Below are 144,179 nucleotides of genomic sequence, written 5' to 3' on the forward strand. Positions count from 1 at the left end.
GTGTGTGCACAAAACAGGAGGAGCTAGGAACACAAGAGATCAATGAGGCCTTTGCCTCTCTTAAGCTGCTGCCACAATGTAGAATTAACACAGTTTGACACCACCTTAACGGTCATGTCTCAGACTTATGGAATTCTGGGATGTGTATTTTGTCATGGCACCAGAGCTCTGACAGAGAAGGCTGAATATCTCACAAAACTACAAATCCCAGAATTCCATAGCATTGAGCCATAGCAATTAAAGCGGCGTCAAGCTGCATTAATTCTGCAGTGTGGCAGCAGCCTATGTGTTTACATAATATTCTGTGCAAGTGCATTAAAAATGTTGTTATTGGCATTTGCGACGCCCTCATCATGTGCTAGGGTTGCCTGGGGCCGGAGGGCCCACACGCCCAGCAGCCCTAGCACATGACAAGGGCGCAACAATGGTGGCACCCTGTATACATGGGTGCCGCCAGTTAGTAAGTGCTGTGCGACATCCACATGGCGCAGTGCGGCACTTACGTAACCAGTGCACCAGTGGTGCACTCGTTACCCTGCCACCGCAGCTTTAGGAGAACTCCACTTTTCACAGGTTCTTTTTCAGTCAGCTTGACGCTGCACGGTTTGGCAGCTGCAGCTTCCCTCCGGCGGAAAAACAGGCGCTGGGAGTCCGCCCTTTTTAGCGGTCTGTCCCATGCCATTGTTAAGTACCTTCAAGTTTCCAAACTGACTCTAATGTGAATCTATCACAGAGCTTTCTTGGCAAGATTTCATAGAATCATAGAACTGGAAGAGACTATCAGGAGCATTCACACTTTGCCATGCAGGAATGCACAATTTGTCCAGAGTGAGCTTGCCTTTGCCTTCCTCTGAGGCTGAGGCTGCATCTGCACTGCAGAAATAATGCAGTTTGATACAGCTTTAATTGCCATGGCTCAATGCTGTGGAATTGTAGGATTTGTCATTTTGTGAGATATTTGCCCTTCTCTGACAGCTCTGGTGCCACAACAAACTACAAATTCCAAGATCCTATAGGATGTAGCCATGACAATTAAAGCAGTGTCAAACTGCATTGTTTCTGCAGTGCAGAGGCAACCTGAGAGAGAGTGGCTTGCCCATGGTTTCCAAGTGGATTTCCATGGCTGAACAAGGATGTGACCCCTGGTCTCTGGAGTCATAGTCCAGTGCTCAAACCATTACACCACAGTGACTCTCCAAACTATGCCAAGCTCAAAGACCTCTGGCATAGCCAAAGCACAGTTCCCTTGCCAACATATCTACTCGGACCTAAGCTCTAGTGAAAATGCTTTCACTGCAAAGCACAGTTCTATTTTATTTGCATTGTAAAGACCTTTCCCTTTAAATGTAGAACTGTAACTAAATTTAGTGGCTGTAACTGTGGGAGAGATTAATAATAATAATAATAATAATAATAAGTTTATTTATATTCCGCTTTTCCAATTTGTGATCAAAAAGGCGTACAAGTTTGAATGAAAAACTACATCAAGATAAAAACAATTAAAACAGTATTTAAAAACAATCACAATAGCAATAAAAACAACAGGGATTAAAGCAGGGTACTTAAAATTTAAATAGCTTTGTTGAAGTTCCCTTCTTATCTCCAATTGCTAACTGGAGACAAGTGTTCAATTTCCTTGCAGAAAGGGAAAGGGAAAGGGAAAGGGAAAGATCTTAGGGAGATAAATAGTACTGGAGGGGAAAGGGACAGGGCAGTAGCCTATGGGCAGAAAGGTCCCTGTTGTGTGCTTCCAAGTCAATTTTGACTTATGAAGACCCTAAGGCCAACCTGTCATTGTTTTTGTTTTTGGCAAGTTTCTCCAGAGGGGGTTTGCCACTGCTATCATCTGACCCTGAGAGTATGTGACTTGCTCAAGGTCAACCAGTGGATTTTTATGCTTGGGTGCAGAATTGAACCCTGATCCCCAAAGTTATAGTCGTACTCAAGTCACTACACTACACTGGCTCTCACCTCTTGTCCATGAAAAGGCAAGCCTAACCACATTAGATACTACTACTACTACAAAAGAAAAACATACTTCTTCTTTACTAGCAAAAGAAGCCAAGCCATAGTAAGTGCTACTCCTGAAACTTTTTCTTGCTCAGAGAACTGGGGAGCCTGCAACAACACTGTGCATTGGGTTGGGGGATCTTGGGCCCTCCAGTTGTTTTGGGGTGCCCCTACACTGTAGAAATAATGCAGTTTGACACCACTTTAAGTGCTATATCTCCTTCCTATGGAATCCTGGGTTTTTCCATTTTACAAGGTCTTTAGCCTTCTCTTCCAAAGAGTGCTGGTGCCACACAAATAAAAATCCTAGGCTTCTGTAGGATAGAGCTATAGCAATTAAAGTGGTATCAAACTGCATTAGTATATGTACAGTGTAGATGCACCCTTGGACTACAGCAGCAACTATCTTTTATCACTGGCTGTGCTAGCTGGTGCTTGAGTTGGTCCAAAATATTTGAAAGGCTAAAAGGATCCCCATCCCTGCTGTGTACAGAAATCCAAAGACCCCAAATTCTTGTGGGGCTTTTCTTGCAAAGGTTACCTGGATACAACATTCAGGTTTAACGTTTCCATGCATGAGCTCCCTTGAGGCCATTTCAAACCACCTTTCCTTCATTGCTTGGAAATAATCTCTTTTTACAAAATTCTTGATTTCAGAGGTCCTTGACATTTTTCTTCCTCTGAAGGAGGATATCAGCCTTCCAAAGGGAACATTGTGCCTTGGCTGGTGATAAACATTTTTCACATGGAACATTTGCATATGAACAATGGAACCACTTTTCCAGGATATTACCCAGAAGTTCAAGGACACCGGATCTTACTGCGTTTCACATCTTGCAGACAATGGTTCATTATAGCCTCAAAGCTGACCTGGTGGAAGCTGTCGGGGCTGAAACAGTGGGAGGGATCGATGCAGCCACTTCATCAGGAGTCTTAAGAAAAGAACCTGACGCATGCAGACACCACATGTAGGTCACAGAATGGGCAGTGGTACCACTGCTGTGTGTGTTTGTGTGTGAATAAGGGAAAGACAGAGAGATTCAAATGGATGGATGGAGAAGGAAAGAATGGAAATCACAGCAGGCTTCTTCAAACGGATGCAGCTAGGCAAAATGGAAACCTCCTGAGCTACTATGATGGTCAGATGTAAAAGAAAATAGGCTTTCTGGGTATTTTTTTAAAGGAGTTTTGGCAGCTGTTGCTTTTCTCACTCATGCGATGCTGAAACATGATGGCCTGTAGCCAGGGCAGGCTCAAGACATTTTTTTCCTACCAAAGATGGTGTGCTGCCCCATTCCAGATTAAAAAAAAAGTCAAATGGCAATAACCGTAATGAAACAATGGAACCCACTGGACCGCAAGGATCAGCAAGATACCCATGTTGACAGAATGATTCTGGGAGTTGTAGTCTAAAGGAATAACGTTTCCAAGAGCAGTGAATATTCTGTGTATCGACCAGCTGGCTACACAAGCACATAATTTGCTGTTGTTCATCATTCTCAGGATTTTATTTTTATTTAATGCACTCCCTCCAACTTTTATGCAGACAAATAAAAGACAGTCATTTGAAGTCTGGATTTCTGAAGCAGAATATTTGCAAATGAAGCAAACTAGAGTTAGTCTTTAAAAAGCATGTGAGAGCAAAAGAAGATTACATTAAAATTCTGTTTAGCCAGTCTCTCTTTTTTCCACCATAGACATCCAGATATCTAAGAACCCCATATGTAGGACAGGAGAGTAACAACCCTTTCTTATACTGTTGTGCCATAGTAAATGATATTCAGAGCCTACCATATACTGCTTCTGAAACTGGAAATAATACATAGATGTCATGAACAGTAGACAACCATTCCTGTATAATATAATAATAATAATAATAATAATAATAATAATAATAAATTTTATTTATATCTCCTGCTTCTCCCTTCAGATCGATATAACATCCTCCATGAATATGTCTGATCCTCGTTTAAAGCAGCCTCAATTTGATGTCTGTTACTACATCCTCCTGAGGCACCAAGTAACAGCATGCTGTTTGAAGAAATATCTCTTTTTGTGCATCCCAAATCTCTTACCATTCAGCCTGAGTTCCTCGGAGGACTTGGTGTTGTGGCCAGCTTGATGTAGTGGTTTGAGCACTGGGTTATGACTCTGAAGAAGAGGATTCAAATCCCTCCTCCAGCATTTAAACCCACTGCTTGACTTTGAGCAAGTCACAGTCTCTCAGCTTCAGACGATGGCAATGACAAACCCCCTCTGAAGAAACTTGCCAAGAAAACCCTATGATAGGGTTATTATTATTATTATTATTATTATTATTTATAAAGAGCTGTAGATTTACACAGCGCTGTACATACAAACAATAACATTGATAAAAATGAAACCTGCCAACGGCGTACATTCTACAAAATACATATAAAACAATAGATGATAATACAAGATAGAGTCAAAAATGACTTGGAGGTACACAGCAAGAACAACACAAACTCCTACCATTCAGTTTAAGTTGAAGAACTTGGTGTCATTCACAAGCCTACCTGCCTCACTGTTCACAAGTATTATTATATTACTACGCACCAGCACTACATTCAAAAGTGTCCCTTGGCCTTTTAACAGGTTAGAAGTTCCATACCTTTCAGAGGGCTCTCTGAAGAATGGTTTGTTGTATGGCCGTTGAATTTCCTTCCTGTGAATATGTTCACCTTCCCACTTGCTTATATTGGCGCAGAGCAAGTTGCCTATGAAGTAAAAGTGAATGTATGCCCAGTTCTACACATCTACTACAGTTCTCATAGAGAGGAAATGCTTGTGGAAATGCCTGTGGAAATGCTTGTGGTTCACTGAAGCAAATGTGCTTGTGGTTTTGGGCCAAAATGACAAACAGGATTGTGGTGCCTTATTGTCTAACAGATTTGTTGTGGCATAAGGTTTCATCAGCTAGAAATGGGCTCTTCTATGATATTATATACTAAAAACCTGTTAGTTTATAATGTGCCATAGAACAGTTGTTTTGCTCTACACAGTTAACTCTCTAAGGCTGCACTCGCACTGCAGAATTAATCCAGTTTGACACCACTTTAACTGCCATGGCTCAATGTTATGGTATCCTGGGATTTGTAGTTTGTATTGGCACCAGAACACTTTGAGAGAGAAGGCTAAATATCTCACAAAACTACAGAATTCCATTGCATTGAGCCATGGCAGTTAAAATGGTGTCAAACTGAATTATTTCTGCAATATGGATGCAGCCCATTTTTTTAAAAAAATAGCAAGTATATATGGAAGATTATGGGGTGCAACAGAGGGGCAAAATGAAGTGGCTTCCAGCCACTTTGAAGGCGAGACAGGTCGTTCCACAATCTAGGGGCAGCTGAAGAAAAAGCCATCTGGGGAAAAGCCAGTTTGAGTCCTGGTTAGTTGGAGCAAACATTTCCCAGACGACCTGAGTGTACAGGGTGGATTGTTGTACATGAGAAGGCAATCCTATAGGTAACCTGGACCCAAACCATATGAAACTGGTACCAATAGCATCATTGGGAGGGTATGGGGGTGCGCAGTGCACCAGATAACATCCAGAAAAGGAATGACATCCAATTGGGCCCTCCTGTCCCTTGCCAGCTGCTCCGGCCCCAGGTTTCTTCCCAGGAGAGAAAGCCTGGGGTGGACAAGGTGACCCGATGCCCTCTTTTCCAGGACATATCCTACATTTCAGCCTTCTGTCTAAGAGAAATTCCAAAATGTCCTTCATTTTGAGCATGACTACGAAGAATGAATTTTTATTTCTATATGTGTTTTCAGTTTTTACTTGGTAATGCCCTACATTTTTCTTGAATTTCTTATATTTTGCGGTGCCTTGTCTTCCTTTGTGGTTAGGACATGTGGTCACCCTGGGGCAGAAGAGTAGGAGGGCTGCATGTTGTGGCAAAGCCTGGATGGCCAGCGTGCCCTTTTGGCTACTGCTCCTGCTGCTGTTCCAACAGCCCCCCCCCCCGCCCTGTACTAGGTGACACCCTGCATGGGGACACCACTGGGTAGTACTATCTGTTTTGGTGACCAAACTAGATACAGCGGGTTGTAGAGAATCTAGGGGTATGTCTACACAGGCCATTTACATTGGTTTCCCCCTGCCCTCGCATCCAGAAGAGGATGTCCACTCTACACAGGGGCAAAGGCCCAATTCAACTGTGGGCTGTCTTCATGCAGGGAGACCTGTTCTGCAGCGAATCTGGGCCATCTTTTCCATAAACAAAAATTTAAAAACTCACCATTTGCTCCATATCTCCCAAGAAAATCTGAAGCAACCCAGAGTAACAATGAGTGGCTGTTTACACAGTGTCCTGCACTACTACCACTATAGAAATATGTGGAGAAATTGTAGAAATTCCCGAAACTGCCTGATTAGGCAATAAGTGAGCCCCTATCCAAAGGGAGTTGGAAACATTACTTTTGGGGGACTACAACCCCCAGAATCGCCTGCCAGCATGTTCAGGCAACTGGTGAGTCCTCATTCTGAGTAGATTTTGGAAATATTATTGTAGCTATGTGCCTTCAAGATGACTCCAATTTATGGCAACACTATCCTAGGGTTTTCTTAGCCAGGTTTGTTCAGAGGAGGTTTGCCATTGCCTTCCTCTGGGAAAGACAAGAGTGTGACTTGCTGAAGGCCACCCACTCGGTTTCCATGGCAGAATCGAGATTCGAACTCTGGTTTCCCAGAGTCATAGTCCAACACTGAAACCACTACATCAGACCAGCTCCCTTTGAGAACATTCCTTTTTAAATTTTTATTTTGGGGCTATAGTTCTAAGTTGAAAAGGGTAATGTTTTTAAGCTTTGGTTTAAAACACACACACAGCATAGACACTCCTGTGGTATAGAGGAGTGAAAACAAATATACAACTTACAACTATGTCCTATTTCCATGTCTGATTATGGAAATCCTTTTTCACATGCTGAGATGCATTTCTGCTTGGCAGGCTCAGCATAGGTCACCTCTGTTGGAGCTCACCTCAGTCCAGCCACCTGCACACCTGTTCTGAGCAGGTGAGGCCTCTCCAGTGTCTCCAGCACCCTGGCCTCCCTTGTTGGGTCACCTTCTTCCTCGGTGTGGTATTAGGCCGCTCCCTGGTTGGGAGGGGAACAGGGAGCGTTTCTACCTGGCCCATTGCCTTACCTTGGCTCAGTTGCAAAAGCAAGGCCAATCCCTCCCTCCCTCCCATCGCCTGGCACTGTATGAAGGGAAGGAGGAGCTGCTGGAAGAAGGAAACCTTCCCCAGGAACAGACTGCTCTCTCAGTAGCCCTGTGTGCACTACAGAGTTTTTGGAGCAGTTGGGTGTGTGGTTTGGTGTGCAGGCTGCATGTGCAAGCTGCACTTGTGCCACCACTAGCCAGGAGCATAGCATGCCCAGGTGTACGCAAGGGCTTGAAAAGCAGCAGGGACCCATTCACAGGTAGGAGCTGGGCCTTTCACTCTCTCTGCCCACCTCTCTCCAGTCCCCTGGGATGCCTGCCAACTGGCATGGAGCTGTTCTGGGCTTCCTTTTGCACTTCAAAGGCCTCTCTGCAAGCCAAACAAGTGGACACCTTACAATGGGCAAGGAAGGCTGAATGAGGAGGGCATCTTTCTGTTGTAATCTTTTCCTATGCCCAGGGTGGGGGCAAGGGAGAGGATCTGGAAGGTGTGTAACTGAAAATCAAAGGTGCTTGTTTACAAACTGCATCTCTTTCCTAGCACAAAACTGAATGTCACATAGATAGATACCATTATGTCCAGTTAGGCTTGTGGGAGACTGCAAGAACCGTCATCACCTTCCCCCAACCCCGCTATGATTGGGATGCTTCCATTCTACCACTTTGGCACACTGAATGGGAAATGGGGTGGGGGGTGGGGTTTCATTCCTTGTCCTCCTTAAACAATATTATGTGTCGTCTACCTCAAATCCTCAAAACATAAAGGATTTCACAATGTAACTACAGTCTGTGGAAGTAGGCATGGTATGTAGATGCATTCTGTGGAAGAGAGAGCTTCAACTGTGCTTTTAGAGCCACCTAGGTACAAGTTAGCTTAAACAAATGCAGGAAATATGTAACTGGAAGAAGGCATTATAGGGTTATTATACTTTTAGATTTGGACCAGATCAATCTGGGTTCAGCCATGCCACTCACCTACATCACTTGCTGATTGAACTTGAGTCAGTGGCTATGACTTACTTCACTAGATTGTTGCAAGATCAGAAATGAGAAAACTTTATATATGTTGTCTTGATGGAGTAAATAAATAAATACAGGAAATATGCATTTCTTGCTTTTCTGTCCACCAGCATTCCCAAAACAGCATACAACAAATGATATAATAATATAATAATATTTTAAAACATACTAAAAAACAAAATCAAGCATAAAAGCGAACACTCTTGAAAAACAGCTCAAACATACATGTAGGCATCCCTTATGCATGCTTGCCCAGTGTTTAATATCTGCATTCTGCTGAAGGCTGCAAAAGCTGAGTGGTGCCATTGCTCATGTTGTGCATTGTGAGTTGTACCTTGCACATTTATTGCATGATTGAATGATTATGGACCAATCTATAATTTATGTTTGGTTGTGCAAGTTTACAATTCTGTAGCAAGGTAGTACAGCACAACCAGTTTGTACCTCCAGGAGTGTAAATTTATGCTAAGTCTCTTTGCCACCAGATCTTGTCCATAATTAACAATGTTCTTTAAAATAGATTAAAACGGTTTTAAAAGCCGGTTTTACAAGCAGAACACCAAAAGCCACACAGACTCATATTGTTTTGGTTGCCCGCTGGAAGCTCAACAGATAAACTAAAGACAACTTGAGGTGGTTCCCTGAAATTCCTCGCTCCAAATCTCAGACTTGTGGTTTTCGCTATTGTGTTGTGAAAAATGGAGAACTCTGCACATGATCAAAAGAGCTCTATAGGCTGGGGCTATAGATTTGCTGTAGCTTGATACTAATCCTGGCCAGATGGTATTTTTTTCCTATACCGTGTAACATAATGTGTAAAAATACAATTTAATCCATGAAAAAAAAACTTATTCAGAGTTGCAATTGTGAAGAATGGCTGGAAGCATTCCCATTAAAGCTCAGATACTAGTATTTAACAGCCAGGGTGGGGATTAAATCTCAAGGCATGCTGCCAAGAAGGAAGACAGAAAACGCACGCACACACACATACACACCAAGGCACATGTACCTCTCTTATAACAGCCTTTTTGATCAAGAATCCCTGGAAGGAGATAGTTTAGCCCAATATAATGTTGTTGGGAAAAAACTGGTGGGTATTCTTTTAAAGTAAGGGTTCAATGTTAAGTGGTTTTCAAGCAACACTGTGTGCGTTCACCATGCTGTGCAAATACAGAAACTGGTATTTGGCACAACATCCAGAAACATGATCTCAGCTTTCATCATCATCATTATTATTATTTTAAAAGTATCATGTTTATAGCCCGCAAGCCACTAAGACATGCATGTGTGGGCGATGCATGATGAAATTTTCAGTGGGTTGGAGAGGGATAGCAAGCAGATCTTCCAGTTGTCAGTAGTTTTGGCATCGGTACCCATTGTATTTCTTCCTTGCTTTTCCTGGAGGCTGTCCTATGACATTGCTGCCTGAGGCCAAGCATCAAATGATTCCACTTCCCACGATTCAAGGCACATAATACCTCAAGGCAACCAATTGTGTATCCATTCTGTATTCTACCAAATCTGGAATTTGTAGTTTTTTAAGGCACCAGAGGTCTGACAGAAACATGGCTAAATAACTCACCAAACTACAAACCCCAGGATTCTGCAGATTGGAGCCATGGCAATTAAAATGGTGTCAGACTACTTTATTTCTGCATTGTGGAAGAGATGCAAGTTATTTTGGCACATGAGGTAGGAAATCCCCCACACACCTTACCCAATCCCTGATAGTACAGATAATAAGTTAAATAACAAACTTGACCTTTAGTGATATTCAGAATCTACTGCCTGAGGCAGATGCCTCACCCTGTATAATGGTAGGGCTGGGCTAGTCACATTGGGTAGCAGAACATGTTATACACGTCAGGGATGATGGGAGTTGTAGCTCTTCACCTCTGGCTCAAACTCACCACCTTGTTGCGCACCGACGCTGACCAGTTTTGGCCAGTGGATAAAGCTTTGCTCTAAAGCAGCAGAGTTACAGAGAATAGGCTGAAGACCCTGACAAACTCTCCAAGCCTTCTCACTCTTGCTTCCACAGAAGTCTTCCCACTTCTTCAGGATCCAGCTGACTCTTGTATCTTCACCCAAGACACCAGACAACTCAGTAGTCTTATATAAAAGATCTACTTTATTCTACTATATACAGCTCCAAAACTATCCAACAATACTCCTCACTACTACCCACACAACACACTGGGATTCATAGTCATTATTATAGTCCTTGGATCATACCACCCACTCTTGTCAGTATCCACCCAGTGGGCGTGTACAACCATTCTCATTGGCTCTTGTTTCTACCCAGAATTAATGATTTCATCATCTCAGCCTTGACCACTTAACAATTCTCAGGTGTTTTCAATTATCCACTTTACATTTTCTGTCCTTGGCACTCAGGACTTGTTAATTACATTACCTTCTACACCTGTGTGGCTTCTGATTTGCTTCTGCTGAGTCACCCTGACTCTCACATACATGTTTTATTTCAATCACTGTATATCCCATGTTGCTTTTTCCTTAACAATACAAAGTATAGATATAGGCAAATCTTCTTTATTTACATATTTTTGGGAATCATTTTTCAACTTTTTGTGGCACATTTCTTTTTGCATTCAGACATATGCTTAGCCCTACTTTAGGGCAGCATGGGAGGACCTCTGGTCTTTTAATCTCTGTCCATAGTTCCCAGATCTGTCAAACTGGCACTAATGGTGCATCTACACTGTAGAAACAATGCCATTTGACATTATTTTAAATCCTCTAGCTCCAGCTTATCGAATCCTGGGATTTGTAGTTTTATAAGGTCTTTTGCCTTCTCTGTTAAAGAATGCTAGTGCCTCACTAAACAATAAATCCTAGCATTCTGTAGGATGGAGCCATGGCAGGTATAATAGTGTCAATGTATTATTTCTACAGTGTAGATGCACCCTAAATTATGATAGATGGATTATCCACTGCCCTTCCACTTTTATGTCTTTTGTCCATTCATTTTGTCTAGTCATTCAGGGATATTTTTTTTCTGGGCTAAGCAAGTAGACACAGTTGAATTTGACCTGAATTCAAGACCCATCTCTGCCTGGGATTTTCTGAGTGGCTTTTGGCAAATCCCTGTTCTCATCTCTCTGTGATCTCCATCAGTAATAATGACCTACCCCACAGAATTGTGTGAGCCAGCAAAAGAAAAGAAAAGAAAAGAAAAAGGACTTCAAAGTAAATTAATAGAATTTAATGAACTTGTTGACAATTAAAAGACTGTGGAATCTTTTGAGAGTCTGACTCATAACTGAGCACAGACAGCACAATAGTCTACAAAATATATTTCTGAGAAACCCTAACTACAAATTCAGACAAGGAAAGGGGCTTTGCAAATGCCAATCAGTTCCAAAGAAGTGACATTTGAAAGAAACATTTTCAAGAATACAGGTTGAGTCTCCCTTATCCGAAATGCTTGGGACCAGAAGTGTTTTGGATTTTGAATCTGAAAATTTAAGAATATTTGCATACTGCATATTATACAGTGGGCCCTCCCCTTATGCAGGGATCCATTTCGGATCCCTCCGCATAAGGGGAAATCTGCGTGTGCTGGAGCTGTACTTCTTCCAGGGTGTGTGAGGGGCTTTTCCAGCGCAGCTTTCAGCGTATGCTGAAAGTCGCGTACGCCCCACTGTACCTTTGTATAAGTTGCGTATGCCCCACTGTACCTGTGTATAAGTCTAGGAATTTTAGTTTAAAAGGTGACAAAAAACTCCTGGGCTGACATCCACAGATGAATGTTACTGTATTTTAACTCTTATTTTTTTTAAAAAACGAGCCATCCCTTTCTCTTAATAGAGTAGCAAAAGGCAAGAGTGTAGTCCATCCTGGGAGCACCTAAACGAAGCACCAGCTTTTAGTCTGAGCATAAACAGTTATGTCTACTGGAAATTCCCAAGTTCTTTGACATTGTTTTCCTTTGCTTCATCCTTTATATGGAACAGCCGTTCCATGGCAGCTGATTTTGAAGAACAGTTCAAAATCATCCTTCAAAATCAGCTGCCAGGAATGGCTGGGGAACAGCTTAGAGACTCCCGGAGGCATCGGCGGTGTTTTCCCATGCAGTAACACACGTTTCCACCCCATTCCGTTCTGTTCCCATTCCTCCAGGTGGCGTGCAATAACTTTATATGTCGACACAAGGGCAATTAACAACAACAGTTTAGAATTCTCAGCCAGAGTGATCCTTTAGTGTTTCACCAAACTTCACATTCCAGGATCCCATAGGATGCAGCTATGGCACTTAGAAACTGATTCATAACTGTGTAGTGTGAAAGGGCTGCTGGAAGTATGTGAATGGTATTCTGTCACTGTGCAAAGGGAGCTTGTAGTACTTCTGAGTCACACTGGAAAAAAAGAAGAAGCTGTATCCCTTTGCATACTGATTTTCCAGGCTAACATGAACATGTATCTGAGAAGTAGACTCAAGTCTCGAAAGCTCATGCCTTAAGCTTCTTTTTTTCAGTTATGACATTACTGTATGTGGCTTTTAAACTACAATTATACCAGGAAATAAGAAACTTTGATGATACTCATTGCATGATGATGCCTCTGACCTGTAGCTGCTCCGTCCCCAACCTATCCCTTTTTATTGATGGGAGAAACCTGAGAGAGACTGGGCAATGGCACATGTGCCCAGCTGTGAAATGCCACTCCCAGGACAGTTCGTTCGTTCTTTCTTTCTTTCTTTCTTTCTTTCTTTCTTTCTTTCTTTCACTTTTTAAGACTGCAGTTGCAGCAGCAGAGCTCCAGAACTGTGCAGAAAAAAACAAAAACAAAATCCTAAAGGCATGCAAGGTAAGGCATAAGGCAGCGGTGTGGAGTTAAGGGACATTTAGGAAGAGAGCGCAATGGGAGCAGTTGCCCCAGTTGCGCGATTGAGAGAGATACGGTGATGGCTCCCTTGAAAGTGGTATGTTTCTATTTTATTTTTACTAGTGCGACTGCTGTAAGGACAGAGCTTGTGTGGAAGAGTCCTTACTCTCAAAGGTGCTACAAGTTCCCTTTGCATACTGATTTTCCAAACTAACATGGCTATGTCTTTGGTATTCTGTCACTTCTCATATTAAGGGAGAGATAAATATGGTTTGAGTGTTGGGCTACAGTTCTGGAGACCAGAGTTCAATTCCCAGCTTGACCATGAAACTCACTGGGTGACCTTGGGCAAGTAAGAACCTTATTGCACACACAATTTTAAACATTCTGGGGACCGAAGGAGGACGCTCGTGTGCGCGCGCAGCAGCAGCCCAAAAACGGAGTTTATTGCACACAATTCAGTCCTCCAACAGTCCCTGTTCCATCCCCCGGCGTGCACCCATTCGCGTCCAGTACTGAAGGGCTCGATTTTTGCCTGATGGACTACCTTCTGTCAGCCCAAAATGGCACCCATCAGGACTGGACGCGAATGGGGGACGGAATGGGGACTATTGGAAGACTGAATTGTGTGCGATAAACTCAGTTTTTGGGCGGCCACACGTGCACACGAGCATCCTCCTTCGGTCCCCAGAATGTTTTAAAAACAGTGTGCGATAAAGTCCTAAGTCACATGCTTTCAGCCCCAGTGGAAGGCAATGGAAAACCTCTGAACAATCTTGCCAAGAAAACCACATTATAGGTTTGCATTAGGGTCTCCATAGGTCGGAAACAACTTGAATGCCCACAACAACATTTTACATTTTTGTCGTACGAAAGATCAACTTTCTAGGCAGTTTGAAGTAACTTAATCCTCTGGGGGTTCACTTTGATCTGCTTAGAGAGATTACAAATATGGTTTCTTTTCCCTCCCCTTAGGATCAGGCTATTTATTGTAGGTGTGCATACATAAATCTCTACCTTATTTCAGAATTCTAGCTCATTCAGAAGTACCCTAATAATACTGGCCCATCCATGAATGAGTCACTCAGCCAGTGTGTCAGTGAAGATCAGGAATTTTGGAAGGGGAAATGATTTTGCACCTCTTGGCAGGTGGCTGGTGATAACCAGTCAGAAGTTACGAGGCACTGAGCCTCCTTTCTAGGTAGTGCTGTGACCTTTTTTCAGACTGTTTGATACCTTCTTTACTGGAAGAATTTTCCAGTTGTTGCAGTTTATTATAGTCTGCCCACCATATCCACAGACTTTTTTAATGCATGGATTCAACAATCCATGGCTTGGAAATATTCCAAAAGGATATTAATTCCCCAAAGCATACCTTGATTTTGCTGTTTTATATAAGGGACACCATTTCACTGTGCGATTGTATTTAATGGGACTTGAGCATCCACAAATTTTGGCATCCAAGTGGAATCCCAGTGGAAACCAAGGGCCCACTGTATTAAGAGGTATGTCACTATTTTCTGCTTGCTTTGCACTTTCTGAAGCAAAGGAAATCTTCCAAGAGGGGGAGAAGTTGTACGCTCTCCATTGCTACATATGTTATAGCATGGTGGAAGGAAATGCACCAAAACTGCCCATCCTCTTCTTAGCAATTGCACTTTGTTACGAGAAAAAATTCTGTATCCCCTGCCACCATTGGGGAAGTCCAGCTACAAGAGACTTTGCTTTTCTAGATCTGTGTGGGCTGCCCTTTTCCGAGTTTATTTTTCACGGCCAGTGTGCACAGACCAGGGGAATCCTCCTGCCAAGCTGGTGCCAAAGGAGGAGGTAATGTCCAGTTCCAGGAATAGCACAGTTTTTCTGCCTGGAGAAGCCCTCAATGAAGACCCTGGGGGGAAAGCACTGACTGTTTCCCACCCTGCCCCCTCTGTGTGAAAGGGACGCATCCCATCAAAGCCAAAGGGAGGCTGGGCAGGGAACATTGCTTAGAGAAAGGGAGGATAAGCTATTCTGGGTGCTTTTATGAGAAAGTCTGGTGCAAGACACAACAAGTGCATTCCTGCAGGGCTGCTGCCAGGCTCCCTGGGAACCGTCTATGGTGGCTGAGGCTGGGCAGGATCTGGGCTGGACCAACTCCTTTGTCCCCACAGATCCCCATTTCAGGCTGGGGCAGAGTCGTGCTCTGCTTTTCATGGGGCCAGCTATAGGCTTCCTTGACCACAGGGCCATGACCTCTTGTCTCAGCCAGAGGGATAGGCAACCGGAGGTGTTGACCTTGCTTGGCATGTTATTAAAGGGAAATGAGCTTCCCTTCAAACAAAATGGAGCAGAGGCAGAGCAATGGGGACAATCCTCAAAACCCATGTTGTTTGCAAGCCTCCTTCAACAGAGTTCTGTCCTAGAGCTTGGAAGTAATGTGCTGAATCCCCCTTATCCGAAATGCTTGGGACCAGAAGTATTTTGGATGAAATTCATTTGTGTTTCTTATATACCTTATACACATAGCCTGGAGGTAATTTTATACACAATATTTTTAATAATTTAACAAATGTATGTACACTGAACCATCAGAAAGCAAAAGTGTCACTATCTCAGCCACTTGTGGACAGTTTTGGATTTTGGCATGCTTTGGATTCTGGATTTCTAGATAAAGGAGATCCAACATGTACAAGCAATGTAGTTAGGTAACCACAATGATTTACCTTTTTCTTTGACAAACCAAGCTAATTTTCAAAAGTATGAGGCACAAAGTTACTTCACTGGTGTAACAAGCAATACTTTCTAAATTTTTCTTTAAAGTTCACTTGAAAGGGCATTTTAAGGCATTTTGGAGGTGTTTGGACTGGCTTTTTCAAATTTTATGCATGTCACTTATCCTAAGGGATATGTGTGTGTTTGCATGTTTTAAAGTAACAAAAAAGTAAAGAAGAACACAAAGGGCAACATAACAATCTTTGAACACTATAATGGATAATAGGAAAATACGTCTTTTTAAAAGTATTGTTCCATGCTCTGCTCTCTCCCTCAATGCCTTGGGCTACAGAAATGGTCAGAATTTTTTAAACTGCCATGTGCTTTGCTTTGGCTTTCCAGGGTTTGCATCCAGAGGACAAGTTCCCCTGCTGCAACTTGACTTGGACTCATCTCAAAGGCTTGTCTTTTCTGGTCCTTGGAGGGGAGAATCCCTCACCCTTCCAATGAAGCAGTGCTGGCAGGCCTGTGCCGGCAAGCAGGGCAGGCTCTGTATGTGCCATGGAGCAGAAAGAATAGGCTGTGACATTCCCGTAGCTTGGAAACCGTTAGTCCCTTTCAGCGTCCCAACTCCATTTGAATAAAAATCAGTCTCCAGCCCCACTTGCCCACACTGAGAGAGGGGGGTTGGGAAGAGCTGGGTTATTTTTACCCATTGCTAGTTAAGTTCGCACGGCCGGAGTTCTCACGCCGGCTGGACAGCAGCACATTGGGATACCTCAACTGGGCAAGAGGGGACTTCCTTGGTGATTTGTGGGTGCAGGTGTGGCGAGAAGAGGACATTTCCTTGCTCTTTCCAATAAATCCCACCTGCCTCATATCCCAGCTTGAAGTGGCAGATGAAGCAGGACCTGACAGGGCCAGGAGAGCCCCAAGTTTGAAGTGAGTATAACAGCATCTTTTTGGAGAAGGTGTTGAGAAGCGTTCAAGCAGCCTCACACCTTCTCTGGCTGAAAAGACTGTGAGCTGGCTCTCTCTGAATGAAATACTGTGTGTGTGTGTGTGTGTGTTTGATCACATCTTTTGTCCATGCAAGACCAAATGAAATTTCAGCTACTAAGGTGGCAGGTGAGTATTTTCTGTCCCCAGAAGGAGGTTATGTGCGTGCGTGTGTTGCATCTGGAGTTGCCTGCTGTATTGTGTGTTTGTGTGTGAGGGAGAGACCAGGAACTTTTAGTCCCAAAGAATTGATGTGTGTGTTTTTCAAGGAGGTCTGCAAGTTTGTTTGGTTTGTTTTTTCAAACAGAGGTGGTTAACACGAGTGACCCATGGCCTAAGCACAGGTCTAAGCAGGTGGGTTAATTTTGTAGGGATAAAATTGGATCAATCACAATTCCTGTGTTGCTAGTGACAGTAGGAGACTCTGCATTACTCCAGATTTAAGCACAACTTGCAGCTTCACACACACCCAGGCCTCCCCACTGAGCCTCACTTTGTCCTCTTGTCCCACCATCTCTTTTCACACGGCCTTTACTTACTCACAACCTGATCTAATTTGGCCCCCTTTTACACCTACCCCTCCACGTCATCCCATCAGTGTTTCAATAAAACACTTAGTAAGTGCTTCTCTCAAAATAAGCTACACGCACCTTAATTTACACAGTTGGGGTCATCTCCAGTGCATATAGTTTATGAATATACTAGACCAGGTAGTCCAAACTGGGAAATAAATCAGCCACGCAGGTGGGTGTGCGAGTTGACAAATCTTGCTCCCCAGACTGACCAAGAGACAGCAACCATACCACTGAGTTTCTGAATTTCCACTAATTTTCTTGATACTCCTGCTTTCCACAGGAAAGTCTCTAGACATTACCCGTCATAGCCCATTCCAGCCATCCTACATATGGCCTCTTCCCATCAGATTTTGTCTTTGTTTTCCCCTTATTCAGAATGGGTAGTGTGAAGATTTTTTTTTAATAAGACAATCTGCTGCATTAGGGATTGATAATTACCAGGCATACTAGATATATACAAATCCAAGATACATTTCTCTACTTAAAAGGATGGTTCTCCCAACTTCACTAGATGGCTTTTGTACTGAACATTTACAACTGGCAAACTGCTGTTTGCTGTCTTCTGGGGGCCTCCAGACTAATGCTTTCACATTTCAATTTCCTACTTCTCAGGTGACAAAAATGTAAGAGCATACCCTCCAACAATCCCAATTGATCAGAGGCAGTCCTGAGAAATCCTCTGTCATCTCATTTTTGCAGCTGCCTTTAAAGTGTCCCAGTCTCTCTCTCTTATTTTCCTTCTTTGTCCTCAGCTTACTGTATTTCAGTTCTAATTGTTGAGTTCATAGTGTAAAAGTAGTTTGCACTCAGGTACCCAGCAGAGGGAAAAGGAGAAGAGGGTCAGGAACTTGTCCTTCCCATTCGACTCAGGCAAAAGTAAACTACTGCAGCCTCTCCTGACTTGTATGTTCTTCCTTATTAATAACTTTTGCCAGCTTGATGTGGCTTGGCCAAATGTATCCTAGTTTTTATCTATGAAATGTTGGAAGGTATGTAAGATAACTCTGCTTAGATAGAACTTCCTGCAGCAGTTTGCTTTCTCTGGCCTGTTACAGACAGGCCAAAATAAAGCTGCTTCGAGTCACTTTGGAGGTATGGTATTTCAATGATGCATGCATCCTAAGAGTCCAAAAGCTGCACCAAAGCCACACTCCAGTTCTAAGGACTGGAGTGCAGCTTTGGTGCGGCTTTTGGACTCTTAGGACGCATGCATCATTGAAATACCATACCTCCAAAGTGACTCGAAGCAGCTTTATTTTGGCCTGTCTGTAACAGGCCTCTGTCTCTCCTCCCAGATTGAGTGTACAGTCATCCCTCCATATTTGTGGCTTTGATATTTGCGGATTTGATTATTCACGGATTTCATTAATATTTTCTCTCTAGGACTCTCTAGGTCCTCCAGTGCAACTCTGTGGTCAACTTTAACTAAAAGTTGCACTGAAAGACCATTTGTAGCTACTCCAGTGCCATTCTATGGTCAGTGTATGTTGGACATTGACCACAGAGTTGCACTGGAGGACCTAGAGATTCCTAGAGAGGTGTCCTCTCAGGTAAAAACAGTGTTTTTGTTATTTGCGGTTTTTCTATATTCACGGGGTCTTGTTCCCCTAACCTTAGCGAATATGGAGGGACAACTGTATTTGTAATGTTCGTGTATATGCTATGGCATTTATGCATTTGGGGCAGCAGTCCTATATGCTCTTATATGGGTGTAAACTTATCTAAACAAAGTGACTCTCTTGAGTGAAAATACATAGGATTTCTGTGCAAATTTCATAAACATTCTAAATAATACAAATTTAAATGTTGACTGAGATACAGGGTACGTAACCCTTACCTAGAACTCTGTAACCCGAAATATTAAAAATCCAAAATTGTCTCCATGGGTTGGCTGAGATAATGACACCTTTGCTTTCTGATGGTTCAGTGTATACAAACTTTGTTTCATGCACAAAATTATTAGACATGTTATGTATAAAATTACCTTTAGGTAATACGAAACACAAATGAATTTAATGTTTAGACTTCGGTCCTATCTCCAAGATATCTAATTGCAAATATTCCAAAATCTGGAAAACTCCAAAATCCAGAATACTTTTGGTTCCAAGCATTTCAGATAAGGGAGACTCAACCTGTACAAAGAATGTATTTTCTGTTCTCTGTGCAATGAAAAAAAAATTTTTTTTGATAAGAAGCTATTCCAGATATTTCCATCTCCCTTTCCCCTCAATTTTTTAACAGGACTGTTTCTCCAGGACTTCAGAACTCCCAGGAAATTTTAATCTTTTTTTATTTTAATCATGCGATTAGACTTCTCCCAAACAAAAGGCACAACCATTCAGTGGTCCTTCCCACTCACATTTAAGCCATAGACTGACATCACAGTTCCCCCAGATGTGGAGGAGGGACAAAGGGAGAACTTTAGATTTTGTGTGAAAACTCCATATTTCCATTTTCTCTCTCTTTAGGTTGAAAGTCTCCATGTTGCCAATGGTACTGCTGCTCCACTTGCTTCTGGGAGGTAAGTGTTGACACCAATGTTTCCCTCTGGAACTTGAGCTAAACTGTTACTGATAATGTGTACCTCCCAGATGTGCAAGCCTTTACTTAGCGTTGCCTGCTGTTCTGACCTGGTGGATTAGTCTGTTATAACTGCACATTAAATAGAGAACCAAGTAGGTTCATAGCCCCTGGAACATGGAGAAGAATGGAGGGCTTGAATCTACCCTAAGATTAAGGGTGTATCCATACTACAGAATTAAAGTAGTTTGACACCACTTTAGTTGCCATGACACCAATCTACAGAACCGTAGGATTTGTAGCTTGGCAAAGTATTCAGGCTGGTCCGTCAGAGAACTCTAGTGCCTCACCAAACTATAAATCCCAGGCTCCTGTAGGCAAGAGTCATGGTAGTTAAAGTGGTGTCAAACTGCTTTAATCCTGCAGTGTGGATACACGTATGGGGCTGATCCTGTCCAAAATGATCTGGAAAATTTGGACCACCAAAACTCCGATGAAGTTTAGCCTTATCCGGGATTCTCAATCAAAAGTGTACTAAATGATCAAGCACTTTGAAAATATTAAGGCAACTATTGTTCTTCGCCCTCCCAGGAATAACAGAAGTTGCCTGTAATCTACTTATTACAGGTATTTGGGAATAAACTACAGTTAAACACTTATTTGGGAATAAGCTACAATGAACGCATGGAGGGCACTTTTAATTATAAATTAGGCGTTTAAGAGTCTTCATATTTATGGATGTTAGAATGATAATGGATGGGAAAAGTAGTTTGCCCACCCAGCAAGTAGGCAAAATTAATAACAACTTGCCTGACAATGTTGACCCCCTTCTTTCAAAACAATTCTGGAGTCTCTCTGGTAGGGTTGCTAAATTTAATTGGAGCATAAGACTTATGCACTCCTTCTTTATCTAGAAGTGAGCATCTTTGGGCATGGGATGATGGGCTGCACTTCAGCCACACAGATGTGATGCACACATACATTCGACCTTTGGTATCCACAGATTGCTTATCCATGAAGCCAACCCTTCATGCCTTGAATATACTTTTAAGATATATCAATTCCAAAAAGGAAACCTTCATCTTGCCATTTTATATAAGGGACATAATTTCACTATGCTATTTTATTTAATGGGAGTTGAGCATCCACGGATTTTGGTATCCATGGGGGGGGGGGGGGTCCTGGAACCGAACTCCAGTGGATGTCAAGGACCCACTCACTGTACATCCTAGCAATCCTCTTTCTTCACTGGGAAGGAGTGGAGGACCTTCTTTCTATCTGCTCTTGTACCATTCTATTTTGAAATGGGAGGAAATTGCATTGACAGCAGGGTGTCAGGGTGCCCACTGGCCCATTATGGTTATACTTGAGGCCTTATTGGTTACAGATTGTGTTCCTCTGCCCATGTTTGTGCATAATCTGACAAAGTTACATCCTGATCCTATGCATGTTTAGAGAGCCAGTGTGGTGTAGTAGTTTGCATTAGTTAACATGGAGAACAAGGGAGGGGAGGCATGGAGGCAGATTCAACTAAATTCCACTGGTAGCCATGATGGGGATTGTATCCCTTTAAGTATGAGCCAGTATGGTGTAGTGGTTCAAGCACTGGACTATATGACTTTGGAGACCAGGGTTTGAATTCCCACTCAGCCATGGACAGCCACTTGATGACCTTGGGCAAGCCACACTCTCTCAGACTCAGAGGAAGGCAAAGGCAAATCCCCTCTGAACAATCTTGCCAAGGAAACCCCATAATAGGTTCACTTTAGGGTTGCCATAAGTTAGAAACCACTTGAAGGCACGTAACAACATAAATCGGAAACAAGTTGTATATTTCATGATGTTGAAATATAGTGGTTTCTGACTTATGGTGACCCTCAGGTGAGGGTTTCCTTGGTGAGACACGTAGGATTATAGCTATGGTATTAAAGGAGGGAAAGTTTCTTGGTCCATTGCTGCTTAAAGAAGAACCATATCTGTGCAGAAGATTATATGTTTTTGATCCAGAAGGTCCCAGGTTCATCCCCAACCATTTCCAGTGAAAAGGCCCCTAGGAACATAGGAGGCTCCCTTATACTGAAACAGAATATTGGTAGCTCAGTATTTCCAGTGCTGACTGGCAGCAATGTCTCAGCAGCATTTTTCACAGAATTATTTCCTACCTCTAACTGGAAATCCCTGTTATTTTCCTGGTGATCTTTCATCCTAATACTAACCAGGTCTGACCCATCTTAGATCCCCAAATGAGACAACATTGGGTGTGTTCAGGGCAGAATGGTAATACTAAGCAAAAGGTGATGAAGAAGACATTTTCCTGAAACCCAAAAGAACTGGTCAAACAGTACTGGAGGCAGCACTTGAGGCAGGGCTGCAAATTTTGATTTAACAGCCTCTATAACTTATACCCTCCAAATAATAGCTTGGTAAAGTTACCTTTTTGGACTACAACTCCCAGCCCGCACAGACAGTAGAATCCAAAGAAGTAGCCTTATAAGATTAGAAATGTAAACAAACAAACAAAATGGTTGACAAGACATTTTCCTGTTTAAGCTGCTACTGAGGGATGGGAGTCTCACTGGAAAGGAAGAGAAGAAGTATACAGCACTTTGTTTCTTTATTTTCCTTGTTTTCTAACTTCCTCTGCCTGTACCAGAGCTGCAGATCATTTGACATTTCGGTTGTTGTTTCACTGCCATTTCAATCAGCAGGCATTGAGAGTCAGAGCTCAACAATTTCTGGAGGACCATGCATCCCCAATCTTGGTTCTTATATACCTAATATGACAGATCAAGGAGGGTCTGCCAGTTATTGTGGTCCTCCAGGAAATTACATCATTCCTACGTTTTTTAAAGGTCCTATTGCTGTGCTTCTCTGTACAGTCCTTGATTTTTCTCTGGGCATGCCATGTTTTGCACATGGCAGCTAGGATAGCGTGGTAGCTATATGGCTGCCTGTGACTGACACAAGCAGTTGTACATCTGTGCCAACTTTTAAACCCATTCAGTAAGAACCTGCATGCAGTGGCCTGCCTTGACGCGTGCTGTGCACAAGTCATGCCTGGCAGGCCCATTATGAATGAGACACTGCAGGGGCTGGAAGGAACATGACATGGCTGAACCTGTCCCAGCTTTGCAACAATGGAAGCTTTCTAAATCTTCTCCACTTAGCTCTGCAGCCTCCATTCGTTTCTCAGCATACAGCCACAGCTATGGCACAAAAGCATTGGCCTTACTAAGCTTGGTCATTAGATAATTCCTATTAAAGTAGAGGGGTGTGCTGGAAAGTGTTCTGAAAAGCCCTATGTATAATCCTAATTTCATGATGTTACAGTATAGTTGGTATGTATGGCAAATGCACTCTGGATATGATTAGAGGCATGCTCTTTTTAAAATTACTAGTGAAGTTTACTGGTAATATGAAAATGTTTCCATTTTGCAAGCTTCCTTGATCATTAGGGAGGAAAATCATCCATCTCTTTCTCACAATCTAAAATTTCCTTGGACCAAGCCAATTTGTAGAAGTACTGTGGGCCCTTGGTATCTGCTGGGGTTTGGTTTCAGGACCACCTGTGGATACCAAAATCCATGGATGTTCAAGTCCCATTAAATACAGTGGATAGTAAAATAGTATCCCTTGTAAGAAATTGAAAAATCAATGTTTGCTTTTTATAATTTACATATTTTTTGAATATTTTCAAGCCATGTATGGTTGGATCTGTGGATATGGAGGGCTGACTTGTATCTTTTCCCCTATTCTCAAGGCACTGACATTGCTGTTGGTAGCAAACTTTAATCCTGGAATATGCAAAATAAAAAAAGGAAAGGAAATAGCTGAACATGTGCAGAATGCCTCCTGTCTCTCCCCATAAAGGCAGCTGGGTCCCACAGTGTTTTTTTTAAACAGGGCACTGTGGAATTGGCATTAGCAAGCAGCAATTTCCCCATGATTTGGTTGATAACAGGAAACTCTGCCTGCTTTCTGTCTATGAAGCCAGCTAGAAAAGTACTAAATTGACACATCCATGGGACTTTTAAAGGCCTTCAGTGGCAGGAGGAGATCTGGCTTCCTCCCTACCTCCTGCTTTTTTGAAATCCACTACTTTTATGTGTCATTCAAGGCAGCTCTGGAATGTACTGGGCATGCCTCTGGCTGGACATCCTCATTTTTTGGTTAATCATTGGCAAGAGCTGTGGGTGAGAATAATAGAGCCTTGGATTCTGACTGATAAGTAGAAGAATTGGTTTAGGAGTCGTTGAGAAACCCAGCAGGGAGTGGGCAATGCCTCTATGAATGAACTGGATCCAGAGAGGCATGTTACGTTACACATCACCCTTTGCTGGAATGTTTATGTTGCTGACATGGGAATAACTATGGGTTCTACTCCAGCATGTCTCATAAAGTTTCTGGCACATATACACATTACAAAAACCCAGAACTCTTTTTAAAGGGGGGGGGGGTGTTGGACTGCAACTCCCAGAATCCCTTCCTAGCCACCATAACCAATGGCCTGTTCTGCCAGTGGTCATGCTGTCTGAAGGATTTGGTGATATGTTGTCCAAAAAGAGTAACTTTTCTAAGGTCTGCAGAAATGCTACATCCAACTCCACTATGACTGGAATCACTCTTCCCCCTAAACAATTTATCCAACTTGATCAGCCTCCAAGTTTGTTTGTTCCCAGGCCTGCCGTTGCTGGAAGAGGATAATGATACCCATGAGAGCTGTAGTACCCTCCACTCGGGTGGGAAGCCTCAAGAATTTGTTGCCTTGCTGCTGCTGCTGCTTTTCCCTTGACATGTATACACCTTTGCCAAAGTCCTGATGTGATCTATGCTACTCTGGTCCTGGCACATCCAGGCCCCTTTCTGATCTGAAGACTGACAGGGTCATAAGCAGGTCAGCACTGTGTTCTGCCAGTGCTAACAAGCACCCTTTGTGCTCTGGTATTAAAAGCTTCAGCATGTGACAGACCTTTTTCTGCTGACGCTGAGGAGCAGAAGGTGTAACACGAGGAGGAGGGGTCCTTAGTTCTCTAGTCTCAAGTGTTCCTTTATGTGACTGAACAATAGGACAGCTCCACTGTTAAGCAGGAGGCAGAAAAGTCTGGGTGTCATCAAAGGACTGCAAATAATTTTTAAATTTGTTATTATTGAATTTTTACTTAGAGCCTTGTCACATGAGAAAAGAAACCTGAAATGGAGTGGGAGAGTGGCGGCTTTCTCCATGCCTCTCTAACTGCTGTCGTAACAGTTTCATTCTCTTCCCGAGGGAGTTGGTTGTAAAAGTGTACCTTTTGTCATGCTGGAAAAAATCATCTAGCAAAAGGCACTCTTTTATTACCATCCTCCACAGGAAGGAGAACAGGAGTGCTATGGCATCATGCCATGAACCATGGAGAAGCCTGCTACTCTCCTGCTTTCTTTTCTTATGCGATACGGCTGGATGGGGAGAAGCACCTCTGGGATTTTTTTTGCTTCATGCTAATATAACCTGGCTGTCTTTGGGCACTGTGCATCTTGATTTAGGATGTGAACTTGCACCATTTGCTGCTCTGTCTCAGGCAGCAAAATGTCTTGTGCCAGCCCTCCTGAGTAGGGAACAAGGAGTAGCACCCACCAACAGCTTGTAGATTTGTAAACGTCCATGACACTTTGAGACAGACCTGCACTGTCATTGTGGAAAATGGCCATACAAATTTTATTAAAGGATATTTTTGTTGTGAAAGTTTTTGATATAAGTTCTCCCAATATTCATTTTTGATATTAATTCTCAGTATTATATAATAGTTATTGTGTTCTGCCAGAACATGACCTACATGACCATGTATGTACAGCCATGAACATCATTGTAGTGAATTTAATGGCAATACTGACATATGCATACATTAACATTTTTAATGGAAAATGGAAGCACTGTAGTTGGTCCAAAACTGACAAAATGAATTTAAGCAAAGAGTAAAGTTAAGGGACTGCACTTAGGCAGAAAAAATTAAATGCACAGGTATAGGATTGACAACAGTACATATGAAAGGGTTCTAGGAGACTTTGTAGACCACAAGCTGCACATGAGATAACAGTGTAATGTGGTAGCTAAAAAAGCCAATGCAATTCTAGGCTGCATCAGTAGGAGTATAGTATCTAGACTGAGAGAAGCAATAGTGTCATTCTTCTTTGGTCTGACCTCACCTGGAATACTGTGTCCAGTTCTGGGTACCACAATTCAGGAAAGATGTAGAGAAGCTGGAGTGTGCTCAAAGGGATGGAGACCAAAATGTTGAAAGTCTGGAAACCATGCCCTATGAGGAGAGACTTAGGGAGCTGAGGATGTTTAGCCTGGAGAGGAGAAGGTTAAAAGATGACATGATAGCCATGTTTAAATATTTTAAAGAGTGTAATATTGAAGATGGAGCAAGCTTGTTTTCTGTAGGTTTTAAATGACAGGAAAAGAGATTCCACTGAAACATTAGGAAATTACCACTATTTGACAGTGGAATATGTTGCCTTGAAGAGTGATGGTGTCTCCTTCTTTGGACGTTTTTAAACAAAAGCTGGATGGCCATCTGTTGAGTGTGCTTTGATTCTGGGTTCCTGCATGGCAGGGGGTTGAACTGGATGGCCCTTGAAGTCTCTTCCAACTCCGTGATTCTGTTTGCAGTATAGAAAGGAGTTAGAATATCCACCAAATTGGATAGTTTTAAAAGGGGACTAGACACATTCATGGATGGTGAAGCTATCAGTGGTATATCTCTCAGTTATTGAGGGAAATGATGGAGTTGGTGCAGATCACAGGCTAGGGGGTTTCCATAGGAAATTGGTGGGTGCAAAATAGATTACTATGCCTATACATATGTTTTTAGCTTTGGTTTCTATCAGAGAAATCCTTCCTATTATTAGTCAAGGAGCCTCTTAATATCTTAAAATTCTTTTCTTCTTGGTCCAGTCCAGATAGCTGAGGCTCAAGACACAGAAGAGCCTGATTTGTTGTATCATGGCTGTTCAGAGGGGAGCTGCTATCCAGCCACAGGGAATCTTCTCATTGGGAGGACCCAGAGCCTGAGTGCTACCTCAACATGTGGCCTGGAAGGCCCTCAGGAGTACTGCATTGTCAGCCATCTACAGGTAATGTTACTTGAGAGCTGGTCAAGGGGGAGACATTGGCAAGGGTTCAAGTCAAAGAGCTTATCACAGGGGCAAAAGTATTTCCTGCATGTGTGTTTACAGCATGTTTTCATGTTGACATATAATTTTCAAAGAAAACAAACAAACAAAAAACCATGTTTCTATTGTAAAACTATGTGTGGCATACTGGTTTGAATGTTGGACTACAACTCTGGAGACCAGGATTCAAATCCCCGCTTGCCCATGAAACCTGCTGGGTGATATTGGGCAAGTCATATGCTCTCAGCCTCAGGGGAAAGCAAGAGCAAACCTCTGAGCAAATCTTGCCAAGAAAACCCCATGGCAGGATCACCTTAGGATCGCCATAAGTCCAAAACAACTTGAAGGGGCATAACAAGAAGAAATGTGAAAATCATATCAATATCTTGTATAGAATTTATAAGTATAAAGTTTTAATTGGTGCATAAAGCTGGGAAGGGAAGCCATACATAATGAAGGAAACAGAGACAAAGGACAAAGCTAGGGAGTCAGAGATGAGGAATTCACAAAAACATAGGAAGCCTTTACTCAGGCAAAGTCCCAGGCCCAATAGGAAATCTTTCATAGTTGTTTGTATCCAGGGAGACCCAACCCACATCCCAAGAGCATCCAACCTGTCATTACAATTGCTGATCATGGGGAAACCATACAAGGCATTAGGGTTAGAGTGCAGTAGGCAGCCACTAACTAACCAAACTACAGTGGTGGTTACTGGTTTCCATGTTAGTGGGGCAATGAATCCATTCTGAGTTTCCATCCAGCTTTAAAAGTGCTGAACCTACTTTGGGGGCTGTTTCCCACATCTTGGATTACTCTTTGAAAGTTTGGACTAAATCCAGAGTGGATTCACTGCCCCATCTGGCAATGGGTGACAATGACCCCTGTGAAAGGAGCGGACATTCTCTGAGAACCTCCATGGTACTTTCATCTGTCTTTAATGATCCATTGTGGATGACTTGACAGGACTCTGAGAAATGCTTCACCTGTGACTCACGCTCACCGTCCCAGCGTGAAAGCCACCGCATTGAGAACGTCATCTACCTGAGTGGCCAGGATGGAGAGCAGACCTGGTGGCAGTCTGAGAATGGTAAGAGTCAATGCGAGATTCAAGCATCCTGTGTACCTTGTAGCCTGATCCTAGCCCCTCAAATGAATCCTTTTGTAAACAGAAGCCTCCAAGCAGTAAACAGAATTTCTCCTTGTCCTATCTTTCCTTTCTGTGTTGCACTAATGTTCATTGTGCAGCCACTTTAAGGGTGCAGGACAGGATTCTCTTTCTTAACTGGGGCAGGCAGGGACAGCCCTACAATTGATCAAGGTGAGACATCCATCCCAGGCAACAGATTTTGGTTGTCGTGAACGGACAGCACATCATGCTCTACAGCTTGGCAGGAACAGTCCCAATTAACCTCCTGTAATATCCTACTTTTTCAGATGCTTTTTAACTGTCTCAGTTTCTCTCTTTTCCTCCCACTTTCCTTCTTTGTCCTCAGTGTACATCAGTTGGTGCAAACTGAATTCAAAGTGCAAAAGCAGTTAATTTAGTAAAGGGGAGAGGAGAGGAAGGTGACATCTTGTTCTTCCCAGTAGGCTCAGGCAAAAGCAAATGCTGCAGACTATCTGAGCTATTTTCCCCCTGAGTTATCTGCCAGAAAGTGGGACTTTCCTTCACTGGAGGTATAGCATTATCATGACAATTGTTATATTATTATCATTATATATAAGCAGAACTGGATGGCCATTTATTAGGGTTGCTACCTTCTTCAACGCAGATCCTAATTTTATCAGGGTGTTGGGTTAGACGACCTGTAATATACCTTCAAACTTCATGATTCTGTGATTGAAAGCTACATTTTACAATATGGACCTATAAATGCATCCCTGTCATTTTTAAAAGTTGTTGTCACTTGCAAATAGCCATCAAGATGAGATGTATGTTGGGATCAAACACATGATACACAAGGGAGGACTAAATTTTTATCCTCATTCATTTTCCTGATTATATTTGATCCTCATCCTTTCAATTGCTATTTGCCTAATTGTGGAAAAAATGTATAATTACCCAAACGCTGCTGCCACACACTGCAGAAATAAAGGAGTTTAATACCACTTTAACTTCCATGGTTCAATGCAATGGGATTCTAGGAATCGTTGTTTGTTGTGACACCAGCGCCCTCTGACAGGGAAGGCTAAATATCTTACATATCCCATAATTTCATAGCATTGAGTGCTAGTGTATCTGGATGTATTTTCCCCCTAATGAAGCATATGGTAACTTGTGGTTGGTTGGGTATAGGCATGAAATGGCATGAAAGTAATCTGTTAACCCCAACCCATGCCTCAGTACTAACCCAGACCATTCCCAGTTGCTTCCTGTACAACAATACAGCCACAGTGATCCAGCACTGTGTAATGGTTGGAGTACTGAACTAGGACTCAGAGAGACCAGGGTTTTAATCTCTGCTTAGCCATGGAAAGCCAGTGGGTGACTTTGGGCAAGTCACAATCTCTCAGACACAAAGAAAGGTAATGGCAAACCTCTTCTGCATAAATCTGGCAAAGAAAATCCTATAACAGGGTTGGCATAAATTGGAGATGAGGGCACATAACAACAAAACCAGACAGAAATGCATTTGTTCGCATCTTGCATGATGTGCAGTTTTACAGGGAGCCCTGGTGGCGCAGTGGTTAAAGGCCAGTACTGCAGCCATTCACAGCCACAAGGTTGTGAGTTCGATCCCATGCAACACTCTAGGGTCAACTCAGCTTTGCATCTTTCCATAGGTTGCTAAAATGAGTATCTAGCTTTTTGGGGACAATTAGCTTACACATTGTAAACCACTTAGGGAGTGCTTAAGTGCACTGATAAGCAGTATAGAAATGTATTTGCTATTGTTATTGCTTCTGAAATCATTGTACATCAATGACAGCTCTTCAGAGCTTTATAACAGAGGTGTTATTGCCTAGGGGTACATGTATTTGTTTTTCTTTCAGTCTCACTATGGTTTGCAGTTAAACAGGTGTTTTGGGTGTTTGAAGCCTCAGGGAGAGGAGTTCAGAAACTGAATCACAACAGGAAAAAATGAGGATACATGGTCATGGGCTATAGCAGCTCTATCATTCCATTTTCAGTGCTCTGAAAAACTGCATAGCCTGAGGCACTATCTTAAGGCATATGTGAGCATAGCTGGAATTTAAATGGCTGAGCAGATGGCTGACAGCATAACTTGCATCCGGTAGCATCTCTTTCTTCATATAAGTAAGAGGTACAGGTTGAGCTTCCCTTATTAGAAATGCTTGAGACGAGAAGTGTTTTGTATTTTGGAGGTTTTTTTTTGGATTTGGGAATATTTGCATATACATAATGAGACATCTTGGAGATGGGACCCAAGTCTAAATACGAAATTCATTTATGTTTCGTATACACCTTATACACATAGCCTGAAGGCAATACACAATATTTTAAATAATTTTGTACATTGAACAAAGTCTGTGTACAATGAATCATCAGAAAGCAAAGGTGTCACTCTCAGCCATTCATATGGACAATTTTGATTTTGAATTTTTTTAGATTTGAGAATTCCAGATAAGGGAGAAGCAACCTGTACTTGCAGAACTTGGCTAGCGACTTTTTGTACTACAGCTCCCAGAATCCTCCAATCAGCATAGCCAATGGTCAAACAGTCATAACAGGTGGCTTCCATGTGGCAGGGGGTGAACAGTGGTTAATCTGGTCCAGATTTGAATGTAAACTTTAAAAGAACTGTCCAGGGTGCTGAGCCTGTTTTGGGGAAATTGTTCAAAACGTCTTAGATAGTTACTCTATAATTTGAACATGACAGCATGGTGTAATGGTTTGAGTGTTGGATTATGGTTCTGGAGACCAGGATTCGATACCCAGGTTGGCCATGAAACTCACTGGGAGAGCTTGGGCAAGTCACACTCTCAGCCTCATGGCAAACCTCTGAACAATCTTGCCAAGAAAACACCTTAGAGTCACCATAAGTTGGAAACAACTTGGAGGCAAACAACAACAACAACCACTGGCATGAACATCACCAACCATCTCTTTTACAGTGCAAAAATGTAGCATTTCAGAATCCTAGACAGAAAGCTCTATTATAGTATTCTTTTCTCCATGCCTCAAAGGGAGAGCAGGGATATACTAACTCTGTCCCTATTCTTGAATGCCTGTTTCTGAACTTTGCAACCCTCCATGTACTGGAGCATGAAGAGCTGCTATATTTGTGGAAGTTTCTTAAATTAGAACCCCATAAGATCAGTTTTCTAAATCATGTGGGGAACTACCACTAGTATAGCATGCAGCTTGACAATGGCGGGGTACAGACCACCCAAAAAGGGCAGTCTGCCGGTGCCTTGTTTTGCTGCATGAGGGAGCTGCAGCGGATAAACTGCACGGCTCCCTTGAACAGCAAAAAGAACCCGCAAAAAATGGGTTCTTTTTCTGGCACACTTGTGACGCCCGAGTGCACCAATGGCGCACTCGCAGTGTCACAAGTGGGCCGCGAGGCAACCCTAGCATGTATTTGTTACGTGCTAAAAGGCCCGTCTGTCCAGGGCCAATGTTACCTTTTTGAACTACAATTCTCAGAAGCGGTTTCCTTGCTGTATACGTCAATGTTCCTATAATTCCTATGCCTGAGCAGGGAGCCAGCAATGTGGTCATGGTGGAAGAGGGAAAGATACCAAGTGTGTCCTCCATCTCTTCCTTGTTGCATAAAAATAAGGATGCCTGAACAGAGCTCTTGAAAGAGTCTTATTTCTGCTTTTCTCTCTCCTCTGATCCAGGTGTTGAACAGGTCAGCATCCGTTTGGACCTGGAAGCTGAGTTCCATTTTACTCACCTGATAATGAAGTTTAAGGTACTTGAGGCTCTGTGAAGGAACATAGCTGCTGCAGTGGGTATTATACAACTTCACAAGAGCTTGTGTGAATACACCTGATGAAAGCACTCAAGAAGTGCTGCTTCCTCTAACCATGTAGGGCAGTGACATTATCGTGTCTTTATGTTTCAGTTTCAGCATGTACCCTTCCTTTCTGCACATGGCACTTAAGGTCTGAAACATTAAATTAGTGACAATGGTGGGAATTCGTACCAATGCACAATACTAGCTTTTAGGAAAGCAATTCCTATGAGAATCCATAGGAACGAATAAAAGGGTTAAATTCACCCTTTCCACCTACTGTATGTATAGTATCTCTAGCCTCTATTCATCCAATATGATTAGAGATCTTTACTAGCCTCCACTAATATAAACAACATTCTTCCAGCCAATCTGAACAGAGATCTTACGGGTCTTTACTTTGTAATGTAATACTTGAAGAATAGTTGTTTCTGGCTGCCTTCCATCATACTGCAATATTAGGCCAGTTCAGAGGACACAGAATTGTTTGTGTGCACATGCTTGTAAATTTTTGTGATCTTTAAGCAGAGATTCAACATTTTATTCTTAGAAGTAGGGGTGAATAATTTCTCTTTTTTCCCTTTCCTACAGAGAAAATGAAGATTTCTGTGCAGTTCTCAACCAATATTTGCACATCCCAAAGTGTTTCAGGAAATTATTTTGTGTAGAAATACATGTTGGTTCACCCAAAAAAAAAAAAAAAGTTGTCTACAGATCAATGTGTATGTTTTTTGTGCAAGATTACCGGGTATTTTTTGTGCAAAACCCAGTAAAGAAGGTCATCTGGAAACTTTGTGTAAGATTGCTGGGTTTTAGGCAAACAAACAATCCCACCACTTTCGTATAAAAACCCGTCTATAACTATCTGGAAGCATTAGTTTTTGTGCAAAAAAAAATAACAAAAATCATGCAAAGTACCCATGTATATTTCTGTGCAGAATAATTTACTAAAACATTTTGGGAGGAGTGAATACCAGGTGAAAATTCTGCAGAATTCTGTTATTCTTCCTGACTAAGTTTTCCAGGGATTGGGAAACACATTTGTTTGCTAGGAAATGAATAGCTGTGAATATTCTTTCTATCTTTACCTATGAGTTGGATTGATAAAAGTATTACTACCATGGATTTGAGGTGGTGGGGAGTAGTACGTTATGGTGCCGTGAGCCCCTATATTGGGAGAAAGGCGGAATATAATAATAAAATAAAATAATCATAATCATAATCATAATGAAACTTAACTCTCTACCTGGCCTCTTTTTTCCTGCAGACATTCCGCCCAGCTGCTATGTTAATTGAACGGTCGTCAGATTTTGGACGCAGCTGGAAGGTTTATCGCTATTTTGCCTTCAACTGCTCCAAGCTTTTCCCTGGCATCTCTACTCAGATCCCAACACATGTCAACCAGGCAGTCTGTGACCAGCGGTACTCAGAGATTGAGCCCTCCAGTCATGGTGAGGTCAGTACATGGCCATGTCAGCTGAGCAATCTGGGGAGCAGTCATGCAACAAGGTGACTTTTCCAAATGCTGCAGAGGGGCAGCAGCATCTTATGAAAGGTGAGCTTTGTGCCTCACAGCAAATGTGGAGAAGGCAAAGTGAGAAGAGAAGAGATCAGTCAGGCAGACTCAAAAGTCCAGGCAACATTCACCTGTTTGTCAGCTCTGACTGTGAACTGTCATGCTTTACTAGCCAACTCTGTAATATCCCCACCCTAGTTCATCTGTCTCTCCAGATGCTAGAATACCAGCTGATGTTCTGGAATAAAACTCAGAGGAGGGACTGCAACAGAGTGACAGGACTTAGACTTTCCCTGCAGCAGATCCTAAGTTCAATACAGGTGGAGCAGGGATAGTTTGCTGCCTGAAACCTCAAAGATCTAACAGTGCAAACAGTACAAAGCTGTGAAGTCAAAGGCTTTCATGGCCAGCATCCATAGTTTTTTGTGGGTTGTTCGGGCTATGTGGCCATGTTCTAGAAAAACCCACAAAAAACTATAGTACAAAGCTGGACGGATCAGTGGTCTGACTTGATACAATACAGCTTTCTAAAGTCAGAGAGATCACAGTAACAATGCAAGATATGAATCTAATCTTGAACAGGAATGCAGAAAATAAAATTTTTAATGGTTGCAAGCAAAAAGTTGATTATTTTTTTGCAGGAGTAGGTACAGTGGGAGGGTGCAGCCCTCCAAGGTGTGACCCCCAAGCCTTCCACAGTTGCCCACCCCTGCACTAGAAAAAGCGAGTGTTATTTCACACACACACACACACACACACACACACAGAGTTTCCCTGACAGAAACACACTTCCTCTGCAAAAGAGATTCCACCTCAAAATTAGGAAGAACTTCCTGACAGTAAGGGCTGTCTGACAGTGGAACACACTGTAGTAGAATCTCCCTCTTTGGAGGTCTTTAAGCAGAGGCTGGATGGCCATCTGTCGGTAGGGTTGCCATAAGTCAGGACCTCCAAACCGGGACAAATGTAGGACAAGTGTAGGACAACATTTTCAAATGTAGGACAACATTTCTAAAAATGGAGGACACACGAAAAAATTGGTGATTTTTTTAAAATGTTAATTTAAATGCATGTTTCTTAGGCATCATCAAAATGGAAGGCATTTTGGCATTATTCCTAGACAGAAATGTACTTCCCTTTCTGGCCACCCCCCCTCCCTCCATTCCAAACAGCACATTTGGGCATTGAACATGGCTTTACTTAACATGGCAATTTCTTGCATATTTCAGAGTCTTATTCCATAACCAAACCCCTTGTTGGGTTTAATGCTTAGCATGGTTTAACATGGCTATGCATATTGAACATGTTAAGGTGGTTTCAGAAAAAGTGGATTTGCCATTTCAGGTTGCTTACCCCAAGTGTACTTCTCAGAAGTGTGTACTTGGTCAAGGGATTGTGGTTTTTCTTCACTGCGCATGAGATTGTAAAAATCACAGCAACTTACATTGGCCAAGCCTCAGAGGCTTGCTGATATCAATATCACCATTAAAGAACCAAAAACACACAGAAAAGGCACTTTGGAAGGTGACACTCTCTCAGCTTCTGAAACAGTGCGTCCATGCCTCTGAAGCTGACTCATATCATCATCATCATCATCACCACCACACTATCATTGTCAAAGCAAGGGAGACTTGTTAACATTAAAAGCACGCAAAATAAAATTAAAAAAAACTTGAGGCCTCTGGCCGCTTACCACCACCACCTCCTCCTCCTCCTCCTCCTCCTCCTCCTCCTCAAGGCTATGGAATCCTGGGAACTGTAGCTCTGTGGACCATTCAGCCTCCTTTTGTCAAGAGAGCTCTAGTGCCACAAGAAACTACAATTCCCAGGATCCTATAGCACTGAGCCATGGATGTTTAAGGGAGGGTCAAACTATTTCTGCAGCCTTTTGCTACCCCAAAGCCCTTCCTATTTACAAGCAAGGCAAAATCTCTTCCTTCACCAAGCCATTGAAAACCAACCCAAGTGGAGGGCTGATTGCTTCTTTCCCATTGGTCAGCTTCGGGAGAAATTTGCATATTACAAGTAAAGGTGTTTAGGGCCTCAAAAACGATCCTGTGATAAAGAATTACAAGAATACTGATGCGGTATACATTTAAAAGATGAGGCGATTAGACTCCCAGTGAAACATGAACAATTTATGGCCTTTTTCTCTCTCACTGTAACCTGAAAAGTAATGCCTCTTGCAAGGCATATATACCAACATGGGCAGGCAAAAGCTCTGAGCTGCAGGTGTCCTGAAGACCTGCTGTCTAGGCTACGCCAGGCAGGGAGGTGGGGAGGGTGGTGCACAGCTGCCTCCAGGGCCTCGCTGGGGGGGGGGGGGGAATCCTGGGGGTGGGGCCAAACCAGGGCGGGGCCGTGCGGACCCGCCCCAAACCAGGAAAGTCCCACCCCCAGGCAGGATATGGCAAGCCTATCTGTCGGGGATGCTTTGATTTGGATTTCCTGCATGGCAAGGGGTTGGACTGGATGGGCCTTGCGGTCTCTTCCAACGCTATGATTCTATGCCTTGTTTTATGTATTTCATTTGGGAAGACTTGTGTATGTGCTTCTTAATCTTACTCCACAGGTGATTTTCAAAGTGCTGGACCCAGCTATAAAAGTAGAGGACCCCTACAGCCAGGAAATCCAAGGTATAGCTGCAGTAGGAAAAACAACCACAGAGAAAGGTTTTGTCTACAGAACTAGCCCTTAAAGACTATTGGAGTCTTTGTACAAAGACAATATGAATGGCCTCCCTTAATCTGGTGCCCTCCAGAGGTTTTGAACTACAGCTCCCACCAGCTCCAGCTAGGTTAGCCATTGGTAAAAGCTGATTTAAGCTAAGTGCTGTGCACAGCAACAGCATGGCCCAAAGTGCAACAAATAAAGGAATGGGAGCCGGGGAAATGTACAGAGGACCAGTCTACTGCTGTATTGCTAAACTTCAGTACTTGTGTCTGGATTGTGAGAGAATTTACGGTTTAATAAGTGAGTTTACTAATAGTTTACTGATAGAAGGAAAAGCACTTTACCCATTAGCTCCATTAACTAATAGGACTGTTCTTATGTTTATAAGTTGCAGTAGTATACTGTATATGTAACTGTAAAAAATTGTACTCTCTCTGTCAGTTAAATGTTGCAGCCTTAATGTGTTTGTATGTGGATATATATGTGTGTGTGTACGCATACACACATATGCAAACATACACACATATACAGGGAGCAACCTAAGAATGGGGAGATAGTGGGGGTGAAGCTATAGGAAACCTAAAAGCTCAAACCTTGTATCAACAAATCCCTTCCTCTCCTACCCAGATTTGTTACGTGTTACTAATTTGCGGGTGAACTTCACAAAGCTGCACACTCTGGGTGACAACCTCCTGGACTCGCGACATCAGGTGCTTCAGAAATACTACTACGCTGTGTATGAGATGGTGCTGCGTGGAAGCTGCTTCTGCTACGGACATGCCTCTGAGTGTGCTCCTCTGGCTGGAGATTCAAGCAGAGTTGAGGGCATGGTAAGGCACAGGAGGCGTGCAGCAGTGGGAATGAGGGTGGGAGACCAAGGCATAGTCCTACAGCCAGGAAAACAGAATAATGGGGAGATACTATTCGAGGGCCATGGGATGCATATGGTGATGACTACAAAATAATACCTTTTTGACTCAGCATTATTGATCTGCCCTGAACTGGCATTGACCATAGTATCATGGAAAAGACCTCAAAGGCTGTCTGTTCTAACCCCCTGCCAGCACAGGAATACACCCCGAGAGGTAAACATCCCCTTTAAAAATCTCCAACTAAGGTTTACTTATTAAGCAGAGGCTATAAACTGGATGACATGCATTACATACAGTTGGTTCTCCATATCCACAGATTCTTTATCCACAGATTCAATCATCCACGGCTTGAAAATGTTTTTATATAAATTCCCAAACGCAAACCTTGATTTGGTCATTTTATATAAGGCCCAGAATTTTACTATGCCATTGTATGTAATGGGACTAGAGCATCTATGGATTTTGGCATCCACAGGGAGCCCTGGAATCAAACCAGATACCAAGGGCAGACTCACTTTCCATTATGTGTATTTATATTTATATGTGGAGTAGGGTTGGAAAGAATATTTGCAATTATTTCCTTGTCAAAAATGGGGTTCTCTACTATCAGAAAACCTGGTTGGGAAAAATGACAAAGTGTGCAGTTTTTGCCGAGTATTTGCACATCCGAAAGTTATTCAGGAAATTATTATGCACAAAATACACATGAGTTTTTAGTGCAACTCTCAGGGTTCTTGTGTAAGAAAAATATTTGTGCAAAAATATTACGTTCAGATAGTCACATGGGTTTTGCATATGTGATTGCTGTTTTATGTGCACAACACAAAAAAATTGGTTGGCTATAAAAATTTTTCAAGATGGTTGGTCTTTGCACAACTTTTCTTGAGTTTTGTGATTTGAGATTTTGTGTGTGTGTGTGTGTGTGTGTGTGTGTGTGTGTGTATGAGTTTTCTGCAAAAAAAATTGGTACAAGATTGTGGGCTTTTGTGCAAACACTCACAATTCTCTCTCTCTCTCTCTCTCTCTCTCTCACACACACACACACACACACACACACCTGTGTATTTATGCACATAATAATTTCCCAAAGGTTTTCAGGATGTACAACTACCAGGCAAACGCTGTGTAGAAATATTTGTTTTCTCCACAGTGAGGATAAAACTGTGGAAATCATTTGTCCTTACTTGTGAGGACAAAGTAATCAAATATTTACATTACTACCAGCAGTCTCCTGCAACCTGGTGCCCTCTCTGCATCTACACTGCAGAATTAATGAAGCTTGACAGTGCTTTAACTGTCATTCTGGAATTGGTAGTTTTGTCAGACATTTAGCCGTCTCTGTGATGCCATAACAAATTACAAATAGCAGGATTCCATAGTCTGGAACCATTACAATTAAAAAGTTTGCATATGCTCAAAATGTCCCACCCTTGATTCAACAGATGATTTTTGAAGCCAATTGATGGTGCAGGTAGAAAGATGAGAAGAGGGATACAAATCAGAGATCAGACTTAATTGAACAGGTTACTAGATCCATGCTTTACAGTCATCTGCCCCAATCTGGTAGATGAGTTGGACTACAGTTCTCATATCCTTAGCCATTTCTGAGATTGTGGGATTTTATAGTCCCAGGAGGAATGAAGTTTAAAAACCATAAAAATACTATGTTTCAAGGAGGCAATAACATAGTAGAAAGCCAATACATGTTATTGTGGTTTGAATGGTTTGGGTGGCCCTTGTGGTCTCTTCCATCTCTATTATTCTATGCTTGTTGGACTAGAATGCAAGGAAACCAGGATTTAATCTCCATTTGGCCATGGAGACCTACTTAGTGACCTTGGACAAGTCACACTCTCTCAGCCTATATAGAAGGCAATCCTCTGAACAAATCTTGCCAAGAAACCCCTGTGATAGCTTCACCTTAGGGTTGTCATAAGTTGAAAATGACTTGAAGACGAACAAGAACAACAACAATAAAATGTGCCATAAAGTGGCAACAACAATAACTTTACCATGCCATTCTCTGTAGATCCCATGGTTCCTTTAAAAATGAACAAGCCAACAAACAAATTAACAGATGATTAATGTAACTAATTAAAATTTTCCTTTCTAGTGTTAGTGAAAATGTATCAATCCTCCCATTTCTAATTGTCAGTGTTACCAAATTAATTTTAAAACCTGATGTCCTAAGCCCTGCACTTAACTTGCTCTGGGGCAAGATATACCTGGCGTACTGTTTCCAGCTGTGTCCTCACATTGAGAAGCTGGAGCGTGTCCAAAGGAGGCAACTAAAATGGTGAAAGGTCTGTAAACGATTCTTATGAAGAGAGACTTAGGGAGCTGAGGATGCCTGGAGAAGAGAAGGCTAAGATGTGATATGATTGCCCTGTTTAAGTATTTGAAAGGGTATCATATTGAAGATAGACCAAGCTTGTTTTCTGTAATTGCAGAGACTAAGACATGGAGCAATGATTCAAACTACAGGAAAAGAGATTCCACCTCAACATTAGGAGGAACTTCTTGACAGTAAGAGCTGTTTGACAGTGGAACAAACTCCCCCAGAGAGTGGTGGAGTCTTCTTCTTTGGGGATTTTTAAACAGAAGCTGGATAGCTATCTGTCAGGGTTGCTTTGATTGTGTCTTAGAATCAAAGAATCATAGAATTATAGAGTTGGAAGAGACCGCTTGCATGGCAGAATGGGGTTGGACTGCATGGTCCTTGGGGTCTCTTCCAACTCTAGGATTCTGTAGTTCTGTATATGAGGGTATTCAGGTGAGCACCCAGCTCCATGAAGTACAGTGGGCCCTTGATATCCACTGGGGTTTGGTTCCAGGACCCCCCGTGGATCCCATAATCCAAGGATGCTGAAGTCCCATTAAAAACAATGGCATAGTAAAATGCTGTCCCTTATATAAAATGGCAAAATCAAGGTTTGCTTTTTGGAATTTATATCTTTTTAAAAAAATTTCAAACCGTGGATGCTTGAATCCTTGGATATGGAGGGCTGAATGAACTTCACACTGAATGGCACCCTGCTTTCTTTCTGCTGGATGCCCCGCTCGTCTGTCTTCTTTGCTCCAGATTCATGGGCAATGTATCTGCAAGCACCACACCAAGGGCCTCAACTGCGAGCTCTGCAAGGACTTTTACCAGGAGTTGCCATGGAGACCGGCTGAGGCCCGCAATTCGCACACGTGCAAAGGTGAGCATCTTTGTGTCTGCACTGAACTGTGGAGAATAATACAGTTTTCACCAGAGGGGAAACATCAAACATATATAGTCACTTTGAGTTGCAGTTTTTGGGGGAAAGGGGGTACTACTACCACTACTACTACTAATAATAATAATATGGAACAAAACAATAAAATACAACAGTACAATAAAGTAAAATATTAAAATACTGTTTAGCTGTTTACAGTGGAGGATGTTTTGTTGTTCTGGACTGTGACTGAAATAAACTGATCCATTGATTCAAAGGAGTGTGGGTCCACCTACACTGAAGAAACAATGCAGTTTGATACCACTTTAAGAGCCCTATCCATCCCATGGAATCCTGGGATTTGTAATTTTGCAAGGTCTTTTGCCTTCTCTGTCAAAGAATGCTGGTCCTTCACCACATTACAAATCCCCGGATTCTGTAGGATGGAGCCATAGCAGTTAATTTGGTGTCAAACTGTCATATCTCTACAGTGTAGATGCAGCCTGTGCTCTCAATATAGTGAGATGTTCCTTCTACCTCAGGCCCAAACAACCTGCTGAAAAGGACTGCTGAGCTTTTGCCTCGTCCTCAGGCCTACTTCCTCCATCACAAAGGAGATTATCAGATGAGGGACATCCCATCATATTCCTGTCATGTTCCCATCCTTTCCGCATGATTGTGGGAAGGATTTTCAGACGGGATTTGCACTTATCCCGTCCGGGAAGCATGAATGACTGCAATTGCGTGACAGGCTTTCAGATGAAGTTGTGCAGATCCCATCATTATCCCGCTATCAAACTCATTAAAGTGACATTGGCCAGCATTTTGCATCATTTGAAGTGTGCATTAATGCAGTGCCGGTTGGAAGGCAGGTTAATGGTGGGATTGGTGCTACAATTTGAAAGCCTTTTGCACCATCACAGTCACAGACAGGTTAAGGATGGGGGAGCAATCCCATCCCTACCCTACCCCCATGTGAAAAACTCCAAAGGTTCATGCAGCTTTCTCTGCTGTAGGTGGCAGTTGTTGATTCCTTAGGCTGCATTTATACTGTAGAATTAATGATGTTTAACACCACTTTAATTGTCACGGTTCAGTGCTATGAAATTCTGGAACTTGTAGTTTTTTGAGATATTTAGCTTTTTGTGTCAGAGAGCACTTGTGCCCCAACAAACTACAGATCCCAGGACTCCATAGAGTGTGGCAGCAGGCTTAGCTGTACATGCCTAATTTCGTCTTGATACTCTGCAGCAGCCATTACAAACAATGCAACAAACAATGCACAGGTGGCACAGGTGAGAGCTCCAAGGATGGCAGGTCACATGATCAGCATGCCCATTTCATTATTTATTTTGGTAGTACATGAATAAGGGCCATTGCCTGCATTCACTTCAAAACGGCTGAAAATAGCATGCCTGATAACAGTGTTTTGGTTTTTCTGCAGAGTGCAACTGCAATGAACACTCACATCGGTGCCATTTTGACATGGCCGTGTACCTGGCCACAGGCAATACCAGTGGCGGAGTCTGTGATGAGTGTCAGCACAACACCATGGGGCGCCACTGCCAACTCTGCAAGCCCTTCTACTACCGCAACCCACTGGCTGACATTCGTGCAAGTACTGCATGCATCCGTGAGTATTGCCTCATCTCAGTCACTGCTTTTTTTGTATCTGGCATGATTTTTCTGTTTGTCAGACTGAGATGCCAGAATCATTGTTTCCATGCTACAGGTTGAGTCTTCCTTATTCAAAATGTTTGACACAAGTGTCTGGAGTTTTTTTGATTTTGGAATATCTGCATATATATAATGAGAGATCTTGGAGATAGAACCCAAGTCTAAACATGAAATTCATTACAGTTTCACGTGCACCTTATACACATAGCCTGAAGGGAATTTTATACAAAATATTATTTTGTGCACTAAATGAAGTTTTTGCACACTGAACTATCAGAAAGCAAAGGAGTCACTATCTCAACCACCCGCATGGACAATTCTGGATTTTGGAATATTCTGGATTTTGGATTTCCAGATAAGGAAGTCTCAAACTGTATTCCATTTAATTATGTACGTGTGTATGTGTATGTGTGTATGTATGTGTGAATGTGTACACACACACACGTATGTGTGTGCATAATTTGCTTTTCTGGAAAATATCTCTGAGCTCCCTCATACATACAGCATTTTAACTTGTTATTCTTCTGCTGTCTGCCTGTCTGTTGCCCAGGCTTGACCTCCCAAAATGGTCTTGTTAAAGATATATCATGAAGGTGACCAAATATGCATCCTTTATGCGGGATACAAACTGCTCCTTTGGGGCGGCCTGCACCCGCCCCTTTCCCCGACGGATCAGGGCCTCAGCAGCCACAGCGGCAACCCCGGAGGCCCTGATTCGCCGATTTTCCAGACCTCAGGGAAGCGGCAAAACGCTTTTCCAGGCCTCGGGGAAGCGGCTTCATGCCCCAAGGATACCCCGACAGCAGCAGGGAGAGAGAGAAAGGGGCCACTTGGCCCCTTTCTCTTCCGTATTGCTGGCGCGGCTGTGTAAAGGCTGTTTCGGAGCTCCTTTTGGCGCCACTGAAAGGGTGCCACAAGCGCCCTGTAGTGGCACCAGCATGTAACGGCCACGCCACACCATTTGGACATGGCGCAGCTGTCATGTCAAAATGGCAGTGCCCATGTAGACAGGGCACCGCCATTTTGATGTACGGATGTGGGCGGGGCTGGCGCAGCAGGTTGCATGGCGGGAGAAAAATGGAGGGCCCTCCCTTCCACGTGGGAAACAAACTTTCCTCCAGCACTGAGTTGCAGCAACAATAACGCCTTTATTGGCAACAAACAAGGTAACAGCCACACAGGCAAAGAAAAGAAGTGTCTGTAAGTCCCCTCTCTAGCAAGTCGCCTGAGGTAAGTCTTCCGAGGGTTCTTCGTCCTGGGTCAAGGCGTGCTCCCCGCCTCGCCTTCCACCCGCGTGCTTCTCCAAGGCCTCCCTATCTGCCTTTTCCCAGTCTTGAGGTCGTGGGCCTTGTTCCCAGGCTTCTCCCTTTGGGTCCCACCATTCACCCTCGAGATTCCCTTGGTCCCGTCGTCGCCAGGCACCTTCTCCGGGGTAGGCAAAGTCCCCTTCTACTCGCGGGTCGACGAGCCTAACAGTCTCGTGTGGGCCTGGCCTCCGAGGGCTGGCTTTCCCGACCAAAGAGACAGGCCTTCCCACTCTCTGGGGACTTTGAGTTACCTTTCCTCCTCTTAACTCGACCGCCTCACCGCGTCCCCCTCTTCCGCGCCTTCTCCCTCTCCCCGCACAAGCTGTCTCCTCCCTCCTTATATTCTCTGCACGGCCCGCCCTCTGCTCGTCTGGCTCCTCCTCCTGGGGTTCTTTCCTCATTTCCTCCACCTGGTCCTCCTTAGCCCTCCCAACTCTCCCAGTCTCTACTTCCACCTTACTACACCGGAGTACGTGCTGGGATTAGTGAGTGTCTGTAAAGGACGCTCCAAGGCAACCCTAGCACGTACTCAATACGTGCTAAAAGGCCCATCTGGACAGGGCCAATGTAAGCAATCTTGTTCTCTATGCTACTGAGCACTAGCTGCCCTTGCATCCTGCCTAGCAAAGAGTTTTGTGTAACTGAAAAGTGTATGTTTTCACCAATGAAAGTAACTCCACTCCTAAAATAGTCTCGGGCCCTATTCAGATGGTGAGAATAATTCAGGATAAATTCAGGTTGAATCTTCATTGTCCACATGCATCCCAAATGCATCCGATGAAGGGGTTTTTTTTGGGGGGGAGGCTGCTAAAAAACCACTTAAGGTGGGATAATTAATACCGGGTATCCCCCCCCCAAGTTTAAAAAAAAAGATTCGCATCATCGGCAGTGCGAATAGACACAGAATAATTTCAGATTAAACTCTGCATGCATTGAATGTGTTTTGAATACATTCTCATCATTGACTCCATGTTTATTTGAGCGCTGGCACATGTGAGCAATCGAACTCCCAGAGGCGCACATAGATGTAGTTCCATAGTGTGAATAACAAACCCGGAATGCAAGAGTGAGGTCATTCACATTGTTCCGCTAAAAAAGACGATATCTGAATGACTGCTCAGTCTGTAAAAATCTAGTTAACATTAGCATTTAATGGGACCTGGTTTCTAGTCCTGTCCATTAACACATGCCCATAATGTTAATGCCAGTGCTGGATTCTTTTCAGTATCACGTTAAAACATGAGTTTTCATTATTAGCTATCTTTCATTATTAGCTATCTTGCTCAAATCTGTACAGATTTAAATTCGTTTTAATTATTACATTGTTCAATATGCCTTTAGACTGTTTAAATTAATCCTTATCATGTTAAATTTGTCTAAATTATTTAAATTAATTTTACTTGTATGTCATCTTCAGATCTTGTGATGTGGAGCAAATTATGAATATTTTAATTAATAAATCAAATAAAATAAATTCATTTTTGGCAATATTTCTCATTTTGTCCAGTGGGGCATTTTTGTTTGTTTAATACTATAATTTTCCCAAAGCAAAGAATGCCAGGTAGCTTTAAAAATAAAACCATTAAATCATAGTAAAAATGAATACTGTATAAAATGACAAAACTGTATCACAAGTATGAATCTGCGAGAGCTTAGAAGAATAGTGGAGGATAGGGAGTCTTGGAGGTGTCTCATCCACAGGGTTGCCATTATTATTATTAAAATGTATTTATAAAGTGCTGTAGATTTACACAGATCTGTATATTATACAATCAATTAAAATAAAATAAAATAAAATAAAGACCTGCCAGTGGCATACACTCTACAAGAAACAATAGACATTAATACATATATTAAATTGGAAACAATAAAATAAACAATACAGGTTGCCATGAGTCAAAATCGACTTGAGGGTGGTTAACAACAAATAATGGATTTGATTCTGATAAGCTATTACTTTATCCTGTATTTTTTGTTTAAACAGCGGCATCATTTGTTTAAATATTCAGCATGAAATAAGTCAAACAAACATATGGAATGTGATACATTCCAGGCTTCAATTAAAATAAGGAGACAGGTCCTACCACTTTTGTCAAACTAATTTTGATAAGTCTTTTGACAGGTGTCTGTATTTCTTCACTGTATCCTGTATTAGCAACCAGCCCTTTAGCAATACTGCAGATATTGCCATTATCAACAGTGCATTATAAATATCCCATTATTAACAATGCAAATACTTTTCAGTAAGTTATGACTCATTATACTCCATATACATGAAATGCTTCTTGTTAATGTTTAAAATTCAGAGCTTGGAAAGATTACTACAGCACACATAATCTTCTAGCCAGCATGACTAAGTTCTGTTTTTCTACGCTCTGTTAAAATGTATGTGCCACCTTCAGTATATTTACAGGACATCTAAAACTGTGAAACAAACAATAAAACCACACTGGTGTGAAATAGCAGATACATTTCTCATTAAAGGAGAACAAATAGAATTTAATGGAATTTGGTCATAGAAAGTACAAGTGAGCTTCTACAGAACATTCCACTTGTTGAGACAGCATTTCTAGGTAGAGAGGACTGCTGCCATTGAGAAAGACTTCTCTGTAGTCACCAACTGGTTCACCTCAGACAATGGAGACACCCACATCCAAATATTGCTTCAGTTTATGAGCAGGTTTGTGGAGTAGATGAAACAACTTGCTCTTCCCATTCCTTCTGATAAAATGTTTGGAAAAATTAGATCGCTTGCACACTTGCCGTTTAATGCTCCAGAATTGTAGCAATTGGATGCCAATTTAACTGCCATGGCTCCACCTTATGGAGTCCTAGGATTTGTAGTTTGATGAAGGGTATCTCGCAAAGCGCTCTAGTTCCTTACCAGTTCCAGAATTCTTCAGGATGGAGCCATGGCAGTTAAAGGAGAAGCAAAGTGCTATAACTGTGTAGCGTGAAAAGGGCACTGTCTCTAACAAAAACATATTTTTTTGCCAATTTCTTACTTCCAGTCTCTTATCATTAATTTAATATAATTCCATTTACTTTTTAACCCACTCTTCAACAGGCCCAGTGTCTGACATCTACTGAACTACTTTTGTAGTTCTGGAAAGAATTATTCTAATTGCTGCTGTTATTGATTGTGGGCTTTATCACACCAGACCCATTCTTGCAGCTTCGATTCAACATTTTAACTTTTCAAACTAAACCTTGATACCCAGGAGCTCTGAAATTTCATGAAAATCCAAGTAAAAGAAAAATTAAAAACCACAAGGAGAGGGAGAAAAGGAGGAGGAGGGAACAGTGGCACCATGTGACTCACAATTTCATGAATGCCTCGGGAATGTCTTTCTGCACCCAGGGCATCATGCAATTGGCAGCTCATTCACAGGTTTCCCCCATGCATGAGAAGGGACAGCTAGGGGATGAGGCAGCTACAGGAGGGAAGTGGTGTCATGCCATCATCGTCACTGATGCTGCTTCCCTCCCAGTGAAATCATGGTTTAAAAGCCGTATGTGATAAAGCCCTGTGTCAGGATTTATGAAAAGGGATAAACCAATCCCAACTTCCTCACTGAGAGCCTGGGGTTATTCACAGTAGTTTCACTCCTTTCAATTCTGAATCAGTGGATTCTTGACTGATTCAGCACCTTATAGTTGTTCAGGATGTTGGCTATGTTGATTCCAAATGTATCTGCCCCACTATCTCTTTTTTATCCCATAGCCTGTGACTGTGACCCGGTGGGTTCTTTGGACGGTGGAGTGTGTGACAGTCATACAGACATGACACTGAGCATGATCGCGGGGCAATGCCGCTGCAAAGAGAACGTCAAAGGCGTGCGCTGTGACAGCTGTAAAGAAGCTTTCTATGGACTGAGCCGGAACGACCCTCTAGGGTGCCAACGTTAGTATTGGTCACTGTCTAGGGTGACTTTATGAGAAAGGACAAACACATCCCAACTTCCTAAGTGTAGTTTTGGAATCAAGTAGTGGTAGTATGGGTACAGAGCTTGTGGATGAAGAACTGGGCCTTATCTGCATTGGCCTAGATACTCCAGGGGCAGTCCAGAGTATCTTGGCCCTGCAGCTGTCCTGAAATTCCCCCATTATCTCAGCCTCTATTTCTGTGCCACAATAGCTGTCTGCACAGGCCAAGCTGCCTGGTACATCTGCTGATGTGGGTCACTCTCTTCTGAGGTTAGAATGAGATGCCCAGTAACAGTCACATGCTGGGCACCGAATTCTGACCTAAGAATAGGCTACTTGTGGTGGTGGCAGATGGGCTAGGAGGCTCAGTGGGATGCCTCTGCAGCCAGCTGTTACAGCATGGAAACCAAGGGCTCCAGATGTTACCAGAAGACCTGGAGCAACAGGTAACTTTTAAACATTTGCTTTAACATAGTTATACCCTGGTTCTGGTGTGGAATGTGCTGAACATCATCCAGACAGCTTGCATCAGAATTGGGCTTTGGGTTGTATGTTGTCTGTGTAATTAATCCTCATTTGCATTAGCCTCCCAGGCTGAGGCCAGCCATCAACACAGAACAATGCACATGCAAATCACTCCTGCATTCCCAGGCTCACACAGTATATATACACCCAATTTTTCCAGGCAAAGCATTCTCTGAAGATGCCAACCACAGATGCTGGCGAAACGTCAGAAAGAAACTCTGCTAGAACATGGCCACATAGCCCGAAAAACCCACATCTTTCTCTCTATCTCCAGATTCAGGTTCTGGGAAAACATTTTTAAAGATTTGCTTTAAAAGTGTTGTGCATAGTGCTGATTGGCTAGTATCTGTGTATGAAGAACATTTCTCCATGCCAATTCTCTGCCTTACCTCCTCTGATCAAAAGTCCTGCCTCCTTGAGACCAGGTGCTCTGGAGGGGGCCCTGGGTTTACACCCAGTAGAACAACAGAGTGTTAACAAACACACAGTCACACCTCCACTTTGTTCATACAAAGAATCAGCCTTGATCCAACAGAGACAAGGTCATCAAACTACAATAAAACAACAGACACTACTGCACATAAGTAAGCCTCCACTAGGCTCAAACAAACCAGCCTTACCCTTGAACAAAAAAACTCTTCCAGATTTTGTAAATTATTTTTATCAAATGTTTTTATCTGGGTTTCATTTCTAGAGGTTGAATTTATTTTATTTACTTTTGCATTTATTTACTTTTGTACAGTTCCTAGCCTTTTCAGCCCTCCCCTGTTTCTGTTCCTCACATCAGCGATCTTCCCTGAGCTGGCTTTTCCAGGTGAAACAACTAGAATTAAACATTCTAAATTCTTCCAGGATTATCCCTTTGAACAAAAGCAAGACATGTGCTTTTGTTCAAAGGGTCATTCATTGAATTCATTAGCAGAATTTGAAAGTTGTGGTTGTGGGAACTACAGTATGTGGAGCACATGACTGGGTGAACTGGAGTCTGAGCCAGGCCAGAGGATAGAAATACCACAGCACTTGTGATCAGCAGAGTTGTATTAAAAACCAGAATCAGGCCCTATGGAAAATGCTGATGTGTGTTTTCAGCCTGCAGGTGTGACCCTCGTGGGATCATTGCAGGTAATAGCCCCTGTGACCACATCAGTGGCGACTGCTATTGTAAGCGTTTCGTCACAGGGCGATACTGCAACCAGTGTCTGGTAAGTAGATGCTATAACATTAGGACAACAGTTCTTAATGCTTGTGGGTGGGGATGGTGACAGACCACTCTGGAAAACTGATGAAACCAATGGGCCCCTGCTCCCTCCCAAAAGGTAATTCAACCAAATTTTCAAGTAACAGGAGAGAATCAATGGAAAAAAAATATTTTCACCAGGTTTACGGACTATAGAACTCCCATGTTAGAATGATCCTTCAGTTTGTATTGCATCTACCTTGGGACTGATTCCTGGTTGTTCTAATGGTTTTTCTCCTCCACAGCCTGAATATTGGGGTCTGAGCTACGACATGACTGGCTGCAGGAGCTGTGCTTGTGATTTTGGAGGTGCCTACAGCAATAGGTAGGAGGAGCAATGTGTAAAGGCTGGATACAAGAGGTTGGGTGGAAGGAGAGGTATGTGGATGACCAACCTCTGTATTCTCAGAGGCCATTTTATTGACAGGGGTCCAGGGGATGGAAGTGTATGATCCTGCATAAACTGACTCTGTTGGTAGTGGGCAAGCTCCCTAACAAACTATGCCATCAAGTGGTAAGCAATCACTGCTATTGTGCATATGCTCTCAAGCGTGGCTTTGTATACACATTTGTAGTGTGTCACTGGAAAAGGCTGCTTAGTGTGCTTTTGCAGTGTTGATTATACATTTAAACATTTTAACTGCACTTGTAGTCCATTGTTTCAGCGATGAGTGATTGTGTAATGAATGATTTTACAGGTGCCTTGGCCATGCTTGCCTAATACTATGCTGTTGGGACTTTATTGTGTCCCAGTGTCTAGATAAATATTTATTCATTCATCTGTTCATTCATACAATATGTCAGAAATTCAAAACTGAGAAGTAAATCTTGCATGTGTATTTATAGATGTTTCACCTCTTGTGGTTTGGAGACATTATTCTTTTTGCTAATGAACTTGTAGGGTTAAGACAAAATATTCATCATACTTAAGATAGGACAATCGTGTGGGATTTCTGAATATGGCTTCTCTGCATACTACTGGAAGAGTTCATATTTATCTCTGCCTATTAGGGAATCTGGCTTTTTCACTGATATTTTAGTAAAACATTTTCATTCTATTAGAATTAGATAATTTTAATGCAAATTCTATTGTGTTTTGCTATCATTATATGAGAATGCTTCCTATGTCAGCCCTATGCTGGAATAGGAACCAGAATGGCTCAGTGTGCTGCTGTCTAAAATAGTTTAGCTGGGAGACAGGATTTGACATTTGTTTAAACCACACTCAGCATGTATCATAAGCAATGCCTGGCAAATACATGGAAATCATAGCATTAGTAACTTTCAGTTTCTCCTTGCCCTCTGGATGTATTACATAGGCCTGCAATGAAAAAAACTTTTTCAATATTGTAGCTGTTTTTAATGTGTTTTTGGGTGCTGAGTTTTAAAAACACAATAAGAATGTCCTATCACCAACAGTTCATTCACAAATTTGCTGATTTTTGTCAATTCAGCTTTGGTTAAGCATGGATACAGATGTTCTTTTAGTGCTTTTAAACAGATTTTTGTGTTTCATATCAACAAATTAAAGTGTTTTGAAAGTCTGTTTAGAAGACTTTGGGGCTGTACAGACTGGCCATTAAGATTGGGCTGGGGGCAGAGTCAGGGCTTGGTGTCCACATGATGCATGCCCTGACTCTGCCTCCAGGCCGGCATGACACTGCGTGCTGCACCACACAGCACACAACATCATGGCACTCCTCTGGTGCTGCGTCTACATGATGCAGTGCCAAAGGAGCACGGAAAAGCCGTGTGCCAGTGGCTATGGTGCCCTTTCCAGGGTGCAAAAAGAAGCCACTTTTTGCAGCTCTTTTTTGCGCTACAGAAAGGCAAGATAAGGGCTGCGGCATGTACTTGCTGCAGCCCTGATCTGGCACTAAAAGGGGCGGTCTGCCGAGCCCCTTTATACCTTTTCTTACACTTTGCAGGATTATTTCATTCAGCCACATATTATAGCATAAGCAAGTTGTGAAAAAATTGTACATGATGGAGCAAATCTGAGGTTACTTTTGGATTTAGAACATCAAATTCCTATAAAACCAATATACTTTAAAAAAAAAAAAAAAAAGTTATAGCTCGCAATTTTGCAGGCCTTTGTTATCAACTGAGCAATGAGGCGAAGCTGCTACAAAATGCATCTATGTGACTCAGTGTGATTTGGAAGCCACACCCAGCCCTGCCTGGAATTTGCTTCATTTTCATTGTTGTTGCTTCTTGAAGCAGAGCTCAGTTGAACAAAGTTGTCTTTCTAGCAAGGTACTAAACAGGCACACGTACTCTCCCTCCCTCCCTGTACTAGTTCCTGTTCCTTTCTATAGCAGCATGCAATCCAGAGGTGAGAATCTTGTCATACTCCCACAGATATTGCTGGACTTCACTGTCAAGCATTCCTAACCATTGGCTGCTGGAAGTTGAGCTGTTGGGAGTTGCAGTCCAATGGCATCTGGAAGGTCACACAATTCCCACCTTTGTATCGATGTAGGCCAAGTTGCCAAGACTGCTAAGCTTCCTCATGCCTACTAGGCCTCTAGTAATTCCTTACCAAAGGAATCACAGTCCATGTGATTCCTTTGTAGTTATTTTTTGAACTACAGGTTCTAGGCTTCCCCACCCAGCATGGCCATTGGATTCTAGCAGGTATAGTTTTTAAAAAACATTCCCTGAGCTCTTCTTCATAGAAAATGTTGGCAACCTGGTTCCATCTATTCACGGTCACTAACTCCAAGCAAAAGTCTCATGAGAAAAGCATTCAAAAAGAGAATGAATGGAGGGTGGGTGAGTGGGAGTCTACCTCTTAATCCTCTTTAACCATTTTGATCATAAAACCAAACAGATGCCAAGAGTGACCTATAATGTGCACCCTCCCCTCTCCTTCTACCTTTTTTGTTGTCATCTCTAATCCACCCTAGTTGTATAGCTGCTTCTACAGTTCTTGTTTTGCCATTATGCTCTCTGTCTCCAGATGCTCTATGGATGATGGGCAGTGCCCCTGTCGGCCTCACCTCATGGGGCGTCAGTGTGATGATGTGCAACCTGGGTATTTCTGCATGCCCTTGGACTACTATATGTATGAAGCTGAGGATGCCACAGGTCTTTCACCAACTCATCAGGGTTTACCGGTGAGTGCAGGACAGAGGTTGAGGGAGTCAGACTTTGGGAGGAGAAGGACAACATTCTTGCCTATAAGCAGAGGAAAATATGTTGAGAAAGCCCTTGTGATTTCGGTAGTGGCTTATGCTTATGTTTCTGAGAGAGCTTGTCTAAGAGAATAGTACAGAATGGTAGCTTCTTCCCTCGGGGACACACAAACCTGAATGTGAAGTGAAAATTCCTCAGTCCAGCCTAATGGCCTAAATTACAATTGTGGAAACCATGCATTCGGCCCCTTTTACAGATTAGCATACAGTCTCCAAATGACAACTTTTTATATGTGAAGAGCATCGGGAAAAAGTCACAAAGAAGCAGAGATATCTGCAGGTGAGGAGGTATTTATTGAAATAGACAGGTGGTTAAAGCAAGTGCTCATACAACTGCAAAAGAATTCTACTGTCTCCCTCTTTGCCATTGCTGTTGCACCTCAGTATCTGTCAAAACTGAATGGCGAAGGAGGGAGAGAGCATTTTTGTTGTTCCCCATCCACCCTTCCTGCAGGAGTCCAAGCTGGTTTACAGCCTATATAAAAACACATCTTATAAACATCTAAAATAAAAAAAATTACAAATATCTGATAAAATTTGATAAAACCAATAATGCAAAAAAGTAGTTAAAAGCCAGTTTACTCCTCAAAAATTCATGCAAATAAATATAAATTGGCATCTGACAAGAGTATGAAGCACAACCTCATCTATAGAGTACTACAAGTAGAATGTCTACAGCCAAATTTGAAACCCAGATATTTCAGTACTGGAGAAGGTGATCCTCTAGTACTTATGTCTGAACTATACATATAGGCCTCGCACACTAGTCCCAGTGCTTGTAACCAGTGACCATGCGTACAGTCCAAAAAAGCACCATTTCCAAATTCTGACTAGTAGTAGGACCTTGAAGTGGATCACCACTAACCAGTTCAGATTGCAAGTTGTAGACAAACAGCAATTGATAATGCCATTTAAAAAAAATTGTTTCTCTGTCACAGGGTGCTTTGCGGCCTGAGGCCCCAGTAGATTGTGTGGAGTATTATAATGGAGTTCACAACGGGCGGAAAGTGAGGCTGCGACGCCAGCATAGCACAGTAAGACTCTTACAGCAGCGAGGAGCACTTCGGCGAGCCCGGCAGCTTCAGCAAAAGGTGACTTGAGATGGAGGCAAGGAAGTGGTGGGACAGGGCAGAGAGAACAGTGAGAAGAGCCTCCAAACAGGCTGCTTCCATGTACAATTCCACTTGCTAGATGGGTGGGAGTGACACATGCTAAAGAGAATGTAGAATCCATGGCTTTGCTAACACTGTGTTTTCACCCACAGCCTGATGTGGAAGTCATGCAGCGTGAGCATACAGGTCACATGATTACGTGGACCGGACCGGGCTTTGCTCGTGTACGGGATGGGGCTGGTTTATCGTTCCGTATTGGCAATATTCCCTACCCCATGGACTATGACATCCTGTTACGTTATGAACCTGAGGTGTGTGGAACGAGGGTGTATGAAGGGTGCTATTTGTTATGGGAAAAGGTTCAGATGTATTCTGGGTGTGTCTACAGGGGCAGGAACTGAACAGCGTTACAAAGTGCAACAGTGGGAAAAACTGCTAAGACAGCAAGGATATTCTGTGTGTTTTCACGATTTGAAGTAGCCTGTCAGTTTATGGCAACCTCATAAATTTCATAGGGCATTCTTAGGCAAAGAATACTTCTTTATTCTTACTTTAACCTAATACTTCAGTCTTTCTGACAACAACAACAATTCTACTTTAAAATGCTCGTTGAACAGAATACCTGCCTCCCATCACCCCACACAAATACAGCCAGTGGTTAGGGCTAACTGGAGTTGTAGCCCAACAAAATGTAGGCATTTAAGCTTGGGAAAGGCTGAGTCTTATACTTCCACCTGCCAAAGAGGAACATTCATACTGGCCTTGTTCCCACTATGTTTAAATCGGGATCAGGATCTGGGTTAAAGGGGCATGGTTCCCACTGAATCCGATTTCAGAAATCGATTCAGAAATGGGGGCCATGCTTTCTGCCCTTTTTTGCTCATTTAACCTACATCAAAAAGATGCTGGAAAAATGGGGTGTTTTTTGGGCTGAATCGATTTATTTTCAAATAAACCGATTCAGCCCAAGTGGGAACCAAGTGGATTCGAATCGGATTTGAATCCGCCCTGGTTCCCACTGGCAACCTGGCCCAGCCCGTCGCTGACCTCTCCTGGCCCCCAAATCCCCAGTCCAGCCTCCTTACAGGCTTCTTTGGCCACTGATCAGCTTCCCTGCACCTTTTTTTTTTTAAATTTCCCATGGCCAGGGCGGCTGAAAGGAGATAGCAAAAAAGCCAGAAGCTTTACGACCTCCTTCCCGGCTTCCCCCTGCTTCTCTACGCCTTCCTTCCGGCCTCCCCGGCCGCAGGAAATTTTTAAAAAGGCACAGGGAAGCTGAGAAGCTGGTCAGCAGCCAAAGAAGCCAGTAATGAGGCTGGGCTGGGCATTTGGGGGCCAGAAGAGGCCAGTGACGGGCCGGGACAACAAGCTGTCCCCCACCACTTGCCAATTCCTGAACCAATTCCTGAAACTGGCGCAAACATAGTGGGAACTACATTTTTTCAGAACCCGTTTCAGGAATCGTTTCAGGAAATGGATTTTCCGGTAAGTGGGAATGGGCCCACTGTGAATCAGTCTGAGAGTATTAAGCTGCAGCTACTGACTGTAGCAATTCCCCTTACTTATCTCTCGGTATGTGGTTTTTTGTTTTTGTTTTTTTTATCCAGGCTTTCGTAATAATTATAGCAGTTAAACTGCACTAAAAGATTTCAGTGTGTGCCCTTCAATAGAGGATTCAACACATGCCAAATTTTTTTAAATTGGATTTTCCACTTGCAGAAATGCCCCATCAGACATCTCACAGTAAAAAAACAAAGCAAATTGGAAAGATTTTTTGCACCTCTTTGCTTGCACCCTGTATCAGTGGCCATTTCTCCAAAGGGGCCTACAGTGATAATGTATGAATCTTTCTCAGTTCATTTTTTAAAAAAGTCGTCTGTTCCTGTTATCTCATCAAAACTGTTACTTTTAAAGCTTTGTTGTTGTTGTTTTTCTGCCTAGGTTCACGCTAGTCCTTGAAGGCTTCATGCTCAGACTAGTAAAAAAAACACCCAGTTAAACTTCACAAAATACAAAATTTGAAAAATGCTTAAATTATTAAAAAATTAAAACCTGCCTTTAGGGCTTACATAATGGCTTTTTGTAAAGCAAGATTTGCTTCAGTTTAAACAGGAAACAGGGTAGTTATGACCATGCAGTAAAATAGAACAAAATCCACAATCCGTGATGTGACCCAGGCCTATGACTCCGACATTGTCGCCTTTTTTCTCCTGTATGATTTTAAAGATCTTTGCCTGATGTAGAAGCCAGGGAAGCTTCAAAAGCTTGCATAATGTATTTTATACTATGGAGCTGGCCCAATAGAGGTATCATTGCTTGTGCCTTTTGCAATTTTTGTATACAATTTAGGCAGTTTTCAAAGAAGTCACTGTGCAAGTGTCTTGCAGCATAAAAAGAAGGAAGAGAAACCAAGGAATATAGCAGCACTTTTAAGACTGTGATTTATTTTAGCATGAGCCTTTGTGGATTTTGTGGATTCCCCCCCCCCCCCCCCAGTTTAAATTGTTTCTGATGCTATCTGTATTATAGGCTTGATGGTGGGTATTCAGGGATTACTATTTTAAACTTGCTTATCTTCCTTCAGTCCACAGAGGATTGGGAAGCTGTCATCAGTGTCAGCTCACAGGCTTTACCTATGAGCCCACGTTGTGGCAATGTGCTGCCCTCTGAGCAGATGTATCGAGAGAGTCTGCCACACAGTTCCAGGTGAGAATGAGAGGAGGAGAACCAAGGGAACTAAAGTGAATAAAAGTGACACTTGCACGCAGAGACTCATATAATGTTGGCGTGAACTTTTCATGGAAATTAAGACCCCATGGATTCCACCCCTTAACTACATTCCAAATTGCTTGCTAAACACACTTGCATGTTGTTGGTTTTTTTGGTCTGCAATTGTCTTTTGTTATTATCTGCCTCATGTCATTAATTATTAGTTTGAGGTTCTTCAGTTATGAATATGTATTAAGTGGAAGTGATAATAATCTAAAACAGGACTAGCTAACCTCTGTATTTCCTCCAGTCATTTTATTCTCAAAACAGGAGTCAGGGGCCCAAAGTGTATTTTGCTGGCCTGTTTGGCTTCTTCAAGAAAAAGGCAATGTTAACAGTTAGATAAAATTGCTCCTAGTGCTGTGTGTGTATTCTATGGATGCAGATGTGGTCTTAAGGCCACCGTTCCACTATGCAAAGTATAAAATAATATTTGTTAACATATTTATAAACAGTTTTAGCAGCACAGGGTTCTTTTCCCTGAAAGCTTGTGAAAGGGGTAGAACCACAATACTTGTGCACAGACATAAACCCCTGATCTAACACTTTTTAGTATTAGAAACAAGTGCTGAAAATACCAGCATGATTCCATATTCCTTAAGCCCACATTTCCATTTTTAGTTTGTTGGAGTCTGCGTTTTGGCACAGTTGACAAACAGGTGGTTTCTCTGTCATCTGAGTATTTGCTGTTGGAGTACCTGAGTGTTTACCACAGTTAAGTGAAGAACTCATGGATTATTTTTTGTGTGGTTAGAAAGTTGTTGCTATTTTGGTTTGGCTAAGGGCCCTCTTTGTATGCTGATAGATTTTGGTCTTGCAGATTGCCAAGAGTGTCATTGGACCTGAACAGACAGGCAAAAATAAAGCTGCTTTGGTTCAGATTGGAGGTATGCTATTTAAATGACACATGCATCCTAAGAGGCCAGGATTGGAGCGTGGCTTTGGCGCAGCTTCCGGCTTCTTAGGACACATGCAACATTTAAACAGCATACCTCCAAAGTGACCTGAAGCAGCTTTATTTTGGCCTGTCTGTTTGGGCCCATTGAAAGTTTTCTTTAGTTTCATTCCAAACTGTACTGCACTGCACTGCACTTTTTAGAGTCTCCTATTGTCTGTCTGTTCCTATCCTATCATATGCCACATATGCCTCTGATTTCATTGACATAAGCATAGCATCTAGTATTTAGGGGAACCTGACCATTTTATGAGAGATTTCTTTTCTTCTACCTTTTTAATACTTTTTATTTATTTTTATTTATTTTTTTCTTATTCTCATTGGAGATTTTCAGACCTGGAAACAAAGCCAAGATTAAAGGGCACATACTCCTGGCAAAGTTGTGTGATCATGCTGAAGATTTTCAGACACATTGCACTTATCCAGGACTTCTCCCATGAAGATCCAGGAATGCTCTAGCAACAAACCATTCACAGGGAAGTCCTGAAAATGGTTTGCTGCCAGAGCATTCCTGGTTCTTCCCGGGATAAGTCCTGGATAAGTATGACGTTGTCTGAAAATCTTCAGCACAGTCACCCAATTATCCCAGGAGTATCCCGTTTTCTTCCTCAATTTCCCCCCATCTGATAATCTCCAAAGTCAGCTTATTCTAATTTTGCGGTTCATTGTTTTTTGTTATATTTATATATGGAGGAGGCAGGTGTGTTGTCTTTAGAAGTTCAGCATTCATATTCCTTTGTTGCTCAGAGTTTTATGGAAAGGCATTCAAGTGTGATGGGCTTGTGAGAAAATGGAACATTATAAGCTACTTTGTTGTTGCTGTGTACTTTCAAGTCATTTCTGACTTAAGGTGAACCTATCACAGATTTTTCTTGGTAGGATTTGTTCAGACAGGGTTTACCATTGCTTTCCTCTGAGGCTGAGAGAGTGTGACTTCCCTACATTCACCCCATGGGTTTCCATGGCTGAGTGGAGATTTGAACCCTTGTCTCCAGAGTTGTAGTTCAGTGTTCAAACCATTACAGCACACTAGCTTTTATAAGCTACTGTACTTAGGTAGTCTCTATATAGCTTTGCAGAACATTTTGTCCTCTAATTAGCCAGATGAGATTTTAAACTAACTGGAATAGAAAATGTCCCTTTTCAGTTTTCACTAGAATACTAACTGTTTATGACTATTCAAAGATATAGCCATGTTAGTCTGTAGAATTAGTACATAGTACATAGCAGCTGCCAATTTCTTTCTTTCAGTTAGTCTCAAAAGTACTACAAGATCTCTCTATGTTTATGACCATAGTATCCATCAAAACAGATTTGGGCTATAAGCTGCTGTGTGCTCTCTGTCTCTGTCTCTGTGTGTGTGTGTGCGTGTGCGTGTGCGTGTGTATGTGCGTGCATGTGTATTAACTGCCCTCGAGTCAGTCCTGACTCATGACGACCTTTTGGGTGAGACATCTCCATGACCCCCTACCCTCCATCTCTCTACTTAGTTCCCGCAAATTCATACCTATGACCTCCCTAATAGAGCCCATCCATCTGGCCTGCAGTCTTCTTCTCTTTCTGCTTCCCTTCACCTTTTCTAGCATTGTCTTTTCTAATGAGTCATGCCTTCTCATGATGTGGCCAGAGTACGACAGCCTCAGTTTCATCATCTTGGTTTCCAGGGAGAGTTCAGGCTTGATCTGTTCTAGGACCCATTTGTTTGTCTTTTTTGCAGTGTCTGGTATCCTCAGCACTCTTCTCCAGCATCACATCCCAAATGTGTTGGTTTTCTTCCTATCCTGTTTTTTTGCTGTCCAGCTCTCACATCCGTACGTGGTGATGGGATATACAATGGCTTGCACAATTCTAACTTTAGTGTTGTATATCTTTATGCTTTAGGATGTTATCTAGTTCTTTCATAGCTGCCCTTCTCATTCGTTGTCATCTTCTGATTTCTTGACTGCAGTCTCTGTTCTGATCAATAGTCTGATCCAAGGTACAAGAAATCTTTTTGATCCAAGGTACAAGACTGTTTCAATTTCCTCATTATCTAGGTTGAATTTATGTAGATCTTTGTTTTCTTAATGTTCAACAGTAAGCCTGCCTTTGCACTGTCTTCTATAGCTTTCCTTAATAATTGTTCCAAGTCTCTGAAATTTTCTGTTAGTAGTATGGTGTCATCTGCATATCTTAGATTGTTGATGTCCATTCCTCCTATCATCATTCCTTCTTCTGAGTCTAAACCTGCTCTTCATATGTTATTTTCTGTGTACAAGATGTACAAATAGGGTGATGGAATGCAGCCTTGCCTGACCTTTTTGCCAATTGGGGACCATTCTGTTTCTCCGTGTTTTTTTTGCTAACAGTTGCCTCTTGTCCTAAGTACAGTTTCTCATTAGGACTATTGAGTATTATGGCACTCCCTTTAAGAGCATTCCATAGCTTTTCATGATCTATGTAGTCAAAGGCTTTGTTATAGTCTATAAAGCACATGCTGATTTTCTTCTGGAATTCTTTGGTGCTCTCCATTAGCCATCACATGTTTGCAATGTGGGTCCCTAGTGCCTCTTCCATCTGAATCCAGCTTACATCTCTGAAATTTCTCACTCCATATATGGCAGGAGTCTCTGGTGCAGCATTTTGAGCATGAGTTTGCTTGCATGGGAGATAAATACTATGGTCCTGTAATTGCTGCGGTTTCTTGTGTCTCTTTTTTTGTGGATGGGGTTGTATAGTGATCATTTCCAATCTGTTGGCCACTGTTTTGTTTTCTATATTTGCTGGCATATTTTAGTTAACACCAGTACTGATTCTGTCTTTGTGGATTGTAGCAGTTCAGTTGGGGTATCACTGGAGATTTATTCCTCCCAATATCTCTTAGTGCAGCTTCCACCTCGCTCTCTAGAAGTTGAGGTTCATCTTTGTATGGTTCTTCATTCTATGTGTCATTCATTTTATCTTCTCTCTTGTATAGCTCTCCTGTTTATTGTTCCCATTGTCTTTTTATTTCTTATTGATCATGTAGTATGTTCTTCTTCTGATTGTAGAGCATCCCTGCTCTTGGTCTGAATTTTCCTTTGAGTTTTCTGATCTTGTGGAAGTGTTCTCTTGTTTTTCCTATTTCGTTGCTGTTTTCTGTTTCTCTGCATTGATTATTATAGCAGTTCTCTTTTTCCTTATGTTGAACAGTTACATCCATGTTTCTGGTTTTATTTCTATCTCTTTTGAAGCGGTCTGTCTGTTATCCGTTGTTTCTTCTCCTTTTCCTTGGCCAGCTGTACTGTCTTTCTGCATCCTCCCTTGATTATTTCCCTACCTTCTGACCACAGTTTATCTGTCTCGCTACTGCCCTCTAATGGCCGTGGAATACTGGTGCTGTAAGCTGTTTCCATGCATTTGAAGAAATGGGTTGAAATGAAATCTCTTACAGGGTTCCAAATTAAATGTTAGTCTTAAAGATGTTTCTAGATTTCTTCTCACCCTCACACATTTCCCTTTCAATTTGGAAAGGACACAAGGCTATCCTGCTGTTGCCTTTGAAGTATTTCAAGCAGCCAGCCTGTTAAATATACCCCCCAACATTTAGCAATTTTATGCTGCCTCAAATCAAAAACTTCAACTTCTGTGCTGCCGTCTCAGTTGTCTAAGTAAAGTATACTACTACTACTACTACTACTACTACTAATAATATTAATAATAAAATTTATTTGTATCCCGCCCTTCTGAGAACAATCGGGGCGGCTAGCAAAGTTAAAAATACAGAACATATAAAATCCCTGATACCCTCCCCTCCTTAAAAAGTATTAAATCCAATGCAGAATTTGGGGGGGGGGGGGGGACATACAAGTTAAAAACTAACGAGAATGTCAGCAACATCACATCAGCAAAACAATCAATGGGAGCAGCAGTATCTTATTCCCAGATGTTTTTCTGGGGCCGGGAGTAAGGTATATGCCCAGTGTGAGGTGCTACTGGACTGCTACTGTGTGTATGTGTGTTCAAACCACCTGTTTGCTTAAGGTGGCCCCATTAATTTTATAAGGTTTTCTTAGAGGTTGTCTGAATTGGACAGAATACTCCAGGAGCAGCCCAAAGTATCCTGGCCTCACAGCTACCCTAATCTACCCTCATTACCTGGTCCTTCGTTCCACTGTGTGGCAGTTGTCTGCATGGCCTCCCAGCACATCCTCCGCTACTGTGGGTCACTCGTTTCTGAGGTCAGGATTAGGCACCCAGTGATAGTCACATGCTGGGCACCTTGTTCTGACGTCAAAACGAGCAACCTATGGCTGTGGGGGATGTTCCAGGTGGCCCAGCAGAATGCCTGTGCAGACAGCTGCCACGCCACAGGAATTGAGCGCTTTGGGTCTTCTCAGAAGACCTGGAGCAACAGGTAAGTTTTTAAAACAAACAAAAACAAGCAGCTTCATTTATATACTGCTTCAAACCAAATTAGCTGTGTCTAAGCGGTTTACAACTGTAAATTAAAATTTGTTTTAATCTTGTTTTGCCCCAGTTCTGATGGGGGACATGTTGGATGCTATCCAGACTGCCCGTACCAGAATTGGGGTTGGGCTGTGTGTTGTCCAGACATGACAACACCAGAACGAAGGGGGGAATGGGCCTTCAGAGGTGGTTTGCTAGTGCCTTCCTCTGAAATATAGCCTCCAACAGCAATTAAACAAAGCTGTCTGGCTCATGTGTTTCTCCTTCTGCAGTCATAGCTGAGAGCCCGTTGTAGTGAAGTAGAAGTTGATAGCAGCTTTAGAGGGGAGTGCCTCTGACATCACATGATGTGAACGTTGGATTTAAAAAGAGGTTTCTCTGTGTGTGTTTATTTATTAGACAAAGATTGACAGATTGACATTACAGTGCCCTGCCCTTCACAAGTTAGGAGGTTATCACACGGGGGAAATCCTGTGTAGAAACAGGGGTTTAAATCGGGGGGAAACCCACAAAAGTAGGTTGATTTTCACATGACGTGGCTTTAAAGTGGCATTAACCCGAACATAAAGTAGACAAAAGCCACTCCTTTTTACTTTCGGGATTTTCCCAAAAGTAGACAAAAGCCATTCCTTTTTACTTTCGGGATTTTCCAAAAGTAAAAAAGAGTGGCTTTTGTCTACTTTCCATCTACTTTCTGTTCGGGTTAGTGCCACTTTTAACACCACGTCGTATGAAGATCAACTCACATTTGCAGGGTTTTTTTTCTGATTTAAACCCCCATTACTGCACAGGATTTCCCTTGTGTGATAACCTTCTAATTTGTGAAAGGCAAGGCAGTGTACTGTCAACCTGTCCATCTTTTTAACACCACATTAACAACAATGTGTGTGAAAATCAACCCACTTTTGTTGGTTTTTTTCTACCTTTAAAATCTTGTTTTTGCATAGGATTTCCCCCATGTGATAAACTCCATAGTTGCATTCCTTAATGCAGCTAGCAAAACTAGCCCATCCACTTTCCAAACCTGCTAACACTTTCATTTTACATACTGTAGCCTTTTACCTTCTTGCATCCCTTCCCAGCAGCACAGGCTCTTTGCCTTCCCTGGCAGATGGACACCTCAGTATGTCATCTCTCTTTCCACAGGTATGTGCTCCTACCACGGCCTTTCTGCTTTGAGCCTAGGAACCATTATGAGATCACTGTGCGGTTCCAGCGGGCAGGTGTGGCACAACGCCATCCCGCAGCCTTCCTCCTTGTTGACTCGGTAAGAAACTGTGTGCCAGAAGGAGCTTTATGATCTAAGTTGTTCCAGGATTCTCCTTTCATCCTAGTATTAGACAGTACCTCCTGCACAATATCCATCCCAGTGTGAGTTCTCATTCGCCAGCTAGGAACAGACTTATCCTGTGCATTCCAGTCAATGATAAGTCTTCTTCCTTTCCACAGCTGGTTCTTTTGCCACGTGTGACAGAGCTGCCTGGTCTCCATGGCAAAGATCCAGCAGCAGTGGAGCGTCGTGAGGCCCTGGAGCGATACACCTGCCTGGAGGCATTTCGCATGGCCACCATGCCTGACCTGGCTGAGACCTGCGCCCATCTCCTGTGCAGCATCTCTGCTCTGATGCATGATGGGGCTCTGCGTGAGTGAAGGGCCAAGTGTGGGTTGGGAATGGAGCTCTTTGGAAGTGTGTATGTTTACATATAGCTTCAGGTGGAAGAATGAAGCAGGGTTACCTAGCTTTCTTGAACTTGGTAGAATTGTGTTGTGGGCAGGGATAGCATTTAGAGCTGGGACTGTGCACATTAAATAAGTCCAAATGTTGGAAAAGAAGTTACCTGTAATCAGCAGCCAAGGGCTGAGGATTCCTTACGCTAACTTCTCCTTGATATATGGGGAATCTGTAAAATTGTGGGGTCTGTGGCAAATCATTTCCCCAGATTCTGAAACCAGAAAAATAAATTCTACTCCTGGAATTGTAACAATAATGGATTTCCAAATCTTTAGCAAAAATGTTAACAATTGTTTAGGGATAGCCTCTCTCCCTTTCTTGTTTGTTTATTCAATGTATGTCCTGCTTTTCTTCCATAAAACCATGAAGATTAGAGGCATGCTCAACTTTAAGGATAACAAAACAAAAGCTCACAGCCTCCAGTTGCCTCATTTATATCGTATGCCATATTCTGCACACGTTTCACTATTATGTTACCAACTGTGGCATTGGTCTTTGGTGTGGAGGAGGAGCTTGCATTTTTCAGTGGTGAATGCTTGGTTCATTGGTCACTGGTGACTTGTGGTGTAAATAAGCATACTGCATTCTGGCAGGCCTACCCTGTCAATTTTAAATCATAACTCTTTCATTTGAGTATTTTAAAGAAAGTATTCATATGAGTGTGCTTCAATGGTTTTATAGTATTGTATTTTAGCTGTTGGTTTTACATATTTTCTTTTTTATTTGCATTGTAACATGTCGCACCTTGCCTCGAGCAGGAGAGGTGGAAAATATAGTAGTAGTAGTAGTAGTAGTAGTAGTAGTAGTAGTAGTATTTCATGTAAGATTACAAGAAGGCCTAAACTAGATTTCTTTTATCATGAATCAGCACTAGAGAGGGAATTAACATGGCCAGCTTCTGTCCAGTGTACTGGAGAAACATTTTAACTTGTCCCTGTTAGACAAACACCACAAATTCTGCTGAGTCTTATTTTAATTGGAGTGTGGACAAGGGAATGCATCTTCTCTTTTCTGCTACATAGCTATTTTCCTCACTTTTGGCAATGCTGTTTCTTCTGTCCTTAGCCTGCCAGTGTGACCCGCAGGGCTCTACCAGCAGTGTCTGCCACAAACTAGGAGGGCAATGTCAATGTAAACCCAATGTGATTGGTCGGCGCTGTGACCAGTGTGTCCCAGGCACCTATGGATTTGGACCATATGGCTGCATTTGTAAGTAATCAGGCAGGGCCTCCCTGTACTGCCTGTTCCAGTTCCATTCTGCTCTTTTCCCCAACAACGTATTAAACCTAGTTTTCTCTGATAGGTCAATTTTTCATTTTGTTTTAATTTTTATAAGAATTTGCCAACATTAGCAAATGTCTTCACATTATGGATGGAGAAAAATTGAAATTTTACAGTTCTGATGTATTCGAAACAGAAATGGGCAGATGTATCCATTTAGGCTTTGAGTGCTTAACTCTTTGAAATGTGGGTTTAAATCCCTGTGATCTGCTGAATGGTTCTGCTGAATTAGGGCTGCTACATCTCTCTCTCTCCCTTCCCTCTTTTTGAGATGTTCCACACCTTTAATACTTATATGGCAGGTAGGCACAATATGGTCCTCACCACACTGAGCCACTTATTGAGGAAGGAAGAGGGGGTGAGTCTTTCTACAACAAGGAACAGACAAAATATGTTCTCTTTTCATGTGGGTTGAACAACACCTACCACACGATATACAGCTGGAAACTCTGAAGTTAGTCTGTGTCAGGAAGAAGGTGAGCACAATCTTCATATTGGAGATTCCTATGTAACTGTGCACTAGCTAGGTCCTAACTCTATCACATAATTAGCGTAACAGTTAATGCAGCCTTTCCCCATTCATGCTCACATATGTGGAACTTATTTCCATAGCTTGTGCCTGTTCCCCTGAGGGTTCTGCCTCCAAAATCTGTGAACCAATAAGTGGACAGTGCCGGTGCCAGCATGGAGCTGTGGGACGCCAATGTGATCAGTGCCCACCAGGCCAATGGGGCTTCCCAAATTGCCGGCCTTGTCACTGCAATGGGCACTCTGAGGAATGCGACCTATATACGGGAGCCTGCCACAACTGCCGCGATTACACAGCTGGCCGCCATTGTGAGAGGTGTGTATATGGGATTTGTGGAAATGCAGAGGTAGGTACTGTTATAGTGTGCTATTTTGGAAGCATTGGCTAAAACAGTTTTTCATCAAGAAAGATAATGTTTCCCTTAGAAGAAGCATATTTATTCACGCATCTGTCTCTCTGCCATATACAAGCAGTCTTTTCTCCCTAATCTCCTCCTATCAGCTTTGAAGTAATCTGCAGATGCTCTGCATTTATTTATACAAATGCCCCCCTCCCCCAGTCATTAAGGTAATATCTAGCTTGATCTTCTGATAGTATTTTGCAAAAATAAATAAATAAGAGTCTTAATTTAGGATGGAAAAGAGAAATAGGAAATTTATGTGGATAGAGCTTACCTATTAAGAGTGAAAGCAGAAAGATGAGTCAGAGTATATAGTATGAGCGCCTTATGTAGTGGAAGGGAGACTGTGCCAATGTACCTCTGTCTGGATTCTAATAATAATTGACTATTGCTAACACAATCACACTTTAAGCACCTGTATATTTATATATCAATTATCTATCTATCTATCTATCTATCTATCTATCTATCTATCTATCTCACATACACACTGTCCCCCAAAGTTCCATGCATCAATAACATGCCTGTACAAAATTTACCTGCAGGATTTTTCTGCCTGCGCAGCTGAATAGTTTTGCAAAATTTGTATGTAACCTTGAAGCCTTAAGTAAACAATATAAATGTAATATAGAAATCTCACTGTAAAGAATGTATCCTTTTCTTCTCTTCTAAATGCATAACTGAAATTCCCACTACCATTTTCAAGGATAAAAAAACCAACGACCTTAACCCTAGCAACAGCAACTCATCTCCTCTCTACCTCTGCCTTTCTTTCTGACCTGAATAGTGAGTATAGCCTCTTCTTTATGGCATCCTTACCCACTGGGCCAAACCATTATTTCATAGGACATTCACCTGCAATCATATAAAATGTAAAGTGAGGCAAAACTAACTATGAATAGAGACCCAGAATGGTGATGGTAATTCCAGGCTGCTCTTATTGTACCTATGTTCTCCTTTGGCCCCTATCATAGGTGCTTGGATGGTTACTACGGAGATCCAGTCTTGGGCTCAGGACAACAATGTCGGCCATGCCCTTGTCCTGGATATCCAGGATCTCGGCACTATCATGGCATCTCCTGTAGTGCAGATAGGGAGACCAACCAGATTGTTTGTCTCTGTGCTCCAGGCTATACAGGTATGGTATATTTCAGGGCAAGAGATAGATGTCACAATGTTGCAGTTATTTGAGTCCATATTGTGGGACACTCCATCCTCTGAAGGTACATCATCCAACATTTTGTAGATGAAAATCAGGACACATGTGAGCAAGAAACATCAGAATGTGATCAAAATGGCAAAAAGGATGACACAAAATTAGGAGAAGCTGCAGCAGTTTGCTTTTGCCAAAGTTCTGCACTTCCTGTTTTCCACCCTCTGCTGAGTTAATTAAATACAAATTACCTTTTTCACTTTGAAGTTAGTAAGTTTTCAGCAACTGAAGTGAGGTGAGGACAAAGAGGGAGAATGAAAGGAAGAGAGAGAAACTGGGCCATTTTAAAAACAGTGGAAAAAGTGGGAGAACAGAAGATTTATCAGGACTGTCCTGCTAAATCATGACAGTTGTAGTGTACATGAAAGTCATTTTCAGTGTACTTCCACAACCCATCAGGTTCTTGTCATGCACTTCTTGGGGCGGGGGGCAAAGGATGGCCCTCCAAATATTCTAGGACTTTATCTCCCATCAGATCTAGCCATCATAGCCAATGGTGAGAAGTGCTGAGAGTAGTAGTCCAACATCTGGATGGCCTCACTTTGTCTACCCCTGCTCAGCAGCAACCTGCATAGCTTGTGATTTAACAAGCTAAATACATGCATCTCCTTTGTATTGTGTTCCATCAAATGTTTTATGACCTTCAAAATTCTACAGTCCTAGATAGATGGACAAAATCAACAGGGTTTTCTTTTGGTTCATTATAGACTTTCATAAATGTGACTGACTGGTTTACAAGTTGTTTAGACCTGTTCTGTTTCGTGATCCATATTTCCCCATCTGTAATTCTGTTTGCAGATCCACACATGTGCACACACATGCTACTGAATCCCTGAACCACTGAGCCCTTGTATTAGTGCAATATTGGGGCTAAACAGACAGCCCCAAAGGAGTGGCTTGCCACTGGCCCCAGATCAGGGCTGCAGCAACTGCATGGCGTGGCTCCAATCCAGCGATTTGCTGGCTGCAAAAGAGGCAGCAGAAAGCTGCTCCTTTTGGTGCGAGCAAAAAGCTGCCCTTGCCGTGGCGGCGGGAGCTTTTCCCTGTTACTTCTGTGCAGCGTGTCTAAATGCTGTGCCACAGAAACATCGTGATGCAGCCAGCTGTCTTTAGCGATCTGTTCTTTGCCAGAAATGCAGTAGTAGTGGTTGATTGTAACATTGGGATTTGTATGTACCACTTTCCTAGTTTGCTAAACTGCCAGCATCATTCTTACCTTCTTGTTAATTTATTTAAATTGTTTGTCTGTTTTATACACTGGCTTCCTCTCACTAAGTGATTGAAGGTGACTTAAAAAATTTTAAAACTATTAAGTGTGGGAAAGGATGAGAGAGTTCTTATTCCCATTGAGCCATAGTGATGAGGGACAGAAATGCAAGTGAGAAAGAGAATCAACATCTCATTCTTAACATCCTACCTATATCTCTTGCAGGGCTACGTTGTGACCGTTGCTCACCAGGCTATTTTGGAGCTCCCGAGCAGGAAGGTGGAGCCTGTCGCCCTTGTCAGTGCAATAACAACATCGATACCAGTGATCCTGAGGCCTGCGATCCACACACTGGACAATGTCTGCGCTGCCTTTACCACACCAGTGGACCCCACTGTGCTGAATGCCAGCCTGGATATTATGGCAGTGCCTTCCAGCGCAGCTGCCGACGTGAGTGAGATGACCCTGCCTGGATTGTGTTGACTGGGAGGGCCTTGTGCTTTGGAAATGAGAAGTGTTATTCATTGGCTTTATAGGAGATTACCAGATGGAGGATGGGAGCAAAGCAGATCACTCTCCTGGCCTTATCCCATCTGTGACAGCAATTACTCGAAAGACATTCATACCTTCATGCTGATTCTGTCATTAAACTGTCAGTGAAATGGAATTGCATTAACGCATTCTTCCATTAATATAAAATGAAGGGCAAGGACGGGACAATTCCACTTCACTGATGGGACCATGACAGGATCACTGCAATGTCATTTGAAAGTCGCACAGTCACAGTCACTCATGCTTCTCAGATGGGACAATGTCCAGATAGGCATGACATGGTCTGAAAGTCCACAATCACATGGGAAGGACAGGACAAGGATGTCCCATCCCCCTTCTGATAATCTTCATAGTGTTTGGAAAATCCTAGGCAAAAGGATTAGCAGGCTTGGGTATGTAAGGAATCTACCCTTTGGATCAGAGTCCATTAATATCAGCATGACTGGAATCTATTGCTACAGCATAGACATGCAATATGTCCACACATTAAGAACTATAGTAGCCATTTTTTCAGTTCATTCCAGAAACTCAGCTCAAGGAGTTTTTTTAAAAGCTCTCTGCACTTCTTTGAAAGATGAAGGATGAAAGATGGGGTAAAGTCGAAGGGAAGAGTTTGTGACAAGGACATTTCTGATGGTGACACTGGAGTGTCAGGAGTAAGGTCTGATTACCTGGAGTTGATCATAGTTGATTGCTGTACTTGGCTGCTTATTATTAGGTTCTGGGGATAATAAAAGAGGAGGTAATCTTCCAGATACAATGGATAGTGAAAAAGACAAACCAGTTCTAGAACAGATCAAGCCAGAATTCTCCCTGGAAGCCAAGATGATAAAGTTGAGGCTGTCATACTTTGGTGATGTCCAAGAAAAAAAATGACTCATTGGAAAAGACAATAATGTTAGGAAAGGTAGAGGGATGTAGAAATAGATGGATGGATTCTATTAAGGAGTTAATAGGCATAAATTTACAGGACCTAAACAGAGCAGTGGAAAATAGGGAGTCTTGGAGATGTCTCATCCACAGGATCACCATGAGTCAGAATCGACTTGAGGGCAATTAACAAAGCAAAATATTCCCTATCCCTACCTCTTAGACTGGAATTGCCACTTGTCAATTCTGGATGCTGTCTGGGGTCATCTTTATTAACCTCTGGTCACCAAACACCCCAACATATGATAGTGATTATACCAAATAGGCCAGGTTAACCTAAACATTCCACTTCTTGGAATTTTTTAGTACATTTTAAGGCTATTTATTATAAATCTCTCTGTATTTGTATTTAATTAACTCAGCAGAGGGTGGAAAACAGGAATCTCTCTCTCTCTCTCTCTCTCACACACACACACACACATCTATATTCAGGTAAAATCACAGGTCTGGGAAGGTCTGGGAACTTCAGTTTAGGCATATTCCATAACATTATACATAAGGCATTATTATTCCATTATATTACATATAAGGCCTCCTATTTTAAGTCATATAGCAATCCCATCATATTCATCAGGACATTCATAGGGACTTTATCTTTCTATTCAACTCTTTAACAGGCTTGGCAACAAATAATACTTGTAAGAACATCGGTCTTCTAAACCAATTAACATGTTGCATTATCCCTGTGTCATCATTACCACGTTCTCCCTAATCACATAGTTTTCCATTGTATCTGCTAAGTCATTATACAGACAAGGTGTTTATCTATTCATAATCTTGTCCCTTATCATATTCTTAGCTGTTTTACCCTAATCAAGGGTATCTAGGACAATCTCTGTTTGAGGAAGTTTACAACTGTAATGGGTATTCAGGGGTTAATGCCTGTGTAATACAGGCATTCAGGGGTTAAACCTTAAGCATGTCTTAGCTGCATTAATCATAGGTAAGCATATATCTCCTAGTCTTATCAGAAACAGCTCTTCAAGGTGGCATATCAAAGGCTCTCAAGAATGGTTTGTCATGAACAGTCTTCTACAGTGGAGACACAACAGATGTGTTTGATTTCCTAACTTTATCTTGGCTTTTTTATTTTGTTCTGAGGCTCACTCAGTATATTGGTTATCCAATCAGAGACTTACATCTTCTCTTTTTGTTTGGTATACTTGAGTCTAGTGCACACCCCTTTTAGAATACACCCGACTACCTGTTGTCACATGTCTTTAATGCTCTAAATCACAGGGTGACCTGGGATCATTTTCCATAGTTTTTGTTTACATATTCTAAGTGAACATCAGGCAGTCTTCCCAGACTTAACACCCAAACAAGCTTTTTCTTTTCTTTTATTACAAGGTGGAAAATGGGCAGAAACTGTCACAGATCTTATGTTCTATATATTCTACCATGTATAGGTTTTACCAAGTTATATGTCCTTATTTAATGATATATAAACATTTTATATGCACAGGCTGAGGAACTGACAAGAAAAATTTGTCTGGCCTGTTACAGTACAATGTTTTTACATTATAAAAGGGAAGGGAAAGGTTGTGAATTAATTGCATATATCATGGTAACCACTCAAAGTGCTGTTGGCAGAATATCTGGCTAATATTTGTGGCAATCCCAACCCTTTGCCAAAATAAGTCATCTTGTTACACAACAAATAAAGAGATAACTAGTAAGGTTAAGGCATGTTCAGCTGATGACATATGAAAATTTATTTGGGTACTGAGAGGTCGGTGTACCATGAAAGGTGGGCAGGAGACCCTTCTGTACAAGAAAACAATTTGTGATACAGAGGCAGGTGGCTATGTTTTGCTTCAAGGCAGTATCTTGTTCCCCTCACCCCAGGCTGTACATGTAATGAGGAGGGCACTCTGCCTATGCATTGCTCCAAAGGCATCTGCCACTGTGATCGGACTACGGGCAACTGCCCCTGCCGTGCCAATGTGGTGGACAAGAACTGCGACAGGTGTGCCCAAAACTTCTGGGGCTTTGGCAGCGACTTGGGGTGTCAGCCGTGCGACTGTGACCCTGCTCATTCGTTACGTTCAGACTGCAACATGGTAAATGACTTACTGCTTGAAAAGGTTGAGTAAAATATGGGAGGTGCCAGAACAGTAGTGGCTGCAATCTTGATGTGCTGTTATCAGCTTGTGTATCAGCGTCTTTCACCAGCACTTTTCGCTTTGTTTAGTTCACAGGGCAGTGCCACTGTCAGCCAGGCTTTGGAGGACGTGTTTGCTCCCACTGCCAAGAAGATCACTGGGGTGATCCCGAACAGGAATGTCTGCGTGAGTATGAGAACATAAGGCAAGCAAGCATCTTTCATATCATACCACATGCACACAGATACATATGGACATATGTAGAGCTTTTGTGTGGGCATAGACCAATGTGCACAACCTTGCTAACATTAACGGGGGATGTGGGACTATCCTCTTTTGAACAGACTAGCTCAGTAGTTTTCAGACCCTTTACCCTTGTGACTACATATATGTCCCGATATTGCACCTCCCCCTCACTTGACACAGTATATGAATAAAAATGTTTTGTTTTGTGTAAGACTGGAATTAAACCACGTGGATTAGGGGCAACAAAGCCAAAGTTCAAAAGTAATGTCATTGATAGGAATTAAATTTGGGTATTGATGTCATGAGCTGCTTTTAAAGTTACTTGTGAAGGCATTTTAGAGGCATTTTAACAAGATTTTTTTCAAGCTTTAGGACATGTTTTGTTTAGAGTAGCAAAAAAGAAACAAGCAATACATTCTGCTTTGTCAACAAGTGTAAGGAGTCTTATAAAACGCTATAATGAATCATGGAAACAAATTACTTTTCAAAAGTAATTTTCCAAGCTCAGTTAGGAGTCATGATCTGAGGGTTAAGAATGGGGTGTTCATAGATTACTTTGGTGATGTTAACTATTTTAGTGTCAATTATAAAATTAATGCATTATGTCAGTCATTCTCGCATTTGTAACACATTTGCTTTAAATTTAAAAAATCTATTAAAGGCCACCACCATCCCAAAATTAGCCTCACAGTGCAGCGAATTAAAATGACATGAAGTGTTAATTGTTACTTAACCCGTCAATGTTGCCGTTTAATATTGCAGATAATGACTTCTAAAACGAAGGTGACAAATTAATTTTTAATTGGTTATTTTCTGTCTCTGAGTATGATCTTTGTCTCCCACAGCCTGTGAATGTGATCCAGCTGGATCTGAGAGCCCTCAGTGTGACCGTCTCACTGGACACTGTCTGTGCCGAGAGGGATTTATGGGGCGGCGATGTGACCAGTGCCAGCGTGGCTTCCAACAGAACTTTCCTCGCTGTTCTCCCTGCCATCCTTGCTTTGGCCAATGGGATGAAGTGCTGGGGCAACTCTGGGAACAGTTGCGACGGCTACAGAATGCAGTACAGGCCCTGAAAGAAGGTGGCCCCATACCTGAAGCCAGCCACCGTCGTATGCTCAGCCTGGAGAATAACCTGGGTCATGTAGAGCAGCTTCTTGGGGATGGGAGTAGTCCAAGCATACCACTTCTGCATGAACTCAGCACCCTTCTGGCTGACATCAGGTAGGGAGAGATGGTATTTGCAGTGATAACACTGGGTAGAGGAGGCAAAAACAGGGACATTGCCTAGTTTTATTCTGTGTGTGAATACTTAGAATCAATTGATATGCAGCATTTTGTGAATCATTTTATGCATCAGTTTTCTTCTGTGACAATATCCAAGCTACAGACGTAGAACTGTGTAACAATTTAATAATTGTTTTAAAATGTAATATTTTTTTAATAATTCCACTCTGGATATTTTAACTTGGATGAAGGGGAGTAGAGTATCATTCCTATAATTCTCAGCACCTTAGCCAAACTATAGTTGCCAAGTTTCTTTGGGGAAAGTCATTACATCAATCCATGTAATTTAGTAGTGCAACTAGAGCCTTTGGCTCATGCTTATATCCACATTCTCCTGGAAGTATACCTGCCCCAGGAATATTGTTTGCCAGGCTTGCCACCCTCTGTTACATTAGTACTTCAAGGGAAATGTAACTTTTGTCCAAAACACACTGCAGAAATAATCCAATTTGAGACCGCTTTCAATTCTGAGAACTGAAGTTTCGTGAGACTTTTAACCTTTTCTGTCTGTGGTGCCACAATAAACTACAATTGCCAGGATTCCCTAGCACTGAGCCAGGACACTTAAAGCAGTCCCAAACTGGATTGTTTCTGCAGTATGTTTTGCACCTTAGTATACCATAAAGTATACTCATTTCTTGGAGATGTCTTCTTACTTTCACAGTAGCTGCATGCTGGAAGGTGAGCTTTCAGATGGCTTTAGTAGGAATCATGTATTTGCTTTTTAACTCAACCACCTTGCCTAAAGTATATTGTTATCCTGCAAAATCAGTTTGCACAGACATAAGTAGCTGTTGGTAGTCTGAGAAGTTTACATGTTCTATCATATGTACATTGTTAATTATGAATGAACTGTCAATGTATACTCCTATCATTCTTCTGGGATTTAAACATCAAATCTGAGGATTTTGATCTTGAATTTGTCATAAATATATGTTGAAATTAGTGACTAAATGGAGGTGTGAATTGCCCTCACATTTAGAATTGGGATACCACCAGAATGATGAAGCTAAAATTTCTTAGGCACAGAAAGTCTAAAACTGATTGACAGATGTGCTGAAGAGTAGGCATTATTTGTACAACTTTTAAAACAGAATGATAATGTTCTATCTATCCCATGGTACTTTTTAATTGATTTTTTTCTTTTTTTTCTCTATTGGATTGAAGTATATTTTTAAAGATGAATTTTGGGGTGGAGAGTTGCGTTTTTGATACCATGAAAGTCATGTCCTCTATTTCATTTAAATTTCAAAGAAACAGAATTCCCAGTTCTGTGCAGCACTAAATGTTTCCCTCTCATTTGTATCCTGCCCTTATAAATGCTGTTCAAGGCTGTTCTTTTATCATCAGAGGTACCACCTAGTGGGGTAGAGGCCAGTGTGAGGTTGTGAGGTGGTGTTGTGTCCAGGGAGCATCATGGCATTGGTGGAATAAGAGCCCATATGCTATATCCCCCTACCAGGGCAGACATGGATGAGCTCTGGCAGCAGTTGCAGACCACAGATACACACCTGGATGGCACTGAGCGGGCAGCCACAGGACAGAGAAGCCGTCTGAATAAACTGAGCCATGAGCTAAGGGAACTTAACCTCACTGTCAGCTACCTCAGCAGCCAGTGGAGAGGGATGACAAATGCCAGCTTCAATGGTAAGAAACAAGGCACCCAAACTGCAGGAAATAAGTGTCGCTGCAAGTCCTGGACAAAGAATGCCCCTTTCCTAAAACAGATCTGGTTTTCTTGTGCTGGCAGAGTCTTTCCGTAGCATCCTGGAGTCTTCCCAGCAGTCAGAACTGGCCCAGCAGCAAGCAAAGGCCTCCGTTCAAGGGCCACAGAGTCCGGTGGGTCAAGCCAAACAGACACGTCAGGCTACTGTTGAGCTCCTGCGGCGTCGAGGAGATGCTTTCCGGAAGGGTGCGGCTGCTCACCAAAAATCGCTGCTTGACATCCAGGGGAAGGTCAACAGCCTTGACTTGAGTGGGATCAATGAGAAAGTGAGTTCTATAATGAGGATCGATTGGGGCAAGAAAACTGAGGGAAGCAGGAAGGAGTTTGATGGAGATGAGTGACTGCATATTGCTTTCTCTGAACTCAGCATCTGACACCCCCCCCCCTTTCTATCAGGGGATTGGGGTCTCAGTCACACAAGAACCCTGTCTTCATGCACTGATCCTGGACTGCTCTCTTGTTCTAGATCTGTGGTGCTTCCAGAGAGGAGGAGTGTGAACCCTGTGGAGGGGCTTCATGTCGAGACAGCTTGGGTCAGCGGCATTGTGGCGGCCTTGGCTGTACTGGAGCACTACCTGTCTCCATGAAGGCACTGTACACAGCCCAGAACATCTCTCATCGGCTGGAGATCACAGCAAAGGAGCTGGGCACCATTGCTAGCAAGGTAGAGTGCCAGCAGAAGTGTGTATAAGTATGTAAACAGAGTGCCAGCAGAAGTGTGTATAAGTATGTAAACAAGATGCTCTTAAAATAGAGACAAAATCTCTCTCACCATATTAGACATTGATCTGCTTTGTGTGGAATAGTAAGGCAGAAGTTCAGAGAACTTTGGTTTATTGTGTGCAGCAGCGTATAAATTTTTCTTGCTTGACTTCTGTGGCTTTTCTTTATCAGTGTAATTAGCAATAATTTTCTAATTTCTTTTCAAGTCAAGCAAGAATGTTATTTTTATAGGGCATTTTAAGAGGCATTTCAATCAAATTTTAATAAATGTTTTGCAGTTCTCCGATTAATTGTAATGCTATTTTTTGAAAAATGAAAATAGCAAAAAAGAGAGAGCAATGTAACTGTCAATACAACAAGTTAATTTTTAGCAGTGCAATGAGTAGTAATAACAAATTACTTTTTGAACGCCAGAACAGATAATGGGTGTAGGTTGTTTTTTTAAAAATAACTTTCCAAATTCTGCCTCTGAACCTCACTTGTTCATCCCAAACAAGCTAGTAATCAGAAGCCAAGAACAGCTTCCAGGAAGGAACTTTAAAACATAAGTAGCTAATTAGTCCAAAGATTTTCCAATAGCCATGCAGGAATATGCAATTAAAGTACTTCTGAAAAATGTCATTCAAGAGCGTTCACTACCCCACAAGGCAGTCTATTCCACTGTTGAATAGTTCTTACAGTAAAGAAGTTCCTAATGTTTAGGTGGAATCTCTTGTCTTGTAATTTGAATCCACTGGTTCATGTCCTAGTCTCTGGAGCAGCAGAAAACAAGCTTGCGCCATCTTCTACATGACATCCTTTCAGATATTTCAAGATGGCCATCATGTCTCAGTCTTCTGTTCTCCAGCTCCCTAAGTAATTCCTCATAAGGCTTGGTTTCTGGACCTTTATCATCTTGGTGGCCCTTCTCTGGACACATTCCAGTTTGTCAATATCCTCTTTTAACTATGGTGCCCAGAACTGAACATCCCAGTTGCTTCCTTTTCTGTTTCTTTTTATTGGTCCCTCCTGCCCCCATCTTTTATGGTTGTTTGTATCACCTTGTCATGTGCAATGTTATGCTCAAACAAAGCTTGAAGAATTCAAGTGAAGAGGGGGGAAAGAGAACAGATTCCAGCTTGATAGAAGAATGATGAATCATGAATCCTGGTTCAGATGTAAGAAACATACTACTGCTGAAGATTTCTCATTTTGTGAGAAGCCAAATGGGAGTGATAAGACAGCATACATCAGCACATTCTGCATTTACAGGAATCCTGGTTTAAAGAACATTCCTCCCCAGCACTTTCTTGGGATGACACATTGCACAAGAGTAGTACTGAGCAGTTATGGAGCCCTTTCCCAAAAGATATCCCTTGGACATTTGAGGCTCCTTTAGAACAATTAGGGATCCCACAAACTTCTCTAAAACAAGACAGTCTGCCCCTGCTATTGTGCAATGTGCCACCCTAAGACAGGGATGTTCTTTTAGGCTTTCTCAATTCCCTCATGACGATTCGATCTATAACAGACATTGCAAGCTACACATTAGGAAATGAGCATGGGAGCTAAATAGAGCCTGGAAATTTTGTGCACTGGCTATGGGATGTTGGAAGCTGTAGTCCAAGAGAATAAATTTTCCAAACTCTGGCCTGAAACTGGCCTCTAGACCCTTAATAGTCTGCCCAGTATACAAGGGTTGCTGAGAAAATACACTGATGTGATGTGGAAAGGTAGGAAGATATCAAAGTACAGCAGGAAATGTATGTAAAACCTATGATACATGATATCATATGTAACTAGTAGCAAGTCTATGAACCCTTCCCTATCCTTTCAGCCAGATGTGCTTGGCTCGGAAGCCATCCAGATTTTGCAGCCAATTAGTCTGTTCCCAAAACAAATGATAACAATTAAGTCAATTTACATGTATTCTTTTTATTTTCACCATTCAAAGATTTGCCAATATTTTGGATTTTTTAGAATTTGAGATGGCGTGTTGGGGGATAGAGAAAGGATTTGGATGGAAGATAACATACATTGTGGAATTTGGATAAGATTCAGGGCAGAAACTGTTGAGTCTTCTTTAAATAGAGACCTTGTTGCAAGATCCCTTCCTTGGTTCTGAACCCTAATTAGTTTATGATTCTAGCCTTTGTCAGCAGCAGTGAAAAACAGAATGGCCAGCAGCAGGTATTTACTCCCACACCTACAGTCCTTGCATCAAGCAAGCTCTGTGCTATCACATCCATTTGCCATCCCACCCACCCATATCATCCTAGGTAGCTTGAGATTCTAAAATTGGTTTCAATTTTTTAGGTACAAGAAATCCAGAGCCTGGCACAGGATGCCAGGAGCCATGCCCAAGACACACTGGGGCAAGCTCAGGGAGCTCAGAGCCGTGTGGAGAAGTCAACAGCTAAGTTGAGGGAATTCATCCAGAAAATAAAGGACTTCCTAGCAGGTATCAGAGCATTGCATAATGAATATGAAAACAAGCAAAACTGTAGAAGGAAAATGGGTATATTTTTAAAAAACGAAATCCAATATGTAGCGAAAGAATATATATGTGAATATCAATGATGAAGTACAGTATTAATGATGCAAGCTTATGTTATCCAAAATTATACAGTACTATCATAAAGTTGATATTTGGTCAGTTTGGAGTATGTATATGAAGGTTCAGAGTGGACTGTGGGGGGCGGACAGAGATGGACAGTTACAGATCTAGTTATACACATACCAAAATGAGTATCTGTTTTTGTCTCCCTAGAGGAAGGGGCTGACCCTGAAAGCATTGAGCTTGTGGCCCAGCAAGTGCTGAACATCTCCTTGCCCAGCAGCCCCAGTCAGATCAGCATCCTGATTAAAGAAATACATGACAGAATTGGCCAGCTGGATGGTGTGGACATTATCCTGAACAATACAATGCACAACCTGACCCGTGCAAGAGAGCTCTTGGCCAAAGCAGAAGAGGCCAAGTGAGTTTGCCTATGAGAAGAATAACATACTTCTTTTGTCATTTCAGGTTTTTTTCTACATTTTTTAATATTGTAATCAGATTACAAATCAGACATTTTATGTTATCAGTGCATTAACCAAACGCTCCCAAACCCTAGCATGTAATGGCGGGGGCATCATGGCGGTGTCCCATCCACATGGGTGCTGCCATCTTGCCATAAGGGATGCGCAGCATATACACGTCGCTGCACATTGCTTACGTCACCACCGTGCCAATGGTGCACTCATGATATGTGCTGGGTGCTGTAAAAAATGGGTTCTTTTTACTCTGGAGGGACACTGTGCGATTTGGTTGCTGTGGCATCCCTCTGGAATTAAAACGGACGCCTCCAGCCTGCTGTTTCTGAGCGGCCTGTCTTGCACTATAGGCTGCTTAGATTCTGTATTGCTTCAAACATGCAGCAATTTTAGGAACTGAAACACACACATGCACCTGAATCGTGGCCAGAGTAATTCCAAGACAGGATCAAGTGTGTATACTTTCGCAAGACTGTCTACAAAACCTATTGGCCTGATAGTTTAAATTTCTTTTTCTCTCACACCCCTATTTGTGGATATCTAGATCCTTTTCCTGACACCTACAACAGTAAGAGCCATTCCACAGTGGAACATGCTGCCTCAGATTGTGGTGGAGTCTCCTTTGGAGGTTTTTAAAGAGAGGCTGAATGGCCATCTGTTAGGAATGCTTTGACTGTGTGTTCCTGCATGGCAGAAGGTTGGACTGGATGGCCTTCATGGTCTCGTCCTTATATGATCAGTATTCATATAGTCAAAGAAAAAACAAGTACAAGTTTGTGTTTCCTTGTTAGCAGTGCCCACCATCAGATATATTTGTGCTTTTATGAAGAAGGACAAGGCTGAAACAGAAATAACAACAACAATAATTTATTTCCAAAGGGTTTCCCCCCCCTAAAAATAATACTTGCTTGAATAGGTGTGAGATGACTAGATCAGAAGTAGCTTGCAATCTGGTCATCAGTCTGGAAGTCTTTCTTATGTACTTACTGGGAGAGGTATACTCAGACGAACATGTGTGCACATATAATCTTGTTTCTTGCACTTCCTGTGGCCAAAGCCTACTCCACCATTTATTTGTTATTTATTAAAAGTGTTTATCACTTGTCTGCTTATTAAGTCTCCCAAGGAAATGTTAAAAATGATAAAACATAGAAATAAATTAAAAATAATTATTAAAAACCTATTTTACAGTTGTCTAAAAATAGATGGGCTTTTAATCTTTCTCCCAATTTTAAAACCAGTTTTCAAGACCAAAAGCTATATAAAACAATTTTCCAGGCAAAGCATTCTCTGAAGATGCCAGCCACAGATTGCTGGCGAAACGTCAGGAAGAAACTTTTCTCGAACATGGCCACATAGCCTGAAAAACCCACAAAAAACAATATAGTTTTGGCTTTAGACCAGAAACTCAACCAGGGTGGAGCCAGCCTAAATTTGCTTGGGAGGGAGGTCTACACTTGAGGTGTTGCTCCAGAGAAATTCTATCTCATATGCTCATTAGCCTAGCTTTTAGAGATAGTCCTAGAAATATCTAAATCTAGGCAGGCATGTGTAGTAGGAGACACAGCCATTCAGATGCCCTGCTTTCAGAAATAACCTCACCTAAGGATAGTGTATCTCTTCTGAACGAGTGCCTGGACGATATAATAAGCTGGATGTGGAAAACCAAACAGAACCTGAATCCAGACAAGACAGAAGGACTTACTACCAAGGGTTCTGACTTGGGGTTGGATGTTTGTCAAACAGTTCTGGATGGGTTTACACTCTCCCTGAAATATTGTGTTCACAGTTTGGGGTGCATGTGGATCCTTGCTCCAAATGTCACAGCCACGACTGCTTACTGTCATCTTTGGCTGTTATGACAAAATTGTCCCTTCCTAAAGCTAAGGGATATAAACATGGTTGTGCTGGTAATCTCAAAGTTGGACTTCTGCTGTGTGCTGTGCATTGGGCTACCTCTGTACCAAGTTCTGAAACTGCAATTAATTCAAAACATGGCAGCCAGATTAGTTACTGGCACATCTAGGAGTGAGTATATTACACCACTATTAAAATCACTTCGCAGGCTGCCAGTTGGTTTACAGGCAAGGTATAAAGTGTTGGTTGTTACCTTAAAAGTCCTACATGGTTTGGGTCCAGGCTACAAGATCGTCTTCTCCCATATAATCCGCCTTGTGCATTCAGGTCCTCTGGAACATTTACATCAGTCAGCCAAAACTAGGCTGTTACCCAGAAGACATGTTCTTTAGTTGCCTCCATATTGTGGAATGACCTGCCAGAGGAGCTGGATATGCTGCAAAGAGCAGTAAAGATGAGTAGGCCTATCCTACTATACTTGCTATTGCAGATCATTTTTAAATTATGAGTTTTGAAGTATGAATTGATTGGTTTTAATATAATTTTTAATGCTCTTTTAGCTGATGTTATGTGTTAAATTGGTATTACGTGTCTAATCTCTTCTATTTTAATCTGTTGTTGTTCCTTGCCTCAATCTGTAAGGAGAGGTGGGTAAGGAGTAACAGCAATAACAACAACAAGGTACTATAATTTTGTTGATCTTAAAGGGACTATCATACTTTCTGCTGTATTTGTTCATTTATGCCCAGAGAGCGAGCAGAGGGTGTACAGGCAACCATCTCAGAAACTCGTGCAGCACTTAGCGATGCGAAGGACAAAGTGAGTTCAGCAGAAAGAGCAATGAAGAGTGCGAAGGAGGCCATTCGAAACGTTGAGGGCAGAATCAGACAGGTGAGGGATAAACTGCCACCTGGTAGCTAGCCTGCTTGTGTTTCTTTGGACAATAGGAATAATCAAGATAGCTCCTCCATTCTTGACCCATACTACTTTAAGCATTCTTGTATTTTTGTTGTTGTTACTGTTATTATCATCATTGTTTATTTATGTAGCACAATCAGTGTATATGGTGTCGTACAAAGTGACCACAGCAAAAAACAGCCTGCCCAACCAAAGGCCCTTAATTTAACATAAAGCAAATTGATAAATACATATAATCCAAATATTTATTTATTATGTATTATATAAACCAATTTCAGTTGACATGCTATAGAGGACATTCATTGCTTTTCCTAAAATTGGCAATAGAAGCCAAAGAAACTTTGCAGGACCTGTGCTGCTAGGTGAAATCAAAGTTTAAGAGCCGAGTTTCCATGATGATCACTGTTCCTTAGTTTCAATTAAAATTTTAACTTTCAGAGAGCAATATAAGAGGATAGCACTAGACTTAGAACTCAAAAGCAGGACAAATAATGAATAAATCCTTTGTAATAATTTGCTTTGAACTATGGCAGCTTGTAAAGCATCTTAATGTTTGTTGTTTTAAAGCAAGACTTAGAAATATTTATATGATAAGATGCTGACATGCCCATTATGTGACATAATAAATTACTATAAATATGTTATATCTTTAGTAGTCTTGGTGTGTGCCTTCAAGTCATTTCCAACTTATGGTGACCCTAAGGCAACCTTTCAAATTATACATTTCTGGTGTTATATTTCTACTTTAACTGCTATGGCAACCTCCTATTGAATTCTGGGAATTGCAGTTTAGGGAATGGCATTTAGAATTCTCACCGAAAAATCTTTACAGCTTCCCTAAACTGCAAATGCCAGGATTACACAGATGCAGGCATAGCTGTGGTATATCAAAGTGCTATAATTGTATAGAACTATATGAAAGGACCCCAACTTTCCAGTATAGGGGACTTCCAGTGCTAAATGAATATTGATTTACTTCCTCAGGTATTTCCCTGATTACTACCTTGTGAGTTACCCCGCTAATGTTAATGAATAGCAATAGCAATAGCAAGTACATTTCTATAGAACTTATCAGTGCACTTAAGCACTCCCTAAGCAGTTTACAATGTGTGTAAGCTAATTGCCCACAACAAGCTGGGTACTTATTTTAGCGCCCTTGGAAGGATGCCAGGCTGAGTCAACCCAGAGCCCCTGACTGGTATTGAACTCACAACCTTGTTCTTTGTGAGTGAGTGGTTGCAGTACAGGCATTTAACAACTGTGCCATTATATTATTGAGTTATAATTGTTTCATCACTGTATTTGTTTCATTGTATTGCTGTTGTGCCCCTTTGTTGTTTCCAATTTATGGCCACCCTAAAGTGACCCTGTCACAGGTTTTCAAGTCATTTCTGGCTTATGGTGAGGTTTTCTTGGCATAATTTGTGCAGAGGGAGTTTGCCTTTGCCTTCTTCTGAGGCAGAGAGAGTGTGACGTGCCCAAGGTCACCCAGTAGATTTCTGTGGCTGAGGAAGGTTTCAAATCCTGATCTCCACACTTCAAATCACTACATCTTGCTGGCTTTCATCTTTAGCATTACCTCTTCCTATATAGCTGCCAGCTAGACTTGGATGTATTCTGGCACATCCTGATACAATAGTTTCCTGGGACATGGAAAATATGGAATCTGGAAAACTCAATTGCAATCTCAGTATGACAGAAGTATGTCAGAACATTCATACGTTTAGACACAGTCCCAAAACAAAAGTCAGCTAACATTGCTATATAAGAACTATATGAGCCCCGGGGGGGGGGGGGTGTTAGTGGTTAAATGCTGGTACTGCTGCCACAACATTGTGAGTTTGATCCTAGGACTCTAAGGTGGACTTAGCCTTCCGTCCTTTCATAGGTCAGTAAAATGAGAATCCAGCTTGTTGGGGTCAATTGGCTTACAGATTGTAAACTCCTTAGAGAGTGCTGAATTCACTGTGAAGTGGTATAGAAATGTAAATGCTATTGCTATTGCTAATTGTCCCTAACTTCATGGTGCTCTCTGAATTTCAGAGAATAATGATGGCCAGGCAGTGTTTCTCAGAGGTCAGTGCTTGACTTCTATGTCTTGTGGCTTTCATTTCTTATAGGCCGAGCGCCAGCTCCAAACACTGGTCAGCAAGGAGTCAGAGGTGGAAAGTCGTCTTGGAAACTTGGCACAAGATGTGGCTACCTTACAAAAGAAGTCCCAGGCTAATCAGCAGCTGGCTCGGGAGGCCAAGGGCAAAGCTGAGCGTGCTACTACTGCTGCAGGAAGGCTGGAGAATGTGAGAGTCCCTTTGCTTTTCCCTTTTGACCAGGAGTGGGCAATACATGGGCCACATTTAAGCCCAAAGTTGGTTTTGGACCCTTGTTACCCTGAAATGTGCCACTGAAATATGGCCAGCAGTCACACCATGGAAATCAAATGAAAGACTGTTAAACACCATGTAAACAAGCAGAAAGTGCTTTCTTTATATTAGTTATCACAAATCACTGCCTAAATATGGTAAATTCACTAAAACAAGCACTTCCATGTTAGAAAATAGGAAAATCCTATTACAATACAGCAGTATTGGCCCTGGAGCTTGGCTGCTACAGGCCCTGGCTCAAAACCTGGATACCTTAGAGAATCTTATATCGATAAAATATCCCAGTGTTCTTCAGCAGTCTTCACTGCAGGGCAGAGGAAATGTTCCTCCAACCCTGTGTCATAGGTCTGGTGAATGTCAATTTCTGTGTTCCCAGGATGTGGAGAAAGTGATGCAGAGGTACCAGAAGTTGCAAGATGAATTGGGGAAACAGCCCCAGGATGTACTGCTCAAGCTGCAAAGCCTGAGGGATGAGGCCCAGAATCTCCTACTCAAGGCCAATGGCAGCAAGAGAAAGTTGGAAGGTAAAGATACCACATGAGTTCTTTGAGGCAAAATTGAGGGAGGGGGTTGTGATGATGATAATAGAAATGTAAAAATCAAAGAGTTAAGTCAGTTGTTGAAAGTGTTAGATTAAGACAGCCTACATTGTACTGAGAGCCAGTGTGGTGTAGTGGTTTGAGTGTTGGACTATGACTTTGGAGACCAGGGTTTGAATCCCCACTTGGCCATGGAAAGCCACTGGGTGACCTTGGGTAAGTCACACCCTTTCAGCCTCAGAGGAAGGCAAGGGCAAACCCTCTGAACAAATTCTGCCAAGAAAACACCATGATAGGTTCACTTTAGGGTTGCCATAAGTCAGAAAAGACTTGAAGGCACACAATGACAACAAACACTTTCCTGAATGGTAACTAAATTCTGGGAAGAAGCTAAAGCTCCAGAAAAACAATGGAATTTCTAAACTTAGAAATAAAAGTGGCTTAGGTATTTGTGGAGGTGGGATCCAGTTAGCTCACAGTCAACGTTTGCACGAAGTTGTTTCCAGGGTCACTGGAATCAAGTTTGACCTCAAGGGCATAATGCAATGTTAGCTATAAATTAACATTTATACAGCAGTTACCAGCTCAAGGTATTTATCAGTGCCATAATGTTTACATAACCTTTGTCTGCACGGGCCAAAAGGCTGTCCCATCATGTCCTGTCCACCCTTGTATTCTGGCACCAACGTATTTGAATAACGCATGGCCTAAAACCTGGTTCTGGTGTGGGCAGGCAGTCTGCACCACCTCTGGCATGTCCCTCACTAGAACCAGAACATAATATACTTACAGCACAGTAAAAGACTTACCTGTGGCTCTGGATCTTCTGGGAAGATCTGGAACCCTCCACTCCCACGCTGAAGGAGCTGTCTGCAGAGGTGTCTTGCTGGGCCACCTGGTGCATCCACTGCCACCAACAGTCACCCATTCTGAGGTCAGAATGAGGCACCCAGCCTTGTGCTCATTGCTGGTGGGCACCTCTTTCTGACCTTAGAAGTGATCAATCCATGGCAGTGGCAGGAGATGTGCCTGGCAGCCCAGTGGGAACACCCCTGCAGACAGCTGCCACCATGTGGAAATTAAGGCCAAGAGTAGCTACAGGGCCAGAATACTCTGGGCTGCCCCTGGAGTATCCTGGCCAGTGTAGACAAGGCCTTAAGTTTGCATCATTATTATCCCAGTATTTCATGTGGATGCTAAGGCTGAAAGATGGTATCTGGCACTTGTCAAGGGTCACCTCATGCCTCTTCATGGCTACATTTCAGAGTTATAGCCTTGTTAGTCTGTAAAATGGGTATGTAAAGAGATCTTTTAGCACCTTTGAGACTAACTGAAAGAAGTTGGCGGCATGAGCTTTACTAGATTTAAGTGTACTTCCACAGATGAATTAGTTTATCTTATAAGTTTATCCTAATGCATCTGAGGAAGTAGACTTAAGTCTATGAAAGCTCATGCTGCCATCTTCTTTCTTTCAGTTAGTCTCAAAGGTGCTACAAGATCTCTCTGCATTCATGGGTACAGTTTTGTTCATCTGCTTGAGAACGCGCCTCTTGGGCATTCTGCTGCCCCTTTCCCTGCCTTCATTGATGAACTGTTGCAACGTCAGTGTTATTGGGGTTTTTTTTTAATTCAATGTCTGGAAATGTATGCATGTTCTTTCAGAGTTGGAAGAGCGCTTTCAGACCAACGAGAAAGAAATGAAGGACAAAGCAAACACACTGCAGATACTGGAGAAACAAGTGACAGACTTACTGCAGTTTATCCGCGAGAAAGCCGCTGCTTATGCTATCTGCTAGGGGCAAGGGTTCTGTCACCAGCCTCTTGGGCCTGATTCCTGCCAGCTCTGGACTCTACCATGGTAGGGCCCTTCCATGTGTTTCATTGACTGCCTCCTGTCATGGGGGCCTTTGGCTGTAGATCCAGGGCCTTAATGTAAACCAGATTTCATTTTCATTTGATCGTATCATGCCACTCTGAACTCACCCAATCTTGTCTGCTTTCAGAAACTAATCAAGTTTGGGCTTGGCTGGTACTTGAATGGGAGAGCAACAAGAAATACCAGGGATCTCTTGGTTGGCTAGGCAAAGAATCCTACCAGAAACCCTGAAAAGCCATTCCTGCCAGCCAGAGTTGATAATACTGGGCTAGTTTGACCAATGATCTGATTCAGTATAAGGCAGCTTCCTATGTTAGGCACACCTGGCATCAGGTATATCAGAGTGAATCTAATGTCAAAATCTCAGAGACACACTATTCTGCTGTGTCTAGTCCATGTTTTGTTCCATGACACTGGAGAAGTTAGAGATGTCTATCTCTGCAAGTATGTGCTAGAACAGGAGATGAATATGTCCATCCAAACTCGGTTCTCAGAATAGTTCCTATCCGCACATTCTTGGCTTCCCCCGGCACTTTTGCTGTGACCATGGAAATACCACACTTCCTGAGCTTACCCAGGCTGCAAAAAGACTGTGTGGGTACCATGGAAACAAAATTCTGCCTGTTGTTGTTCATGTCCAGTGCCAGCTTGTGCTTTCAGTTGCATCTTGTACTTCTATGCCTTTAATAACCCCAGGAAAGGAAGTGTTGAGTCCCAGATTCTTCTTTTTTGGACAGAGGCTCTATAGCTGCCCTTATTGTTAGTAAAGTGACGAAGACACATCACTTTCCCTTCCACCTTCCCTTCAGCTTTCCCTCCTGCCTCCAACAATCACTGAAATACTAATCTAAACAAAAGCCATGATACCATGACATTTAGCTTTCCCCCTAAAACCTCCACTGAGGAGAAGTTTCTCCTATTTCTTTGTAGATTTGGAGGTTCTGTTTATCACATTTCCTGTCTCATATCGATTGCCTAAATATACTGAGGTAGAATAGTGACCATGATCAGGGCTAATAGTTCTTTGTCAGTGTGATGACACCAATGGATGGAAAATATATCTGTCTGTAGCTACTAACCATGGTAGCTTAGAAAGAAATAATGTATGGGGCATTATATTTTTCACATTATAAAATAATGGGGTCAAATAAGGAAAGGAACAAAGGCTATGCTTTGCTTTGGAATTTCCCAGTGTTATCATTTCTGGCTATTGCTAGAAACACAGAACTAGGCTATTTTACAGCAATGAAAATACATGAAACTAATACAAATAAATTCTCCAGTAACTCTGCCTCCAGAACTTTGAGATAACATCAACAACAACTTCACCTTTGGGCTGTGCTCTTATCTGACTTGTGATGGTACAGAATTTGGAAGTCCTTCTGTTGAGGCAATTCCTCAAGCTGCCTAGCCTGAGAGAAAGTCTAGTACATTTAATAAATCTGTGGTTAAAAATATATCTAGCTTATGTGACTTTTCTTTATAGTGAAGTGAAAATCAACATTAGATGTCTCCCTGCTATTACCATAATCACTTAATCAAGAGAAGATGCCAAATGTTGTCTCTGAATAAAGAGGTAGCGGAGGGAGAAAGAAAGCTCACATATTTATTTCCAAGTGTCTAGCATAAAGAGGGAAACCATATGTCTTACATGTGTTCTTATGACAGTTTTAGAACTCAGAAGAAAGGGGTATGATATCTTCAGATCTCCAGCCTTAGGCAGAAACCCAGTTCTTCCCTTGTTTTGCTAACAATTCTTCTCCTAAACCCCTTTCCCACCAGAACAGTTATTACATGCATACACACCCAGACACACACACACAATTTACAAGACAATAATAAATTGGGACTGGTACACATTTAGATGTTCACCTGTGCAGATTTCTGTATCCTGAAAGGATTACACTAAGTTTTATTAGGACTCCAGGAGTGTGCTTTGCATTGTAATGCAAATGGGGCAAGAATCAGGAATACCTATACCACATGGACATGATAAGTAAGCCATTGCCTCATTCTACTTCTACTAGAACTGCCCTCTTGTATTATTATTAATTGTTTATGTATAAATTGAATACAAATTTGTTTTTCACAGTGTCTTGCTATTTTTCAAACATTCACCACCTATTGTCGTTTCCAGAGAATTACAAGCAGCATACTCCTGTAGTGCTCTATGGGGGCAGAGAGTTCCCCCTTTGCATGCTGTATAGGCAAACATGGCATATATGGAATGACCTTAAAAGTAACTTGTCTAATGTGACACAATGGGAGCATGGCAGAATTTGGAAAGGCTTTTTTTTTTTTTTGGGGGGGGGGGGGACTGCAACTCCCCTGACTTGGCTGAGGGATTCTGGAAGCTATAATGTAAAAAAAGTAACCTTTCTGTGCTCTGCTGCATGGAAAATGTGGGATGTGTGTGATTGCCTGCCAAGTCTGTTTTTGAAGGACTATGCTCAGGATCACCCCAGATACAGAAAGCAGTTTTTATACTCTATGGCTCTGTGGTGCTTGGGAATGAAGGATCCTTTTAAAACGAGTCAGCCTTTCAAAAAAGGAAGGCTTTGGCCACTGTAGGACATGGGATCCTCAGTGAGAAAAAGCCTTTTGAACTGGGTGGGGATGTTTGGCTTCCTGCCCTTCCTGGTTATATAGCATCACAATAACAACCGGCGTTTGAACAGTTTGATCGGGTGCACACTCTCTCTTTCGCTCTCTTGTGTGGCCACAGTGTTCTTCTACCAGTGAAATGATGGTTTGAGTTCTCAAAGCAAAGAGTGAAAATTGGGGAAGGGGGAACATGAGAGAGCAACTCAGGTTGTTGCATGGGGGAATTCAGAGCAGTGTGTGTTTTTGACGGTCTGCATGGAAGGGAGCAAGCTAGGAGTTGGAAAGAGACATTCCAGTCCAGCTCCAGGGCCAGCCCACACTGTGCACAAGAAAAGCTGGAGCACGATTGCTCTCCAGCCGGAATGGGAGCCTTTGTCCATCCAATGCACACAGAGAAATACGATGCTAACCAATCAAAATGTCAACAAAAGGCCATCATCCAGCCATCTGATGTTACACTTATTTTTCAAACAGGTTTGAAAACAGATGTTGTTCTAACATCAAGCACTCGTATAAAGCTGGTGTGGGGATGATCCCTGAGTAATAGCCAATTAAGATCAAATAGTGGGTTCCAATGCAAAACACATTGCCTTTTTAAGATGACAAGAACTATTCACACAGTTTTGAAGGAAGCTTACAGTGCTCTATCTATAGCAACTGGAACTGTCTCCCCTTCCCCATATAAATACACACAATGCCTTTGTATCTTGATACGGTCAGATATTTCAGAGGAAGGACCTGGAAAAACCAACTCTGGGTATTCCTTGCCTAAGAAAACATTGTGAAATTCATCAGGTCACTATAAGTACACAGATGACTTGAAGACACATATAATAAATAAATAAATAAATAAATAAATAAATAAATAAATAAATAAATAACTGACTTATTTCTAGCCTGCCCTATCACGGAGAATCCAGGCGGGTTACAACAGTAAAATACATCAAGGTTACAATAAAATCCAAATAAGAAAAAAAAAAATCCCTATACCCACCCACCCACCCCCCAAGAAGGTCAGCTAAGGACAAGTTGGGAAAGAACTGTTTGTAAATTTGTACATTGTGTAGTATTTTATTGTAACTCGCTTTGATCTCCCAGGAAAAGTAGGCTATAAATAAACAGTTTATTATTTATTATTATTATTTAAGAATCTAGCCATTCCTCCCATCTTCCTGAACAAACACCATTCTCAAAACTAGCCTTCGTTCACAAACACAAAATCAAAATTAAAAACTATTTGATGTTTAATAAGGATTGTACAAACATGCTATGTAAAATCAGTTTGTAAAACCAACACCTCAAATTTGGAGATGATAGGTGGGGAATATTTAACCTGCACTGTTAAATATGATCAGATTACAATATTACATTTAATGTATGGTGCCTGCGCATTTATTGATTGTTGATGTTTTTGAATTGCTTTGTTAATTAATATGCTTAGAGAAGCCAAGAAGCATGGAAGAGGCATGGAGTCCAGTAGGTGGAATTTGGTGGATGGGTTTTATGACCATTCTTCTGTTCTAGAATAAGATATAAGAAAAATGTATGTCATACAATATGGTGTCTCAAATTCATTTTTGCCAAACCCAGAATTAAAGGTTTTAGGTCACAGTGATCTTGTGTTCTTTATGCCTGGAAAGGTCATTCACTATTTTACACATCACTGTTAATGAGAATGTACACCGGTTTATTTTTCCACTGGCAGTCATGGATACATGTATGTGTACATGCATACACACATATACGCATACACGTGTCTGTGTGTGGATGGATAGACAGGCGGATACATTTGACATATGTACTGCTTGGCATGGAAAAATCCTGACTTAAAGTAAGCCATGCCTAGCCAAGAGCCAGCATAATGTAATGGTTTGAATGTGGGACTAAGGACTTCATCAGATGAGGCTGGTAAATCATAAATTCAGCAGGATAATGGCAATTTTAGATGGTATTTATCACATGATGTTGTGCCTCTCCTGTTGCTGCTTTGCATTTCAATAATTGGTGAAGCTCACCTTTTCATTGACAGAAAAACCCATCAGTGACTCCCGATATCGCTGCTTTTCCACTACTGCCTCTGATGCAATAGGTCCCTTCTAGTGCAATATTCCAGCTGTCATGTGGCATGAGTGAGCGTGATTCTCCCCCTCTGCCCCTCACAGGTTGAGGCTGCTTGTATGGTTTTCTTTCCTTTGCTATTTCTTCTCTTTATTTTATCGTTTTTCCATTTTGCACAATCGCAGTCAAAAAAAGAAAAATGAAAAATGAAAGGCCTGTATGTGCTAGGGAGGGTATACATGGGGAGGAAAGCAGGGTTGGCAGTGCAGAAGAGTGAGTGCAGGACCATGGATCACCAAAGAAGCATAATAGCGCAATTGCAGAGCAGTGTGAAAATGATTATTTTCAAACGGATACATTCCTGTTTGCTTCAACAACACGATTGCTGTGAGATAACAGGATAGTATGATAAAGTCTTGAGATTCTGAGAGACTGGGATAATCTCTGATAAGACAGGGAAATGCTGATTGATACTGGGTAATTCATATTCTTTCCATCTAAGAGGAAAGCAGTGGCAAATCTCCTCTGTACAAATCTTGCCAGGAAAACCCCATTATAGGTCCACAATAGGTCAGAGTCAACTTGAAGGTACAGTGCATCAACAAGTGCCTAGTGGCTCTAGTGGACATTACAACTGAAAATGTAACAATGTGACTTAACAAGGTAAACTATAAAATGCTACTGAACAAGTCATGGCAATTCCATGCTAAACATCTAAGGTGGAAGGAGACAAGGTTGGGACTGCTTCCAAATGGAGGTCCCTTAACACTACCAAATGAAAGAAATTGTGCAACTACCTGTATTCCATCTTTTCTTCCATAGCAATTTTTTTGGAGAGGAGGGAGGAAAAAGCAAGTGGAGAAACACAGGAGGTACAAACATCTCTCTGTATTCATTAATGAGGCAGGACAATTACACTAGGAAAACCTCATCTGGAAGCAGGCAGGGAATCTCTTCCCACAGAAAACTATACATTAGTTCCAGTCTAAGTGGAACACTGTAAAGAGATGATTAAAAGGTGATATGATCACCCTGTTTAAGTCTTTGAAGGGGTATCACACTGAGGATGGAGCAAGCTTGTTTTCTGCTGCTCCAGAGAATAGGAAATGGAACAATGGATACAAGGTACAGGAAAAGTGATGCCATTAGGAGCAACTTCCTGGCAGTAAGCGCAGTTTGACAGTGGAGTGTACTTCCTCAGAGAATGAATGAGTCTCCTTCTTTGAAGGTTTTTAAACAGAGGCTGGATGGTCCACTGCTGGGGGTGCTTTGATTGAGAGTTCCTGCATGGCAGGAGGTTGGGCTGGATGGCCCTTGGGGTCTCTTCCAATTCTATGATTCCATAACTGGCAGCAGCCAAATAATTGCTAGTCCCAGATATAGTAGAACCACTGAATCACTGAAACTTAGCTACGTGTTAATGTACCAAGTTACCATTGGTGTAGTGGGTCTACTGTAGTTGTTATTATTGTTTCTTTATATCCCACTCCCCCCCCCCCAAGTTGGAACTCAAAGTGGCTTACAATTTTAAAAAAATTAAAAACATACAGAAGTGAGCATAGAATTAAACTGATAAAGTACTGTATTTAAACACATTACTCATTAAAATAATAAAATGCAGTTAAGAAGATAAAAAGTGCTTTCAAAAATACAATGGATTAGCAATTGGATTTGGGCCATTTTATAATTCTCCTATATACAGTGGGCCCTTGGTATCCACTGGCGTTTGTTTCCAGGACCCCTGTGGATAACAAAATCAGTGGAGGCTCAAATCCCATTAAATACATTTGATAGTAAAATGATGCCCCTTATAGCAATGGCAAAAAAAAAAAGGTTTGCTTCTTAGAATTTATATTTTTAGAAAATATTTTCAAGCTGTAAATGCTTGAATCCATGGATAAAAAGTGCATGGATAAGGAGGGCTGACTGTGCTCTCTTGCCTGTTGTGAGTGAATCCATTGTCAGTCAGAATAGCTGGCAGAATTGACTACAGCAAAGAAAATTTAGCTCCAGGTGAATCCATCCCATCTCTAGCATTACTTAAAGATTTCCTTAAACAAGAGGAAACATACTTTTGCATGAACATACTTTTTGCCTGTCATAGGTCTGTTACAGACTGCCAAAATAAAGCTGCTTCAGGTCTCTTTGGAGGTATGCTGTTTAAATGATGCATGCATCCTAAGAATCCAAAAGCTGCACCAAAGCTGCACTCCAGTGCTTAGGAATGGAGTGTGGCTTTGGTGCGACCTCCGGACTCTTAGGACCCAAGCATCATTTAAATAGCATACCTCCAAAGAGACCCGAAGCAGCTTTATTTTGGCAGTCTGTAACAGGCCTTTGTCACCTGAATGCAGGGGGTGCCTTCATATGCAATAACATGTGACCCTCCTTGCAGCCTACCAAGAGTTGAATACAGAATTAATTGTGCCCAACGATGGAGATTAGGATGGAGATTAGGAGCCCAGTAGTTCAGAAAGTAACCACAGAATTAGATAAAAAGTGTTAAGCCTAATCTGACTTTGATGACATAACATGTATTCCCATGTATGCCTAATGAGAAGTAAGTTCCACTTAATTTAGTGAGACTTAATTCTGCTCCTAGATAAGTGTGAATGGCATGGCCTTCCATCTGTTGTTGAACTTGCAGCTCTCAACAAACAAAACCAAAAAACTGGCAATCATGGTGGTAAGGAATGCTGGGAACTGCAGTCCAACAACATATGAATCGGTGTGTGATTCTGTTCCCTGATTTAAGGTTGCACTTCCAACAGCATTTTTTAAATTAATTTGAAGGATTTATATCCCACCTTTCTCCCAACTAATGGGAGCTAAGTAAGCATGGTTTGTTTTGCATTGCATACCTGGCTACAATAGTTGGTGTATGGTTAAAAAAAAAATACACCAATGTGATGGGAGAAAAAATCCTGAAATTCTTCCATAGCTACCTATAAACAAATGCATGCACCTTCATATGATGAAACGTTTACCGGGATATATATATATATATATATATATATAGGCAGTAGAGAACTTTCCCACACATTTGTATCCATAATGATTAGTGTAAACTCATGACTCTGCCATGAATCAGAGAATCACCAATGTAAAACTGACTCAGGTGATTTACAGACCGCCCAAAACGGGCGGTCTGCCGCCACCGCTGGTTGCTGCATCCGGGAACCGCAGCGGCCAAACCACGCGGTTCCCGGGCGCAGCCAGAAAGAAGCACCAAAATGGCGCTTCTTTCTGGGCCCTGGAAGTGGCGCTGTGAGGCGCTAGTCGCACACTCACAGCGTCACTTCTGCCACGTGACGGCCGGACGCTATGCATCCGCAACGTCAAAATGGCGCCCCCCCCCCCCCCGTGTGGACAGGCGCCACCATTTTGTACAGACTCGGTCCGTACTAGGGTTGAGGGGCATCAGGAAGTGATGCCCCTTCTCAACCCTAACACGCCCCTTTGGTGCATCTGTAATGCGCCTCAGAATAGGATTTCCACCTTTTTAATGGCACAGTCCCAACTGTGAGACAGACAGAAATTCAGTATCTACAATCCTGGAGACCAGGGTTCAATTCCCAGCTTGGCCATGAAGCCCACTGGGTAACCTTGGACAAGTCACACTCTCTCAGCCTCAGGGGAAGGCAAAGGCAAGCCTCCTCTGAACAAATCTTGCCAAGAAACCCCTAGGATAGGTCTGCCTTAGAGTCACCATAAGTCAGAAATGACTTGAAGGCACACAACACACACACACAAGCTTTTCAACAGCAGCTCCATTTTGGGAGACGCTGACCCTGTTGAATTCCTGCCTGTCATGGTCACTTGATTTAATAATGTGTTAGTAGGAAAATTTTCCCCATGAACGATCTCTTTAATCCCTCTATAGTTATAATTAGCCACACACACTCCGTTGTTTTCAGTAGAAGCATTCCACATGGTTGTATCCCAGTAACGGCTGAAGAACGGCAGTGATTGTAGTAATATTTCCCCCAAATAACTTCTTTCCCTTAGGTCTGAAGAGGAGGACCAGCCAGAGACCAATAATTCAGAGGCAGGGCATGCTACAGGATGATGCTATGATGGGGCCACTGTGTTTTCTTTCCTGACTAGGGCAGATTTTCCTCATGACTTGGTTAGAAATATCTCACTTTCTTGCAACTCAGCAGCATTTACCTGTGCTTTTGGAGAAAAGCTTGGCAGACACTTTGCGGTTCATGACTATCTTTAAATTAATCTGGTTCAATTAAAGTCTGTTTTTTTTAATGGCCAGCAAAAGTGGAGGGTTTTTTTTTTGTGAAGAGAACATGGCACTGCAGCAGTGTGCCAGTGTGGTGCAGTGGTTAGAGCACTGGACAATGACTCTGGAGGCCAGGGTTTGAATTCCTGCTTGGCCATGTAAACCCATTGGGTGACCTTGGGCAAGTCACACTCTCTCAGCCTCAGAGGATGGCAGTGGCAAAGCCCCTCTGAAGAAACATGCCAATAAAACCCTCTGATAGGGTTGCCATGAGTTGGAGGCAACTTGAAGGTAAACAACAACATAAAACATATTATAAACAAAGTTGTGTGAATGACCAATGACCCTTATTAGTTAACAGCTGCATAAAAGGCCAAAATTCAACAGATTATGTCTTTCTCTTCCTCTCATCTCTGTACTACATAACTATGCACCTACACTTGTGTTCAGGAATCAGCTGTGAGGATAAAAGTGTGACCATCTTTTCCACCTTGAAGCCCATTGAATAACTTGGTAAATTAGGGTGCATCTACACTGCAGAAACAATCCAGTTTGACACCACTTTAACTGCGAAGGCTCCAGCCTAAAAAATCCTGGGATTTGTGGTTTGGTGAGGCAGCAGCACCCTCTTTGCAGAGAAGGCTGAAGGGTCTTGTAAAGCTACAAATCCCAGGATTCCATAGGATGGAGCTATGGCACTTAAAGCGGTGCTCAAACAGCATTATTTCTACAATATATTTGTCTTGAAGGTGGTGCCAGATGTCTTCCTCATCCCCTTTCCCTTTTTATATGGAAACAAACCCAACACAGCTATGTCTTTGGAAAATGTTAAATGTACAGACACTCTATTTTGCCTGCCTCACAGGGTTGTTGTTATAATGATATCATGAAACAATTATTACGATACACTTTGAATAAAGGGGGGGTATCTAAGGACATCAATTGATTGATGCACATTATACATGTTGCTTTTGAAGCTCCACTGGCTTCATCATTAGGCAAGGTGTTAAAAACCATACGGGAGAAATGAAAAATGGAAGATGCTGGTGGTAGGCCTGCATTTTGCTGTTTTTGTTCTTAGTTTCTCAAGAAGCCTTCATGCTTTTGCATCAGGAAAACTTTAGGCGGTGTTGAGGTAAAACATGCCAAAGCACAGATGCTATGCCCTCCATACCATCTGAAATGAGAACAGAAATGGCAAAACACAGGCCTACGACTAACATCTTCAATTATTTTTTCCTTATATATGGTTTTAAACACCTTGCCCGATGAAGAAGCCAGTGGAGCTCCAAAAGCTTGCAACATGTCATATATTGTGCATTTGGGTTGGTCCTATCAAAGTTTGGGTGGATTTTGGACGTTTTTTGGATTAACACAGAGTCCAAAACAAGGGAGCCAAAAGCAACCACTTAATAGGCATCCAGTGTATTTGATATGTGTTGAAGAGCCTTCCAGATGCCAGAGAGGCCACTGCTGTGCCTCCCTCCCTGCCTCCCTTCATGGAGCAGATCCTCCCCCATAAAACTCCATCCCACTCTTTCCCTGGGGCCTGCAGCAGCAGGAGGAGGAGGAGGAGGAGGAGGGAGGCTGGCTGGCTTTCCCCAACTAACTAAAAAGTTTGTAACATTTGGGCTCTTCCCTCAGTCCCTGCTCCTTCATTGCTGAGGCAGAGGCTGCTGCTGCTGGACCCAGGCTCCCTTCTGGACCAGGAAAGGCCCAAGGGCTCCCTCCTGCTCCCCTGGGGTTTCCCCTCAGCAGTCACACTCTCTGGCCTCTCTGGCCCTCTCTTGAAAGGCCTGGCACCAAATGGACCCAATGTGGGCTTTGCTGTTTGCAGGTGAGTCTCCGTCTCTTATCTCTCTCTCTCTCTCACACACACACACACACACACACTCACTTACACAGGGGGTCGTCGTCCTTTCCCCGGACATGCCCACCATTTTCCAACCTTCTTCCCAGGAGGACTTCCAAAAGGTCCTCCATTTCGAGCATCACTCAGAAGCATGACATTTACATTGCTGTGTTTTCAGTTGTACTTTGGTCATCTCTATTTTTCCTGACTGTCCTACATTTTAGGGCCCCTTGTCTTCCTTTGTGGAGAGGACATTTGGTCACCCTGGACATGGTGACCAGACGCCCTCCTTTTCCAGGGTCTGTCCTCCATTTCCCAGCCTTCTGTCCAGGAGGAGTACCAGAAGGTCTTCCATTTTGAGCATCACTCTGAAGCATGGATTTACGTTTAAATGTTTTCAACTTTTCTTTGGTCATGTCCTCCATTTTTTCTTGAATGCCATGCATTTGTCCTCTACCGTTATGACGCTTGGTCACCCTGACGTCCTCCTTTTCCAGGACATGTCCTCCATTTCAGCCTTCTCTCGAGGAGGAATTCCAAAAGGTCCTCTATTTGGTGCATCACTAAGAAGCAGGAATTTTTGTGTGTGTGTGAGTTTTCAACTTTTCTTGTCTGTCCTATAGTTTCCGTGGTCCTCCTTTGCCATTAAGGCTCTTGGTCACCCTTCGCGTGGGGACCACACATCCTCCTTTTCCAGGATATGTCCTCCATTTCTGTTCAGGAAGAATTTCAAAAAGTCCTCCATTTGGAGCATCACTAAAATTTCTATTTCTGTTGGGGTGGCATAGTGGTTTGAGTGCAGGACTGTGACTCTTGAAACCAGGGTTCGAATCCTGGCTTGGCCATATAAACCCAGTGGATGGCCTTGGGGGAGTCACTCTCTCTCAGCCTCAGAGGATGGCAATTGCAAACCCCCTCTGAAGAAACTTGCCAAGAAAACCCTAGGATAGGGTTGCCTTAGGGTTGCCGTAAATCAGAAACAACCACGTTTTGCTATATGGCCAACACGGCTACCCTTGAGTATGTCTCTTACAAATCCAAGGATTTCATAGGAATAGAGTTAGAGTGGCGTCAAGGTGCATTAATTCTGCAGGGCAGATACAGCCTCAAAGGAAGCATGGCAGCCAAAGTAGTGGGTGGAAGGGGGAGCTGCCTTTTTTATTTTCTGGGATTGAAGACACCCCCCAAGCCTTTTGTGTCGCTACCTTGTTGTTGCTCCTGCCAGAGCCCACAGAAACTCTGTCTTTCTCAGCTGTCCTGCCTCTGCCCCCCCCCCCCCCCCAGTAAGGCTATAGTAGCCCCTCATCTCTTGGAGTATTGTACCCAAGCTCATCCCTCTCCTCAGTATGGATGAGGCAAAGGGTCAGTTTGGGACAGCACCATTGGGATCTCTGATGCCACACACAGAAAACACTCTGACTGATGAATTCAACCTCATAACCAGTCCCATCATCCCCAGGCAGTGCAACACGTTGGTTGGGAGTGATGGGAATTGCAAATTAACATATCTGGAAGGCAGCAAGTTGGGCCAGGCTGCAGATGGTCTTCTTGGGGGGTGTGACTTTTAAGATCTTTTATGATCTGGATTATATTGATTCAGGTGTGGGGTGGGTGGAATATGTGTTTTGCTTTTTTGGTTGAGGGTGGTAGAATCTGTCCCTATGATTCTAAATGTTGGACAGATTAACATCTGTCCCATTTTGGAATGCTACTAGATTTGGGTTAATGTCCTTACTGCTTTCCACAGCTGTACAATAAAGTCAACAGGTGCTGCCTTCTCCAGGAGGCAACAAGGATGAGTAAATCTGGCCCTATTGATTGCCTATCAGCTGGGCTCCCAGTTCTCTCAGAAAGACACAACAGTTATGCATGTCCACAGACTACAGTAGGACTCTCTTGTAAGGTAGTGCTACTCAGGGTGGTGGTCTGTGGACCAGTGCCAGTCCCTGAACCATCTGCTGCCAGTCATAGAATCATGGAGTTGGAAGAGACCCCCCAAGGGCCATCCAGTCCACCCCCTGCCATGCAAAAACTCACAATCAAAGCACCCCCAACAGATGGTCATCCAGCTTCTCTTTAAAAACCCCCAAAGAAGGAGACTCCACCACTCTCTGGAGTTTATCAAACAGGAGGAATTTCTCTTAAATTCGAATGAAAAGAAAGTGGGGCCAAAACGCATTCAGATAAAGTCGCTAGTTTCGTGCAATTATGTGAATATGCATTGCATTCGAACTGGCTCCCCATTGCCCGAAAACAGCATGCCATTGCCTGAATTTGCATGTGGCAGTCTATCACGCAATATCGTGAAACCACATGATTCCATTCGGACTGACTTCCCATTGGCCAGATTTGTGTGTAGTGGGTTATCACGCAATAACATTAAACCTCATGATTGCGTTCAGATTGCCATCGAATTATACTTCCAATTCCCCTTGTCTGATAAACTCCTCTGAGGGAATGCCTTCCACTTTCAAACAGGTTTTACTGTCAGGACGTTCCTCCTAATGTTGAGGTGGAATCTCTCTTTTCCTCTAGTTTGCATCCATTGCACTGGGTCCTTTTCTCTGGAGCAGCAGAAAACAAGCTTGCTCCATCCTCAGTATGACACCCCTTCAAATACTTATACATGGCTATCATATCACCGCTTAACCATCTCTTCTCCAGGTTAAGCATACCCAGCTCCCTAAGTCTCTCCTCATAAGGCATGGTTTCCGGAGTCTTCACCTTTTTGGTTACCCTCCTCTGGACACACTCCAGGTCCCATTGTTCTTAAGAAAATTGCATCTTAAGAGTGTGTCTTATTAAGCAGGAAGAGGGGGATTATATTATTCGGACATGTTGCCGTGTGCCTTCAAGTCATTTCAGTCTTATGCCAAACCTAAGGCAAAACCTATCATGGGGTTTTCTTGGCAATATTCTTCTGGGAGTTTTATTTTTGCGTTCCTCTGAGGCTGAGAGAGTGCTCACTGTCACCCAGTGGGTTTCCATGGCCAAACAAGGATTCAACTCCTGCTCTCCCAGAGTCCTAGTCTAACATTCAGACCAATGTATTATAGTGGACTCCTCATTCTGACATACTCTGTTAATTTTCTTTAAAACTTAGACACTGTCTGTTTGCGTGTGTACAATCAGATATTGTTAGATTTTTTATGTTACTTGAACTGACACATGGAATGTGAAATGATCCATGTCAGCATGTGTGCGTACAGTCACAGGCTTCCCCTCTGTAAATTTCTTACGCATTTAACACCTCGAAATCTGGTGTAGTAAGTTAATTATTTATAGAGCTGGGAGACTGAGCTGTCTCTGTAACTAAACATAGGGGGTCATGGCAATGGGACAGACGTGATTACTGAGTGAAAGTTTGTGTCTGAGAGAGAAAGAGACTAATGTAGGTATGTAAAAGAGATTCCCTTGTTGTCTTTGGCAAAGATTCCAGCTTTTGAGAGGTCCCTTTTTAGTTCTTAAACTGGACATTATCAGCATGCACATATAACTGTGCAACTCAGCTCTGTATTAAGTGGTTTGGAATAGTCATTGCTATCATCCTCTGAGTCAGTGATACTCAGAGGAGTGGTCCTTCGACTGGTTCTGATCCCTGAGCTATTGGTTGCTGGTCCCTAGCAATTTTCCAGGAAAGAAAGAATTGGACCTAATAGACACAAACTTTTTGTCATTCTCTGACACATTGGTAAAAAAATAATTGCAAGTCTCCCACATCAGACAACTAGAGATGGAGAACATGCATCTCTCCATACTGCTGTTCCCGTCATCCCTTCCTCCTACTCCCATACTCTTGATAGCCATGTGTGGAGAGAGTAGAAAACTCCATTTTTGGATACCAGGAGAAGTTACATACTGTTTTATATGTGTTCTTCTAAGAAATTTCATTTTAAATCAGACACACTTTATTCATTCCCATCCTATTAACAGTTACGATTGTTAAAAAAAAACCCTTCCTAATCTTCCTGTGTATGTTTTTATGTGGGGCTGAGACCCTTGTTTATGTCTTTCAATATAAATCTTGTGGGTGCCTGATATTCCAGTTTCTGTAATCTGAGAAACCTGTTTTCTGCAATGAGAAAATTTCCAATCGATTTTCTGTAACTGAGCCAGCCATTCTTTTCTTGGGGGTTATTCAGACATTGTTTTTTGTTACTTTTTCAAGCTATGTGGCCATGTTCTAGAAGAGTTTGTTCCTGATGTTTCACCTGCATCTGTGTGGCACTGTCAGAGAATTCTTCTAGAACATGGCCACATAGCCCCCCAAAAACACAAAAAACTATGGATACCAGCCACGAAACCCTTCGACTTCATATGCAGACATTGTTTTTGTTAGCGTGACTATGCAAAAAGTCTCGTTAATACATTCCAGTTTTGTTGTTCACACTTTTTTTATAGGAACTGCTCATCTGTATGAATTCTGTTGCTCACACGTGCCAGCACTGCTAATAAAGATGGAGTCAGTGATGCAGATGTATTTGAAACACATTCAAGCTATGCAGAATTTTATCCCCCTTTATCCTGAATCTATTCGCATCGGTTATTTACACATTTGACAATGCAAATCTTTTAGGAAAACTCAGGGGGAAAAACAGAGAGTGATTATCCCGGGTTAATGGCGGGGGGCTTGCAGCCCCCCAAGAAACTTAATTGAATCTTTGTGAACAACAAAGATTTAACCCGCCTTTTATTTTCACAGTCTGAATAACCCCTTAGACCAGTGATTCCCAAACTCTGGTCTTCCATATGTTTAGGACTTCAGCTCCCAGAATTCCTGACCTTTGGATAAGTTGGCTGGGGGCTTGTGGGAGTTAAAGTCTAAAACACCAAAGTCTGGGAATCACTGCCTTAGGGCTGATGGGAGGATAAAATGGGGAAGAGGGAGAGTTATGTACAAGGCTTTGAGCTCACTGGAGGACTAGAAGATACATGTAGTTAATGAAACAGCCAACCTTTAACTTCAGCTCCATACTCCTTCATTTTGGCAACCAAGGTCTCTCTAAATCCCTCTCTCCTTGTTGCCTCCAGAACAGGAGGGTGGTTAGTGTGTTCCCTTTGAACATAAACCAACCTCAGTCCTGGGGCAGCTGCACAACCCACCCCACCAGCTGGAGTCTTTGTCCCTGGCTCCCTTTGAAGCTCTGACTCCAGGGGATTTGAGGCTCAGCGAGTGCTGGCTCAGTGCCTGGGAGCAGCCAGTAATGCAGAGGGGGTGTTGTGTGTGTGCGTGTATGTGTGAGGGGGAGACAACACAGGAAGAATCCCACCACACCTGTTCCACCTCCGCTCAGCAGTTGTAGGAGTCACTGATGCAATGTTATGGCTAGGGGAATAGGAAGGAATGGTCCTTTGGTGTTTCCTTCGCAGCTACAGAAGAGTCACTGCCAAGTTGGTTCCCTTGCCAGTCTGAAGGAGAGGAGGGGGAAGGTGTTAATGTTCGAGAAGAGAAGGCCTGGGTATCCAGAGGGACCCAAACCATTCCTGAGCTCTGTGGTAGGGATGGTGATGATGATCCCTGCTGCTTGGCACTGCTGTGCCCTTCCCCACATGGTCTCCCAAGTGGACGTGTTCTCTCACAGACTCACAACTCAGCCCCCACGTCCCTGGCACGAGGCCAGCCTGGCCGAACAACAGAGCCGATCCCCGCCAGGGTTATTTCTGGCAGGGCTGCAGCTTCCGCTCCCATGCCCCACAACCGAAGGAAGGGAAGTGTGAGGGCAGAGGAGCTGAGAGACATTTTTCCTTCCAGGCCCACCCTCCTGTGAGCAACAGAAGCAGGTGGAAGTGGTGCAGAGAGGAGGAGGAGATAGTGGGGTGGATGAGGGTTATCTCTGGAGGAAATAAACCCAGCTTTGAGGCAAAAAAAGTAGCATCGTTCAGTGCCAGCGCTTTCATTAGCTCTCTGTGTCAGATTGGGGTCACTGAGCTGGCACCTTTGAAGCCCTACAGGCCGGATTTGAACAGAAAAAAAAATCATCGTGCTAATTTACTCCTTTATTTTAATTAGTTACATTTCTAGTCTGTTTTTTTCTCTTGTAAGTTCAAGAATGGCAAAGGCCAGGGTCCTAGAACAGTTCTAAAATAAGATGCACACATCTGAGCTATGCTAGAAGTTGTGGAATAGAAACAACAGATGAATTGAATGAATAAATGAATGAATGAATGAATACTAAAAGAGATGCATACAAGAGGCTGCAGCATAAAAGTGTACAGGTGTAAACCCATTTTTCAGACTAGACCTTATCATACCCGCTCAGAAAGTAGATTTAAAGTAGAAAAAACCCTGCAAATGCAGGAGGTGTTTCACACGACGTTTCTGCAAAACAGAAATAACACGAAAATAAAGCAAACATAAAGGGGTCAAAAATGACACCTTTTTACTTTTGGGAAGTTCTGAAAGTAAAAAGGTGTCATTTTTGTCCCCTTTACGTTCGCTTTAAGGTCCTAAGAATTTTTTTTCTATTTCTAAAATCCCATTTCTGAGTGGGATTTATCTAGTGTGATAAAGTCCTAAGAAAATCCATTTTTGTTCAGTTATTCACATCACATGCGAAATGTAAATAGTAACCGAAATGTCTAGTGGTTCAAGAACTGACTGAGGAAGGAGAGGAAGCCAGCTCCAACTTTTTCCTTCAGCACTGTGCCCCAAGCCTGTGAAGCATTGCTAATCTGACCTGTCCATACCTCTCTTTCTCTGCTCTTCATCCTCACAGCAACTCTGAAGTGTAGGTCAAGCTGAGGGAGAATGACTGACCCAAGGGCACTCAGTGAATTTTGTAACTGAGTGGGGACTTGTATATGAATCTACCTGGTTGTTATTTGCTATCAAGCTGATTTTGACTCATGGTGACCCTGTGAATGAGGAACCTCCAAGTGCTCCAGTCATCATCTGTCCTGCTCAGGTCTTGCAAATGCAGGGTTATGGCTTACTTGTTTTAATCAATCCATCTGTGGACCCTAGTCCTGTAAATCAACCACAACATCATGAGCATACAGCCAGCCCTCTGTATCCATGGATTCAACCATCCATGGCTTGAAAATATTCAAAAAATATAAAATTCCAAAGAGAAAACCTTGATTTTGTCAATTTCTATAAGGGACACAATTGTACTATGTCATAATGGGATTTGAGCATCCACAGATTTTGAGGGGGTCCTGGAACCAAACCCCAGCAGATACCAAGGGTCCATTGTATTTAACCTGCTTAATATTTTACAGTCTTTACAGCAGTTTTCTCTAAGCTGATATCCTCCAGATGAGTTGATCTTCAACTCCTATCACTGAAGTATGGTTAGTTTTCTAATTCTCAAACATTTTATACATATCCCCATCTTCTTCCTTTCCAGTTGCATACCTAGTATATTTGACACCTGGTGTGGATCATTTTTAATATCTCCTTCCTCTCTTCAAGAGCCTTCTCCAGATCTGGTGGAGCTGCTGGCTGGGTGGCAAAGGAGGCTAGTGTCTTTACTGCCTGCCCAGCAGAGCTGCCAGACCTAGAAGGCAGTCCCTTCCCACCAGCACACTGAGTGACACCCCTCTCTGAGGTGTCACCTAGTGCAGTTTGCATCCCCTTGGTGACATCCCTTATCCTTTCGCTCAGAGCCAAACTATATAGATAACTCTGGAAATCCCCAGATAGGACAAGGTTTTAAAGGACAATGATAGCTGTCTGGGGTAGGGAGTTTCGATCAGGATCAATGCTAGAGGTGGTGGAGTTACCTCTCTCTTTTCCCAAGTGACCCAGAGCTTTTTGTTTGGCCTGTAGGGTGAATTATATAGCTAATTGCCAATGAAGCGAGCCTGCACTTCAAATGTAGGGTGGTAGAAATCCCAATGGAGAACAGATTATCAGTATTGATGCATGAGCTTTGAATGAAATATTATTTTGAAAAGTGGCTTATAAATCTACGTAATAATAAAAAATACACTGAAGAACAAAACTAAAATCTGTGCACCAAAGAAACCAAAATTCTCCACTTAGCACCAGTTGGTCTGAATACCAATACCTGGAGTATCTAAATTTGCTAATTTTCACAGATGTGTAAGTTTTGTTCAGGGTTGTATTTTGGGTTGGGGTTTTTTTGGGGTGTGGTGGTTCAATCACTTTAGATTTTTGTGTATGCAGAAGGGTGGGTTCGAGGACAACAACCAGTTGATATAGTGGTAGGTGGTGATGAATGAGTGGGGGATTGGTGTGTATGAGTAAAGGAACTTGATTGAAGGCCAAGTGGAAAGAACAAGGGCCATGGAATGTGCAAGGGAAGTATGCGTGTTTTCCAGTCACTGCCTGCATATTATCAAGGGGAGGGGGAAGAGAATGAAAGTAGTAGATCAAATGGAAGCAGCTATGAATTGTTTATACAGGAAAGCCTTTATTGTTCCCAAATCAAGTGGAATACTTCAAATATACTTTTAATACTGTTTCTTCAGGAACGTGAGGGTGGAGGAAATCTAAATATTGGTAAGAGCAGCATGATGAAAACATTCTGTTTAATTTGGGTGTTATCCAGCCAAAAGGAACACTTTTAAAGTTCTGCAGCTACCTGGAAGTAAATCCTGTTGTGATCACTGGAAGTTACTTCTAAATAAGCAAGCTGAAGGTGTGTCTGTGTGTGTGTGTGTGTGTGTGTGTGTGTGTTACTGCCCTCAAGTCTGTCCCTACTCATGACAATCCTCTGTCCTCCACTGCTCTGCTTAGGTTGGGTAAATTCAGACCCATGTCCTCCTTAATTGAGTCTATTCATCTGGCATGCAGTCTTCATCTCTTTCTGCTGCCTTCTGTCTTTCCTAGCATTATTGTCTTCTCCAATGAGTTATGGCTCCTCGTGATGTGGCCAAAATACAACAGCCTCAATTTAATCATGTTGGCTTCAGGGGGAGTTCTGATCTGATCTGATCAAGGATTTGTTTGTCCTTTTGGCCATCCACCATATCCTCAGCACTCTTCTCCAGCACCACATCTCAAATGAGCTGATTTTCTTTCTATCATCTTTCTTCACTATACAGCTTTCACTTCCATGCATGATGATGGTGAATACAATATAATAAATAATAAATACATTTTTATTTATATACCGCCCTGTGGCGAACCAATCCGGGCGGTTTACAGCATTAAAATAACATACAGCATAAAAACAGTTTATTTCCCTCCCCCCTTAAAAAGTAATTAAACAACATATCTAATTTAAAACCACAATAACTAGTTAAAATAACAATAAATTAAACAAAATAATACCAACCAATAAACCACTACAACTTCAGTTCTAAAGAAAAGGGGGCTTTGGAGACATTACTGAGGAGGGGGAAATCCTAAGATCCTGAGGCCGGGATATTTCAGTCTGGGAAGGCCTGCCTGAAGAGATCCGTCTTGACAGCCTTTTTGAAGCTGTCCAAAGATGTTAATTGACGGATCTCATCCGGCAGGCCGTTCCAGAGCCTAGGGGCGACAACAGAGAAAGCCCTCCGGGAGGTCGCCGCAAGCCTCGATTTTTGAGGCTGCAACAAGTTCCTCCCAGAGGACCGCAGAGCGCGGGGAGGATTGTATGGGAAGAGGCGGTCTCTGAGATAGCTTGGACCCAAGCCATTTAGGGCTTTAAAGGTAATAACCAACACCTTGTACTGGGCCCGGAAACCAATAGGCAGCCAGTGGAGGGACCTCAAAACCGGAGTGATATGGTCCCTTCTGGATGTTCCTGACACAAGCCTGGCTGCCATGTTTTGAACCAGCTGTAGTTTCCGAACCAGGCACAAGGGTAGCCCCATGTAGAGCGCATTACAGAAGTCAAGGCGTGAGGTTACCAGCGCGTGCACAACTGTCTCGAGATCCCTTACTTCCAGAAAAGGGCGCAGCTGGCGTATCAGCCGAAGCTGATAACAGGCGCTCCTGACCGTCGCATTAACCTGATCTATCATCAGGAGCGACGAGTCAAGGAGCACCCCCAGACTGCGAACGCAGTCACTAGAGGAGAGTGTGACCCCGTCCAGGACTGGTGGTTGCAACCCAATTCTTGGTTTCGGGGCCGCTACCGTGAGCACCTCCGTCTTGTTCGGATTCAGCTTCAATCTGTTTTTCCTCATCCAGCCCATTACCGCCCGAAGACATTCATTGAGAGAAGAGATGCCATTAGAATTCGAGGCCGACGAACGAGACATGGAGAAATAGATTTGGGTGTCATCAGCATACTGATAGCACCCAGCACCATAACTCCGTATGATCTCACCCAGCGGCTTCATATAGATGTTAAACAACATTGGGGACAAAATAGCTCCCTGAGGGACTCCCCAAAGGAGCTCCCTCTTTCTGGAGCTACTGTCCCCAAACAGCACCCTCTGGGACCTGCCTGAGAGGTAGGACCGGAACCACTGCAATGCAGTGCCTCCGATACCTAATCCCCCCAAGCAGTCCAGGAGGATGCTGTGATCTATCGTATCGAAAGCCGCTGAGAGGTCTAAGAGCACCAACTGGGTCACACTACCCCTGTCGATGCTCAGACGCAGATCGTCAGTCAAGGCAACCATGGCAGTCTCAACCCCAAAGCCTGTCCTGAAGCCAGTTTGAAATGGGTCTAGATAATCGGTTTCATCCAAGACAGCTTGGAGCTGAAGAGCAACCGCCCTCTCGATTACCTTGCCCAAAAATGGCAGCAAAGAAACAGGCCTGTAGTTGTTCATATCCAGGGGGTCCAGGGAAGGTTTTTTCAGAAGCGGCTTAACAGCCGCTTCCTTCAGTGGCTTGGATGGTTCTGATTTTAGTGCTCTGTTGTATATCTTTATGTTTTAGGATCTTATCTAGTTCTTTCATGCCTGCCCATCTCATTTGTAGTATTCTTCTTATTTCTTGAACATAATCTCCATTCTTATCAATGTCACAGAAACTCTTAAACTGTTTTGATTTCCTCATTATCTAGGTTGAATTTATGTAGCTCCTCCTCCATGGTAATTATTTTTGTTTTCTTTATGTTCAGCAATAAGCCTGCCTTTTTCCCTTCATTTTCCTTAGTTATTGTTCCAAGTCTCTAATATTTTCTGCTAGTAGTATGGTGTCATCCACATATCTTAGATTGTTGATGTTCCTTCCTCCTGTCTTCACTCCTCCTGCTTCTGAGCCTAAACCTGCTCTTATGATATGTTCAGCATACAAGTTGAACAAATAGGGTGATAAAATGCATCCTTGCCAGCCCCTTTTTCCAACTGGGAACCATTCTGTTTCCATTTTCTGTTCTAGCAGTAGCCTCTTGTCCTAAGTACAGATTTCTCCTCAGGTCTATCAGATGTAGTGGCACTCCCATGTCTTAAAGAGCATTCCATAGCTTTTTGTAACCTGTATAGTCAAATGCTTTGCTATAGTCTATAAAGCACATGCTGGTTTCCTTCTTGAATTCCTTGGTGTGCTCCATTAACCATTGTATGTTTGAAATGTGGTCCCTAGTTCCTGAAACCTGCTTGGGTTTTCTCTCTCCATATTTGGTTGGAGTCTATGTAGCAGGATTTTAAGCAGGATTTTGCTTGCGTGGGAGATTAAAGCTTTGGTTCTATAGTTGCTGCAGTCTTTTGTGTCTCCTTTTTTATGGATGGGGATGTATATTGATCGTTTCCAGTCTGTGGACTGAGCTGTAAATCCCTTTTCCTGAAATTAGTAGGAATTGAAAGTATTTAGTTAAGGTTGCTAATGGTCCACATTTCCCATATAATCTCCTAATTATTGGTAGTCTTTTATGGCACCAAGTGATGCTATGTTATTATATTTTTTTTAAAAAAAACCATTTTGAAGCCATGTCAGCCTCACTCTACATCTGAATATGGTCTTCCATCTTCTTTTTTTTCCCCTGGGGAAATTATATTCTCTCTACCTATTCTATACCTTCCAGCATTTCAGAGATGAAAACTGGGACATGTGTAGCGAAGCGACATCAGAGTGTGGTAAAGATGAAAAAAGTTATTAATGAGGAAAAACACACAAACTAGGAGGAGCAGCAGTTTGCTTTTGCATGAGCCAACTGGGAAAAGCAAGCCTCTCGCTCTTCCTCTCCTGTCCCAACTGCTGAGTTCATTGAGTGCAAATTGCTTGTGCACTTTGAACTCAGTTTGCAACAAATGAAGTAAGCCAAAGACAAGGGGTGGAAGTGGGGGGAGGAAAGAGGAACTGGGACATTTTAAAAACAGCTGAAAGAGTGGGATGACAGAGGATTAATTAGGACTGTCCCTGTCAAATCTGGACAGTTGAAGGGTTTGCTAGCCCTCCGCCAACTTAAGATGGACTCTTACTTGTCCTTGAAGAATTGCCCTGTAGGAGAAACTGCTTCAATAATCTTTCACACTGAAGAATCTCAGGTGTCTTTCTGTTCATGGAATTCATGCAAACTAAAATATTGTTAAGTTAAATACAGAGTTTGGAAATGTAACATTAACATTAGTTCTTTCTCAGTTTCTTGTTGCAGTGAACTTTGAGCAGCACTATGTTGTTGTCATTACGACGTTTTAAAAAAATAGCTTCTTCTCTTACTTGTTGCTTTAAAAAAACTGAGATGAATGCGAAAATTTTATAAAACGTGAAAAAAATGTCCCTTGTTGGTAATATTTAAAATAATGTTAAAATAACTTTGAAAATAACTACAGAACTTTACCTGTTGCCTATCTTCTTTCACAGGCCAGGGCATGTGATATGGGGTTGGACTGGATGGCCCTTCCAACTCTACGATTCTATGTGTGGCCAAGCAGCATCAGAATTTGGCCAAGATGGCCAAGATTAATGAGAAAGAACACATAAGCTAGGAGAGGCTGTAGTAGTTCGCTTTCCCCTGTGCTGATTTACTTGAGTGCAAACTACTATTGCACTTTGAACTCAGTTTGCAGCAGCTAAAGTAAATGGAGAACAAAAAGGGAAAGCAGGAGGCAGAGAAAGCAACTGGGACATTTTAAAAGAAGCTAAAAAATGGGATGACCGAGTACTTGTCAGAACTCTCCCTGCCTAATCAGGACAGCTGTTACAATGTTACTGTTGTAATGATAAAACAGGTTCCCTTCCACCACCATTGTGTTGTTTTGAAATGAAACTTAGTTCCGCACTTGCTATCCCTTCTCCCTGTAAGTATTTTTACAGCAAGTATATTTTGGGGGCTCAGTACATGTTAATAACCCCTTATCTGGAATTCTCAAATACTCCAAAACTGTCCAGATGGGTGGCTTTTAGATAGTGACACCTTGGCTTTCTGATGGTTCATTGTACACAAACTTTGTTTCAGCAACAAAATTATTTTAAAATATTACGTATAAATTTACCTTCAGGCTATGTGTACATGAGATGCACAAAACATAAATGAATTTCATATTTAGACTTGGGTTACATCTCCAAGATATATTCCAAAATACAAAAATAAATAAATCTGAAGTCCAAAACACTTCTGGTCTTGAGCATTTCAGATAAGGAAGACTCAACCTGTACTTCAGTGTTGTGATAAGGTCTTTTCCTCTTGCATTAATGTTGGTCCGAAGTGATATAGAATTAGTCACGGTGTTCCCTATTCTTTATTTCCGTTTTTATTCTGAACATCCCCTGTTTCCACAGTGCTGGGGGGAGTGCTGTGCCAAGATCCTGAGCCCCCCCATGGCTGTTCCCAAGGTAGCTGTTACCCAAGCACAGGAGATCTGCTGGTAGGTCGGGCCGATCGCCTCTCTGCCTCCTCCACCTGTGGTCTGCGACATCGCCAGCCCTACTGTATTGTCAGCCATTTGCAGGTGAGTCTTACATTGTAAAGGAGGGTGGTCATAGCATATTATAATGGGTGTATCAGTATAGGCCATACAGCCCTGAACAGAGAGATGAGCATTCAGACTTTATGTGCTTGCTCCTCCTATATGGAAAAGTCATATTTGGTTTAGAGATTCCAGAATTCTAGCCAGCATGGATACTGCGCTGGGTAGGTGGGTGGGTTTCCTTAGTTTCCTAAGTAGGCTAAATGGGTAGGTGACTTTTGCCAAACTCCACTGGAGTGAATGGACTCAGTGCAACAGGTACTTTGGAGGTAAAAGGAGGGAGCATCATTTGGTAGTCTACCACTTACAGTGTTCGCAATTTTGTTCGGCCTGCCCAGCACCAGTGCCATTCCACACTTAGAACTGGATTCTGCTGAACACCATTGAAAGCTTTGTCCCCTTTTGCCATATCAAATATAGGTGTTTGTATTTTTGGTGGGCTAGCGTAAAGGGTGCAGAACAGATTACTGGTTAGAAAATATGGCATCCTGCAAGTCTGATTTCTATGTGTATACATTTGCAAATACATATTTTACATGCAAATTTCTGGTCTTCATTACAGCAGAGACAGAATTGAAAAAGTGCTGTTGTGTCCTTTTTATTCTCTGTGATTATCCAAATTAGAATCAAAGGCATGAAATTTGCACTGATACATTTAATTCAAAACAAGAGTAGGGTATATGTGGCCTTACAGATGTTGGATTGCAGCTCCTACCACCCTATCCAGTACAGTCAATTGTAAGAAATTGTGGGAATTATAGTCTAATAATATCTAGAGTCCACACCCTTCATTTACAGAATTCACAAGGGTTGCAGAATTCTTGGTTCAGGATGGGGTTATACTGCACCAAGAATGCTGTTTGTTTTTAAGCACACTCAACAGCTCTGTTTGCATGAGTGGCACATGAGCAGGGCTTTCATCTCTTGTTTCAATATCTTCAGGGCTTCTAACATACATAAATAATGTTCAACATTGGCTCAACATAATGCTTAACATAAATGCAAATTCTGCAGCAAAGTAAGGGAAAGCATAGCAAGATCATATAAGACACAGCTGTGTGTGCCTGCTTTCTGCCCCCTGGGCTAGCCAGCTGACTTCAGGTAAAATGAAAGGCTCTGGTTCAAAACACACTGCAGAAATAATCCAATTTGACACTGTCCTGGTTCAATGCCATGGAATTCTGGGAACTGTAGTTTTGTGAGACATTTGTCCTTCTCTGTTAGAGAGCTCTGGTGCCACAGTAAAGTCCAATTCCCAGGATTCCCTAGCACTGAGCCAGTGCAGTTAAAGTGGTCTCAAACTGGATTATTTCTGCAGTGTGTTTCGAACCTCTGTCCCAATTATACTGTTAAGCTAAATTCAGCTACCAGTCCTCTCGGTTTCTGCATGTGGAACAGGAAGAGGAAGGAATCATGCTTCTTTCCCTCAAGTACCAAATTGTCTTAGGCCAGCCCTGATGTCTCCAACCACACTACCTAACCACACTCCAACCACAGAGTCTAAAATTTCCATTTGTTAGAGGACATTTTTAATGTAAAGATACAGAGGAAACCAGAGATTTTCTTGCTTGGGATGTTGATTGATCAAGTTGAGAAGAAATGTGAAAAGACACTGCAATACATGATTACAACAGCAAGAATAATAATATATGTTCAGAGATGGAAGGACACCGATATACCAACACAAGAAAATTGTCCAAACAATGTTTGAACTTCTTGAAATTGATAAATTGACAATGTTGATCTAATAAAAATCATTGAATAATTTTTAGAATGATTAGGATCTGTATTCACATTGAGGATGTGAATCAATTTTAGGTTTTCCTAAAATAAAATGATTTGGTATATTGAAGAGGTTTCAATTACATTGTATATGAAAAAGTAGATTAACAGTGGTATATATATGTCAGTGGGGGTGTGGCAGGTCAGTGTATGGTATTGTTTAATAGTTTAGTTGTGTATGTTTAGTTATTTGTTTGTTATCGCTGTTTGTGATTTAGATATCTCTATAAAATGTGTTTGTGATGGTGCTTATGTATAATAAAAATGAATAATAATAATAATAATAATAATAATAATAATAATTGCATTTGTGTGTGCACATCTGTGTAATAAAGTCTGGGTATTTGAAAATGTTACATTTTATGTCAAATTTCTTGCATATGAAGTGCAGTGTTCTGCACAGCCCTGCTCATAGGTGCCTCTGTATCTTTTATAGGATGAGAAAAAGTGTTTTGCTTGTGACTCTCGCCGCCCCTACGATCCCTTGTCAAATCCTAACAGCCATCGCATTGAGAATGTGATCACTACTTTTGCACCACGCCGTAAGAAGGCCTGGTGGCAGTCTGAGAATGGTAAGCGATGGAGGTCTCATCCCTATTCTCCTGACTGGTCTTACATATCAAAACAATATTAGCTTAATTTAGCTTGGCCATGGACAAGAGTGGGCCTACATGCTGCTAGCAACCCCCAGTGCCCTTGCTGTGATGTGGCAGTGGCAGCAGAAGAAAAAACCACACCTGACATTTGCTTTAAAAACAAGGTGCATGGGTATTGTGTACTTTATATTAGCAGGCCTAGATGTTAGAAATGCAACAGTGCTTAACAGTAAAGAATTTAACAGAACAATAGTAATATTGTTTAAATGATTCAACATCTTTTATCTTTACCTTTCTCTGATCTGAACCAATGCTCTTACAGAGGTTTCCACCTCTTCTGTTCTTAACTCTTTTTCTTGCTCAGCTTCTTCCAAATCCATAGTTCTGTATTAGCTTAGTATCCTAGAATGGTAGCCAGCGTGGTGTGATTTGAGTGTTGGACTACAAGTCTGGAGACCAGCATTCGATTTCCAGCTTGGCCATGAAACCCACCTTGGGCACATCACATGCTCTCAGCCTCAGGAGAAGGCAATTGCAAACCACCTCTGAACAAATCTCACCAAGAAAACCCCATGTCAGTTTTGTCTTAGTGTCACCAGAAGTCAGAAACTTAAAGGCACCCAACACACACATCCTAGAAAACTGATGCTCAAACTCTGGTCCTCCTGATGTTTGGGAGTTATATTCCCAGAAATATTAACCACCTTGGGATTCAGGGAGCTGAAGTCCAAAACACCTGCAGGACCAAAGCTGGAGAACCATTGCCCTAGAAAATGTTCCTATCTTAATGGCAGACTCTGTAATAAACTGTTTGTTTTAATAATAATAATAATAATAATAATTATTATTATTATTTACTTCTACCCCGCTCTTCAGCCAAGGCTTTCAGAGCGGCTTACAAATTGTTTTTCAGCCATTGGTGTCTTTGTCGCTTAGTCAGTATCTGTAGCTGCTGCACACACTTTCCATACCAGAGGCCCAATTGCTTTCTAAAGAAGACATACATTCTCTGCATACTTCTTTGGGTTCCATGCTAGGAAAAAGGGAGGAAATAGATAAATAAATATTCTTATTTCAAATGTCATTAAAAGGTATATCAGATAGGACCCCTCCTTTATCCTTATTATTATATTTTAATTAATAAACAATATTCTGTAACACAGACACATGTACAGTTGGCCCTTTCCATCTGCGAGCTTCCCTCCCGCAGTTTGGAGCATCTGTGGATGTCCCTGCTCCGTTCTCCTCAATGGTGGGTGCAGTGAATGTGCTCCAGGTTTTAGTTTGAACTTTAGAAACTATTCGAAGCACCTGACCTTTTCAAAACCTTGGATAGCTTATTTAAAATATCCAAATATACAAAGGACTGATGTGTAACAGACTCCACCATACTAGAAAAAAAAACTACAATGTTGGCTGGACAAAAATTAGAACAGGCAATTCCTCAAATCTTCCTCTGTGTGTGTGTGTGTGTGTGTGTGTGTGTGTGTGTGTGTATGCGTGTGTATGCGTGCGTGCGTGCGTGCGTGCATGCACATGCATGTGTGTACTGGGGGGTGGGGAGGAATTAAGCTATCATTCTAAGCAATACTTGTTTGTGTAGCCTTCCTTGCTTTGGGACTTTATGCTGCCCTGTAGCAAGCCTCTCTCACATTTAGAGTAAGAACAGAAATTCATTGGGACTGAAATTCTCAATAGAGGTTTCCAGTTTGCAGCTCCTATGATTTTAGTGTGAACAGCTAAAATGTGCACAGTTGAAAATGAAAAAAAGAACTACACTTTAGTCAACAAGGAAAATGTGTACAAAAATACATTTTAAAATGCAGCTTTTTAAAAATGCAACCGCCCCTATCAAATGCCCCTGCACAAAGTAAAAATAATCTCACAACCTGATATGAGCCAGGGCTAGAATGAAAATATAGATGGGTTCTGGAGAAACACATCAGCTTGAGGCAGAGAAATGTTCTCACCCCTGTTCATAAAACTGGGTGAACTCTCTATGCCCTGGGTATGTGGACTGGCTATCTTTGCCGAGTGTGTTCTTTGTTTGGGACATGGCATGGCCAAAGCAGCAGTGCAGAGGATGTCCCCAGAGCCCTGTTGCTTTTCTTTTTCTCCCACGCAGAGGAAATGCTGAATCATACCCAAATTAGTCCCTTTTTTCCTGGCCCTTTGTGAGGCAGGGTGGAGGACAAAGCAGATTCATAGGAACTTATTGCTGGTCTCTGGTAGACAGGCCATTCCGTGATGCAGACATATTTGATGCCTCTCCACTTGCACATAAAAGCAAATACTATGTGCACAGTGTTCTTTGGCAGACCATGTTGATTCATCTGGAGTTGCTATTATCTCTTGTTTCCACATTGACATCCACACAGTCCTGTCTACTTTCCAAAACACACATTGAAGAAGGGCCAGCCTATCATTAGGCAAACTGAGGAAGCTATCTATATAACAGCAGATTTGGGGTGTCATGAAGAAGCAGAAGACAGAATTGGGAATATAACCATGTGAGTCTAGAATATCAGTTTGCAAAGGGATCTTATAGCACCTTTGAGACTGTGTGAAAGAAGTCGTAGTATAAGCTTTTGTTGACTTGGTCTACATCTGAGGAATAGTTTACTAAGCTTTGATATACACACACCCCTCGCAAACCTCATCTGTATACTACTTCCCAATGGAATTATGTTTTATAGAGGCCTAACACCATCTCTCTCTCCAGGTATGGAACAGGTGAGCATCCGCCTGGACCTGGAAGCTGAGTTCCACTTTACTCACCTCATCATGACTTTTAAGGTATGTCCCATTTGGGGATAAATGGGCTTCCTCTTCAGTCATTGGTTTCATGTTTTCTTCTCCACTGAGTTTAAATTCTGTTCTTGTTTTCTGTGATCTCATGCATTTCTGGTATTTATAATGACAGTTCTCTGTAGTCATGCTCCAAATGAGATTCCTAACATAAAGGCAGTTGTGTTGATCCATATCAACAAATCAGTTCTAGCAGTTTTGACTTCTGCCAGGAACAGAACAATTGTGAAAAGAATGGGTTTAAATTACTCATTCAAGACCAATCCACACCAAAATACTTTGCATCACAACTGAAATAGCTCACAATATATAATTGCTAGGAAAATCCATCCTCCTTCCTATACTGTGAGGATGGGCAGCACAGTCCAGAGAAAACAAGGTATCTTAGATGGTGGCTGGCATCACTGCCATGCTAATCAACATGTGTCAGCAATTCCCGTGATGTTCTGCTGCTTCCCTCTTAACACAAGAAGAACATCTGCTGACCCAGGTCCAAATCAGATGTCACGTTTGTCAGATGGTTTGGCCTCTCTTTTGTCACCAGTTTTGATGGATCAGGGCCATAGTGTATGTAGGATAGAGGATTTTAAGCCCCCCTCCCCATTGAAATAGGGGGCAAAGGATTAAATCCCTCCCCACTATACAGTGTCCATCTGGCTTCCCTCCTCCTACATTTTGGTTATTAAGAGAGCCAGTGTGGTGTAATGTTGGGCTAGTTCACAGAACATCCAAATTCTAGTCCTTGCTGTGACATGAAATTCACTGGGTGACATTAGGCTATTCACACACTCTCTGTCTCTCTGCACTTTACCCACCTCATAGGGCAGTTGCAAGGATAAAATAAGGTGAGGATGAGAGTTATGTATGCTGCTTTAAATATACAGTGGGCTCTTGATATCTGCTGGGGCTTGGTTCCAGGACCCCCTGTGGATATCAAAATCTGTGCATGCCCAAGTCCCATTATATACAGTGGGGCAGTAGAATGGTGTCCCTTATATGAAATGGCAAAATCAAGGTTTGCTTTTGGAATTTTATTGAATGATTGTTTGGTTGGTTGATATTTTCAAGGTGTGATGCATAATCTGTGGATGCAGAGGGCTGACTCTACTGGAAAGTAGAAGGACTATATGGTTGGCCTTTGGTATCTCCTAGAGTTTGGTTCTACGACCCCCCATGGATACAAAAATCCATCATATACAATGGCACAGTAAAATGCTGTCCTTTATATAAAATGGCAAAATCAAGATTTGCCTTTAGGATTTGTTTTTGAATATTTAAAAGGTGTGTGTTGTTGGCTCTGTGGGTGCAGAATCCATGATTAAGGAGGGCTGGCTGTAAATGTAATAAATAAATGCTTTTTTAAAAAGATCACTTGTAAAAGGGATAATAATTTTAGGGTACAACATCTGTGAGTTCCTCATGAGGGAGCCATCCTGACTGACTTTGTGATAGCTGCAACTACATAGAGTATTTTTTCGTTAGTCATGAAAGAAAAGGGGTATGTATGTGTACAGAATTATTCTTCTCCTTTCATCACTTGTCTTAAGAATTTGGTGATTTTACCTCTTTTGGACAACTTTGTTGAATTATAGTAATGTAACATTAATGTAGGATTGGCTACTGCACTATGTCTGAATGAACTTTGTATTTGCCACTTTCTGTATTGTGGATATTCCTCTTTTAAAGACATCACAGAAGAGATTATCCAGAAAAAAACACACATATTCAGTGTGACAGGAAAATAGAGGGCTAGATTTCCCCCCCTCCAAATTCATACACAGTGTCTCAAAATGGACTAATAAAAAAGAGAATATAGTTATTGTGAAATGTGTATATTGAGTAGTATTTAAATTAAACAAGGGAATTATTAAACTGCCATTTCCAAGAAATGTCTACAAATGTTTGGTTATGTAACAGTGATTTGTCAGCTAGCTATTTTTTTATATATCTGCTTAGGGTAAATCCATACTGTACACAAAGTCTTCCTTCTTTGTTCATTCCTCATTTATTTATTGCATTTATATCCTGGCTTTTCTCTCCTCTTCTTTCTCTGCTCCCTTCTCTATAGACCTTCCGGCCAGCAGCCATGTTGGTGGAGCGTTCGGCAGATTTTGGCCACACCTGGCAGGTGTATCGTTACTTTGCCTATGACTGTGCAGCATCATTTCCTTATGCATCCCAGGGACCCCTGAGGCGGGTTGATGATGTTATCTGTGAGTCCCGTTACTCGGACATTGAGCCTTCTACTGAAGGGGAGGTGAGTGTGAGATAAAGCATCTGGAGGATTTATGCTGCAGGAAGAGATGGGCATAGCCTGAAAGATCAGCACCAGGCTGGCCATGCTTTTTGATGGAGAGGCCAAACTCATGGGTGGTGCAGTTGGCTGCTCTAAACTCACTTTTTATTGCTTTTGGTCTGTGTTTTGACTACTCTTTCTTTCTTTCTTCAGGTAATTTACAGGGTGCTAGACCCAGCTATACATATCCGTGACCCGTACAGTCCCAGAATCCAGAGTGAGTCTCTTTTTGGCATATGGGCTGAATCAAATGTGCAAATCACAAAATCCAACCATCAGGTTGGCTGCTCTTGTTGTGCAAACAAAGCAGGAAACCCATACATGCTCATACATAGGCCTCAGGATCATGCCTCATACAAAGGTGCACCTCAGGCTATCTTGGGCATGCATACATGCATGTAGATTTTACTGCCACGTCCCATAGGAACATGCCCAAGATTTTCATTCTGCTTCAGAAGTTTCCTTTGGGTTCTAACATTCTCTGTTGGGCACTGGATAGGTGCTCTGAAGAGGACTTTTTTACCTGTGATGTTCAAGATTTAGAAAGGTCTCTTGATTGAGGTTAGTCTGCGTCATCACTCCTTATTTCTAGATGGGCAGTGAAGTCCATTTTCCTCTGGCAGGTTTTTTCATAATTCTAATTTTTAATGAGTTTTTGCTGCCGTTGTATAGAATTTTTATGTGTGAATTGTACATTCTGCTTTTTGTTGCTCTTAATTGTGTTGTAAGCTGCCTCTGTGGAAAGGTGTGATGGTACCACATCAGTGCACACACACAAATGGGCCTGAGGGAGGGAAGGAGAGTGAGAATAAGAATGAGAATGTAGTATGTTCATTATTGAAATGGGAACTTAACAGAGTGTTTTCAGATACATACCACCACATCAGGAACTCTTAAATTCTTGAAAGTAGACTTTCTCTAGTTAGAGGTTTTTAAGCAGAGCTAAATAGCCACCTATCAGGGCTTCTGTTGTAGAGGATTTCCTACATCAGTGGTTGGACTAAAGGACCTCTGAGGTATCTCCCATCTCTTTGATTATTCAGGAAAGTGACCTGTTTCTCCACTTTATCTAAACTCCTGAGTAAACTCGTTACCAGCACAGACAATGGACCATCTTCTTCAAGAGAGTACACAGAAGAGAAATAGAACAAGCAGACTCTTCCAGTTGAAGAAAGACTCCTCCTTTATTCACCCCCCCCCCCTGTGTGTGTGTCTCTCCCCCGCCTCTCCCCATGCATTATCCATTCAGCTCATTAGCCTCCCTAGCATCCCAGTATGGCCTGCAGCTGTTCTTGTCTTTGGTTCTATTTGGGGCTGGATAATTTTGGTCCTAGACATGTTTCTGTTTTGGTAACAGATGGAATTAGCTGTTGGCTCTGGGGCAGTGTCTGGAATTCTGTAATCTCTTCTCTTCTTCCTTGGATGTGCATTCTTTTGACTGATCCTAGCTAAGAGCTTTTGGAAAGTGGCAAGTCAGATATGATAGCTTACATAGCCTCCCTTCCACCCACAATCCTGTCTCAGAAAGTTGTTCTCCAGTGGCCAAATCTTTCTCTTGACTTTCTCCCTCCCCTCCCCAAATCTCTGTTTATCAGATCTTCTGAGGGTCACCAACCTACGGGTGAATTTGACCAAACTGCACACACTGGGAGACAACCTGCTGGATTCACGACGGGAGATCAAGGAGAAATACTACTATGCTGTGTATGAGATGGTCCTCCGAGGCAACTGTTTCTGCTATGGACATGCCTCAGAGTGTGCCCCCCTTTCTGGAAGCCCTGCAGATGTTGAGGGCATGGTAAGTCTTCTTTATAGCTACAAAGCTAAATGAACACGTATGCATAAATACTACACTGCATACACCCTATGCTGGGGGCTGAAGATGGCTTCTCTTTCTTTAAATGCAAAAGTTGGTGAACCACAAGCAGACCTCCTTGCCCACCCATTGTGTTCCTCATCATGTCCCCATTACCAAATTTGTTGCTGTGGTGAGGAAAGTGTTGTGTTTCCTGTACAACTGGGTTGGGGGCATGTAGACATCTAGATGTTGTTGTTCTGCAACTCTTAGCCTTCCTTACCAGGCTATACTGGTAAGAGTTGCAGGGACCTGCAATCCAACAACATTTTGGGTGTGTATATGAACATTTCCCTCCTCTCTATACAACAAGGCATACACTTTCTTTAGTATCTTGTTTATAAATCAATTTTACTTCTAAACAATGTGCATAGGGAGTGTACACCTTCTTTAAAGAAAAAAAATCCTATTTGCCACCACTAGGGCAAATTCAGCAGAGGAGGAGGATGCTCCTCCTTGTTAGTTTGGAATGAGGCTATTCACCCCTGTTTATTTAGATGCCCATGATCCATCTGTTCAGATGTTGCCAAGTACATAGGTTTTCAACTTTGGCTTAAGAGTTAGAGCCATGCTTAAAAAACAAACAAACCCCAAAAACCTATATTTCTGAATACCGAAGTCTCCACCAAATATGAAGTGCCATGTTTCTCTGCATGTGAATGTGCAGGCTATACACAGCCAGTGTGGGCTTTCTACCTGCATGTGAGATGAAAAAGGATTGTTGGGTGAAAAACAGGACAAGGGCCCCTGTACCGTTAATGCTTGTGTGACAGAGGGAATTTCAGCATTGTTGCTTGTCATGCATGCCGCTTGTTTTGCATGGCAAGCAGCACCTGCTGAAATTCCCTTTTCTAGGCATCCATTAAAAGTAAGAGCCCTGTCCTGTTTTTAACCTGGCAACCCTACGTAGAAGTGGTGCTGGGAGAGAATAGCTCTGTGCAGTTTGAAAACATGAGTACACCCAAAGGTTGGTAGTTAACTTTTCCCATTTGTTGTGAGTGGGGCCCACCTTTGTTCATTTGCCGACAGGTGCATGGGCGCTGTGTCTGTAAGCACAACACCAATGGGCTTAACTGTGAGCAGTGTGACAACTTCCACCATGAGCTTCCATGGCGCCCAGCTGAAGGACGCCGCACGAATGCCTGCAAGAGTGAGTATCAGAAATGGGCAGTGGAGTGACAGCAAAGCTGTGGGAGACACAATTTTCTCCAGAGGAGAACAAGCTGGAGTGAAATACTACTCAGTGAAAAGGCCCAAATGGAAAGTACTCACTCAAATGAAATCATGCTGCTCTGTGGGTAGCATGAGGCTGGCCTGGCCCCCAAGGCTGTTTTGCAGGCCCTTCAATGCCCCTCTTCTTTTGTTAAAAAAATGAAAAAGAAGACTCACAGCTTCTGAAGTTTTCAAGGGTACAATTCTCGTTTAAAACAAGTCTTTTGTACACTTTGTTTTGAAAATCAAAAACCTTCCCAATTATTTTGAGAAAAAGGAAATGGGTTTTTTTAAATGGAGGTGGGTTGTTTGAGTGGGGTTAGAATAGCCTGTGGCATATCTGGGTTAGTGTGGGGATAGCCTCAGGACTCTCTGAAATTGCCCCTCTCTGCAGCGGAGCATGTTGATTCAAGAGTGTAGTGAGGAAAGAGATAACTGGGCCTGCATCACTTGGGAGACTTATGATGGATTGACTATGGAGATAAAGCCAACCCTATCCTTAAATCAGTGATCCTCAGATGTTGTTGGACTTCAGCTCTTAGAAACTCCAGACTGCATGACTGATAGTTAGGTCTTCTGGGAATTACAGGGACATAAGATGAGGAACCAGGACACTTTTTTTAACTATCCAGGGAGCATTATGTGCCTACCAAGAAGTAGGAGAAATGTACACAGCGTACTTCCAAATGTACAAATTGGATGCTTTGTTACACTGGTGGTGAACCTATGGCACAATTACCAGAGGTGGCACTCAAATCCCTCTCTGTGGGTACACACACTGTCACCCCAGCACAGAGTTTGCCAGAGTTTGTTACTAGAAGGCCACAGGGATGTGGCACTTTGCGATAAATAAGTGGGTTTGGGGTTGCAGTTTGGGCACTCAGCCTCTAACATTATCCATCACTGCTTTGTTAATTTGCTTCAATTGTATATCTTTTGGACTCCACACTCCTGCTGCAGCTTCTACAACATTTAACTCAGACAAAATAGTTTGCAAGAGTTGAATTTGAAAGACCTGAGCAGATCTGTTGACAACAAGGTAATTTGAAGATCTCTCATTTATAGGGTCACCTTAGAGTACCTTGATGGCAAGTTACAACAACAATGCTTTTTCAAACAACAGTACATTCACAGAAGTTATTTCAGTGCAGGAAACGAGAACTGTCCAGAAGGTTAAAATGGATCTAGCCAATCACATGTATGTGGTGGCTTGGGGGTTATATGTCAGCTTTGCTAGCTTCTTTAGGGAGGGAAAGAAGATGAGGAGATAGGACAGCAGAACCTAATTAATTCCTGTGAAAGGTAATGTTGGGGATTAGGCTGTTCATAGTGTTTCAGAATGCTCTTTCTCTTAAGAAGAGGCCTGCTGGATCGGATCAAAGACCTGTACCTTGTCCAGCACTCTGTTTCTGCAGTGGTCAGCTAGTTGTAAGACGCCCACAACCAGAATACAATCGCAACGTCAGCATCTTGTGTGTGTTCTACAGCTACTGCCATAGAGAAGCGCACTACTGCTGCCACCAGATCTAACATATAACCCTATAGCTACTGCCAGCTCCCATCCTGCATGAATTTGTCAGACCGCTTTTTAAAACAGTCCAGGTTGATGGCCATCATTGCCTTTTGTGGTATTGAATCATTTAACTTTTCTCTTTGCAAAGAATTATTTCATTTTATCTGTCTGGAATTTTCCACCAACATGTAATTTTAAGACTCCAGGTTCTAATACAAGAGATAAAGAAACACATGTCTACTTGATCCACACCAGTGTAATTTATGCACCATAATTTTATCAGGGCTCATCTACACTGGCCAGCATACTTTGGGCTGCTCCCAGAGTAATTCTGGTCCTGGAACTGCTCTGGATTGCCCCCATTACCCCCATACCCCATAGCGGCTGTCTGCACATACATCTCACTGTGTTGCCAATTGCTGCCGCTGGTTGCACTGGTGCAAATAATTCGTTCTGAGGTCAGAAACAAGGCACCAAACATTGATCACATGGATGGGCTTTTCGTTGTGACCTCAGAAGAAACGATTCACACCATCAGTGGTGCTGGGCAACACAGCAGGATGCATGTGTGACAGCTGCCCAGTGTTGCTATCGAGTACTCAGGGTTTTCCTGCAAAATTCAGAGCAAAGGTTTAGTTATTTTAAACTGATTTAGGGCTGCTATGACATGGATTCAGTATGGACCTGGCCTTACATCAGGAAGACAGTCCACCCTCAAATCAAGGACTTAATCTTGTGTTGTTTAAACAGGCTTTTGTGAAGATGTGGGGAAACCATTTCGTTTGTGTAGATATGCCTATAGTGCCTTTAAAAAAAAACATGATGAAGAACCCTAATGTGGTAACCATTCCCCATTAGGAAATTGTTCCAGCCCCTTGATCATTGTAGTTGCTCTTTTCTCCATAGATCTGGATGATAGCAAGGATTTCAGGTTGGTGGGGTGAAGGCACAGACCCATGAGCAAGACAGCTGGTAGTCCTTACTCTCTTTTTTCTCCCACAGAATGCAACTGCAATGAGCACTCACATCTGTGCCACTTTGACATGGCTGTGTACCTAGCCACAGGCAACATCAGTGGCGGCGTCTGTGATGAGTGCCAGCACAACACCATGGGGCGCCACTGCCAACTCTGCAAGCCCTTCTACTACAAGGACCCCACCAAGGACATCCGTGACCCTAACGTGTGCCATGGTGAGAGAGGGCATGCATATGCATGGGAGGCAGGGGCACAACAAGGTCAAAGTCCTGCATTATGTGTGTGTGGCGGGAGGTGGGTGAGCCTCTTGGCCAGAGTCTCTGTTCTTTTGGTGCACAGACAGCAGTCCTGTGGTGTTGGGAGGGCAGAGGTTTCTGGTTTTATTTATGGGCCCAAGGCCTTACTTGCCTCTGAAATTGCCAACTTTTCTCCCACCAGACCTCTTTTGAAGGTTATCCCTTATGACAGGGTTGGGGAAAGGTTTTTCAGCCCAGGGGTTGAATTCCAATTTAGGAATAATTTGGGGATCTGGTTACAATGGTCAGTAGGGTAAACAGCACCAGCTAAATCCAAGGTAAAATGGATGGGGCCAGATGTAATTGTGAACAATGTAAACATTTTGCCATCATCCATACAAAGTTCTATATACTGTATATACTCATGTGTAAGTCTAGATATTTTAGTCAAAAAATTGATCCCCCAAAACCCGGGTCGACTTATCCACAGGTCAGTGTACGTATTGTACTTTAACTCTTATCAGGAAAAGGAACCATCCCCTTCTCTGAGTAGAGTGGCAAAAGGGGATGGTTCTGAGTAGAGAGCACCTAAAAGAAGCACTGACTCCTCTATTTTCCCTGCTGTGGCACTGCTTCTGACATTATGAATGCCTGGGTGAGGCACCTTCCCTCAAAGGAGTGTCAAGGAGAATTGGACTATAAAGGATTTGAATAAGACACTTACGTATACTGGTTAGCTTTTCTGGATAAAACTCAGGCACAGTTAGCACATACATACATACATACATAAATAAATAAATAAATAAATAAATAAATAAATGTTTTATTCATATCTCGCTTTTTATGAAAACAATCAAAGTGGCTTACAACATTTAAAAACATACAACATTTAAAAACAATAATGGCTATAATGACTGCTAATAGAGTCACCGTTTTCTTTTCTTTGCCTTTACATCCTTTTTACATGTGGGCACTTTATTTGTCATAGTTTCCTCTTCATCCATTCAGACTTTAGAGTGAGCAAAAACAGTTATATCTGCCAGAACTTTGTACGTTCTTTGGCACTGTTTGCCTTTGCTTCATTCTTTACATCCTTTGTTACACTCCCCTAAGTATTACCCTAGACTTATCCACAGGTCATATCAAAATACATAATTTTTGCTCCAAAATCTGCCCTTCACTTACACATGAGGTCAACTTATAGTCGAGTATATATGGTATGATTACTCTGATGTAAGCTCCAATACAACAGCTTCACCACTGTAAACCTGATTTAACTTCTATACCAGACTTTGGGCTTGAGTTTCAGTCTCTACTTTCAATTAAAGCCCAGAGATCTTTTCTTTCCTCACCCCTTTCTTCATAAAGGTGGGAGACAGTGCATTTGAGCATAATCAAACCACTCAACTACTTTCTGGAGAGCTGACTGATTTTGTCACCCAAATAACTAAATCATGCAACAAATGTTGGCATATTGGCTCATAGTGAGGCCTTTAAAATATCTGTTGTGAGGAGGCAGCCTCAAAAGTTCAAGGTTCGGTTGTTTCACAGAAGTGCAAAACACTGTGAGAATCTTCAAGGTTCTGCAGTCTTGAATCTGATTTAAGAAACTGAATAGGATCCTTCAAAATTCATAGAATCATAGAATCATAGAATCGTAGAGTTGGAAGAGACCACTAGGGTCATCCAGTCCAACCCCCTGCCATGCAGGAAATCACAATCAAAGCATCCCCGACAGATGGCCATCCAGCCTCTGTTTAAAGACCTCCAAGGAAGGAGACTCTATCACCTTCCGAGGAAGTGCATTCCACTGTCGAACAGCCCTTACTGTCAGGAAGTTCCTCCTAATGTTCAGGTGGAATCTCTTTTCCTGTAGCTTGCATCCATTGTTCCGGGTCCTGTTCTCTGGAGCAGCAGAAAACAAGCTTTCTCCCTCCTCAATATGACATCCTTTCAAATATTTAAACAGGGCTATCATATCACCTCTTAACCTTCTTTTCTCCAGGCTAAACATCCCCAGCTCCCTGAGTCGTTCCTCATAGGGCATGGTTTCCCGACCCTTCACCATTTTTGTTGCCCTCCTTTGGACACGCTCCAGTTTCTCAATGTCCTTTCTGAATTGTGGCGCCCAGAACTGGACACAATATTCTAGGTGGGGCCTGACCAAAGCAGAATACAGTGGCACTATTACTTCTCTTGATGCAGCCTAAAATAGCATTGGCCTTTTTAGCTGCCGCATCACATTGTTCACTCATGTTCAACTTGTGGTCTACTTGGACTCCTAGATCCCTTTCACACGTAGTTTCATTCAGCCAGGTGTCACCCATCCTATATCTGTGCATTTTATTTTTCCGCCCTAAGTGCAATACCTTACATTTCTCTGTGTTGAATTTCATTTTGTTAGCTTTGGCCCAGCTTTCTAGTCTATTCAGGTCATTTTGAATCTTGATCCTGTCCTCTGGGGTATTAGCTATTCCCCCTAATTTGGTGTCATCTGCAAATTTGATAAGTATGCTCCCAATTCTGTCATCCAGGTCATTGATAAAGATGTTGAATAGCACTGGGCCCAGGACAGAGCCCTGTGGGACCCCACTGGTCACTTCTCTCCAGGATGAAAAGGAGCCATTGTTGAGCACCCTTTGGGTTCGGCCGGTCAACCAATTACAGATCCATTTAACAGTTCCTTTGTCTAGCCCACATTTTACAAGCTTGTTTGCAAGAATGTCATGGGAAACCTTGTCAAAGGCCTTACTGAAATCAAGATATACTATATCCACAGCATTCCCTTCATCTACCAAGCTGGTAATTTTGTCAAAGAAAGAGATTAGATTTGTCTGGCATGACTTGTTTCTCTGAAACCCATGTTGACTTTTTGTGATTATGGCATTGCCTTCTAGATGTTCACAGACTCTCTGTTTAATGATCTGCTCCAGAATCTTTCCTAGAACTGATGTCAGACTAACTGGATGATAATTGTTGGGATCCTCTTTTTTCCCCTATTTGAAGATGGGGACAACGTTTGCCCTCCTCCAGTCTGCTGGGATCTCTCCTGTTCTCCAGGAGTTTTCAAATATGATTGCCAATGGCTCCGATATTACTTTTGCCAGTTCTTTTAATACCCTTGGATGGAGTTCATCTGGTCCCGGAGACTTAAATTCATTTAGATTAACAAGGTGTTCCTCTACTATCTCTTTACTTATTCTGTGCTGAAATTCCCCTATTCTGTCCTCTGCTCCATTATCCTCAGGTTGAGCACCCTTTGCCTTTTCTGAGAAGACTGAGGCAAAGAAGGTGTTGAGTAATTCTGCCTCTTCTCTATCTCCTGTTAGCATTTTGCCATCTTCTCCACGCAGTGGCCCTACCATTTCCTTCTTCTTCCTCTTGCTGCGGACATATCCAAAAAAGCCCTTTTTATTGTTCCTAACCTCTCTAGCAAGCCTGAGTTCATTCTGCGCTTTAGCTTTTCTGACTTTACCCCTACACATGCCTGCTATTTCTTTGAATTCCTTTTTCGTGATTTCCCCCTTTTTCCATTTCTTATACATGTTCTGTTTCAAACTTAGCTTGGTTGAAAGTTCCTTAGTCATCCATCCTGGTTTCTTGAAACACCTCCCATTTTTCTTTCTCACTGGAACTGTTTGAAGTTGTGCCTTCAGTATCTCCCTTTTGAGAAAGTTCCATCCGTCCTGAACACCTTTATCTTTTAGTATTTCTGACCATGGAATCCCCCTCAATACTTCTCTAAGTTTACTGAAATCCGCTCTCCTAAAGTCTAGGATGCGTGTCTGACTCTGCCTGGCTTCTCCTTTCCACTGTATTACAAACTCCAGGAGAACATGGTCACTTCCACCTAATGATCCCACCACCTGCACCCCATTAACCAAGTCCATCCTTGTTGGTTAGGATCAGATCTAAAATAGCTGACCCCCTTGTTGCCTCTTCCACCTTTTGGACCATGAAATTGTCTTCCAGGCAAGTGAGGAATTTGCTGGACCTTGAGGATTTTGCTGAGTTTGACTTCCAGCAAATATCAGGATAGTTGAAGTCGCCCATCGCTACTACATTTCTCTTTTCTGACTGTGTGGTCATCTGTTCTAGAAAGATATCATCCAATTCCTCAGTCTGACTTGGGCGTCTGTAGTAGACTCCCACCGTAACAGCCTTGTTGTTTCCCTCCCCTTTGATTCTTATCCAGATGCTCTCCACCTGGCTTCCATGATTGATGTCCAGGATCTCTTCACTGGTGTAAATATCTCTGACATATAGTGCTATTCCTCCTCCTTTCCTGTTTGGCCTATTTCTCTTAATAAGGTTATACCCCTCTATTTCCACATTCCAATCATGAGACTCATCCCACCAGGTTTCAGTGATGCCTATTATATCATATTTGCTTTGTTGTACTAGGAGTTCGAGTTCATCTTGCTTATTTCCCATGCTCTGTGCATTAGTGTAGAGACATCGCAGACCATGGTTCCCTTTTACTTGCTGCCTGTGCAAGTTTTTTTTGCCTCCCACTGCTGGGTCCTTGCACTGTTTGCCTTGTTTCCTCTATGTCAGTTTGACTTTTTTCGCCATCCCTTTCGCCTTCCTTAATATTGTCTCCCTTCCCCTCGGAACTCAGTTTAAAGCTCTCCTGATCAAGTTCTTGAGACTGTTGGCAAAAACATTTCTTCCAACTGGCGTGAGATGCAACCCGTCTGTTGCAAGAAGTTGCTCCTCATGGAACCGCAGCCCATGATCGAAGAATCCAAATCCTTCTCGGCGGCACCATCTGCGAAGCCAGTTGTTCACATCTGCTATTTTCCTCTCCCTTCCTGGACCATGCCCTTCAACTGGCAGAAGAGACGAGATGACAACCTGTACATCCATTCCTTTCAGCTTCCTACCAAGCGCCTCGTAATCCCTTTTGATGTTCTGAATGCTGTGTCTTGCAGTATCGTTAGTTCCCACGTGGACCAAAAGGAAGGGGTATTGGTCAGTAGGCTTGACCAGTCTTGTCAGCCTCTCTGTCACATCACGGATCTTTGCACCTGGAAGACAACAAACCTCTCGAGACATCTTGTCAGGCCTACAAATCACTGCTTCTGTACCCCTCAGCAAGGAGTCCCCCACTACGACCACACGCCTCCTCCGAGGCTTAGCAGCGACTGTTCCCTCGGGTGGGACTCTCAGGCTCCCCTGCTCTGTCCCAGAAGTCTGTCCATGCTGCTCTTCTTCATCCTCCTTGATAAGGGAAAGAGCATCGAATCGATTCTCTAGCTGCAAGCTCCCCGAACAATTCCTTCTTGGCTTACTTCTCTTTGTGACATTCCTCCAGCTGTCTGCCTCCTCTGTTTGGCAAGTGACCACTTCCACCCTAGCATCTTCCTCTGCGTGGTACTCATCCAAGATGGTTAGTTCTATTGTGTCCAGGAAATCCTCTTGTTCCCTAATATGCTGAAGTGTAGCTACTCTGGACTCCAGCTGCTGCACTTTCTCCTCATTGTGTCTTCTTTGGGGCTCCCCTCCCCACTTGTTTTCAAGTTTTGAAAATGCAAGTATGCTTTAATATGTTACTGCTGCATGAGCAGAGGGATGCCTGTGATTCACAAACCCATCAATATAAAGGAGCAAGAATTCCAGACAGGCGTGAGGTCTAGGAGTACTGAGAGCTCAGAAACAACGTGTTAAAAGTTAAATTAGTGCTCCTAATTTGTTAACATTTTCAACTACGACTTAAATCTAGCTGTTTTAATCTTTAAAATGTCATTGAGTTTAATTTAACATTTCTTGATGCTTTAATTTGTTACAGGATACTTTAACACTCTGGGCTTATCTACCCTGGGCAGAATACTAAGGACTACTTCCAGAGTATTCTGGCACCAGAGCTGCCCAGGATCCTGCCCTCCTTTGCTTCCGTACTGTGTAGCAACACCGGGCAGCTGTCTACACATATGTCTTACGTGTGACACCCGATGCCACCACTGCTGGCACAGGTCACTCCCTCTGGGGTCATAATGAGGTGCCCAGTGTTGATCACATGGCTGGGCACTTCATTGTGACCTCAGAACGAGTGACTTGTGCCAAAAGTGGCAGCGCTGGGTAACACAGAGGAGGTGTTTGGGTAAACAGCTGCCCGCCATCACTATAGAGTGCTCTAGGTCTTCCTGCAAAATTCTGAGCAAAAGGTGAGTTATTTTAAATCAGTTTTATTTATTTGATTATTTAATTTATATGCAGCCTTTCTCGCAGAAGGGGAAATGTAAAAACAATTAAAATCATCTTGCTAAAAGCTATAAAATCACATAAAATATACAAAAGTTAAACACATAAATAGAACACACACATCATATGAAAGCCTCTATGTCAATGATTGAATAAAAACACATTTGTCTGCTGGTGAAAGGAAAGCAGGGAGGGGCCCAGCCTAGCCTCTTGCAGAAGGGAATTTCAGAGGGTGGGATCAGCCACTGAGAAGGCTCTCTCTTGTGTTCTCACCAAGGAAGGAATGAGTTGGATTTGGTGTGGAACTACACTTTAGTCTTGAAGACAATCAGCACTCCAATTGGGGGATTTGGCCCTGAATCGTGAAGAAAGGTCACTGTGTGGGCAGGAGGAAACTACTTCATTTGGCTCATGTAGACATTCCCTTTTAAATACTGGGTTTTAAAAAAGATTTAATGAAACAAATAAATAACAAATTAATGTTATTACATTTTGTAACATTTTAATGTTAACATCCTTGGATGATTTAATAATAAGAGAGTGGTGCTACAGTAAAGTTTCTGAACTCTGTAAAACATCAACAGTGCTTTCCAGAAATATTCACAAACACAATATTGTCATTTACATGTTTGTTGTGTAACAAACTGGAACTGAAATGGATTTAATTGGTATTGTTACAACTGGATGTACACAAGAGACTCAACACTATGAATGGGAAAATAATTGAGCAGGCAAAACCAAACCAGAACTTATGGCACAGAAAGAGGTGGGATTCCCACCCCCAGGTTTGTTGGTTGAGGGAAGTGTTCACTCCATCTCCTTTTGGAACCTTAAATGGTAGAGTCAGTTAAATGCACACCCCTGATGACCATTTGTTTTCCACCTGTCCTGTAGCCTGTGACTGTGACCCTGATGGCACCTTAGATGGTGGTGTGTGTGACACACATGATGATCCAACACTTGGGTTCATTGCTGGACAGTGTCGTTGCAAGGAGCATGTGCAGGGAGCCCGCTGTGACAAGTGCAAGCCTGGCTTCTTTGGACTGAGCGCAGACAACCCACAAGGCTGCCAGCGTAGGTACCTTTATTCCAATGGGTTTTGGTGAGCCTGCCCACTGTCTCTTCTAAGCACATCCATCCAGCAAAAGGTGCAGATGAGAACTGGATTCTGAATTGTTATTTAATTCAGCAGAAGATCTGCTTTAGCCATAATGGTATAGTGTGTGAACTCAAAACTATAAAGAGATGCAGATTCAGATCCTTGTTCAGCTATGTAACTAACCTCCATTTTCTTGCTGTTCTCAGAGTCAAACCAGACAAATTGAAACAGTAGAGAATTTAATAGAGGGAAACCCTTGTAGATACCTTGCCTCCCTCTCCAGGGCCCTCACAGCTGCTTTTTTACTTTTAAAAAAGGAATGTTATACTAGTTTCATCCTGCAGTGCAGATCCTGAACTGAGTAGTAGATGGACCAGATGAATTCTTAGGTAATTTCCAGCTCCACAATTCTATGATTCCAAATGCAATCATGCATTTAACAGAGCATCCTTCACAGTAATATTCCTTATGAAAATAAGATGTGATTAATGTCCCTCATGGTCCTCAGAGGAAAGCTAGGGTACAAATGGAGTAAATGTTAAGGCATTATTTCTGAGTCCAAAGGATATTGCTTTCTTTAGGGGTAATAATCAAACCAGTGCAAATACACATTTCAGGGAAAAAAAGTCTAGACACAAAACTCTGGCTCTAACAAAACCTTTTTCAAATTTCCTATGGCTAGAAATTGGAAAGATATTTCACTTTTACATTGGAAAGGAATCACCTGCCCTTAGAAGTGTCCCCTTCTCCCAGTTTCTGTATGCATGGCCAGCCTTACTATTAGGCAGAGTGTGAGAGATGACTCTAGAAAGCAGAGATCAAGTGTGAAGCATTGAGAGACAGAGATGTGGTTTTGCCAGGTAGCATGCCATGGATCTCCTATTGCAATTTCTTGCCCTGTGGTGCACCGTCCCATTTCTGTGCTGAAAAGCTATTAGGTGCCTTAAAGACTAGCTAGTTTTGTTTTTATTTTTGGTGTTTGTTTGTTTGTTTGTTTGTTTGTTTTTGGCATAAGGAGAAGTGAAATCTGATTGTTCTGCTGGTCTTCTGTATGGGAATGACAATATGCTAGACATTCATGAGGAAAGAACTACCTAGTGACTCTGCTTGCTGACTGGAAGAAGAGGCTATGCCAGAGCTGTATGAGACATCTGTGATAGTTCCCAGATCTCAATGATGTCATGGATCCATAACAAGAAGGAGCATGTTGGTAATGCAAGTTCCAGAACATTCCAGAAGATTTTACCATGTTTGTTTGATCCACCAGGCTGCCAGTGTGATCCACGAGGCACAGTGCAGGATGGGCCCCAGTGCGATGCTATCACGGGTGACTGTTTCTGCAAACGGTTGGTGACTGGGCGCAGCTGTAACCAGTGCCTGGTGAGTACAGGCAGTCCTGCTTTTGCCTCTTGCTTTGGCTTTGAACTTCCAGCCTAACGTACCCTTTTCTTCTTCTCAGCCTGAACACTGGGCCCTGAGCCCTGATCTGCATGGCTGCCGGCCTTGTGACTGTGACATAGGAGGTGCCCATGATAACCAGTAAGGAAACTGTGGGGAGTATTCTGTCTGTAAGGGTGTGTGTGTGTGTGTGTGTGTGTGTGTGTGTGTGTGTGTAAGGTTGGGGGACCTTAGTGATGAGGAATTAGGAGCAGGAAGCCAGCAAAGCACCATGCCGAGTTTATAGATGATGTTAGGAAAGATCTGAAATATTTGCATGAAAAGAACTTACATGAGGGACGTGGAGGAGAAACATGTGGTGGTATGTCTAAATGCTCTAAAGGCACCAAACCTATCTGATCTTGGAAGGTAAGCAGGGTCTGCCCTGGCTAGTACTTCCATGAGAAACTGAATGCCAGATGTTATATTTCAGAGGAAGGGATTGGCAAACTACGTCTGAATACAAGCATGCCCTTCCCATCCACTGGGGTTCAGTTCTGGCTCCACATTCAAATGAGAAGGAATGGGCATGTTCAAACCCCAGTATAGTCAATGGGAGGCAACGTGCATGTGGGTATGTTGGCATGGCCATGTGCATGCACTACCATTGATAATAATGGAGTAGGACAATCCATGGATGGTCAGATCTGTGGATGGTTAGCCTGCTGATATGGTGGGCCTACTGTATTCCTTGCCTAAGAAAACATTGAAATGCATGGGGTCAACATAGGTCGACAGGTGACTTGAAGGCACATACATACACATTTGTTGTGACAAAAGAGCAGATTCTCTGGCAAGAAGAAATAAGTTGAGGAGGAAATAAAGGGAACCCTCAACACCTCTTCCTCTTTTTTAACTCATTCATTTATTAAGAATCTGTCTAATGTTTCTTCTGTGGAAGTCAGTGCAACATATCTAGAGTTCCCAGGTGATTTCCCATCTAGATACTGACCAGATCTGAACCTACTTAACACCAGCAGTATCCTGCACATTCAGGGTAGAATGCTTTTTGTTGATAGCAGAGGTGATGGGTAAGTCAAACTTCATGTCATAGAACTATCTGCCTTCCTTATGCTTCTTCTTCTGTGCCACAGGTGTGCCACTGAAACAGGACAGTGCCGATGTCACAGCCACATGGTAGGCAGGCAGTGCAGCCAAGTACAGACTGGCTATTACCACATCATGCTGGATCACTACACATATGAAGCTGAAGAGGCTGAACTCCGTCAGGTGAGGCAGGAAGCGTAGAGGATAGTGGTTGGTATGGGGAACTGCAGTGCCAACATCTAGTAGAAGGCTATGAGTCTCAGGATAGCTACCAGGCAGAGCCAGTGGACCCAAGGGAAGCAATTTCCCAGTGGGAAGTGATCATCGTCATCCAAAACCCAACGAGGACTAGTGGGAAAAGGAGAGCAGGAATCAAAGTCCATTTAAAAAGGACTGCTTAGCTAGTATTAGTCAACTGCTGTGTGTATATTCAAATATTTATTTATTTGATTTATGCCCTGCTTTTCTCATGAATGGGAATCAAAGTAGCTTACAATAAAAAATTGAAAAAGAATATCTAAAACAATATGATGTACAAAAGTTTTAAAAGCATTACAAAGTTCTCTGAACAAATCCAACCAAGAAAACCTCATGATAGGGTTGCCATAAATTGGAAATGACTTGAAGGCACACAACAACATCAAGAAGTTGCATAGGTCAAAACTAACACTTAGAATTGTGCCCAGAAATGGACCAGCAGCCAGTGAAGTGGCTTCAGCGAGGGAGTTATATGCTTCCTATATAAGAATGAAATAAGGTCCAAAGTATGTGGGCATTTCTTTTATTTCTTTTCACATAATTAAGGATAATAAGCCTTCCTCATTTAAAAAGGGATAAAACCACACCTAAAGTACAGTAGTAAAAACTGGTTTTCATTTTTATTTAAAATCCCCATGCTATTTGTAGTAGTAAAAACCACTTTTCGTTTTAAGTACTCCCGAAGCAATTCACAATACACAATGGACCAAGATGCTGTAGTGCTTTGAGCGTTGGACTATGACTCTGGAGACCAGGGTTCAAATCCTTACTCAGTTATGAAAACCCCACTGGGTGACCTTGGCAAGTCACACTGTCAGCATTAGAGAGAGGCAAAGGCAATCCCTCTCTGAACAGATCTTGCTAAGAAAACCTTGTGATAGGGTCGCCCTAGGGTCGTCATAAATCAGAAATGACTGTTACAGACAGCCAAAATAAAGCTGCTTCGAGTCACTTTGGAGGTACGGTATTTCAATGATACATGCGTCCTAAGAGTCCAAAGGCCGCACCAAAGCCACACTCCAGTCCTAAGGACTGGAGCGCAGCTTTGGTGAAGCTTCCAGACTCTTAGGACTCATGCATCATTGAAATACCATATCTCCAAAGTGACTCGAAGCAGCTTTATTTTGGCTGTCTGTAACAGGCCTGTGAAACAAATTAATAAAATGATTAAACAATGATAACTCAATAACATGTTTCATTAACAGCAGGAGCAGCTCAAGGTTTTAACCAGGGAAACACTTGAGCAAGCAAAACCATTTTATTTAGTGTTGGAAATACCCTACACTGGAAAGGTGAGGCCCTTTTACAGTACTTAATTATAGCACTTTGACACCACATTGAAGAAGGGAGTCCTGTGCTTTTGTGACCAAATAACCCTTACTAAACCACTAAACAGGTGAGACCTATTCAGTACCTTGGCAGACAGTACAAAGCTATGTAAACAGCTGCCTTGGAAAACTTTGAGGAGCCTCATAACAGTAAAAATAACAATGGAAGATTTAAACGCTTTCTTTTTGTGCCCTCTTCCCAAATGCAAGTAGCATATTTGGAGAGGTGATTTTATCAGAACTGCAGCAGGATAAGAATGAGTTCAAACTTCTATCTTCCCATCCCCACACTATTCAAAATAGCGAGGGCTTCACCAAAGAATTCAGGTTAATTAAGTGCCACGCAGCTGTTAAAGATGAGAAACCTGTCAAGGGAAAAGAAAGCGGCAACCCTAATTTCATCATCACATACATGGCTGAATGCAGACCTGAAATTGCTGAGCGCTCAGCTGGAATGGATGAAATCAGTCAGTTCCCTTTCCCCAGATTTTTCTAAGCTCAAGGTCTTTCCATTCTGTTTAGGAATAACTACACATTTTTGGCAATTTCATATTTTAAAAAAGAATAATCCAAATTAAATTCATTCCTAGACATAAGTTACTGAACTATTGGTTAATCCATTACAAAACTTGCTGAGTGTATTTTATGTTTTCCTGAGGGAAAGACAACGTCATACTGATGTTTCTTTTTGCAGGGAGCTGAAGTTCTGGAGCGAGTGCACCTCACAGGCCGCCCAGCTACTTGGACAGGATTGGGGTTCGCAAGGGTGTTAGAGGGCAGCATAGTTGAGTTTCGAATTGACAACCTACCCTTCACCATGGAGTATGACATATTGCTGCGCTATGAACCTCAGGTGAATTACAGAATTTGACCTACCCTCTTAGTATCTCCCCAGTTTCTGCCTCAATTGAAGCTGAAATAAATAAATTGAGATCAGCCATAAGGTTCCAGTATGGTTCCAGGTGCTAAACATCTAAATGAAGGCTTCTGTTTTTTATGTGAATTACAGAATAATTTCTCTTTATGTGACAAAGGAGAGATGTTTAGGGCTTAATTCTTATCACTGTCAAGGCAAGGCAAGGGTCATATGAAAAAAGAAGTTCATTTACAGCCACGGTTCTCAACCTTGGCCCCTTTGGGGATTGAACAGCCCTTTCACAGGGGTCACCTAAAACCATCGGAAAACACATATTTCTGATGTTCTTAGGAACCGAGACACCACTCGGGGGGCACCACAACATGAGGAACTGTATTAAAGGGTCGCGGCATTAGGAAGGTTGAGAACCACTGATTTATAGTGTGACATCTTTTGTTCCTGCCTAGTTCTTTGTAGCTAATACTAAAGTCTTAGTAACTTCTGTAAGTCACTATGTAGTCCTTGACAATGTAGGTTGATTCTGCAAGAAACAATGAGGAAGGGAAAAACACTTTTTGAAGCAAACGACCATGTTGGTCACTTGCAGCAGAAACAACAGAGTCTGTTTCATTTAAGATTTTTTGTGACCAGCAGCCCACTGCTGTCCATGAAAGCTATGCCAAATAAAATGTATTAGTCTTCAAAGTGCCACAAAACATTTTTGAATGTTTGAAATTGTGAGTTTCAGTTCCAACCAATGTTGGTTTTGCACTTAAGGAAAACGCAATCCCTTGGCTGACCCTGCCATACAGAATGTCTTGTACATTCTTCCATACTTTGTCTATCACTGTGCTTTATTACTTCATGACTGAAATATGGAGTGTGTGCAGCCCCCAGTGTGTGGGAATGCACAGGCTTTTTGTCCATATTTTGACTTGAGAAACATTTTGGTTAAAAGTTGCCTCTGGGTGCATCTACTCTGTAGAAATAATGCACTTTGATGCCACTTTAAGTGCTGTAGCTCCATTCTATGAAATCTTAGGATTAGTAGTTTTACAAGATCTTTAGCCTTCTCTGCCAGAGTGCTTGTGTCTCATAAAACTACAAATCCCAGGATTCTGTAGGATGTAGCCATAGTAGTTAAAGTGGTGTTAAACTGTGTTATTTCTACAGTACAGGTGTATCCTCTGTCTCTGAAATGGTGTCATTTATCCCTTGACATGACAGGCAAAAGCCATCTCTGATGTACTTGGGAGATTTTGATCTTAAAAGCTGTTTGTGAGGCGGTACTCTCTTACCCTTGGCTAGAGTCTATAGGTGCTTCCTTTCCACAGCTGACCTCAAGTTGCCCATCAGCAAAATAGTAAATTAATCTCTCCCCTCAGCTGCCAGGAAAATGGGAAGAAGTTAAGGTGTCTGTGATAAGGCCTGGACCTATCCCCACCAGCAGCCCATGTGGAAATACCATCCCTGCTGACGACTTGATGTCTACATCTTTTCCAGCCACATCCCGGTGAGTGCCGAGAAATCATGAATCAATGCATTTTGACATTGCAGGAGAGAAAAAGTAGCATGCTCTATGGAAAAGGAAAGTTGTAAAGAGCTATGGATACTGAGAAATATTCATACACTATCAGGACTAGTCAGGGCTACACTTCGAAGTCAATTTACAGCTAACCCGGACCTGTTTTTGCATTAAATAACAAATTCATCACAACATGTAGTCTTTTTTCTTCCAGTCAACACACACACATTACATGAAAGACAGTGAAGAATTGTACTATGACAAATTATGCAGATCAAATATTTTTGCATTATTTTTCCTTGGGAGAATTTATTGTGCTTCTGAGACTGAAGATTTTAAAGCCAAACTTCCTTTATATCCTAAAAAGGATTATTTGACTAGTTTGACAGAATCCATAGGAGAGAAGAATGGGGCTGGAGGTAGGGGAAAAAAGCATAGCCATTGGGGTAAAGTGGTCAGCAAATAGCCATGGGGGATACTCAAATCCCAGTCAGTATTTCTTGGAAGCCATGCTTGGCTGTATTCATCTTTCTGACACCCTCCAGAGACACTGTATTTCTAAACATCTTTTTAACTATGATGAGGACTATATCATATGATGAGAACTACTTTAAGCTATGATGGCGACTACTTTAAAAAGAACAAATCATGCTATTGCCATACTTTGTACAATAAATCAGTGAACAGGTAAAATTTATGGGCTAATCTGCACTGCAGAAATAATTCAGTTTGATACAACTTTAACTTCCATGGCTTCATCCTGTGGAATCTTGGGATTTGTAGTTTGCTGTGTCAGAGCTCTCTGATAGAGGAGGTTAAATTACTTATAAAACTACAAATTCCATAGCATTGAGCCATGGCAATTGAAGCGGTGTCAGACTGCGTTATTTCTGCAGTGCAGATTAGACCACAGTCTTGCAAATGAACAAGGTGAGAGATTCTTCTTTCCTCTCTCTTGTGAACTGCATAAATTGAGGCTAAAATTTGCTCTCTTTTTCTGTTAGTGGCAGGAAGGAGATGAGGTGATCACTGAGTAGTGCCAGCGCTTGAGCGTGTACTTTCCCTCCCTTTCTCTCTCTCTCTCAATTTATTGTGACTCCACAAATTTCATAGGGTTTTCTTAGTTAAGGAATACTCAGAGATGGGATGCCATTGCTTTCCTCTGAAATATAGCCTGCCGTATCTGGTGTACCTTGGCAGATCCCCATCCAAGTCTTAACCAATCCTGACCCTACTTAGCTTCCAAAGTCATATGGGACATGGTGCTTTCAGGGAATTTAAGCAGTTGAATCTGGTTGGAAGGGTGAGAAATGGGGCACATGCTGTTTCCTGGCCCTTTGGAGCTGTATAAGCCTGCTTTGCAACTTTGGCATTCAGGAAAATGTTGCAGAATGATTATCTGGCTGTAAAAAATGTTTGTTTATTCACTCTCTTTTTAATAAGACCTGGCCCTTCTGTTCTCTAGGTATGTGGTGCTGTCACAGCCAGTCTGTCTGGAGCAAGGGGTCAGCTATACCATCCAAGTGGAGTTCACCCGCTATGGAGGGCATGGACATTTACAAGGTGCTGCTATACTGCTGGATTCTGTAAGTACCAAATGGAGAAGCCCTGGCACCTTTTACAGGGAGAACCAAAACCTACTGAAGGAACCTGCCAGGAATACAATAACCTTGTATTTTCTCTCTCCCCACACTCACTTCTTTTCCTTTTAAGTTGGTACTGATGCCACGTTACTCCTCCCTGGAGATGTTCATTGCTGGGGATGCTGCCTCCATTGCCCGCAAGGAGACCTTTGAACGCTACCGCTGTGCCCAACAGGCTCGGCCTGTGATTAAGGCACCTGCCCCAGAGCCTTGTACCCGCTTGCTCACCAGCATGTCAGCCATCATCCACCAAGGGGCATTGCGTAAGTGTTAAACTGCTCAAACATAGGAGAATCCCCTGCACTCTACCCATACGAGTCTCACATTGCTAGGCAGATGTTCTATTTACTGCAGTGAGCACTGGGAAGAGTCCAAGAGCTGTACTGAACTGAGGTTGAATGGGAGAGGAAGCCCTTGAAGACTCATGCCAAATGAAAACAGCTGGTCCTGTGTATCCATCCTGAAGGAAAACCACATTCAGAGTTGTCCTTGCTCAATAAATACATTCTTGAGTGGGGAAGATGGGGCCATATCTGTTTTTCTCTCATGGGCCGTTGGTCTATTCCAATGGTTGTAAAACTTACTTCTTTGGATTACTATTCTCAGAATTCCTCAGCCAGCATTGCCCTTGGACATGCTAGCTGAAGGATTCTGGGAGCTGTGGTTAAAAAATGTACTCTTTCCAAGTTCTGATCTGTTTATCGGTGTGAGAAGAAAGCCTACATGCTCATAGCAAAAGGAGAACTACTTCCTGTTTGTCTTTCTTTGACTGATATACTTTCTTTGCTCCCAGCATGCATGTGCAGCCCGCAGGGCTCACTGAGTTCTGAGTGTCATCCAAATGGTGGCCAGTGCCAGTGCAAGCTGCATGTCATGGGTCGTCGCTGTGAACGATGCTCCCCTGGCACCTTTGGATTCGGGCCTAGTGGTTGCAGAGGTGAGTGAAAGTCGGGTTCCTTCTTATTAACCCTCCTCATTTCATTTCAAAGCATAGGCCAGTCTTGTCTGAACTAGTCCATTTCAATCACTGGGTTCATTTGCACATCTCAATTAACCAAGGTTTGTGCTAACCAGGGATTTCTGTTAACTATGGATTTGTTGCTTAAGTCATGAATTGCATCTTCCTCATTTCTGGTTTGTTTCTTTCCCACACTTTTTGTTAACTCTTATTTCAGGACAGGCAGTTGAAGAAACAAGCCAGGAGCAAGTGATAATTTTATGTCAGGACATAGTGACAAGCCATAATTTAAACTAGCTAGAATACATAAACTAACAAGAAACCAGTGGTCTTTGGATCTGGCTACAAACATAACAAAACATGTGAATGTGGGTTCTTAACAGTTTAGAGACAGAAGTAAATAAATCAATTTGATGCAAAATAGACACATTTACCTAGTAGGGTTTATATAACCAAGCAAGAACAGAAGCCAGATTTTCCCAGCACAGACTGATCCATATCTAGACACAGGTGAATGAAACTGTATATGCAGGGGGTAGGTTTGGGGCATTCAGATATTCAGAAGGCATTGTTGAGAGGTGGACCAGCTCTACAATTAGGCAGAGTTTGGCTGCCTCAGGTGGTAGAACCTGGGGGTGAGAAATGGGACAGAAGAGGCTGCCTTACATTGAGTGAAACCAGTGGTCCATCCAGCCCAGCATTGTGAACTCTGACATCAGTGCCTTGCCAGGGTTTCAGACAAGAAAGATCCTCCCCTTCCAGCCTTATGTGGAGATTCTTAGTATTCTCTGGTGGTCTCCATCCAGTTACTGACCTGGTCTGACTGGGTTTAATTTCTGAAATCAAGCATCAAGGAATGTTAGAGAACAGAACTCTATGTGCTATTTAGTTTGCTCCCTTTACCTCCCTAAACTACTTTTCTTCCCTGAGGACATTGTACTGTCACCAGTGTTGAAACAAGATTCATAAGATTCAACTGCCAATCTAGGCCCCATTCCCACTTACATTTAAACCAGTTTGCGATTTGCCTTTGCTCCGTGTCAGTGAATTGATTCCAAAAGGTCCATCGTTTCCACTATGAAGGCGGATCTTTTCATTATCCCCTTGTAATCAATTCTTTTTTGGCACAATTGTCATCCCCACTAGTTTGTGCCACTTCGAAATGCATGTAAATCCTCTGTGCGTCATCAGTGACATAAACAGCTGCCCGGCTTGGGAACTATATATTTTTTAAAAAAATGATAGAAGATTCAATTCATTGGTTTTGCAACTACTAGCCTCACTGAGCTGCTGTTGGCCCAATTGCTCGGCTTGCCACCCAAGTAATAGCAAATAGTTGCAAAATCAATAAGTTGAATCTTATGTCAGTTTTTTTTTAAAAATATCATGCGCCCATAGGTCACACCACAAGCACAAAGACAGTGCTGAGAGATGTGGGGGAGGGGGAATGGTGGATCCACCAAAGACTGAGGAGGGATGGTAAACACCCCTCTGCCATTAGTCCCTCCCCTCCAGAATGATGAGATTCAGATCTGTCATTCCCATTTGTTGAACACACTTTGGAATCGATTTTTTGCAAAAGAACTGCCAAAGAACTAGTGTCAGGAAAGAGCGGGTTTTTTTGCTTTTGCCTCACTTCATCACGATTGAAACTGATCACAGTAGGATCAGAAGCTATTTCAAATGGGAACAATGGTCATATAACCTGATCACCAATTCACTTTAAATCATAGTGGCAACGCAGCCCCAGTCAGCCTGAGTTTGTGGAACAGAGGGACGGGAGGGCCAGACCTACCATCAGCTTGGATAAGATGACTATATGAGGTAGCAGATTTTGGGTGTTACAAAAGGGCAGCAGACTGTTGTTTATTTACATTACTATTGTATTTTTGCTGCCAGGGATGGGGAAAGGTGCTTTTAGGACTTTCTACCCCATTTACCTCCAAATAACTCAGCAACACCATTTGTTTTTGTGCTGCAGACAGAAAAATGTTTTGAGTTGGATTTGGAGGGGAGCGCCCCATCACCTAGCACTATAACAACAGAATGTCTTGAGAAAACCCTAATATGCATATATTGTTTTACTTCTCAGCATGCCAGTGCAGCACTGAAGGGTCCTTGAGTGGTTTCTGTGACAACTTCAGTGGACAGTGCACATGCCGACCTGGTGCCTTTGGTCTCCGCTGTGACCACTGCCAGCCTGGTCACTGGGGTTTTCCAAACTGCCGCCCATGCCAATGCAATGGACGCTCTGAGGAATGTGAGCCACGGACAGGTAGCTGTTTGCATTGCCGGGGCCACACAGAAGGAGAGCGATGCCAGAGGTAAGATCACTATTTTATTCTGAAGCATAGCTTAGAAAAGTTATTCTGAGGACTTGTGGTTCCTAGAATTCCCCAGCCAGTAAATAAATGGTGCATATTGAGACAGGCAATCCTTCTGGTACCCTAAAAGGGATAGCAAGATCTGTTAGGTATTCTTTCTTTAGTTTTGCCATATTGTACTGGCTAATGTGACAGTAGATATACACTCTGTGTCCATTCTGTGCCCCCTTCCTTCTGCACCAGAACTTCTGTTTCAAGAAAATCCAGATTCTGGGTTGTAAATAAAATACAGTTGGCAGTCCACATTTGCGGCTTTGACTTTTGCAAATATGATTATTTGTGGATTTGATCAATATGTTCTCTCTGGGAACCTCTAGGTCCTCCATCGTGGCTCTGCCAGAAGTTGACCATAAAAGCACACTGGAGGACCTAGAGATTTCTAAAGAAAACACTTCTCTGGCCATTTATAGGTCCTCTAGTGCTCATTTTCTGCCCATAGTCTCCTTTGGAGGTCTTTAAACAGAGGCTGGATGGCCATCTGTCAGGGGTGCTTTGATTGTGAGTTCTTGCAGAGCAGAGGCTTGGCCCTTTGGGTCTCTCACAACTCTATGATTCTATGATACAGGGCTGGCAATTCATTCCTTAAATGGGTTGCCGGGCCCCTTTCCACCTCTGAATGAAAAAAGTGCATTTCTCAGTACCAGAAAGGAACTTATGGACACTTCTACTGTTGGTTTAGGCTTTTTTTCCCTTCTTTCATTTTTTGACATTTTGCATGGTTTATTTAGCTCCCCAGAAGTCCTGGACCACCTGCACTTACTGACCCCTAGTAAATTTGCATGATTTAATGTAATTGTTTTCAGGAGGTTGTTTTGGTGGGGAGTAAGGAATACAATAAGAAACTGAAGCAGCTGACAGTCAGGGCCTATGTGGCCAACGAGGTCTGGGAGCATCAAGAGGCATGGAAGAGGAAGAAAAAGTCCTATAGCACTGCATATGCCAATATGCCAGTCATTGGAATACCAGACTTCCAAATTTTCTTCATTAGATTCCAACCCTTTTTCACATCCATGAGGTCTAAAAACATGCTTTGAAAATCAAGCAAACTAGAATGTTATGTCATAACTAACCTGTGCCAGATCATCTGTGTTGCTGCTTGTAATAGAGCACCAACCCAGATATGGAAAATAAATAAACTCATAGCTCCCTTTATATCTAACAATGATGTATGGCAATGTGTTTATAAAGATAACTTACTCTTTGCCCCCAAACTCTATAGTTGTGTCTCTGGATATTATGGGAACCCATTGCTGGCTTCAGGTGGTCACTGTCGCCCCTGCCCTTGCCCTGAGGCACCTGGCTCTGGACGCCATTTTGCTGCCACTTGCCATCAAGACAGCCGCTCTGGAACTGTGGTATGCAGCTGCCTCGCAGGCTATACAGGCAAGTGGTTCTTCTTCACCCACTTTGTAGGGTCCAGGGTGGAACTTGGGCTTCTAGGAAGGGTGTTGGGTTTTACAAAATGAAGTCTGCTTTGGAAAGGTGTCATGAGGTAGGAATCTACCTTAGCATCTCATGTCAAGGCAGGCTTTGCATGGGTCTCTGGCAGAACTTGGAAATGATATTTCGTTGGATAACAGCTTCCATGAACAGTTCCAGCAATGTCAGCTGGGGGATTCTGGGGGTTATAGTTTTTTTTAAAAAAGATCATTTCTAAGGTCTGATGCTGAAGACTGTCTGGAATAGTTGTGGTTTGGAACCAAATGGGTTACTTTTGAAAAAAATATTGAATAAAAAGACATAGTTACAGCACATGCTTATTATTCTCATACATATATTCATATAATCAGTATTCTAATATCTTATTTCTAATT

General features: G+C 42.4%; 2 protein-coding genes across 3 annotated transcripts in view; both read left to right on the plus strand.

Moving 5' to 3' along the window:
• Window positions 1-7,344: 7,344 nt before the first annotated feature.
• On the plus strand, window positions 7,345-90,034 carry LOC149321242 (laminin subunit beta-2-like). Its single transcript, XM_089518281.1, has 35 exons — window positions 7,345-7,461; window positions 19,803-19,855; window positions 26,792-26,970; window positions 27,973-28,096; window positions 31,819-31,892; window positions 33,202-33,390; window positions 36,023-36,086; window positions 36,751-36,953; window positions 40,078-40,198; window positions 41,640-41,828; window positions 46,904-47,083; window positions 48,721-48,833; window positions 49,114-49,193; window positions 51,831-51,987; window positions 53,004-53,156; window positions 53,330-53,488; window positions 55,762-55,883; window positions 62,476-62,596; window positions 62,779-62,971; window positions 64,127-64,270; window positions 64,955-65,186; window positions 66,246-66,409; window positions 67,917-68,141; window positions 71,022-71,236; window positions 71,368-71,464; window positions 72,370-72,748; window positions 74,274-74,458; window positions 74,562-74,803; window positions 75,004-75,201; window positions 77,556-77,700; window positions 78,010-78,217; window positions 80,882-81,023; window positions 83,171-83,347; window positions 83,808-83,955; window positions 85,633-90,034. The coding sequence occupies exons 1-35, from the start codon at window positions 7,412-7,414 to the stop codon at window positions 85,764-85,766; spliced, it is 5,559 nt and encodes a 1,852-aa protein (XP_089374407.1). The 5' UTR covers window positions 7,345-7,411; the 3' UTR covers window positions 85,767-90,034.
• Window positions 90,035-96,401: 6,367 nt separating this feature from the next.
• LAMB2 (laminin subunit beta 2) overlaps window positions 96,402-144,179 on the plus strand; it is a 76,208-nt gene continuing 28,430 nt past the window's right edge. The window contains exons 1-20 of one of the 2 annotated variants that reach the window (XM_089518289.1): window positions 96,402-96,579; window positions 110,165-110,334; window positions 112,571-112,706; window positions 115,453-115,526; window positions 117,607-117,795; window positions 117,988-118,051; window positions 119,430-119,632; window positions 120,719-120,839; window positions 123,417-123,605; window positions 130,725-130,904; window positions 132,197-132,309; window positions 132,389-132,468; window positions 133,461-133,596; window positions 135,694-135,852; window positions 137,241-137,368; window positions 138,846-138,966; window positions 139,094-139,286; window positions 139,817-139,960; window positions 142,074-142,305; window positions 143,585-143,748. In XM_089518289.1, coding sequence (XP_089374415.1) covers window positions 96,549-96,579; window positions 110,165-110,334; window positions 112,571-112,706; window positions 115,453-115,526; window positions 117,607-117,795; window positions 117,988-118,051; window positions 119,430-119,632; window positions 120,719-120,839; window positions 123,417-123,605; window positions 130,725-130,904; window positions 132,197-132,309; window positions 132,389-132,468; window positions 133,461-133,596; window positions 135,694-135,852; window positions 137,241-137,368; window positions 138,846-138,966; window positions 139,094-139,286; window positions 139,817-139,960; window positions 142,074-142,305; window positions 143,585-143,748 — 2,827 coding nt within the window. In that variant the 5' untranslated portion in view covers window positions 96,402-96,548. Of the gene's footprint in view, window positions 96,580-110,164; window positions 110,335-112,570; window positions 112,707-115,452; window positions 115,527-117,606; window positions 117,796-117,987; window positions 118,052-119,429; window positions 119,633-120,718; window positions 120,840-123,416; window positions 123,606-130,724; window positions 130,905-132,196; window positions 132,310-132,388; window positions 132,469-133,460; window positions 133,597-135,693; window positions 135,853-137,240; window positions 137,369-138,845; window positions 138,967-139,093; window positions 139,287-139,816; window positions 139,961-142,073; window positions 142,306-143,584; window positions 143,749-144,179 lie in introns of those variants that run through there. The other variant, XM_089518297.1, reaches the window with a different exon arrangement.

The sequence above is a fragment of the Sceloporus occidentalis genome, unplaced genomic scaffold (genome assembly GCF_023333645.1).
Source record: "Sceloporus occidentalis isolate IW3139 unplaced genomic scaffold, rSceOcc1.0.p SCAF_1, whole genome shotgun sequence".
NCBI classification, from domain to species: Eukaryota; Metazoa; Chordata; class Lepidosauria; order Squamata; family Phrynosomatidae; genus Sceloporus; species Sceloporus occidentalis.

Excerpts from the sequence above, each read along its gene's own strand:
- LOC149321242 (XM_089518281.1), top strand. The coding sequence starts at position 7,412 with ATGCCCAGGTGTACGCAAGGGCTTGAAAAGCAGCAGGGACCCATTCAC. Across the intron at positions 55,884-62,475 it reads AGTCTGCCACACAGTTCCAG|GTATGTGCTCCTACCACGGC; the intron begins GTGAGAATGAGA and ends CTCTTTCCACAG. Across the intron at positions 66,410-67,916 it reads CTGTGCTCCAGGCTATACAG|GGCTACGTTGTGACCGTTGC; the intron begins GTATGGTATATT and ends TATCTCTTGCAG.